Genomic DNA, 126,128 nt, shown 5'->3' on the forward strand with positions numbered 1-126,128 from the left:
TTTAAGATGTATCGCTTGTATCGCGATTTTTTCTCAGACTTGGGTATCTCGTTGCATTTGTTGTCCTTTTTAAGATAAATTTAAAAGTTAAACATTTGTTTTGTGCAAGTTGCTTCGTAATTTATAATATGAACCCGCCCTATAACAGTATCCCATCTGTCACCCACATTATAAAAAGAACTGTGGTTTAAAAAAGGTTACGGGCAAGAATAACAGAATCAGCTCCTCCCACAAAGCCCTCCACTCTTTCCAATTCAGCAGAGAGAAGCTGTAAAGGAGTTAAGTGAAGAAAAAAGTATGATCCTGTTGTCCAATCTCCCTCCACTATGGGTGACTTAGAAGCTTACAATACGACAATTTGAGATGCTCCCTCACGATAAAACAGGGTTCATTTCGGGCAGACGTCTTTTGTCAAGCTTGGCACGCAGTCTTTACCGTTCGGTAACTAGGTGGTTCAACGGGGGTGTCATGTTTTTTTCTTCTTTGAGCGGCATTAGTGATAGATAAAGAGTTAGAGGTAAGGGGAACAGCGTAAAATGGCACAGCAAGGAGCACAAGCATAATTTACTGTTCATATCCGCCTCAAACTCCCCCCCCCCCCCCCCCCCCCCCCTGTTCCCCCGGCCTAGCACCGTTCGGGAACAAATGTATTGGTATCTCTATTCCGTAATAGTTTTTTTGCCGGTTACGCAGAAGTATCTCAGGGATATCCGCTTGCATAAAAGACAAATGTATCTCAGTATCTGTATTTTGAGCCTTAAAACATATGTATCTGACTATTTGTAATCCCGAATACTTTTTGGAGTATGTCTGCCCAGCCCTGCCGCAGTATACGTTCCACACACACACACACGCACACGCACACGCGCACGCGCACGCGCACGCGCACGCGCACGCGCACGCGCGCACGCGCACACGCACACGCACACGCACACGCACACGCACACGCACACACACACACACACACACACACACACACACACACACACACACACGTAATTTTGACTTTGCTGGTATCCTTTGAGTCGCGTAAGAATACTATACTGGTTGAAAGAGTTTGGATTGAATCCAAAAAGCGCGCAATTGAGAGAGAATTCGAGACTTAGAACTAACTGTTGCATCCTTAATAATTTTCCAAAACTTGTCCCCTACAGTCACTGAGAGCTTAAAGTGATGCTGAACCAAACATTTCAATGTCTATAATAAGCGGCGCACTATCTTTCTATGAGTCAGCAGCCGCCGGTGTGCGCGAGCACACGCAACGAAATTGACGTCATCATATCTTCCATTCACGCTTAATGCCGGTGTGCTCGCGCACACCGGCGGCTGCTGACTCATGAAAAGATAGTGCGCCACTTATTATCGACACTGAAATATTTGGTTCAGCATCCCTTTATTAAGAAACAAAGGACCTATTCGGAGCGCAAGTTCGTCTGCTTCTTGCGCAGGAGTTGCGGTGACGTCCGAACGACGCCGAGCTCTGATTGGATTCAAGTGAAGAAAAAGTAGCCAGACCTCAATGCTAGACGCCTTGAAGTCTACCCTAGATATATTTATATTTTCTAAATCAGCCAATATGAGCTTGGCATTCTGACATCCTCGCAACCTCTGTGCGAGATGCAGACGAACTTGCGCTCCGCATAATGTCACGCTTCTTGTTTTCTGATGTGTTCTTTAGCGTTCTTGTCGGCTGATGCCGCGCTCTGATTGGCTACTGAACGGTATGCTCGGGACTCATCACTACGCCCTTGGCTTGTGAAACTATCGGTTACAGTAACTGTCTCCGATGTGCGCAGTGGCAGTACGCCGCGCTTCTATAGCAACGTGCTGTGGCTACTAGCGGTAATGGACCGCGTCCTGTTCAAGCTCCGCTCCGAAGTCCCGGAGTCGAGGGTCAAGACGGAAAAGGCTGTCTTCGAGGAGCTTCAGGCGTGGCAGGATCACCTTCAGCAGTGCAGCTCCGTCGACGACTTCATCGCCACGTCGCAGAGCTTACGCGACGACAACGTTAGCCTTAGTTGTTTCCTATAGTGGTCAGGGTAAATAATCTCGGCAAGGGGAGCTTAGTTTTCATTTTCTTAAAAAAATAAAAAAGTTTATGTATTTATTTAGAAAATTTTAACTTTTTTTTATTGATTTACCACCTGCTTGGTGCGACAGGACCACTCATTTAAACATAAAGTTTGTTGAGAATGTATAAAGAATATTCGGTTGCGATTTAAGAAGTCTCGCCCCTTCATCCTGTTGGTGCGACTACTATTGTATACATCAAAATCGTGGAGCAGGAAGGTTTTCTACCGCGCTTCTCTCATCAAAGTTATATGTCTGCATTTAATATAGGACTTGTTATTATGAAATAAACGTGGGCCACAAAGCGACCACTTGCAACCTTGGACTCAGTACCGCACATGTGACCAACATCGAGCGTTATCACAACCTAGGATTTAGCAAAGTTGCCCTTGAGTTTCTGCTGTTTTTTTTCCTATAAGTAAATATAAAACATTGAAAAAGAAAATTTGAAAGAGTTTAATTCCTCGCGTTTCTCTTCATCACCGATGCCATGTAGGGAAGATATGAGACCACCTTGGTGAACACGGTGGGCATATTTGGAAGCGCGCAGTAGACCGAGTGAGACACCACACCGCCCAGATACCACACCTCTTCGTCAAAGGTGCACTGGAGAGGACCACCGGAGTCGCCCTGGAAAGAAGCAGAAAAACAATTCGGCAAACGTTAATGCACATCTCCCTCATCCCCCTCCTTCGTCTGGATTGCTATAAACGTTTGGAAGTACGGCCTCCCTGCGCTGCCATCTTGCTGCTGGTGCGAGTGGATCGTCTGATAGTGAAGCCTTGGTGAGGCGTACTCATGATTTTCAGACTGTCACCGAAACAACACGTTTTTCATCCACGGTGGCCAGACTAGCTCACGGAGCGCGGCTGCTTGAAAATTCTGTACATGACGTCATCGTTAGTGGGTCCCCTACTACCTACCTCAAGCGGTAAACAGCGCTGCGTGGATCCACTAGTGATTATGTTTTGGGAGGTAAAGGCGGTATGAAGCCAGGAACCATTCTCCGAATGGTGTGTTTAACGCATACCTCGATCTCCGCCCCATGACGTCATCAAAAAGGTGTCTCGTTGTCGCCGGTAGCGATCCTGGCGGTGTCCCCGCAGCATTGCGGTATGTAGCAGACGCCTGTTCGGCTGCAGGTCGTTCTCCAGCGTGGCAGTTCGCGGAGCCTTCGGCAGCCAGAAGCTGGGACGCCGCGACGACAGCGACACTCGCTTTCGGTCGTGCTTTTCGCCTGCATTTCTTGGAGGACAACCAGCCGGGATTGCGACATCCGAGAGCGTGACACTCCAGCTTCGATGACGTCATTTGTTGCCACTTCGGGTCGGGACCATTTCTGATGTATGGGTGGGACGGGACGCTAAACCCACCGGCTGGAGACGCGCCCCGTGGCGCCATAATAAGATGCATTCGCGAGACACCATTTCGTAGGACGTTTTTTGCATCGCGCATGCTTAGAACGTTGCTCGAGGTCCCTTGAGTGCACGGGTACCCATAACTTTGGCATCACTGCCTGCGAGGAATGCCAGAGGATGCATACTTAGGTAGTAATTCAATTACAGCAATCGAATTACCGTAATTTATCTACTTTTTGGTAATTTGTAGTTGTAATTAATTTCTTTCGGCTAAAATGAATTGTAATTGTAATATAATTACTTGCCAGGGTCAGTAAATGCAAAATTTCAGTTACAAATACGATTACTTTTGGAAGACCTCCCGGCTCCGACAGAACCTGTCTGAAAGCCTCAGCGCTTGCACAAGCGGCCTAGCGCTCGGTGACACGCTCGCACACACAGACATGCACGCACACACACGAACAACAAAAGTAGTGTCGCGTTGTTTTTTGTTTTGTTGCTTACGCTGAGGGCTGAGAGACAGTCCTTTTTGGGTTCTACCTCAACGGCGCCGTGTGGAGCCGTCTGCCATACGAGCAGAAAACAATAGCCTAAACACTCCAAATATCGAAAGATAACAAAATTCGAGATTGAGCTTTCAGCTGACGTTCGGAAGTTTTAATATCTATAAAGTTATTTTTCTTCCTTTGCCTGTCTTACGTACCCCTTCCAGTACTGGCTCGTATTTATTTCTTTGTATTATTTTTAAGTTTGTCTTGTGGATATTACTTCGGATATTATTTGCCTAAGTATTTTGGAGACTGACCTCGCACCTGTGAATAGTGACACAGTTGATTCGGGAGCCCCGACTCAGTTCTTTTATGTTTCTGAGCCATTATAATTTAAACTCAATGTAAATAATTGACAATAAAATGAAACATTTGCATGTGAATGTGGTCGTATTAACGCTTGTGGATTGGAGTTTTATATTAATACTATTAAAATAGTGAGATACGACTAATTGTTGCATTTTTGCTTGCTTGGCTTACAGAAGCGTGTCAACCTAATTTTCCTTTAGTGTTTTGACGTCTTCGAGTATATAAATTAATTTACTATTATTTATTGAAAGGTTAAGAACGCAGGACTTCATTACTCCAAACTGTCAGGTTCTATCATTCATTTCACAAAATTCATTAAAAAATACAATACAGCGGTGCTTACGGTATTCCTCCTCAAAGATTGGGGCGAGGAATGCACAGATGCATTGTTTCCTAAGCAACTCGTTTCAAGTTATATGGCCCAAGTTGGGTCGCTCTCATAAATAATAGTAAAGTAATTGCATTACTTTTTAAAAGTAATCTGTCATTGTAATTAACTTAGTTTCACGTAGTAGTAATTGCAATTGTGGTTAAACCACATTTAAAGCAAAGTCAGGCCTCCAGCACGCGTTCGTTGCCTACCATCGTGCTTTGGCTGAGCGCGCAAGCGCGAAGCTTACGAGGCGTTAACGAAAGTGGAAAGCTCGCGCCGGAGGCGGTGCAGCTGAATGAACTCCCTGGCGTTTTTATCTTGACGAAAATAATCCCAGAGAAGGGGAACAAGAGGGACAAAGGACAAACACAAAATCTTGGAACACAGCTAAGTGACTGGTGCTCGACCGAAAAAATCCGCCTGGTTATGGCATTGAACCCGGGGCCTCTTCATTAATGGAGAGGTCCCGAGTTCGATAACCGGACCAGGCGGATTTTTCCGGTCGAGCACCAGTCACCTAGCTGTGTTTGGAGATTTGTGTTTGTCCTTTGTCCCTCTTGTTCCCCTTCTCCAGGGATTATTTTCGTCATTCTTGTCCAGCTCGCTTGCACCTTTGCATTTAATTCCATTATAATTATTTTTACCTTGCCAGCGACTATTAGAGACGTGCGCGATCGAAAGCGTCGCTGTGGTGGGCCGGCCACGACTGACCGAATGCTGACTATGACGTCATCAAAGCATTCCTCATCGACGGAAATAAGAGGAATGCCAGAACTTTAATTTTGACGGTGTTGGCAGCGTTGCTTTGAGAGTGCGATGATTTCGAGCTTCCACCATGCTAATTACAAACGCTATCGAAGTTGCTCTTCGCAGGGTAATGACGTCACGAGAAGGAACAATAGGAGGGAGCCGTCAAAAACAACTCGCCGCTAATGACAGCCCTTAGGTATTAATGGAATACGAAAATATGCCAAAGACAGATTTTGCGTAGAAACACTGAGAAAGAGGAGGAGACGAGAGGGGACGTCAGAACGCCGAGCTATGATTGGAAGGATTAGTGGGTTGACCTAAAGCTAGCTGCCTACGCTTCCACTACACTGGTCGAACGTGTTAGAACGCGGAACGCCGGTGTGCAGCGTTCGCACTTGTCGAACGTATTCGAACGGGTTCGACGAGTGCAGTGGAGTGTTCCCTTCCAATCATTCGAACCAGAGCTCGACGTTCTGACGTTTCAACGCCGATCCCGTATCCTCTTCTCCCCCAATATCTCGGCAGACAGCTTAATTTCTTCTGTGCAGAAACCAGCATGGTGTCTTATTTACAATTTTCGCATAATATGTGCGAGGCCAGCTGTGATCGCTCATTCTATTTGCTTTTGTGTGGTTCCGTATAGACCGATACGCTGATTATCAAAAGACAAAAACCGCATCTCCACGTGGCGAATGATGTTGATTGGGGCGAAGCTTTGGTGGTGCTTGTCTGCGTAGACGCTGAGCCGCTGCATGCCGAGCCTCTCGTTCGTTTTCATCCATGTCACGCTGCGGTCGAATGCTCAAGTGCGTATATAACCGCATTCCATACCACACAATCTCTTTCTGACATGGATGAGAACGAACGAAAGGCTCGGCATGCTGCGGCCACGGTGTAAGATGATGCTCTTTAGGTGAGGACCAGTGTTGCCAACTAAAAAATTTAAAACCCGCAGTCGGAATCCCAAAAACCGCTAAAAAAACCGCTCAATCCAAAACACAGCGCAAAGCGACTTTTTAAACTTTTTTTTTTTTTTTGCTTTAATTCTTGACAAAGGTATAATAACAGTATAGATCATATCAATGCCATCTGAAAGAAAGCTTTCCTTTTGTTTTGACTAGAAATCTGTCACGCCACGCCACAGTTCACCCAGGTGATCCGAAGCCAAAATTGCAGAGTGAGCGCATACGAACATGGCAAGGGACCCTTCAGCAGTGCGTGACTAGTAAGACCCGTTCAAATTGTAGAGTCGTCTGCTACCAGAGGAGAAAGGTGCAGCGGCCGAAACATGCTTCTTCGTTGCAGCGTGCATGACCAAATCCACATTCTTCGCAGATAGTTCCGTTTTGAAGTAGCGGCACCTGGCTCGTCTGCTATTACCTCCAGTAGCCAGTCTTTAAGTTTGGGGTGCTTTCTAAACATTTGAGCGTACTTCACCGCGCCCATTTCACGAAACAGTGACAAAAACGTCAAAGAAAAATTGGAACATTCATGCTGTTCAAACGTGCGCGCACAAAACGGGGAGGCATGTTCTGATATTCGACGTCTTAATGTTTTGATGACGTCACAGCCGTCACTCTCACAAACCAGAACATTACTGAGGGTCAGCGAAGACGACTGTGGCTTATTATCCTTGTCTTTATGGATATGAAAGGTGCATAGTCGACAATAAATCGATATAAAACTTCTATATCTCTAAAAAACCGCCAAGATTACATAAAACCGGCTAAAAATCCCACCGCCCGCAAAACAATAATTTATCCCGCTAAACAAAACAAAAAACCGCTAAATTTAGCGGGAAAACCGCTAAATTGGCAACACTGGTGAGGACAGCGCGCTCCTCGCGCAGTGCAGATAAAGTTTGTTTTTCACTCTCTCTCTTTCTCTCTCTCACCATGGTTTCAAGCGGCGCCGGCGATGACTCGTCGACCCGTGGGCACGGCAAAGACGGCTCGTGCCGCCTCATGCTCCACACGCGCAGAGCTCCAGCGAGGTTGTCGCTCGTGCAGAAAGACCACGGTGCACCGGGGTGTCATGGCAACGAGATAATTTTTTTCGCTCTCACACAGTTTCGCCGTTTGGCCGCCGGCGACACTGTCAGCCGCGGGTACGGTGGCCGCTCAATAATGCAGCCTTTCGGATGCCCGTCGAACGAACGCTATCTGATCCCTCGCGCCGCGCGTTCAGCCCCGCTGTGTCCTTACCTAAACAGTGTATCTTACACCGTGGCTGCGGCTCACCGTCTACGCAGACAAGCACCACCAGAGCTTCGCCCCAAACAACATCATTCACCACGTGGAGATGGTTGTTTTTTTCTTGCCCTACACGAGCACAAGAGCACGTGCTCACGTGCTCGTGAGCACGAGCACCCGACGCCGGACATCGGACGGACACACGGACATGGCTAGCCCCTAAAGGGGTATTCACACGAGGGATAAATCCCGGGGATTTCTCCCCGGCACGCGCATCTTACGACGAAAACGTCAGGCTTTGCGATGTGCAAAAGCCTCGCGTTTTCATCTCGTGATGTGCGCGCGCCGGGGAGAAATCCCCGGGATTTCCCCCTCGTGTGAATACCCCTTAAGGAGCTTCGCCCCTAAAACATGTGGGCTTTTGCTCACACACTGCGAGTATATGGTGCCTGGAACGCGTCTCCGACTAGTGTGTTTACCGCGTCCAAAAAAGTGGTTTCTCGATTTCCGCTTTGTGACGTCACAAAAGTGTCATGCTGTCGCCGGTCGCGATCCTGGCGGTGTTCTAGCAGAGGTGGTGGATGTAGCAGACGTCTGCTCTGCTGCAGGTCGCTCTCTGGTGCGACAGTCCACGGAAGTGTCAGCAGCCAGAAGTTGGGACGCCATGTCGAAAGCGACACTCACGTGCGCTCGTGCTTTTCGCTATCATTCGTATGACCAACCTGCCAGAATCGCCACATCCGACAACATGACACTTCGGTTTCTGTGACGTCATTTGTGGCCACTTCGGGACCACTTTTGATGTGTGGGCAGGATAACACGCGAAACACACCGGCCGGAGACGCGTTCTAGGCACCCTACTGCGCGTGCGCAGAAACACGATTGGCGTGAGGTGAAGCAACTGCACATGCGCCGTGCCGACAACAGCGCCACCGCAGCGTCTTTACGCCAGGACCGCAGTGGGTAAGGCATATGAGTGAGATCTTCTAGGACGAGCCACTCTCTTCCGCTTCATCCGAAGAGGGCAAAGGCTGCGAGCCTGAACATGTAAATTCGAAATGAGCCTACAGATTACGCGTCCTCGTGCGCTTTAACGCCTCCCGTCGGATGTCTCGGGAGTTCTGTGTATACACGATTGCAAGCTGGGCGACTGGCCGCCGCCATGTCTCTGCTCGAGCAGGCACGCCCGTGCGATTACGAGCTTGCCAAAGCTACGTTCACCCGCGCGTTGCACGCGCTTGCACGCATGGGGCACCACTTGTGGCGCCATGCTTGCAATTGCCTATAGTGTTGGGGAATTTTTGTAGAGATACGCTATCGCCAGCAATCCTGCGATAGCGTTCTTTACAACCTGCGCAATAAAACGTAAACCTTGTTTACTTCATAATGTTCTCTTTACACCTTTACCTGCATAAATGTGTGTGGTTAGTGAGAATTTGAAAGTAAACTTTTGGCAGAAATCTGCCTGGTTGGGTAAGAATAATTAGAAGAGGAGGAAGGAACGAAAATAAAAAGGAGCCCAACGTTTCGAAACCTGCTTGGTTTCTTCTTCAGGGGCGACTGTGTGCGCGAGGAGCAAGTGGTCTTCTTTTACGGCGGTGGACGTGATGTTTTCGCGATCGTAATGTGGCTGAGCCCGCTGACGTAAGCCGACGGTAAAGCGCCAAGCGACCGATTGATGTTTTGCGGTGTGGTTTGAATGTGCCATGACTCGACGAAGAGCCTTTGCCGGGAATTGGTCTCAATGCCGAGGATGCGTGTGTCGTCGAAGTCAATGCGGTGGTCATTCGAGTCACTGTAATCCGCAACCGCGCTGCGCTCGTGATCGAATTTTCGCACGTCGGTTTTGTGCTGGCGAAGTCTTTCTTTAAAGTTTTTGGTTTCGCCGATGTATGTGGCAGGGCAATCCGCACAAGGAATCTGGTAAATAACGCCTTGCGCTCTTTCCTTCGGGGGACGATCTTTTGGCCGGGGCATCAGGTGTCCAAGCGTTGACACTGGTTTGTGGGACATCTGGATGCCTTCTTTTGCCAGCACACGCGCGAGCGCTTCGCTGGTTTCCTTTATGTAAGGGACGCAGATGCGCGTGGTTGAGCGGGGATGTGCGATTTCTTGTGTTTCGCCGATTGGTCTTAGGCGTTGATCAGATTTACGTTGACGACGAGCGATTCGCTGAATAAAACTGCGTGTGTAGCCGTTATTTAGCAGGTCGGAGATGCTGGTTTCTTCTTCCTTTTTTCTGTAGTCCTCCGACGAGCAAATAGTCTTCGCTCGGGACAGGAGTGCCTGAACGACCGATGCCTTGTGGCTCGCAGGGTGGTTTGAGTCAAATCGGAGATAGCGCCCAGTGTGTGTCGGTTTTCTGTACACCGTGAATTCCAATTGATCTTTTTGTCTTTTGACCAGCACGTCAAGAAACGGCAGGGCGTCGTTTTTTTCAGTTTCAACGGTGAACTGGATGGCCGGCTCGATGGAGTTGAGGTGTCCCCTGGCAGTCGCCACAACCAGAGCTGCCCTCGAGGGAGACAAGAAGCTGAGCGAACGGACCACTCTTACGGTGGACGAACTGTGCCGCCTGCTGGAGTTCTGCCTGGGGAGCACCTACTTCAGCTTTAAAGGAGAATTCTTCAAGCAGACCAGCGGAACCGCAATGGGCGCATCCATCTCCGTCACCACGGCCAACCTGACAATGGAAGTCATTGAACATCGCGCGCTGGAGTCTCACTGCACGCCCTAAAGTGTTTTTACGGTATGTCGACGATTGCTTCTGCATTATGAAGAAATCAGAAGTGAACAACTTTTTGGCACACCTCAACTCCATCGAGCCGGCCATCCAGTTCACCGTTGAAACTGAAAAGAACGACGCCCTGCCGTTTCTTGACGTGCTGGTCAAAAGACAAAAAGATCAATTGGAATTCAGGGTGTACAGAAAACCGACACACACTGGCCGCTATCTCCGATTTGACTCAAACCACCCTGCGAGCCACAAGGCATCGGTCGTTTAGGCACTCCTGTCCTGAGCGAAGACTATTTGCTCGTCGGAGGACTACAGAAAAAAGGAAGAAGAAACCATCATCTTCGACCTGCTAAATAACGGCTACACACGCAGTTTTATTCAGCGAATCGCTCGTCGTCAACGTAAATCTGATCGACGCCTAAGACCAATCGGCGAAACACAAGAAATCGCACATCCCCGCTCAACCACGCGCATCTGCGTCCCTTACATAAAGGAAACCAGCGAAGCGCTCGCGCGTGTGCTGGCAAAAGAAGGCATCCAGATGTCCCACAAACCAGTGTCAACGCTTGGACACCTGATGCCCCGGCCAAAAAATCGTCCCCCCAAGGAAAGAGCGCAAGGCGTTATTTACCAGATTCCTTGTGCGGATTGCCCTGCCACATACATCGGCGAAACCAAAAACTTTAAAGAAAGACTTCGCCAGCACAAAACCGACGTGCGAAAATTCGATCATGAGCGCAGCGCGGTTGCGGAACACAGTGACTCGAATGACCACCGCATTGACTTCGACGACACACGCATCCTCGACATTGAGACCAATTCCCGGCAAAGGCTCTTCGTCGAGTCATGGCACATTCAAACCACACCGCAAAACATCAATCGGTCGCTTGGCGCTTTACCGTCGGCTTACGTCAGCGGGCTCAGCCATATTACGATCGCGAAAACATCACGTCCACCGCCGTAAAAGAAGACCACTTGCTCCTCGCGCACACAGTCGCCCCTGAAGAAGAAACCAAGCAGGTTTCGAAACGTTGGGCTCCTTTTTATTTTTGGTTGGCGTTCCTTCCTCCTCTTCTAATAGTTAGTGAGAATGGCAATCAAACGTGAAAAAGTTTTTACCGTGGCGGGATAGGTGACCAAAATGTAGTAATGTATACGCCTCGCAAGTGGGCTCATTTTCGTCTTCTGCGCATGAGAAAGGATGTAGCGGTGACGTCAGAACGCCGAGTCCTGATTGGGTGATCGCGACCCCCTATTGAGCGTCGTCTGCTCCTTTGCAACGTCGTCTGCTCGCAACGTCGTCTGTTTCTGTCTTACCTTTCCTGCGACTTTCGGAGCAAACTCGCTGGAGGGCAGACGAAATAACTCGAGCGGTACGTTGTTTTCGTCTAACAACTAGCAGACGCGCATCAAGGAGGGAAGTCAAAGGATTCACTGGCGAGGTGTCCCGGGGCGCCGAGGTTTGTTTGCTTAGTGTCCGCAAGTTCCTTCCCAAATACTTTTTACCTCCATTCGTGTGCGGCGAGACCCCTCACTCGTTAACGGCGCCGGCGGGTTGGCGCAGTTAACGTCGTCTGCTTTACGTCTGCTAGTCAAAGCGATGGCTGCTTCACCTTTCCTGCGCCTGTCGGAGATTCGCCGCTTTTTCACCGGCGAGAGTCACCGTTGCCTCGGGAAACAAGGAGATAACAAGAGGAAGAAATTGACCTCTTAATCTAAAATTGAGGTCAGCGATCAAAGTATAACACGGGAAGGGTTCACAAGGGTCGCGCGGGCATATTCCATTCAGCACGTCAGCCGGTCGTGGGCAGACGGTCGCCGATTCGCGGAGTGCCTGCTAGGCCTAACTGCCCAGCTCGTTTGGTCGCGTTCGGTGGAATCGTCGCCGTTGGAGCTTTTACCCGGTGTCTGTGGATCCAGCGTTCTTGTTCGTCGTGCTCTGTTTCAAGTAATTTTTACTTTTTTTTTTGCTGCTTGAAGTCAGGACGCGTGAGAAGCTGACGTAAAAAAATAAACGTCCGTGGGTCGTCGCGACCGCGACGCTGTCGGCCATGCTGACTTGATCGTAAGAAGTGCGTAAGACAGCTTCGGAGCTGTCGCAGGATTTCGCCGTAACCTGCGCAAAACTTACGAAAATTTCGTTTCGTGAATACGAATTTGTTCTTAAAGGAGCTATGCAACAATTTTTGTACTTTGCGCAAATACCGCTTAAAACGGATCCCTAACGTTAATGACCTATGAAACACGCCTTCGTTCTTCACCCCACGCAATAGTAGTCCCAGAAAAAAATTAAAGAAAAACGAGCAGCGTTCACCCCCTCAACTCGCAGCCAGAACAAGCAACCACGTGATCTGGAGCCGATTATATGCCGCCAGTGTTGATCATAGCCACGCGCTGGGGTTGGCAAAGCGCAGGACACGCGCTGAGTTCCAGACATTGTTATGGCTCGGCTGTTGTCGTCGTTGCAGCGATTGGACACGGGTCGCTACCCGAATGCTTCTCGAGCTAGCAATTATCACGAGCCCAAGTCGAGTGCCCACGCAATGCTCGGGTCCAATCTATGAACCGCATTCAAATATCGTCACTTGGGTGTACTGCGATCCCCGAGTTACGTCATCAAATTTCGCAAAGGAGAGATTGAATGAAACTGATCGCTTTTGTCCTTGAAATTACACCGCAACAAAGGAGTTTCTTGGCCAATGGCGTTGCGTGTGAGTATCCTTGAGTCCCAGGTGTGCCAGTAAGCTCGTGTAGAGTGAAAAACATTCCAATTGAATATCGTTGCACAGCTCCTTTAAGTTTTGTCTTACGCACATTTTTGGCGTAAGATCGTTTCGTGAATCTGGCCTCTGCACTTCCGAAAGTCGCAGGAAACGTAAGACAGACGCAGACGACGTTGCGAGCAGACGACGTTGCAAAGAAGCAGACGACGCTCAGATAGGGGGTCGCGATCAGCCAATCAGGGCTCGGCGTTCTGACGTCACCGCTACCCCCTGCGCAAGGAGCAGACGAACTTGCCCTCCGCATAGGCTCTTTCATAGAAGCAAACTTGGGCGGAACCTTTAATTGTACTACCATAATTGTACTTCCGTACGTTTTAGGGAAACCCAAAACAGATATGCTAATCAACTCGTAATTAAACGTGCGAACTCCGAAGGGAAACAAAACAGGGCATGCTTTTGCACACTCTTAGTAGTATTCACTCTTGGTAGTTTAAATCTTTTTACACTCTTCGTAGTTTTTTTTTGTTTAAAATTAATGCCAGTGGCAGCTTGTAACTGTCTAGGCCATTTCAAACGTCCCATTGCATGGAAGGCTAGATTCTGAATTGGAACCATACGAAAGAGTAACCCGAGACGCACGCTGCACGAAGACTTCTTTCCCGCCTTGTAGCCAGCGCAGAACATTTTGTCCGTGATCTTGTTGTACTTGACGTAGGCCCTGTAGCAGTCCTCGTGATTCCAGACAGGGAGCATCACCTCCATCAGCAGCTCCGAGTGGCGACCCCCTGAGACCACATTTTTTTTTTCAGATTCAGATCTCCGATGGCATCATATGAACACTTCTTTCGTCTAAACAAAGCTGGCTTGACACATTTTGTTTCACGTGTTTTCTGCGAAACATATCTCTGGTCGGTTCCACTAAGCCGCACTCAAGCTGCTCAAACATCGCACAAAAGACGCGGTGTTTTCTCAAAACATGTCTGCAGGCAGTTTTTGTATGTCTAATGTGACAAGAAAGCCACACATAAAAAAAACACAACTCAGACAGGGCCTCCAGATTGTTTTTGTTTGATGTAATGGCAGTGTGACCTCGGTTTTATTGTTCTAGGTTTTCGAATAATTGTTTTTATTTGCTTAATTTCATCTAATAAAAGAAAATATTTTTTTTCTCGCTTAGGTTAAAAGAGATTAAAACGAACACTTATATGCTTTCGCAATGCAAAAACACGATTGTAGCATTAGAACGAAACCTCGCAGTAGGCTCGTATAAATGAAGGACTAAAAGCGGCATCTGTATGTTCGCGCCAGGAGGTTTGTGTGCTCGCCAACGTAATTCTGCGGCATCGGATTATTAGGGTGCATAAAATGCAAAGACGCTTCGTTTTCAAGGACAGCTGAGTCAAGGGGACGTTTTTTTCGATCAATATGCGTGTTATCTGTACGCTGTGCGTACAAATTAAAAATAGCTCGGACAAGCCGCGGGATTCTAGAATCCTCTGGCTCAGTCTCCAACAAGACAAACGAAGACTGAAGAAAATCATTCGTCTAGTTTACCACGACGGCGCTATACTTCAGGAAAGCACTAATTAAATTTAATGGCTCATTTGTTACAAATGGTGTACTTACGACGGTAAGATTGGCAACTAAAACATTTCAATGCTTTAATTTTGTTTTGACTTCGTTAAACATATTTACATGAGTATGTTTCGTGAGTTTATGTATCGCTGTGATTACCTTGTTTGAGGAGGAGGAGGAGGAGGAAAAACTTTATTTGTATGCCAGCAATCGGTGGTACCTTGCCCCGCACAGGGGGTGAGACATTGAGAAGTTTATTATGACAATTGACCCCGGACTAACACCCATGGCCATGAATTCAAACGATTGTTTTTGAACTTGTCTAAAAATATCTCAAATAAAAAAATGAAAGACGTTTACAACTCCCTGTAACGCCGAATTAGAGCGCAGCTCTTGAGGAGGAGGAGAGGGAGGTACGCAGAAGAGGCTATGCTCCTCCTCCTCTCCTGCTCGCCTCCCATTTAGGGAGAAACTTTCCGCTAATTTTATTCGAAAAATTGCCCCACTAAATTTAGCAGGAAAAAAAATCCCCGCTAAATTTAGCGAAAAAATTTACCCGCTAAATTTAGCGGAAAATGTTCCCCGCGGTTACGCCGACGCCGACGGTGGCGGCGACGCCGCTCAAGCTGGAAACGGGCGCCTAAGAGCTGCGCTCTAAAATAGTTTGAATCGGATTGCGGGAGATTTCTCCAACCTGAATGTTTAGCAACCCATACTGCTCGTGCAACGGTCAAACCTCGTGGTGAAAACCGTATTATTATCACACGAGCGAAATATATGAAGCCGTCTCCTAGCTAATTAGAAATAGCGCCAATAAACCTGCAGCGTCACAAGTAAGCAAAAAGAGAAGTAAACAAGCGGGTACGTCTCCGTCCATCTTAAATGATATACCACTACTTTTTGATAACACAAGAAGCGTAGTTCATGGCCGCGATCACCTGCCATCGGTTATTGATGCGTCAAAGAGCGATATTGTTGTTTTGGCTGAAACGTGTCCCACGTTTTGTCCACGAAAATAACATTTTGATAGTGCTATCAGCTATAAATTTTACCACTGTGAAAAAGTAAATAAGCCGGATGGTGGTATCTTAATCGGCAGCAAACGAAACCATGGATCGTTATCACGTGAATATTGCAACTCCGCTGGAACTTGTTTGCGTACGTCTGCAATCTGCCGATGGGCACCCTACGTCCGCTAGGAGCCGCTACCGATCGACAAGTGCTGATTGTTGGGCAAGTTGGTATGGTACGCTCTGTGGTGTCTGTCCTTCCTATGTCCCCGTCTTCAAAGCGCAATCATGTTTTCTAACGCTACCGATCGCCTAAAGCCTTTCGATGTGTTTCCGGTAGCGTCAAATGCGCCAGTGCACGAGGTCTGTGTCTCGAGCGGCCCTTAGAAGAAAATGGCGGCGTAGCACTGAAATGAGCGGCCCTTGGAACCGAATGGTGGCGGAGCACTCGCTCGTGGCACGTGTCTTACGCGTTTCCACGACAATGGATGGCGGTACTTGTAAAAAACGCCTTAATCGGGGGGCTTTACGACCGCCCAGTGAACAGCGCCGCGCGCGGCCACTTTTGAATTAGCGTAGGGAGAGCGGTAGAGTTCAGCCGCCGCTCCCGCTGCTTCCGCGCTTTCGCCAATGTGGTAGCCCAAGCAGGCAGTCGACCTCGCAACATCCACAGGTGTACCACCGCAGACGAGCTGCGACTGCCGAGGTCGCTTCCCGATGAGTACGCGCGACGCCGCCACGAGAGGCGCGCGTATTGGCACTGAGTAAGATCTGCAGCGTGCCCATAGGCAACCTGTAATGTTATTTGGTTTGGCGTTATCTAGCAACTGAAGTAAAAACAAACACTGGCTATGCCTGGAAGTGGCGGCTTCATTGTTTAAATGCGATCTATTACTTAAGGGCATCGCTTAGCCTAGTGTCTGATGCAAGAAATGCTAAGTAGGCCAGGAAGCCGTGGGCGTATTACTTGCCAGTACGGCGGAAGGTGCGGCCCCTGAGGGCCAATCAGAACAACGGAATGAGGCACGCGACTAGCATCGCCGGAGTACGCTTTTGCTGCGAAGAAATTTCAGGCTTTTTTCTGCGTCATGTTCTAACGCAATGTAGGGCATAACGTTCACCTTTTGCCAAGTTACAGCGGGACAGGTATAACCGGCCCTCACCTTGCTGGCGCCGCCTGGCTGTGGCCGGCTGGCTGTAAAAATGTTATTCTATGCGCTTCCTACCGTCTCCCCAATGCCTCCGATAATTTTTTCTCAGATGTACATGATTCTTTAAACACCATTTCTTGAACAAAAAGTAAGGGCGCAAACGAGCTGGTGTACATTGCACATGGTTGAAAAAACCCCGAGACTGCGGGTAAACGACACAACACTAAAAAGTCTCTATTTAGACTAGACTTTTTAGTGTTGTGTCGTTTACCCGCAGTCTCGGGGTTTTTTCAACCATGTACCATTTCTTCGGGTTTCTGCTTTCTCCTATGATTTGGCTAAGTGATTTTACCTCTTATTTATTGGTCTAGGGCATACCCGACTACCTCTCGTAGTTTGTCTGATTATGCTTATTTAATCGGTCTGTTACCAATTTTTCTTTTCACCCACGTGCCACAAGCCCTACTGGAGTAGTAGTAGTAGTAAGCGTTTTATTGGAAAGGAAAACCTGAACAGTTGGCCACTCCTAAAAATGGGGGCGAGTCAGTTCAGGGTTGAGGAATGGGTTAGAGGAGAGACAGATTAAAAGAAAAGAGAGAGAGAGAGAGATAAAAAACAAAGGGAAGGGGTGGATGACTGTCACTTGTTGGCACTCTGCACTTAAGGTCGGATACTTGTGGTTTATAGGCGATCGAATAATTCAGTGTCTTCTAAAAATGTGAGGAGACGTGCGAATGTTTTAGAAGCGGTCCCGGCCGGACCCGGAGGAAAAAGAATTTCCTCTGTAGTGGCATGTGCGACGCCGGCGCACTGCAGGCCGTCGATGAGGGATCTTCTCTCTTTCGTTAACGCCGCGCAGTCCCAGAGGAGGTGGTCGAAGTCCTCAGGAACATTGCAGGTTGGGCAGAGGGGTCGACGGTAGAGTTTATGCGGTGGAGGGCTTTCGCCGTGAAAACACATCCGGTGCGTAGCCTATGCAGCAAGGAGGCGCTGGATCGTTGTAGCTTCGGTGGGACACGTACAGGAGGTTTTCCGCAAGAAACCCGTGGGTCCGGGTGATGAACGATTATATCTTGATGTATAAGTAGTTTAGCTTCGTGTATTTTAGGTATTGTTACCACTGGGACATCAAGGTGATGAGCCGCTGCAGCGAGTTGGTCAGCGGCCTCATTGCCCGAAATGCCAGTGTGCGAAGGCAACCACTGAAAGGTTAATTGCCAGCCCTTTGCTTGTAAGCTTCTCGCTACGTGCGCGACAAATCGAGCGTATTGCGGTGCGTCTTCAAGACGATCTAGCTGTTGCAGCGCCATCTTAGAGTCTGTGAGGATTAACGCTTTGCCACATTGAGGGAGGTTGTTAAGTGAGTCAAGGGCAAGCCAAAGTGCCACAAGTTCGGCAGTTGTCGACGTAGTATAAAAACTTAGCTTCCTGGACTCGGTCATGTTGAGCGCTGAAATACACATGGCAGCAGTAGACGACTTACGGCTATGAAGCACAGAGCCATCGGTGTATACCCGCAGCCAACCAGCGAAGGACGTTTCCATGTGGTCTTCAACAAGGCTCCGGACTACAGGTTGGGCTGTGTTCCGTTTACTTTTGAGAGCGGGAACAGACTCATTGATGTTTAGTGGTGGAACGTATGGTGGTGGAGTCATGTAGATTATGTCTGGGTCACCAACGAGTGCTCTGAATTGCGCTGCCAGTTGTCCGAGGTGCGAGAGTGGACGCTGATGAAAACGCTTTAGGAGTGGACCTGTTGATTGACAAGATGACTGTCTTGCTATGTGCCGAAGTGTCAGCTCCCTGCCGTGATTTTCAACGAGATTGACCCTGGCTTTTACTAACGTTGGGTTTATTTGGGGAGTATCTTGGTAGGCCCAAGCATAAACGAATTGCGACTCGTTGAAGTGTCTCTATAGCCGAGGATTGGGTGCTGCTGGTGCGGACCAGCGGCAAGGCGTATTGTAGACGTGAGAGGATGAGCCCTCTATAGAGCTGCATCATCATGGCCTGGGGTGTTCCCCACCGACTGCCCATAATCATTCTGATGGCGTTGAGATGCCGGGGACACCTTATGATGGTTGTCTTCACCGCGGGGCGCCAGGAGACGCGGTCGTCTAACAGGAACCCCAGATAGGTGTATGTTCGGACTCGTGCCACATCAGACCCGTTGATGGTATAGACCCTGTTGATAGATGATCTGGCCGTCGGATGATATTGAAGAACTGCGGTTTTGGAGGCGGAAAGCGTAAGCCCTAGTCTTGATATTTCGTTTGCTGCTGCTGTTAAGCCTTGCTGGAGCGTTCTCTGCATAATGCTGTATGTGTTAGTAGGAGCTGTAGCCCAAAGGGCTACATCGTCAGCGTAAATTGCCATGTTGATAATCTGCGAATGGCTGTTTATGCGTCGTAAGACGTCTGGGAGAGCTGCCATGACTATATTGAACAGAAATGGGCTTATGACGCTGCCCTGGGGAACGCCTTGAGCAACGTTACGTAGAGAACTGAGCGTTCCGTTTAGGCGAACGCGCATTGTGCGCCCACTTAGGAATGCTCGTATGAATGCCAGCGCCCGGCCAGATACTCCAAACTTAAGAAGTTGAGCAATGATGGTTGTATGAGGAACGGCGTCGAACGCTTTCTTGATGTCAAGAAAGATGGCCGAGGTGGCTTGGCGCATCGCCTTAGCTTGCTCCATATCTGACACGAGGTCGCCAATCGCATCTGTTGTAGATCGATGTCTTCGGAAACCACAGAGCTGGTGAGGTATAGGGCACCAGAGGTCTCAAGTTGCCAGTCAAGGCGTCTCAGAATCATTCGCTCCAGAATCTTTCCGAGGCAGCAAGTGAGGGAGATTGGTCTGTATGAGCTCGTTTCACATGTGGGTTTTCCTGACTTGTGTATTGGAACGACCACAGATGTCAGCCAGGCGGGAGGGAGTACCGACGTTCTCCAGATGTTGTTTAGGTACGCAAGGAGTCCTGGGAGGGCCATAGAGTCAAGGTTCCGCAGTGCTTGAAAAGTAATTCCATCGGGGCCTGGTGCGCTTCGTTTGCGAGAGGTGCAGCGAAGAGCATTTTTAAGCTCCCGCAGCGTGAAATCCGAGTCGCTGGAGGACGAAGGTGGTGAGCGGAGCTGGGGGGAGGTCGTGCTGCCTGTGACAAATCCAGGAGGAGTTATAGGAGCAGAAGTGAATTCATCGGCGAGCAGCTCTGCCGCTTGAGCCACGGTGATGTTCTTGACGATGACAATGCCGAGGGCAGGTGAGCGGGGAATGGCATGCCCAGCTAGGACACGAGCCATGCGCCACGCTCGTCGTCCACCACCAGGAGTATGAAGCGTCTCACACCGCTGTCGCCACTGTCTTCGTTGCAAGCGATTGGTGTGTCTACGGAATACAGCGTCGACCCGCCGGTAGTGTTGAATGTCCTCCTGTCGCGATGTTTTGAGTGCGCGTCGCTGTAGCTGTCGGCGCAAAGCACGGAGCTTGATGTATGTCAGGTCTGGGTTTGGTCGATATATTGGAATGGTTACAGTTCGGGTTGATTTGGAGAAGGCCTGAGCTATTGCTGTCATGTAATCGGCATTGTCAAGAGACATTAGTTGCTCAAAGTACATCCGGTAGTTGTCCCAATTCGTCACCGTGCAAGCCTTGTGTGTGACGGGTGCGCTCGATAGGGAAGTGATCTTTATAGGAATATGATCACTGCCCCAGCTATCGGGTTCCGCTGACCATATTGCGCGTATCGAGTTGGTAGCAAAACTCAGGTCAAGTACACTACGCTCTACTCCTGGGCGTACAAACGTAGCGGTTCCGTCGTTCAAGCAGCGGAGACCAATGGCTGTGGTATATTCTTCCAGTAATCTGCCGCGTGCTGACGTTTGTTTGTCTCCCCAGGTCTCGTTATGGGCGTTAAAATCCCCCAGCAGCAGCGTGGCTGGTGCACACCTAGAGAGTATTGTACCTAATATCGTAGGGTCCCAGGAAACGTTAGGCCGTACGTAGGCTGTGACGATGGTTAGGTTTGAGTTACCTTTGTTGATTGTCACAGCCACGTATTCAGCTCTGTGGTCGCAGAGATCAGAAAGATCCACTTGTACTTGAGGTAAGTTCCGGTGAATGTACAAGGACGCCTTGGGTGCATCTGCTGATGTTAAAGTTGTTCGGGGCGTGCTGTTGTATATGACGTATGGTGATAGTCGGATCTCTCCCAGCTTGATGTTAGTTTCTTGTAGCGCTAACACTTCGACCTGGTGTCTTTGTAAGTGCTGCCTTAAGTCGTTTATTCGTCTCCGGAGACCGTTAACATTCCACTGGATAATTGATGGGATGAGGTTCGTTTTGGAGGGGCACGGAAGTCTATTTCTTGTTACATGTAGTTTTCCGTTGTTTTGGGCTGATTTCTCACCGATGCAGTCTAATGACACCAGGAGGTGATGAGTGGTACAACAATGTCAATTATTGTGATTAAGGATTGTGCAAATTGAGAATGTAGGGAAGCCAGGAAGGTGCGCAGCATTGTGGTAAGTGTGCAAAGCGCATTCCCGAGGGTTTGTGGCTTAGGTGCTGCGTCAGATCTTGAATTCTTGTAGGTAGGTTGTACGCTGGACTTCCTAGTTGGGTTTTGCTTATCTTTCAGAGGACCGGTCATAGTAGCTTCCTCAGCGCTTGAAGATGCTGAAGGCTCTACAGTAGTAACTGGTGTCTTTGGCGTCGTTGTGGCTGGCTGTTTCTTCAAAGATGGGAATTCATTCTCACTGTTTAATGGAATTGTGATCCCTTTGTCTTCATTTGTGCGTTGAGGACGCCTCCGAGGTGTCCAGTACCTTCCTGCGCCGCGGGTTTCTTGGTTGCTGATGATGGCTGACTTTGCTGAAGTGTAGTCCATATTGTTTGAGCTTTTGTAATTTGCAATTTGTTTTTCCACCTTGTAGATTGCACACCTTGGTGACGTGGCGTCATGGCGCTTGCTGCAGTTCGTGCACTTAGGTTGTTCTGCTCCGCACGTGCTGATGTCGTGTTCGCCTCCGCATCGGCTACAGCGCTGCGCTTTAGAGCAGGTACTTGCAATATGCCCGAAGCGGTTACACTTCGGACATTGTCGTGGCTTTTCCAAGTATGGGAAGACTTCATATCGAGTGTGGCCTATATAGACGTGCTCGCATGTCACTCCCGAGGAGAAGGTGAGCTTTACTGCCTCCGAAGTTCCAAGTCTTCTTACTTGAATTACAGGCGCTTTTTCTCGTAAAGATGCGCAAAGTTCAGCGTCTGTGATTTCAGTGGATACGCCGCGAATGACTCCAACGTAAGCAGATGGTGGAGGCGGTTCATACGTCATAACTTGAACCGCACCTAGGCTCTTGAGTCGGAGTAGGGCTTTCGTGGATTCCACATTACGTGTGTCGAGGGCCAGCAGATTGAGACGATAGTTCGGTCTGATCTGTATGATGCCGTCAGGAGCGACGTCCTCCAGTTTCTTTTTCAGAACCAAGGGGTTGAGGTTGGTTACGAGTTTCGTTGGGTCAGTAGGCTTGACAATGACGGTGAGATTTGAAAGTGGTTGACTTATGATGGTTGATTGACTCGAATTAGAGCCATGGCGTCTCTTCTTTGTCATTTGAGTCGTCCATTTGTCTCCATCGTCAGGCTCATCCGTCATAGAAGCATCGTCGTCAGTAATGGCGGGCTCACCAGATTCAACGTCGGCGGACGCTGGCTTCGGTGCTTCATGGATGCTCATATCCGTTGAACCCCGAAGGGTGGAGACGGATCTTTGGAGTGCCGAAGGAAGATGCTCCGAGGAGTTCCGGCCGGTACGTTGGCTGTTGATTATCTAAAATACTACGATCTCTCGGGAGCGATGAGAACGATCGTCCTTCCGCAAGCGTCGTCGTCGTCCGTTAAGCCCTACTGGAATTACTGATACTACAGCGAATGTACCTAGTACTCCACTGACTTCCATCTCGCATCTTCTAAAACTTATCTAGCGGGTATTAGCGATCATGCCACCCTGTACTTCATCCTACATGCTTCAGCGTGTTCTTCAAATACAACTATAGAAAATTGTGTTTTAATGCAATCTTGAAAAAAAAGAAAAAGAAATTGAAAACTTTTATTGCAATACATAGTGAGTTTGCTGGCTTCCTTTATGGTTTTCTGCTCTTCAGAACATTCAATTGAACCTAACTGGAGTATGTTTAAAAATAAACCCTCGAATCGCCTCGTTTGCTCCGTGTAAGAATATTATTTGTAACCATTTGTCTTCCTGGTTTAATGTTGTACTCAACGCCTTTCTTACAAGAAAAACGTCTTTTCTGTACCGCGAGGTCGTCTGGCTTTGGGGCACATTGGGAAGCTTATAAAACAACTGCAGATGCTAATAAATTAGCTATCAAGGCGGCTCAGCTATCAAATATAGCTATAATAAATATAGTTATAATAACTGTCAAATATAGATATAATAGCTATCAAATGTAGCTGTAATAGCTAGAATAATAGCTATGAAAGCTATTAGCTATGCACTTTTTTAATGCAACCCGACATTCTATGTTATCAAAAAGTAAAGTAATTTCGGCAAAAAAAACAATGTTCCACCTCTCACAGGGATAGAGGGGTTAACGTTCCAAAAGAGCAGTGCGCATCTGATTTAAACAATGTTTTGGCTGAGCCGTTTATTAGTGATACTAACTCTGATAATTAATTATATCCAGAGTGTGACCATTTTCACATAGATGCACTTGTTTTTGATTATGACAGAATTTCGTTAAACTGACTAATAATTAGAAAACAAACATCTTCGTTGGGCGTCGATGAAATTACGTCAAAATTTATAAAGTATACAAAACATTTTGTCTCAATTTTTGGATGTCTTGCCAGAATTGGAAAATAAAACAGATGGATCCATTTCACAAATTAGGTGACGAACATAAAGTCTTAGAACATATAATTTACTCTCATCTTGTTAAATGTTAGACTCTTAATTCTTCTTTTTTTCACCTTCACAACATGGTTTTCGGAAATATATGTCCTGCGAAACCCAACTTCTCACTTTCCCCATTCAACTGCTTTCCATTCTTGATCTGGGGTCCCAGGTTGATTGCGTCTTCCTTGATTTTTGTGAAGCATTAAAAAAAGTTGCTTATAAACTTTTTGTTTAATGCGCTAGCGTTAGTGCCTACATGACGACGAAAAGCTGACGGCGTTCATCTGTGGACAGAACAGTGGAAAGAGGAGCGCGCCGCTTGAGAGAGGAGGAGAGCAGTGAAGGACAAAGGCGAGAGGGAGGCGACGTCACGGGGCGGAAGCCAATACGCGCGCGGGAAACCAATGAACAACGAATGCAGCGACAGGCAGCGGAGGCCGCCGCTAAGCGTGCGAGGCGGGCGTACGAGACAGAGGAGCGGAAACAGCGCCTAGCTCGGCTGGCCAAAATTAAAGTCACCGGATCCTGGAAAAGTAGCGCCAAGCTCCCCGTATGGTCGCCATCTCTGTCCGTTAAATGAGCGATTTCTCCTTGACCCTTCGGTTCTTGGTGAGCTAATCTAAACTCGCTGGTGACGGGTAGCTTTATGGAGATGTTTCTTGTATACCGAGATTTCGCTATCCACCTACCGGCGAAACAAGCGTACATATTCCTATCACCACCACATGCCGCGTCGCGGTGCTTGGAGGCACGGAAAAATCATTTGACTTTTTTTTTAAATACTCAAGAAGAACAATTCAACTGTAAGAGATCCGTGGAGATGGGCACGATTGACAAGTTGATTGCATAAACAGTGACAAAGACGCTTATATTGGCGAGGTACGCTTCCAGTACGATGATGCTCCGTTGTGATCTTGGCGCGAATGGTTTAGAACGGCCCACTGGAAGCTTCGAAGATTTGAATGGACAGAGATGGCGATTTCCATGGCAACGTAGACAGATTAGCCAATCGCCTTGCGAAGGTTTGGTTATCTGTATGTTAGTATTTGTTTGTGTCCGGCTAGCAGTTAGGGAAGGCAATAGCTCTACTTTCCAGGCATCCAATGACTTTAGCCAAAATGTGACGCAAGAAGCGGCAAGCCGACGCGGGGCTGCGTGCGACAGAACCTGGGCCGAAGCGGGCTCGGCAAGCCCGCTTCGCCGGAAAAATGTTAAAGGAAGATCTATTGGTGGATCTTTAGGGAATGCGTTAGCATGACCCTTGGGAAAAGCTAACACTAACCCCGAAACGTTTCGTGCAAGTTCGTTTGCTTCTGGCGAATTTTAGGCGTTTGTTTACTCGTTTAACGCGTCGCACGTGCTCTTGTTTCCCCCTGACCCATCGTGCCCGGACCTCAACAAATGGCGGCACGAGCTGAGCTGCCTCGGTTTTATAGCCTCGCCATCGCGCTTTCCCTGTGCGTTCTTATGTTACGTCTTTGGCGTTTCTACGCGCCAAAGACGAACACTCGCTGGTCATAGGAGGCATTCACACGTCGTCAGCTAAAGAAAGCTATCGTGCGCAATGAACAACAGTTTTGACGATGGAAAAGAAATCAGGGGAACGCTCGCTGTCATCACGCGCTTATTCGCAAAACACGCAGGAAGGGGTTTCTTTCTTTCTTTTTCCAAAACTCGTAATTGTTTGTTTTGCACGACAAACTCAGCCTTATCCACTTTCTCGATATTTCGCCAAATCCACTTCCGTCTGCTATATTGCGACTTGCAAGACCGAGAAGGAACGCTTCACCGTACTTTGAAAATATTTGAGGTTACTCTTATTCCGTGTGTAAAAGATAAGGGGGCAACGTGTTTATGCCGGGTCAGTTTCGCCCTATCTCACTCCCGAACATTCTAGGTCGAATATTTGAGGTACCAAATGTAGTAGCATAGCCTCCTCTATACTAACAAAGCCTGGCAGATCGCCACGAAACGCGGCCGCCGAAATTGAAAATGTAGAGCGGCAGACAACGGATGAGAGGAGAGCCACGTAACGGGCACCCCGCTGCGGCGAGGCGCCGAAACACTCTTTTCCCGAGTGATGGAACGTTCGCTCGTGCTCCTCGCGCTACTTCTTCTTTTCTCGTGGGGTTTGAAAACCACGTTTCGGGTCGTCACCGCTGCAAAAGCTGTGCGCTGACGACCGGGTTCCCCTAGAGTTCCTGTAGAGCTACCTACGGTAGGGAGCCTATACAGGAACTCTAAGTTCCCCGAGAAATGCACTCTGCAACCAGATCCTCGCGCTCCAAATCTGTGACCGGGCACTATGGCTCCGTCGTCGAACTGCCAGGTTTGTAAGTATAGAGGAAGCTATGGTAGTAAATAAGAAGTCGAGCGTGACCTTGCGGCTCATTCTCTCTCACAGTCTCGCTTAAGTCGCCTGCCATGTGGACGCTGCGACGCCCGCTTCTGCTTTTCCGACGCTCATTCTCTTTTTTGTTTCTGGCACAAGTTCGCTGATTATACCTTTATTGTCAGTTTTACGCTCGTCAATCCGTTTCTATCCGCGAAAATATTTCTAAAACATAATGATTCAAGGCATCATAAATCCACGGCTTATGCCCGTGTCCCACTAGAGCGACAGACAGAGACAAAAGACAGCGAAAAGCCTCCAACCCATGCAGCATGCTCGTGATGGTACCTTTGACAGGTGTTTAGTCGTTCGGTGCTCGCGAGTAAGCACGAGCGATTGGAAGCCTGCCAAAGATACCCTCGCGTGCATGATGCTCGTGTTTGAGCATAGCCTCCGTACTCTACAAAGCGTCTCAAATCGCGAAAGACTCTGGTTTGAGGCTTGTCTTTGTCTTTTGTTTCTGTATGTCGCTCTAGTGGGACATGGGTATTATAAGTATACGGCTTTTGTTTTGTAACGTTACAAAAAAAAAAAAAAAAGAACGTGAAAGCTATTTCATTACGGTCTGTGCAGGTGAGTTATGCGGCCAGGGAGACGCAGTATATGGGGCTAACTGTTACGATAAGGAAGATAAATAACTAAAGTTTTATTCAATATTGTTCTCAATATCTTTCTCAGATATTTTCAATATCTGAGAAAGATTAGGAGCACTCAAGAAGCGCTGGCGTGCGCTAAAGTTACCATTCGCGCAAGGGGCCTAAGACTGCGGGTGCGAAAGCACGCCAGCGAGGTTTTTTCGTTTCTCATCACCCGTGTTATCACAGAGCCGGCTTTGTCCCCAAAACCTTTCATGTTTGACTTAATTAGTGGTTTTCGATGACGCTCTGCATGTTTGTAATTGTAGACATGTGTTTATCTTTACTAATTCAGACGTTAATCACCAAATTTTAGTTAAATAGCTGAATTATTTTGACTATTGGCCCACGATAATATATTGCCCTTGCCGAATCACCAACCTGCAGGGACTGCATTGGAGTAGCTTTCACGGTTTTATTGAAACACATCAGTAAAACAACAACAAAAACAACAACAAGCACCCCTTATAATCTTTCAGTTTGACTGCAGCTGACATTAGGATCTGATAGAGCCAATCAAACAGCGCCAAAAGTCCATCGTCATGGCGCTCATGTCTTTTGCGCATTTGTTCACCATCTAAACTAATCACGCATAGTAAATGTAACGTGACCCTGCGTGTTTTTTTTTGTGCGTGATTTGTTTAGTCGTTCATGGAAAACGCAGAAAGGCGACGAGAGCCATGTACTGGCCCCTGTTTCTAACCCTGTCCAAAAAGATAAATAAATTAAAAAGTGAACGATATATAAAACAGTGAAACTGAGTATGCTGCTGCCCCACTCACGGAACGACGTTTCTCCCCAGCCCGTCGCCATGCACCTGGCCCGCCTGAAGTCCATCCTGGGATCCGGAAGGCAGATGGTCTGGAGGTTCGAGTTCGCACCTTCCAGGTCCAGCGGCGTCGCCAGCCGAACCAAGGCGATGTCGTTGCGGAACGTACGCACGTCGAAGTCCGGGTGCATGATCAGCTGGGCACACAACGCGGATAACACGATCGGTCCTGAAGTGAGGCCACCCCGTCCTTTCTTTCCTGACCCCGGATGCCTGACCAAAGGGACTTCAGACTATAACACCTAGGACACCAAAAGACAAGGCTCGCGGCATGTGTCCCCCAAACGTCATCACTAGTGAATCCACGCAGCGTCACCTAGCGTGCTTCAGCGTCGCCGTGAGCGCGTCTCACAGCGTCTCAAAACGAGCGCGACGCTGGCAGGCAGCGTCGGCGAGACGGACGCGTCTGCCGCTGTGCGGCGTCTGCTGTCGAGCTTCGGTGTGGTTGCCTCCAACGTTATTAGATTAGCTCAGTTACAGAATTGCTCATAGAGGCTGCATGCACGAACAGTACGCCCCCCTCCCCCCCTCCCCCCCCTCACTCACCACGACTCGCCTGGCGTCGCTCGAAACGTACCAACATTACTAGAACCACTTAGTAGGGAAACTCGCATAGGGACTGCTCTGAAATAGTGGCACCGATCCGTAATCGAGAACCGAGCTAATGGCGATCCCAACGCCGCCATCTCTCCCGCAGCGGCCACTCAAGGAACTGCACGTGACATCGAATTAGGGTTTAGTCGGCCATTTCGGAGCCGAAACGCGCCGCCGGACGGCTGCTTTGGTAACTGCAGTGTATTCTATGGGAATCGGGGTACGTACGTTACAAGGTTACTAGAACCCTCATTTGGTAAACTCACCGTTGAAACCTGGGCCGCTGGCGTCCATCGAGACCGGGCTAAATACGACAGCAGCGCCACTCTTTAACAGTTGTCTTTACTTTGGTCACCTTGCGCTTTTAAAAAGCATGTTTTTGAGTAAAAACCAACGGAAAAAACTCTTTTTGTAGTAACTTTTATTGGAGTTTCGTACAAAATAAGGGGCGCGTGATGTTTTCTAAAATATTTAGTTTGCAAAGTTTTCCAGCACAATTAATATTGTTTTTATACAACCATGCCTCAGCGTTGATTTCATGTAGCGCGTCCCGACCTAGGCGCATTTTAACTTCCGTAGTATTTCGCGGCGCATCCGCTTGGGAAACGAAGGTGGCACCCCTAAAACCCCTTCCACCGCATCTGTTTCGGCTCCGAAATGGCCGACTAAACCCTAATTCGATGTCACGTGCAGTTCCTTGAGTGGCCGCTGCGGGAGAGATGGCGGCGTTGGGATCGCCATTAGCTCGGTTCTCGATTACGGATCGGTGCCACTATTTCAGAGCAGTCCCTATGCGAGTTTCCCTACTAAGTGGTTCTAGTAATGTTGGTACGTTTCGAAGCACGGCGTCTAGATGGCGTTTCAGCTCTGCTCTATGGAACGCACACTTATGAAACGAAAATCGAAATGGCGCTTCGGACGACGCAGGCGGACTGAAGTGAGTGAGGGGCGTACCCCCTTCCGCGGGAGTTCCACAACTGAGGTAATCTAGTAACGTTGATTGCCGCTTGGGGCGGGTCGGCGATCGCTTAACGATGACGTCATGCGCAGGCCTTGTCTTCGAGGTGGTATCGCTCGAGGCCGGTTCACACGGTACCGTTTCCTTACGTTTCGTTAAGTAACGGGAGCTTAAGTCTGCTTGCTTCGAGAATCACGAGGATATTCGTGCTTCGTATACGGAGCGTGGCAACCAACTCAAAGAGCAGCTTTGCAAGCGAAAGTCGACGCACGGGTGTACAAGTGACTCATAACGCACCGCAAAAAGAGTAATTAAACGCAGATGCGGGAACGAACCTTTATTGCTTGCGTTCGCTCAATACAACGAATCGACTTGCTCCACAATCGACTTGCCCCTCCCCCCCTTTTAAAAAAAAAATTAAATTACGATTTGCTGAAAGCTCATTTTCTACTTTAATGTAGCGCCCGCACTCTGAACTGAATGCCGAAGTTTCAGAACTAACCGTTACTTTATTCAAAAGTCTGGGGCCTGTTTTCGGTAACTAACGCCATTCAGCTCCATGTGTTCCACTTGATCAGTGAAAACTTCAGAAAGTCGCGTGTAACTTTTGAATGAGGTAATGGTTAGTTCTGAAACCTCGCCATCTGATCAGACCGGTAGTGAAACAGTTGCGCGTAGAATAAACGTTCGGCAAAGCTTATTCATGCAGAACAAAAAAAGTATTATTTTTTAAGGGTGGGAGGGGGGCATTAAAGGGGCCCTCCGAAGCTTCGTGAGATCGTCTGTTTATGTTGTTATATTGCGTGGTAGGTGCAAGTTCATTTGTATACAAATTTTTAGATTACAAAACCGTTTATTAAGCAGATCGCAGTAGAAATATATCGGGACTATTTTCGCTTGGAAGATAATCCCCCATTCCCTGCCCATCGCTAAAACTTGACCAATGGAAATGCTGCATCTCGCGGTGAATGCGAATGTTATTATTGCAACACTTTTTAAGCGTATTGTAAATTAGAGTTTTAGAAAAACGTAAACTGATTGTGGTGCGGGAAACATAGTCAGCAATTATCGCTCCAAAACCAGCGAACTATGTTTTCTCCCCGCAAGCTTGTTGCTATGGGATGATGCGTCGGCGCGTCGGCTCGTCTGCTTCCCGGGGCGTGTGCAGGAGTGCGTTTGCGAGACACGTGTTCCTTCTTCCCGTGGATTCCGACTCCGAAGCCAGCTTTGCGATCCTTCCACGTCAACGAGTCAAACGTTTCCTTGTCATCTGTGGAATGCGACTGCGTATTGCAGTAGCAGCGCGACGGTGCGGTGCGACGAACGACGACTGCCGAGCACAAAGTCACGGTCCGCGCGTGTTCGAGAGATTCCTCCGCGGGTCGGCGGTCGGCCGCGTTGGTGACGCACAGTGACGCCGGAATTCTTCGCTTGCTATTGGCTGACGCGTAAAGAGATGCCCCTCCCGCTTTCCGGGGTCATCTCAGGAAGGGGGGCGTGCCGGGAACTTTAATAGCAATTTTAATAGGGAAATCCGCCGCGCATTACCGTAATTTTATGATTTTTAGGATCCTTAGGGCCTGTAGATTGAGTTACCGTCATAAATAGACCATCGCAGAACGCTCCGGAGGGCCCCTTTAAGCATTTTTCGCTCGCGAAGGAGCTCTGTTCACCCTCAAGCAGGTAGTGCCGTGGAAACTACGTCCTCCTTGTACCAGTCATACGTCATTATTTGGCTACGTGATCACGTACAGAGAGCGCGGCCAGGTGATGAGAGGGACGCGTTTGAAAGGTTGCGAGTAGCTCCCACAGCTCTGGCAATTCTAGAGTTGAAACAAAGAGTAACATAAGCATGTCCACCGTGGAAGTCACTTTTCAAATTATCGCGGCGTGCTAGATGAGTTTTGACGGGAGCTTCTTGACACGGACCCGTAGGAGTACCGGAACCTGCGTTGCGGCAGCCGGACAAAGTTTCTGCAGTTTATTTCACGCGTGGAACCAAGGATCGCGCGACAAAATGAACTAGAAAACGCACAAAACACAAGAATGCGCCATTTTTGTTTTAATCGCCCAGAAACAAAATAAAACAACAGCAAGAAAACCTTGTACTGTTGCCAGACTAAACGCTTTTCAAGTCAATCTCCCGCCGAAAATCCGCGAGTAAAAAAAGGCGCTCGATTTTATCAGTCCGCGCATCCGCGGACGAGGAGCGGATCGCAGGAATCGATGACGTGCCGGTCACGGTGGTACACAGTCCGCGGACGAAAATCGCGATTCGGTCTGTCGTGTGAATCGGCTATAAGCACCGGGCAGTGTGGACAACACGCTCGATAAAGCGCGCCCTATAGTTCGATCTCCTGCCCAATAATACGCTTATTACAGCGAACATTAATCTACTTCAGGAAGCTTTAAAACGTGTATGGTGCTATGCTCGGGTAAATATTGCTCACAATTATACTGTATATTTATGAGATCTTATGCGGAATTTGTGTATTCTGCATTCTGAGCAATTGACGATACAGCAAAACTTGAATTTCGTTTCACGCCTCGTTGCGAAAAATTGGAAACGAAGCAGAAATAAACTTCGCTAAACGACGAATTTTCAATGAAACACGAAAAAAACGCCCTCTTAATTTTTACTAAACTGACTGCACCGCACCCCCTGGGCTGTGGGATTTCTCGTTTAAAAATAATAAAGATTAAAAATATAAGAGGTTGAAGTAATAGCTTAATAACTACGCTCTCGGCTCATCTTACAAAACGTGCATAGACTTGTGATCCTTCTAGAACTTACCTTGTCGCCTTTGACGTCCACCTCGCCTTCGTCAACAGCACTCTTGTTAAAGTCCCCGAACCGGAAAATATACCTCGAGAGGTTGAGTCGACTGCAAGGAATGTAGTTACTCTTGCTTTAAACGGGTATTCCACAGGATTTTTTTTAGCTACCTCAACTAACAATATTTTCTGACTTTTCGGCCTTTACCCTTTCCGGTATGCTATTTAGTATCGCGAAATTTATAATAGTTATTGTGAAATCGGCAACTGAAAATGATGCAAAAACCAACATTAAAATATAGCCGCACTTTTCAGTGCGTTGACGTCAGTGGCAGTCAGGCTTGTCAGTCGAGCAAGTAGGCTAAAAAATAAAATATACCAATCAGTTTTTCCGTGCTGGAGTGCGGGTACTGGAACGAGCTTCCAAAGCATTCATTTGACACCATGAAACTGCTTGTAATCAGTTGGGAACAAAATCTACAGCCCAAAGAGTGAGCCCCTGCCTTCCCCTGACGTCACTTTTTCATTGTTGCCAGTAGAGGCTTTCAGTCTGAAAAACACGGGGAGGACCAAAACTTTAAATTCAATACCTCCGCGGAAAAGGCAATATTTTGACCTAATATACGGGATACTATTTTAGCGATGTTTGTTGGTGAGTTTAGCAAAATTTGGAGCAAATCGGAGACAATAAAAATCCCGTGGAGTACCGCTTTAAGGCCCACCAAAGCCGCAAGCGTCAGTTGTTTTCATATACAACAAACAAGGCCTCTGGCCGCCGCAATGTTCCTGCTGGTGTGAGGAAGCACGTGAAATCGCAAGCTTGGCAAAGACATTTTCGCATGCATCCTGCACGTGCTTTAACGCGTGGGGCACCAGTCTGGACGCTATGTTTGCAAACGTGTATATCGAAAACAAGTTTAATATTATAGTAACTAAAAATAACAATTCGGCGTCGTGAGACCGTTAGCACACAAAAATTAAACGGGTAAATTATTCCTCAAAATGGAATGCTCATAAGCTACGTAGTCTAAAAAAGGGTTGTGTGTATGCTTATACAGCCTAATACTTGGTCTAGTATAAACACGAAGTTTTGCGATTTTTAGAGCTCCAGTAATTGCAATAATTAAGCTACGAATTTTGATCATTGTCGTCTGGCGACCAGGCAACACTGATCGAGTTAGTCACACCACGAAAAGGGGAAACCCCTGAGGATACAAGACATTGTAATGGACCATGCACGAAAATAGAAATATATGGGAGTTTGGCTCAATGAAGGAAGGAGATATCTAAAAGAACACGAGGAGAATATAATTAGAAAAGGGAAAATAAGTTAATCAATTATGAAGCTCACGAAACTATAGAACTAAAATACAGGGTGTTTGTTTTTAAAGCTTCTCATATTTGTTTAATAAAGCCGTGAAAGTAACACTTAAGCGGTTTGTGGAGGTGAGTTATACGGCCAGAAGGACATTATGTAGGTGGCTAATCTTTGCGATAAGTCTGCTCAATAATTAAAATTCGTTAATTAACTTTTCAATTAGTGAAAATAGACATATGGTTCCAATCAGAAACTTACTGAGCGTCATCGAAAACCACTATATCAACTCTTTTTAGAACGACTTGCAGCTCGAGGGAAACTCAGGGGCGCACCAAAGTTACCACTTCTGAAGGAGGCGCAAAGCTGATAGTGGCAAAACGCAGGTGATTAGATTATCATCGCGTTCCGCCACAGCCAGCTTTGCACCTGCTTCACGAGTGGTAACTTTGCTGCGCCCCCGAGTTTCCCACAAGCTTCAAGTCGTTCTGAAAAGAGTTGATTTAGTGGTTTTCGACGAGGCTCTCTAAGTTTCTATTGGAACCATTCCCCTATTTTCACAAATTAAAAAGCTATTTAACAAATTTTAATTATTAGCCGACTTATCGCAAACATTATCCACCCACATAATGTCCCCCTTGCCGTATAACTCACCTGCAGAAACCACATAAGTGTAACTTTCACGACATTTTAAAATCAAATCTGTAAAGCTTAAAAAAAATCACCCTGTAAATATGAAGTGGTCAGAGGTATATGAAAAGGAGTGATGGTACCAGGGCTGTCCTTTGGAAATAAAATTTTAGGCATGAAATCAGAAGTTCTATCAGGAGTTTAAATTCGACAAAGAAGCGTAGGCAGATTGGCACCGGAAGCACATGGAAAGACACCCAATGAGGGAGTACAGGGAACATGGGCTGGTCGTCTTTTGAGAGCAGGGAGGCAATTAGAAATTTGAAATTTCTACGAAGGTAGACCGAAATGGATTATACGCGATGGGCACGGAAGGTATTCGAGCATTTATTCATAAAACGTTTGCACACAAAATGGACAAACCGTACCCAAAAGCTTACATTTAAATACCTACACACTAGTGATGGGGCTCAGCAGAGTATATCAGTGAAAGAGAGTGAAAGAGCCAGAACGGAAAATGAGAGAGGTAAGAATGCAGGAAAAATCACCTCTAACAATATACAGTACACAAAAACAGGACAGTAGAAAATAAAATGTGCTTGACAATTCACAGGGAAGTTGCCTACTGTTTGAGGTGAGAGCGGGAGTTTTCAGGACAAGGACGTATAGGGCTAAATTTTAGAATTTTAGGAGACAGACACATTATGTGCTACCTGCCACAATGAGAGGGAGACACTAGAGCACTTGGTTTTGAAGTGCACGGGGCTTCGCTGTGCCATTTCTGAAGGGCTAACAGATTTGGCCAGGGCCCTGGGGTTTGCTGGCGATGATGGAAGGACGAAACAGAAAAGGATTGGTGACAAAGAGGCTATTAAAAGATTGGTGGAAATTATCTAGGGAAAGTTGAATGATGCATAACTAACTAGCACAACTGGGGACAGGCGGGACAGAGGAAAATTTGGACTTTCTCTCGCGTGGCTCCGGCCTAAGGTCTCAACCCTTTCCCCCAGTGGGTCTGGTAGTGGGGTAACGACGACAAGGTTTGACCAGGGGAAAAGTGCGACTCCCTCGCCGAAGGAAAGAGACGGGTGGTGATTTTTTTTGTTTGCATTTTTGCCCGATTCCTAAAGATCGTTCTGGTGATATACCATACTGCCTGGTGATGGTTAGGGGGAGAAATTGGCTTAGGAAGGACGGAAGGAATCATATGTTTGTCTTTTTAGACTTATGCTAGGCGGCGCTAGCTACCGCCCGTTTATTTTATTTATTTATTTATTTATTTGAAATACTATCGGTCCTACACAGGACCAAGATAGGAGTAGATTTTTTACAACACAAAAAAAAAATACACACGCTCAAAATGCACAGATTAATAACACGAATTTAACACAATGATGAAATGACAACTCTAGGTACTGCTGTCAGAAATCTCTGAAATAAGGGAACTAAACTCTTCTCGAGTTTCAGCGGTAACAACATGTGCGGGTAGCTTGTTCCAGTCTCGCGCTGTTTGTAAGAAGAACGAATACCTAAAACAGTCCTTAGAAAACTTCCGCTCTTCCACATATCGAGCATGCTTGCTGCGGGTTATACGCGACATGCTCTCCTTAATATACTGTTGCTTATTTACTAGAACCAAGTTATTCATTATGTTATAAAAAAGGTTAAGCCACTTCTGCTTCCTCCGCACCTGAAGGAGGGGTAGATTTGCCCTTTTATAAAGAGGTGACACAGAGTCCAGCCGTCTATAGCTAGAAAAAACAAAACGTAACGCACGCCGTTGAACTTGCTCCAGATTTGATATAAGATATTTAACATGCGGGTCCCAGACTTCACATGCGTATTCTAATAAAGGCCTTATTAGCATCTTGTATGCTGTGAGTTTTGTTTCTGGGGAAGCGAGTTTAAGAGTGCGCCTGATGTACCCTAATCTTTTGTTAGCTTTTCCGATTATATTGCTAACGTGCGGAGTCCAACTTAGGTTTGAGGCCATTGTAAGACCAAGGTATCTAAACTCTGACACTCGGCTTAAGGCCTTTCCTTGCAGCATATATATATATACTCTAACGGCTGTCGTTTATGAGTGATCGTCATACATACTGTCTTGTCTAAGTTTATCGACATTTGCCACTTAACACACCATTCATTGATCTGAGACAAATATTCGTTTAGCATAATTTGATCATTAACGGACGTCACTTCAGTATAAATAATACAATCGTCGGCAAATAATCTGGCTTTTACAGGTGAATCTTGGATAAGGTCATTAACAAAAACCAAAAACAGCAGGGGACCCAGGACAGAACCCTGTGGAACACCCGAGTTCACATCACATTCGTCCGAGCTAACCCCATCAATACTTACAAACTGTCGACGATCATTTAGAAAGGCCTCAATCCACCGAACAATCTTATTATCTCCCAAGATGGAAATCAATTTAATTAAGAGCTTTCTATGATTAACTTTGTCGAACGCCTTCTTAAAGTCTAAAAATATGATGTCTGTTTGTCCCTTACGATCCGATACCTCACAAAAATAATGCATGGTCTCTACTAGTTGCGTGACCGTTGACAGCCCCTTGCGGAAACCGTGCTGGTACTGGCTGAGAACGTTATTCGATAAAAGAAATTGCCGGATGTGTTTAGAAACAATATGCTCAAGAACTTTGCACGATGTAGACGTTAGCGCGATAGGTCTATAATTGCATACTGACATAGCATCTCCACTTTTCAGTATTGGAATTATCTTACTGAGTTTCCAGTCATAGGGTACAGTGCTAGTCATAATCGACTTATTAAAAATTAAGTGCAGATACATTGCCGTCCACTCTGCATATCGCTTTAGAAAAGAATTTGGAATTTCGTCCGGCCCCGTGGATTTGGAAGTTTTTAAGTCAAGCAACAGAGCCAAAATACCCTCAACTGACAGTTGCAGGTCATCATCAGCCCGTGGAATTTGAGCTGGTGATCTAAAATCTACAGACTGCTTATCGTCTTTTGTGAAGACGCTTGCAAAGAACTCGTTGAATTGAACTGCAATCTCTCGCTTGTCATTTATAATTCCTTGCTCCGTTTTGATCTCGGTAACTGACTTCCTAGCTGGTGCCAAATGCCTCCAAAACTTTTGCGGTGACTCACGGATAAACTTTTGCATTGTCACGTTATAAAACTTGCATTTAGATTCTTTTAGCACAGATTTCAGCGCCATGCTTAAAGCCGAGATATCATCCGATAACGCCGAACTAGGTGTACGACGACACCGCAATCTGCGCCGCCCTATTTTTCTTTTTAAGTGAATGGCTTCTCTCGTCACCCAAGGATTATGCATTCGTTTACGTTTTCTTTTCAATGGTATGTACATGTCTATACATTTATGAACGAGTGTTTTAAATTTCAACCAGAGGTCATTAACACTTACTGACTCCTCACGACTAAGTTCCTCAAACGGTCCATAGTGGTAATCTAGTTCGTCTAAAATAGCCGTGTCATCAGCCATGCCGAAGTCTCTGTAGGACGAAACGGGTCTGAGCGTTTTTCTAAACGGCGTCAAGGTCATGATCACGCTAACTATCAGGTGATCTGAAAAACCCGGGAAAAGTTCAACTTCGTACGGTCGAGATGCAACCCCTTCGCTTAAAAATACGAGATCGAGAACTGACTTACTATTGCCCTGAATGCGTGTATACTCTCGAACAACCTGTTTTAGCCCATGGGAAAAACATAAATCTAGGATCCCAGTGGCGGTTTCACGTTCCCGCGTTCCAGGCAACATTTCATCCCACAGTACACCCGCTATATTGAAATCTCCCGCAATTACAACATTTTTGTGCTGTACGCGCAAGTGGAGCAGGAAGTCATCTAATTTATTAACAGCATCCACACCTACTCCTGGAGAACGGTAAACAGCACCAATAACCAATTCTTGGGATCCTAGATACACCTTACACCACGCTGTTTCTATGTCAGGTGGACTCTGTAGCACCGAGTACTTTATTCTTTTATCAATGAAGATGGCCACGCCTCCCCCTCGACTGGTGCGGTCATTTCTTATCACGTTATATCCAGGCGGACAAATTTCGGAGTCGAGGATAGCGGGATGCAGCCACGTTTCGGTCATCACCACGACATCGGGTTGATGCTCAATCAGAATGTGTTCGAAATCACTACTCTTGTTGACAATACTGCGGGCATTAACATTTAATAACCGAAACTTATCAATGCGCTCCTGTCATTCCTGTACAGCAGCATGAGCCTCTGTCACACGGCCAGACGCCCTATCATTCACTCTGAAACGCTGACCCGTAACTTCGTCCCAGGCATAGATAACACTGTCTACCTTCAACTTATCAAAAACCAATGCGACTTTTTTTCCGTTCTTCCTGTCTTCAGAGGCGCTGTGCCAAAGTTTCTGCCTTTTCAGTCTGACAGTGCTGGAATAGTCTTCGTTAAAGCTGGAATAGTCTTCGTTACAAAAGGTATAGCCATTAACATCCATCCATCCATCCATCCATCCAAGCATGTTGCCTATAGATTACCTGATCATGCACGCTCTCTCACTCTAGGCGCACCCATGATCGCCTAAGCTCGGCTCCCCACGTTACGATCAAAGCCGCTCACGCAGCTCGGCTACTCCAACGCTATTGTTGCTCTCGCCCCCGGCTCTTGGACCTTCCATCCTGCATGCACCTGCGAGATTGTCACGGACGACGGCGGCCACGGCGAGTTTGTCCGTGATTCGTCGTCGCTGGAGCTGGACGCCTGCAGGTCGGAGTCAAGATGATCAGCTTCCAGGATTTCGTGATAACAACTCCTCTCATCGCTGCTGCAATCAGTACCGAAGACTTCGACAAAGCGATGGGTGCCGTGAACGTAATCGTCACGAACCGCATGCTCGAAACATGGAAGGCGAACGAGGAAGCTGAAGGACCCGATACACCAAGAGAGCCAAGTGAGTGTTTGAGTGCGTGCAAGGGGACGCCTCGCGTTGGGCAGGTGACGTCACCAACCCAACAACCACGGCGGCCATTTCCATTTGACGCTGTGGTTTTAATAATCCAGTTTTGAAATATAGGTTCTAATAATCCCGTGAGTTGGGTTTATTTCCGTTTCGAATTATATGCCAAGAACGAGGCATTCCAACGTGGCATATATGCACACTCGATTTACCAGAGTCTCAAAATATTCACAATAAATGGGTTGCCATCTGCCTGCGCTGTTAGTTGCAACAAGCAGGCTCTCTTGGGGTGACAAGCAAAAAATCCAGCGCCCTGGATTCTCCTTGAACGAGCACTCGCAAGAGTCGAAAAACCTGTCAAGTGCTCAATTCTGGGACAAGCCGCTTGCTTTCGGTGGCTTCATATATACCCGCTAACGCAAACATATCGAGGGGCTTTAATACCCGCTTGCTCAATGCGCCATCCAGTGTAGATCAGTGATTCAGGCGGTAGTCATTCCCATGGGTTTATAGTCCTCAACTTAGGCACTAGGGGCGCGATGGTAGGATATCCTCCCGAGTAGTTTGGCACAATGGACGCCGTTCCTCTGCGGCGGGTTACGGGGCCACTCACTGTTCGAAGCAGTGCGCCGCAGTGACGATCCACTCGCTGTTGAGCAAGGCGCCCCCGCAGAGATGGGTGAGCACGAAGCCGCTCTTGTACTTGATGGACACCTGCCACGGGTAGTCACCCGGCTTGGCGGCCACACCGCCCACAATCCGCGCCAGGGGTCGCAGTGGCCGTACGCCGCACCCTGGGACATAGCGAGGGACGAAACTTTACACAAGGTCTAAGCGGGGCCCGCAAGAAATTCTGGAAATAAGACTTTACGTGTTGATATGACGGCATAATTTATTCACGGCATCGGGTGGAAGTAAAAGGGCTTAAATGAAGATGAACGAAGGTCTCGCATAATATGCGTGTAATAAAAAAAGAAAAGGTCCCACATTGAGAGTTATATTAAAGAGGCATGCTTATAAATACGCGAAAAATGTTTATGGCCACTTACAGCATAAAAACGCAAGGGCATTTCTTTCCGACGACTGGCCTGCAGCATGTGTGCTCGTTGCCTTCGCAAATGGTATATGGTGACTTCGATCGCGAGTGCGGACTCGAGACTCAGGATCCGCCGACGCGTTATCGAAGGTAGGAAGTTCACGCAAAAAGCCGAAAAAACTGAATGACCTCCCTGCCCTTCTAACTATGTCAGTGACTAGCATATCACTTTACCACAGCTGCTGGTTACTCGAATAATAAACCACCTTGGTGAATAGACTGAAGTTTTAAAACATCTAGTGTGTAGGGTTGTCAGCGAAGCAAAAATGTGTACTACCGATGATTTCGATCTTTCCCGAAAAAGATAGAGAGAAAAAAAAAACTGTATTGATTGAGGAAATTGGTTATGGGCAATAGAGGACCTGATGGTGGTGGTGGTCGAGGGGGCGAAGGCCCGTTTTCTCCTGGACGTCTTCTCCTTGATTTAGTTTGGTGGTTCCGTGGTGGCTGCCGGCCGAGGCCTTCCGGCATCCCCTTTTGTCCTTTTGACCAGGCGGGCCTGTAGGCCGGGGTTGGGGCTGGGAAGCAAGGCCTTCCACCTTTCCTCAGAAGGGATGTCGGGGAATGAATCTTGGGGGCATGCCTAGATGATGTTGGTCAAATTGGCATGGGCGCTACATAAGGGGCACGCCGTGGTCGGATGAATCCTGGGGTGGAGATTGGTCATTGTCACATAAAACGGCAGGGATAGTATACGGAGGTCGGAGAGGGAGTGTCTGTCGACGTGAGCGGCCGCCTGGTCTGCCGGAGTCTTCCCCCATTTCCGAATTCTCCGACGCGTGCGGGAAGTGTTTTTCGGCACCTCGGCTCGGTGGTTCCTTTCCCCTCACCTCGCCCGCCCGGGCCCAGTGGGCTAACGCGTGTAGCCCGCGGTTCTTGACTGTCCTACCGGAGGCTCGGGTTGCTCCCGAGGCCAGGAGCCGCAGACGGCCGCGTCTGTGGTGGCCACAGGCATAAATATTACGAGGCATGCTGTCTCGTAACGCTGCCCGAAGACAAACCAAACACAACAATATAACATGAGGTCTTTGAACCTAGTGGAGTTGTGTTACATTAAACGGCACGGAATGTTTTGGTTTAGAAGGCAGACTGCTTTCAGGGCCAAAAAGCAGATCCGCAGTGCAATGACCGTCTGGGGGAGGGGAGTTTCCACACTTGGTGTGCGAACCTGGGTTCGGGTGCGAGGAACAAAGGGCAGTGCGGGAAGAGACTCGGAGGCGAACGGACGCATCGTGTCGACCAGCGGGGCGACGAGACCAGTGTCGACGGCCTTTCGCCAAGTACAGGACGGAGTTCCGCTGTGTGTGAGTGTGTCAGCTGAAGAAGTGGGTGTGAGGCCAGGAAGCCCCGCCCATAGTGAGCCAGCCGACCGACGGAACTTCGTCCACCTTGGACGGACCGCGCAGGGAGACGTCGATCATCGACTCGTCAAATAAGAATTTCCGCACTCGCTGTTAGCCCTTTAATTAGAATCTTTTGATTGGGTTAATCGTACCATCTTCATTAGTAACTGTATAAGCCTTCGTAAACCTAGATTTGCAAACCCTGTTTTCATAAGCGTTCTACCGTATATTACAGAAGCTATTTGTGCAGAGTGTGTGTATCATAATTTACTTTCCGCTATCTGCACTAAATTAAAGTTTCTTTGTGTTCTCGAGTTACGGCTCTGTCTCTCTTCATTGGTCAGACTCTGTACCAGAGCTTGGACCTATCGCTCGGTCAGTGGTCCACCCTTTAACAACGTCACACCCGAAGGACTCTCTCTCAAATTTTTTTTTGAGTTGTGACAAAAACTGGCGTCCGCGACAGGACGCACTGACCACGGTGGAGAGGCTACCATGGAGGAAGAGGAGAGAGAGCGATGAGAGCAAGAATGTTTAGCTAGAAGAACGAGATTTTGGATTGTGGGAAAACTCCTCAAAAGTAACTTGCTGTGGCCTACACATGGAGGTGGCAGACTTAATCTCGTCTGGAAAGCTGCTAGGGGTGGACAGGTTGTCCTTTATAGAATGGCTTAAAGAGAAACTCGCGTACACCAGGATCGATTACCAAAACGCGAAGGAGAGCGAGCGAGAAGACCGTGAATGGGAATGGGAAGCCCCAGAATGGGAGAGGAGAGCGCTCAAATGGGGCTTACTGTTAAAGCACGGTTATCGATAAGGCCGGAAGAAAGAGCAGAACGGGTGGCAGCAACGGCACGTTGCGAGGCTGAGTGCCATAGTCTAGAGGCATGAATAGGCCTTTTGGAAACTAGAAACGTGGAGAACCCACCCAGGGGCGAGGTAATCGGACCGCCTCCGGATGCGGTGGAGCTCAGGGCCTACCTAGCAGAAAAGCGCAAAGAGCGTAGCTCAAAGTGAACCCGCGAGAGACGCGGGGGACCCATCCACGGGTGAGATAGTTGGACCACCTCAGGACGCGGTGGAGCACACGGCCCGCCTAGCAGAAAGGCGCAAAGAGAGCGTAGCTCAAAGTGAACCCGCGAGAGACGCGGGGGACCCATCCACGGGTGAGGTAGTTGGACCGCCTCAGGACGCGGTGGAGCACACGGCCCGCCTAGCAGAAAGGCGCAAAGAGAGCGTAGCTCAAAGTGAACCCGCGAGAGACGCGGGGGACCCACCACGGGTGAGGTAGTTGGACCACCTCAGGACGCGGTGGAGCACACGGCCCGCCTAGCAGAAAGGCGCAAAGAGAGCGTAGCTCAAAGTGAACCCGCGAGAGACGCGGGGGACCCATCCACGGGTGAGATAGTTGGACCACCTCAGGACGCGGTGGAGCACACGGCCCGCCTAGCAGAAAGGCGCAAAGAGAGCGTAGCTCAAAGTGAACCCGCGAGAGACGCGGGGGACCCACCACGGGTGAGGTAGTTGGACCGCCTCAGGTCGCGGTGGAGCACGCCGCCCGCCTAGCAGAAAGGCGCAAGATGCATCGGAGGGCCTGTGATGAAGAGGTCTCGCCCCCTGAAGCCCAGGACGAGTCCCTAGAGAGGGAAGAGAGCTTAGAGCAAAAAGATCCCGCGAGAGACACGGAGGACCCACCCACGGATGAGGTAGTTGGACCAACTCAGGACGCGGTGGAGCACAGGGCCCACCGCGCAGAAAGGCGCAAAGAGAGCGTAGCTCAAAGTGAACCCGCGAGAGACGCGGGGGACCCATCCACGGGTGAGGTAGCTGGACCGCCTCAGGACGCGGTGGAGCACACGGCCCGCCTAGCAGAAAGGCGCAAAGAGAGCGTAGCTCAAAGTGAACCCGCGAGAGACGCGGGGGACCCACCACGGGTGAGGTAGTTGGACCGCCTCAGGTCGCGGTGGAGCACACGGCCCACCTAGCAGAAAGGCGCAAAGAGAGCGTAGCTCAAAGTGAACCCGCGAGAGACGCGGGGGACCCACCACGGGTGAGGTAGTTGGACCGCCTCAGGTCGCGGTGGAGCACACGGCCCGCCTAGCAGAAAGGCGCAAAGAGAGCGTAGCTCAAAGTGAACCCGCGAGAGACGCGGGGGACCCACCACGGGTGAGGTAGTTGGACCGCCTCAGGTCGCGGTGGAGCACACGGCCCGCCTAGCAGAAAGGCGCAAAGAGAGCGTAGCTCAAAGTGAACCCGCGAGAGACGCGGGGGACCCACCACGGGTGAGGTAGTTGGACCGCCTCAGGTCGCGGTGGAGCACACGGCCCGCCTAGCAGAAAGGCGCAAAGAGAGCGTAGCTCAAAGTGAACCCGCGAGAGACGCGGGGGACCCACCACGGGTGAGGTAGTTGGACCGCCTCAGGACGCGGTGGAGCACACGGCCCGCCTAGCAGAAAGGCGCAAAGAGAGCGTAGCTCAAAGTGAACCCGCGAGAGACGCGGGGGACCCACCACGGGTGAGGTAGTTGGACCGCCTCAGGTCGCGGTGGAGCACACGGCCCGCCTAGCAGAAAGGCGCAAAGAGAGCGTAGCTCAAAGTGAACCCGCGAGAGACGCGGGGGACCCATCCACGGGTGAGGTAGTTGGACCGCCTCAGGACGCGGTGGAGCACACGGCCCGCCTAGCAGAAAGGCGCAAAGAGAGCGTAGCTCAAAGTGAACCCGCGAGAGACGCGGGGGACCCACCACGGGTGAGGTAGTTGGACCGCCTCAGGTCGCGGTGGAGCACACGGCCCGCCTAGCAGAAAGGCGCAAAGAGAGCGTAGCTCAAAGTGAACCCGCGAGAGACGCGGGGGACCCATCCACGGGTGAGGTAGTTGGACCGCCTCAGGACGCGGTGGAGCACACGGCCCGCATAGCAGAAAGGCGCAAAGAGAGCGTAGCTCAAAGTGAACCCGCGAGAGACGCGGGGGACCCACCACGGGTGAGGTAGTTGGACCGCCTCAGGTCGCGGTGGAGCACGCGGCCCGCCTAGCAGAAAGGCGCAAAGAGAGCGTAGCTCAAAGTGAACCCGCGAGAGACGCGGGGGACCCATCCACGGGTGAGGTAGTTGGACCGCCTCAGGACGCGGTGGAGCACACGGCCCGCCTAGCAGAAAGGCGCAAAGAGAGCGTAGCTCAAAGTGAACCCGCGAGAGACGCGGGGGACCCACCACGGGTGAGGTAGTTGGACCGCCTCAGGTCGCGGTGGAGCACGCGGCCCGCCTAGCAGAAAGGCGCAAAGAGAGCGTAGCTCAAAGTGAACCCGCGAGAGACGCGGGGGACCCACCACGGGTGAGGTAGTTGGACCGCCTCAGGACGCGGTGGAGCACACGGCCCGCCTAGCAGAAAGGCGCAAAGAGAGCGTAGCTCAAAGTGAACCCGCGAGAGACGCGGGGGACCCATCCACGGGTGAGGTAGTTGGACCGCCTCAGGACGCGGTGGAGCACACGGCCCGCCTAGCAGAAAGGCGCAAAGAGAGCGTAGCTCAAAGTGAACCCGCGAGAGACGCGGGGGACCCACCACGGGTGAGGTAGTTGGACCGCCTCAGGTCGCGGTGGAGCACACGGCCCACCTAGCAGAAAGGCGCAAAGAGAGCGTAGCTCAAAGTGAACCCGCGAGAGACGCGGGGGACCCACCACGGGTGAGGTAGTTGGACCGCCTCAGGTCGCGGTGGAGCACACGGCCCGCCTAGCAGAAAGGCGCAAAGAGAGCGTAGCTCAAAGTGAACCCGCGAGAGACGCGGGGGACCCACCACGGGTGAGGTAGTTGGACCGCCTCAGGTCGCGGTGGAGCACACGGCCCGCCTAGCAGAAAGGCGCAAAGAGAGCGTAGCTCAAAGTGAACCCGCGAGAGACGCGGGGGACCCACCACGGGTGAGGTAGTTGGACCGCCTCAGGTCGCGGTGGAGCACACGGCCCGCCTAGCAGAAAGGCGCAAAGAGAGCGTAGCTCAAAGTGAACCCGCGAGAGACGCGGGGGACCCACCACGGGTGAGGTAGTTGGACCGCCTCAGGACGCGGTGGAGCACACGGCCCGCCTAGCAGAAAGGCGCAAAGAGAGCGTAGCTCAAAGTGAACCCGCGAGAGACGCGGGGGACCCACCACGGGTGAGGTAGTTGGACCGCCTCAGGTCGCGGTGGAGCACACGGCCCGCCTAGCAGAAAGGCGCAAAGAGAGCGTAGCTCAAAGTGAACCCGCGAGAGACGCGGGGGACCCATCCACGGGTGAGGTAGTTGGACCGCCTCAGGACGCGGTGGAGCACACGGCCCGCCTAGCAGAAAGGCGCAAAGAGAGCGTAGCTCAAAGTGAACCCGCGAGAGACGCGGGGGACCCACCACGGGTGAGGTAGTTGGACCGCCTCAGGTCGCGGTGGAGCACACGGCCCGCCTAGCAGAAAGGCGCAAAGAGAGCGTAGCTCAAAGTGAACCCGCGAGAGACGCGGGGGACCCATCCACGGGTGAGGTAGTTGGACCGCCTCAGGACGCGGTGGAGCACACGGCCCGCATAGCAGAAAGGCGCAAAGAGAGCGTAGCTCAAAGTGAACCCGCGAGAGACGCGGGGGACCCACCACGGGTGAGGTAGTTGGACCGCCTCAGGTCGCGGTGGAGCACGCGGCCCGCCTAGCAGAAAGGCGCAAAGAGAGCGTAGCTCAAAGTGAACCCGCGAGAGACGCGGGGGACCCATCCACGGGTGAGGTAGTTGGACCGCCTCAGGACGCGGTGGAGCACACGGCCCGCCTAGCAGAAAGGCGCAAAGAGAGCGTAGCTCAAAGTGAACCCGCGAGAGACGCGGGGGACCCACCACGGGTGAGGTAGTTGGACCGCCTCAGGACGCGGTGGAGCACACGGCCCGCCTAGCAGAAAGGCGCAAAGAGAGCGTAGCTCAAAGTGAACCCGCGAGAGACGCGGGGGACCCACCACGGGTGAGGTAGTTGGACCGCCTCAGGTCGCGGTGGAGCACACGGCCCGCCTAGCAGAAAGGCGCAAAGAGAGCGTAGCTCAAAGTGAACCCGCGAGAGACGCGGGGGACCCATCCACGGGTGAGGTAGTTGGACCGCCTCAGGACGCGGTGGAGCACACGGCCCGCCTAGCAGAAAGGCGCAAAGAGAGCGTAGCTCAAAGTGAACCCGCGAGAGACGCGGGGGACCCACCACGGGTGAGGTAGTTGGACCGCCTCAGGTCGCGGTGGAGCACACGGCCCGCCTAGCAGAAAGGCGCAAAGAGAGCGTAGCTCAAAGTGAACCCGCGAGAGACGCGGGGGACCCATCCACGGGTGAGGTAGTTGGACCGCCTCAGGACGCGGTGGAGCACACGGCCCGCCTAGCAGAAAGGCGCAAAGAGAGCGTAGCTCAAAGTGAACCCGCGAGAGACGCGGGGGACCCACCACGGGTGAGGTAGTTGGACCGCCTCAGGTCGCAGTGGAGCACGCGGCCCGCCTAGCAGAAAGGCGCAAAGAGAGCGTAGCTCAAAGTGAACCCGCGAGAGACGCGGGGGACCCATCCACGGGTGAGGTAGTTGGACCGCCTCAGGACGCGGTGGAGCACACGGCCCGCCTAGCAGAAAGGCGCAAAGAGAGCGTAGCTCAAAGTGAACCCGCGAGAGACGCGGGGGACCCATCCACGGGTGAGGTAGTTGGACCGCCTCAGGACGCGGTGGAGCACACGGCCCGCCTAGCAGAAAGGCGCAAAGAGAGCGTAGCTCAAAGTGAACCCGCGAGAGACGCGGGGGACCCACCACGGGTGAGGTAGTTGGACCGCCTCAGGTCGCGGTGGAGCACACGGCCCGCCTAGCAGAAAGGCGCAAAGAGAGCGTAGCTCAAAGTGAACCCGCGAGAGACGCGGGGGACCCACCACGGGTGAGGTAGTTGGACCGCCTCAGGACGCGGTGGAGCACACGGCCCGCCTAGCAGAAAGGCGCAAAGAGAGCGTAGCTCAAAGTGAACCCGCGAGAGACGCGGGGGACCCATCCACGGGTGAGATAGTTGGACCACCTCAGGACGCGGTGGAGCACACGGCCCGCCTAGCAGAAAGGCGCAAAGAGAGCGTAGCTCAAAGTGAACCCGCGAGAGACGCGGGGGACCCATCCACGGGTGAGATAGTTGGACCACCTCAGGACGCGGTGGAGCACACGGCCCGCCTAGCAGAAAGGCGCAAAGAGAGCGTAGCTCAAAGTGAACCCGCGAGAGACGCGGGGGACCCACCACGGGTGAGGTAGTTGGACCGCCTCAGGTCGCGGTGGAGCACGCCGCCCGCCTAGCAGAAAGGCGCAAGATGCATCGGAGGGCCTGTGATGAAGAGGTCTCGCCCCTTGAAGCCCAGGACGAGTCCCTAGAGAGGGAAGAGAGCTTAGAGCAAAAAGATCCCGCGAGAGACACGGAGGACCCACCCACGGATGAGGTAGTTGGACCAACTCAGGACGCGGTGGAGCACAGGGCCCACCGCGCAGAAAGGCGCAAAGAGAGCGTAGCTCAAAGTGAACCCGCGAGAGACGCGGGGGACCCACCACGGGTGAGGTAGTTGGACCGCCTCAGGTCGCGGTGGAGCACACGGCCCGCCTAGCAGAAAGGCGCAAAGAGAGCGTAGCTCAAAGTGAACCCGCGAGAGACGCGGGGGACCCATCCACGGGTGAGGTAGTTGGACCGCCTCAGGACGCGGTGGAGCACACGGCCCGCATAGCAGAAAGGCGCAAAGAGAGCGTAGCTCAAAGTGAACCCGCGAGAGACGCGGGGGACCCACCACGGGTGAGGTAGTTGGACCGCCTCAGGTCGTGGTGGAGCACGCGGCCCGCCTAGCAGAAAGGCGCAAAGAGAGCGTAGCTCAAAGTGAACCCGCGAGAGACGCGGGGGACCCACCACGGGTGAGGTAGTTGGACCGCCTCAGGACGCGGTGGAGCACGCGGCCCGCCTAGCAGAAAGGCGCAAAGAGAGCGTAGCTCAAAGTGAACCCGCGAGAGACGCGGGGGACCCATCCACGGGGGAGGTAGTTGGACCGCCTCAGGACGCGGTGGAGCACACGGCCCGCCTAGCAGAAAGGCGCAAAGAGAGCGTAGCTCAAAGTGAACCCGCGAGAGACGCGGGGGACCCACCACGGGTGAGGTAGTTGGACCGCCTCAGGACGCGGTGGAGCACACGGCCCGCCTAGCAGAAAGGCGCAAAGAGAGCGTAGCTCAAAGTGAACCCGCGAGAGACGCGGGGGACCCACCACGGGTGAGGTAGTTGGGCCGCCTCAGGTCGCGGTGGAGCACACGGCCCGCCTAGCAGAAAGGCGCAAAGAGAGCGTAGCTCAAAGTGAACCCGCGAGAGACGCGGGGGACCCATCCACGGGTGAGGTAGTTGGACCGCCTCAGGACGCGGTGGAGCACACGGCCCGCCTAGCAGAAAGGCGCAAAGAGAGCGTAGCTCAAAGTGAACCCGCGAGAGACGCGGGGGACCCACCACGGGTGAGGTAGTTGGACCGCCTCAGGTCGCGGTGGAGCACGCGGCCCGCCTAGCAGAAAGGCGCAAAGAGAGCGTAGCTCAAAGTGAACCCGCGAGAGACGCGGGGGACCCATCCACGGGTGAGGTAGTTGGACCGCCTCAGGACGCGGTGGAGCACACGGCCCGCCTAGCAGAAAGGCGCAAAGAGAGCGTAGCTCAAAGTGAACCCGCGAGAGACGCGGGGGACCCACCACGGGTGAGGTAGTTGGACCGCCTCAGGACGCGGTGGAGCACACGGCCCGCCTAGCAGAAAGGCGCAAAGAGAGCGTAGCTCAAAGTGAACCCGCGAGAGACGCGGGGGACCCACCACGGGTGAGGTAGTTGGACCGCCTCAGGTCGCGGTGGAGCACACGGCCCGCCTAGCAGAAAGGCGCAAAGAGAGCGTAGCTCAAAGTGAACCCGCGAGAGACGCGGGGGACCCATCCACGGGTGAGGTAGTTGGACCGCCTCAGGACGCGGTGGAGCACACGGCCCGCCTAGCAGAAAGGCGCAAAGAGAGCGTAGCTCAAAGTGAACCCGCGAGAGACGCGGGGGACCCACCACGGGTGAGGTAGTTGGACCGCCTCAGGTCGCGGTGGAGCACACGGCCCGCCTAGCAGAAAGGCGCAAAGAGAGCGTAGCTCAAAGTGAACCCGCGAGAGACGCGGGGGACCCATCCACGGGTGAGGTAGTTGGACCGCCTCAGGACGCGGTGGAGCACACGGCCCGCCTAGCAGAAAGGCGCAAAGAGAGCGTAGCTCAAAGTGAACCCGCGAGAGACGCGGGGGACCCACCACGGGTGAGGTAGTTGGACCGCCTCAGGTCGCAGTGGAGCACGCGGCCCGCCTAGCAGAAAGGCGCAAAGAGAGCGTAGCTCAAAGTGAACCCGCGAGAGACGCGGGGGACCCATCCACGGGTGAGGTAGTTGGACCGCCTCAGGACGCGGTGGAGCACACGGCCCGCCTAGCAGAAAGGCGCAAAGAGAGCGTAGCTCAAAGTGAACCCGCGAGAGACGCGGGGGACCCATCCACGGGTGAGGTAGTTGGACCGCCTCAGGACGCGGTGGAGCACACGGCCCGCCTAGCAGAAAGGCGCAAAGAGAGCGTAGCTCAAAGTGAACCCGCGAGAGACGCGGGGGACCCACCACGGGTGAGGTAGTTGGACCGCCTCAGGTCGCGGTGGAGCACACGGCCCGCCTAGCAGAAAGGCGCAAAGAGAGCGTAGCTCAAAGTGAACCCGCGAGAGACGCGGGGGACCCACCACGGGTGAGGTAGTTGGACCGCCTCAGGACGCGGTGGAGCACACGGCCCGCCTAGCAGAAAGGCGCAAAGAGAGCGTAGCTCAAAGTGAACCCGCGAGAGACGCGGGGGACCCATCCACGGGTGAGATAGTTGGACCACCTCAGGACGCGGTGGAGCACACGGCCCGCCTAGCAGAAAGGCGCAAAGAGAGCGTAGCTCAAAGTGAACCCGCGAGAGACGCGGGGGACCCATCCACGGGTGAGATAGTTGGACCACCTCAGGACGCGGTGGAGCACACGGCCCGCCTAGCAGAAAGGCGCAAAGAGAGCGTAGCTCAAAGTGAACCCGCGAGAGACGCGGGGGACCCACCACGGGTGAGGTAGTTGGACCGCCTCAGGTCGCGGTGGAGCACGCCGCCCGCCTAGCAGAAAGGCGCAAGATGCATCGGAGGGCCTGTGATGAAGAGGTCTCGCCCCCTGAAGCCCAGGACGAGTCCCTAGAGAGGGAAGAGAGCTTAGAGCAAAAAGATCCCGCGAGAGACACGGAGGACCCACCCACGGATGAGGTAGTTGGACCAACTCAGGACGCGGTGGAGCACAGGGCCCACCGCGCAGAAAGGCGCAAAGAGAGCGTAGCTCAAAGTGAACCCGCGAGAGACGCGGGGGACCCATCCACGGGTGAGGTAGTTGGACCGCCTCAGGACGCGGTGGAGCACGCGGCCCGCCTAGCAGAAAGGCGCAAAGAGAGCGTAGCTCAAAGTGAACCCGCGAGAGACGCGGGGGACCCACCACGGGTGAGGTAGTTGGACCGCCTCAGGTCGCGGTGGAGCACACGGCCCGCCTAGCAGAAAGGCGCAAAGAGAGCGTAGCTCAAAGTGAACCCGCGAGAGACGCGGGGGACCCATTCACGGGTGAGGTAGTTGGACCGCCTCAGGACGCGGTGGAGCACACGGCCCGCCTAGCAGAAAGGCGCAAAGAGAGCGTAGCTCAAAGTGAACCCGCGAGAGACGCGGGGGACCCATCCACGGGTGAGGTAGTTGGACCGCCTCAGGACGCGGTGGAGCACACGGCCCGCATAGCAGAAAGGCGCAAAGAGAGCGTAGCTCAAAGTGAACCCGCGAGAGACGCGGGGGCCCATCCACGGGTGAGGTAGTTGGACCGCCTCAGGACGCGGTGGAGCACACGGCCCGCCTAGCAGAGAGGCGCAAAGAGAGCGTAGCTCAAAGTGAACCCGCGAGAGACGCGGGGGACCCACCACGGGTGAGGTAGTTGGACCGCCTCAGGTCGCGGTGGAGCACGCGGCCCGCCTAGCAGAAAGGCGCAAAGAGAGCGTAGCTCAAAGTGAACCCGCGAGAGACGCGGGGGACCCACCACGGGTGAGGTAGTTGGACCGCCTCAGGACGCGGTGGAGCACGCGGCCCGCCTAGCAGAAAGGCGCAAAGAGAGCGTAGCTCAAAGTGAACCCGCGAGAGACGCGGGGGACCCACCACGGGTGAGGTAGTTGGACCGCCTCAGGACGCGGTGGAGCACACGGCCCGCCTAGCAGAAAGGCGCAAAGAGAGCGTAGCTCAAAGTGAACCCGCGAGAGACGCGGGGGACCCACCACGGGTGAGGTAGTTGGACCGCCTCAGGTCGCGGTGGAGCGCACGGCCCGCCTAGCAGAAAGGCGCAAAGAGAGCGTAGCTCAAAGTGAACCCGCGAGAGACGCGGGGGACCCACCACGGGTGAGGTAGTTGGACCACCTCAGGACGCGGTGGAGCACACGGCCCGCCTAGCAGAAAGGCGCAAAGAGAGCGTAGCTCAAAGTGAACCCGCGAGAGACGCGGGGGACCCACCACGGTTGAGGTAGTTGGACCGCCTCAGGTCGTGGTGGAGCACGCGGCCCGCCTAGCAGAAAGGCGCAAAGAGAGCGTAGCTCAAAGTGAACCCGCGAGAGACGCGGGGGACCCACCACGGGTGAGGTAGTTGGACCGCCTCAGGACGCGGTGGAGCACGCGGCCCGCCTAGCAGAAAGGCGCAAAGAGAGCGTAGCTCAAAGTGAACCCGCGAGAGACGCGGGGGACCCATCCACGGGTGAGGTAGTTGGACCGCCTCAGGACGCGGTGGAGCACACGGCCCGCCTAGCAGAAAGGCGCAAAGAGAGCGTAGCTCAAAGTGAACCCGCGAGAGACGCGGGGGACCCACCACGGGTGAGGTAGTTGGACCGCCTCAGGACGCGGTGGAGCACACGGCCCGCCTAGCAGAAAGGCGCAAAGAGAGCGTAGCTCAAAGTGAACCCGCGAGAGACGCGGGGGACCCACCACGGGTGAGGTAGTTGGACCGCCTCAGGACGCGGTGGAGCACACGGCCCGCCTAGCAGAAAGGCGCAAAGAGAGCGTAGCTCAAAGTGAACCCGCGAGAGACGCGGGGGACCCACCACGGGTGAGGTAGTTGGACCGCCTCAGGTCGCGGTGGAGCACACGGCCCGCCTAGCAGAAAGGCGCAAAGAGAGCGTAGCTCAAAGTGAACCCGCGAGAGACGCGGGGGACCCATCCACGGGTGAGGTAGTTGGACCGCCTCAGGACGCGGTGGAGCACACGGCCCGCCTAGCAGAAAGGCGCAAAGAGAGCGTAGCTCAAAGTGAACCCGCGAGAGACGCGGGGGACCCACCACGGGTGAGGTAGTTGGACCGCCTCAGGTCGCGGTGGAGCACGCGGCCCGCCTAGCAGAAAGGCGCAAAGAGAGCGTAGCTCAAAGTGAACCCGCGAGAGACGCGGGGGACCTATCCACGGGTGAGGTAGTTGGACCGCCTCAGGACGCGGTGGAGCACACGGCCCGCCTAGCAGAAAGGCGCAAAGAGAGCGTAGCTCAAAGTGAACCCGCGAGAGACGCGGGGGACCCACCACGGGTGAGGTAGTTGGACCGCCTCAGGACGCGGTGGAGCACACGGCCCGCCTAGCAGAAAGGCGCAAAGAGAGCGTAGCTCAAAGTGAACCCGCGAGAGACGCGGGGGACCCACCACGGGTGAGGTAGTTGGACCGCCTCAGGTCGCGGTGGAGCACACGGCCCGCCTAGCAGAAAGGCGCAAAGAGAGCGTAGCTCAAAGTGAACCCGCGAGAGACGCGGGGGACCCATCCACGGGTGAGGTAGTTGGACCGCCTCAGGACGCGGTGGAGCACACGGCCCGCCTAGCAGAAAGGCGCAAAGAGAGCGTAGCTCAAAGTGAACCCGCGAGAGACGCGGGGGACCCACCACGGTTGAGGTAGTTGGACCGCCTCAGGTCGCGGTGGAGCACACGGCCCGCCTAGCAGAAAGGCGCAAAGAGAGCGTAGCTCAAAGTGAACCCGCGAGAGACGCGGGGGACCCATCCACGGGTGAGGTAGTTGGACCGCCTCAGGACGCGGTGGAGCACACGGCCCGCCTAGCAGAAAGGCGCAAAGAGAGCGTAGCTCAAAGTGAACCCGCCAGAGACGCGGGGGACCCACCACGGGTGAGGTAGTTGGACCGCCTCAGGTCGCGGTGGAGCACGCGGCCCGCCTAGCAGAAAGGCGCAAAGAGAGCGTAGCTCAAAGTGAACCCGCGAGAGACGCGGGGGACCCATCCACGGGTGAGGTAGTTGGACCGCCTCAGGACGCGGTGGAGCACACGGCCCGCCTAGCAGAAAGGCGCAAAGAGAGCGTAGCTCAAAGTGAACCCGCGAGAGACGCGGGGGACCCACCACGGGTGAGGTAGTTGGACCGCCTCAGGTCGCGGTGGAGCACACGGCCCGCCTAGCAGAAAGGCGCAAAGAGAGCGTAGCTCAAAGTGAACCCGCGAGAGACGCGGGGGACCCATCCACGGGTGAGGTAGTTGGACCGCCTCAGGACGCGGTGGAGCACACGGCCCGTCTAGCAGAAAGGCGCAAAGAGAGCGTAGCTCAAAGTGAACCCGCGAGAGACGCGGGGGACCCACCACGGGTGAGGTAGTTGGACCGCCTCAGGTCGCGGTGGAGCACGCGGCCCGCCTAGCAGAAAGGCGCAAAGAGAGCGTAGCTCAAAGTGAACCCGCGAGAGACGCGGGGGACCCATCCACGGGTGAGGTAGTTGGACCGCCTCCGGACGCGGTGGAGCACACGGCCCGCCTAGCAGAAAGGCGCAAAGAGAGCGTAGCTCAAAGTGAACCCGCGAGAGACGCGGGGGACCCACCACGGGTGAGGTAGTTGGACCGCCTCAGGTCACGGTGGAGCACGCGGCCCGCCTAGCAGAAAGGCGCAAAGAGAGCGTAGCTCAAAGTGAACCCGCGAGAGACGCGGGGGACCCACCACGGGTGAGGTAGTTGGACCGCCTCAGGACGCGGTGGAGCACGCGGCCCGCCTAGCAGAAAGGCGCAAAGAGAGCGTAGCTCAAAGTGAACCCGCGAGAGACGCGGGGGACCCACCACGGGTGAGGTAGTTGGACCGCCTCAGGTCGCGGTGGAGCACACGGCCCGCCTAGCAGAAAGGCGCAAAGAGAGCGTAGCTCAAAGTGAACCCGCGAGAGACGCGGGGTACCCATCCACGGGTGAGGTAGTTGGACCGCCTCAGGACGCGGTGGAGCACACGGCCCGCCTAGCAGAAAGGCGCAAAGAGAGCGTAGCTCAAAGTGAACCCGCGAGAGACGCGGGGGACCCACCACGGGTGAGGTAGTTGGACCGCCTCAGGTCGCGGTGGAGCACGCCGCCCGCCTAGCAGAAAGGCGCAAGATGCATCGGAGGGCCTGTGATGAAGAGGTCTCGCCCCCTGAAGCCCAGGACGAGTCCCTAGAGAGGGAAGAGAGCTTAGAGCAAAAAGATCCCGCGAGAGACACGGAGGACCCACCCACGGATGAGGTAGTTGGACCAACTCAGGACGCGGTGGAGCACAGGGCCCACCGCGCAGAAAGGCGCAGGATGCCTCATAGTGCCTGTAATGAAGAGGTCTCGCCCCCTGAAGCCGAGGACGAGTCCTCAGAGAAGGAAGAGAGCTTAGAGTAAAACGATCCCGCGAGAGACGCGGAAGACCCACTCGCGGGTGAGGTAGTTGGACCGCCTCAGTACTCGGGTGTAGCACAAGGCCCACCTCCTGGAAAAAGCGTAGAATGCACCTCGTAGTGCGAATGGCGAGGTGCGCAAATCCGCTGCACAAAGTGCGAGCTCATTAATCGGTGAAGCGTCAGAAGTAGAGAAGGAGGACCTCTCAAAAACTGCGCAAGAGGTCGAGGTGATGAACCCCAAGTTTCTGGACTTGCAGACGTGTATAGAGAGGGCGCGGGAGAGGTCACCGAAACGCGACAGGAGAAGCGCGCAGCGGCAAGAGCTGATCTCACTACGGGTGAGGGAGAGACCCCGTTAGCTGTACCACGTACGAAGTGGAGGCCTTGCGCGCGCGGAGGCTCAGAAAAGGCCGTAGAGTCGGGAGGACTCGAGGAGGCCTTCCCGGTCACCAGTCTAAAACCCGCGGGAAAAAGCGGAACACGTGCCGTCGAGAAGCTCTGGACAGGGCTGTCTACGGGCAGTTAGATGCAAACGCAATGACACGAAGTAATCCCAGATTCGGCTTGAACACAGGCCGAGAAAGATTGAGAGGATAGGTTGCTGTAACGATGTATCCGAGATTTTCTAGATGAGCCGTTTTTAAGACGATTGGCGTGTTGCCCGACAGACTGTTGCATTTTCTACGTAGTCATATCCAGTCAGATTCTTATTTGCTGCCTTGTAATGGAACACTGCATAAGCGCTGAGTGCGAGTTCTGTGTAGGTACATTGTAGTAATTATTTGTCAGGAGCGTCATGGGACGTTTTTGTCAATAGACAGTTTTAGTAGACTGTACGCTATAGCTTTGCGTACGCAAGGAAAGTGCGGGTCGTGAGTGCGCATGCGCAGAACGCAATAAAAGGGCTAGCGTATTCCGTACGCACGCAACGCTGGGGATTTTGCGTTGCTGGCTAGCGGGCCTTGCGGGACGCTCAGGACGCTCTCGAGAGATCTCGGACCCAACGAGAGCGCCAGTTTCAAGATGGCGGTTTCCTCGACTGGCGCAGCAAGGGCGACGTGGTGTTTTCAAAGTTCTGTGTTACGTGAAATTGCGTGGTGTTCAGCTCGACGATTCTTTCTGGGACCTACCGCGGTCGAATCAGATCGCCGTGCAGCTGAAGGAGTGCACAGTGAAAATGCTCGCCGCTCGGAATGTGCGTCGACGCTGCGATATGCTCAACGCTAAGCCCATTCCCACAGTTCATCGCCGACGGACGAACGACTTTAAATGAAATCGCCGAAGTTCTCGCTATGCACTGGGCATCAGGGTCATGAATTTCATTCAGCGATACCATTGATAAAAGGTGCCGTTTCCACGGGACGAGTGACGGAGGCTCCGTGATCGAATTTGGCTACGCACTCGTACTCGTAGCCTCTGTACCCCGCAGAAAAGCGCGCTTGACGAGGCAGCTGTCGCTTTGTTTAATTTGAAATAAAATGATTGGACACGTTTTCATTTTCAATATTTCTTTCCAGGAGCATGGTTGCGGTATAAGCACGCTGAATTCTACGGCTCTAGCAAATCTACGGCTCTAGCAAATTTAAACAAGATCATGCGCGGTGTTCGCTCGAAAACGTAACGCACAACTAAATTCGGTCCGAGCAGGTCATTTTTAGCGAACGCTATACTATTGCGTATTGCGTACGTAAGGTCCAGCAACGCTATACTAAAACTGTCTAGTAACTCACTGCCCTAGCTCGTCGTCACCAAAACATTCGTGTCTCGAATGTCGCGTGCGAGGATATCTCCTTGAATTGGTAGCCACGCTTAATACGAAGCAAAGACTTCCCGGTGTCTTTTCGTAACGTAACGTAAGAAAACGGGTCTGTGTGAACGAACCTTTAGCGGTTGAATCCATGTGCTCTGGATTTAGGGGTGCTGTAGATGTTTAGGATATAGACGCTTTGCAGCAGCTGTGCATGGGCGCCGCCATAACCGACCTTCAGTTTTTGTTTCTTCTTATTACATTTACTCCTCTTCATCATAACCACAGCAGGGCAGGTTATTGCTGTTTTAGGATGTACTGCGTTCTTCTCCACAGCATTGGCCTCTGTGGAGGCTTGTCGATGCTCGCTTCAGTGGCTCGACATATGTGAAAGCCAAGAGAAGGTCAGCAATGGCGGCTGTAATTTTGCGCGTGTGTAAAGCGTCTATAGAGTCTCTTAGCTCCCATTTTGCGTGAGTGGACAGTAATTAGACAGTTTTAGTATACTGTTGCTGGCTCTTACGTACGCAATACGCAATAGTATAGCGTACGCTAAAAATGACCTGCTCGGACAGAATTTAGTTGTGCGTTACGTTTTCGAGTGAACACTGCGCATGCTCTTGGTTAAATTTGCTACAGTTGCAGAATTCTGCGTGCTTATTGCGCAACCATGCTCCTGGAAAGAAATATTGAAAATGAAAACGTGTCCAATGATTTTATTTAAAATTAAACCAAGCCGCAGCTGCCTCGTCAAGCGCGCTTTTCTGCGGGGTACAGAGGCTACGAGTAAAGGCCGGTTCAGACACTTGCGTTTGAGTGCGCTTGACTGCGTTGCGTCGAGAACCGAAAGCGAGTCACCGGCACATCTGTGCTTCGTGTGAAGCGTGCAATCCAATTCAAAGAATCATCTTAGCACGCGATATAAGTAGCAGGGATGTCCTGGTTTCTCGCTGCCGCAACGCAGTCAAACGCAGTAACTGTCTGAACCAGGCTTACGAGTGCGTAGCCAAATTCGATCACGGAGCCTCCGTCAATCTTCCCTTTGAAACGGTACCTTTTATCAATGCTATAGGCCCGTTGCTGTCGGGCAGGGGGCGCGAGCGCGTCCGCAAGACGCGACCATGGTATGCTGGCAGCACCATCCAGGCGGCGCTGCAACGTTCTATTTTGCACGTGCCACGTTCGAATGCAAGCATCTGTCAGCATCTGTTACCGCGCGGAAACAAAACGTATAAAAAAAAATTATGCAGTTCGTGGCCTCGGTGTCCCATTAAACATTCCTTTCAGCTTTATTTTCTAACTGCTTTCTTTAATAGCTTCCGTGAGCCTGTATGTTTCACCTTACTTGATAGCGAAGCCGAAGCTACTTGCTAAAGCCTGTTCCCCTGAACGATGCTCGCACTGCACTAGCGCGCGTGCTTGGCAGGGACACTGCAAGCTCGGAGCTCGCTCTTGTAGCCTCTGCTACGCTGGCACTTATAATGGAACGGAGTATAAAAAAACTGTAGTGGGGAAGCGCATTGACGCCTGTTCAGTACGCGAGCCAAATATTCTATTTTGCTCGCCTGGAGCGCTGCTCAAAACTTGAGAGCTACGGGCGTATCGCGGAATGAAATTCATGACCTAATGATGTCCAGTACATAGCGAGAACTTCGGCGATTTCATTTAGAGTCGCTCGTCCGTCGGCGATGAACTGTGCGAATAGGCTTAGCGTTGAGCAGATCGCAGCGTTGACGCACATTCCAAGCGGCGAACATTTTCACTGTGCACTCCTTCAGCTGCACGGCGATCTGATTCGACCGCCGTAGGTCCCGGAAAGAATTGCCGAGCTGAACGCCACGCAATTTCACGTAACACAGAACTTCGAAAACACCACGTCGCCTTTGCTGCGCCAGTCGAGGTAACCGCCATCTTGAAACTGGCGCTCTCGTTGGGTCTGAGATCTCTCGAGAACGTCCCGCAGAGCCCGCTAGCCCGCCACCTAAAATGCCCAGCGTTGCGTGCGTACGCAATACGCTAGCTCTTCTATTGCGTTCTGCGCACGCGCACTCCCGACCCGAAATTTTATTGCGTACGCAAGGCTTTAGCGTACGATCTACTAAAACTGTCTATCAGGTCGTGGGGAATGTTAACGCTGTCGAATCAGGTCCTATTGGCGACATGAGCGATCGAAAGCGTCGCTGTGGTCGGCCCACCACAATTGGCCGAATGCTGACTATGACGTCAGCAAAGGATGTCTCATCGACGGAAATAAGAGGAATGGAAAAACTTCAATTTTGACGGTATTGGCAGTGTTACTTTGAGAGCGCTATGATTTCAAACTTCCACCATACCCATTACCAACACCATCGAACTTGTTTTTCACAAGGTAATTACGTCACGAAAGGTAACCGAACGAGGGCGCCACCGAAACATCTCGCCGCTAATAGGTCGGTATATTTCTAAGTACGAGGACCGCCGTCTTGCTGTCTGTGCAGACTTTGAAAGGCCTTAGCAGTGAAATTTGACAACCCTTTGTCTCCTGGGTCGCTAAACTCGTCAACAAAAATATTCTTTGTGTTATGACATAGGGGGGGGGGGGGAGGAGCCGAAAGATTGCTGCGAAGTTTTCTTTTCTCACAAACCCGCAGATCCGTCTGTCTTCGTGACGTTTTTCGTTGAGGGGACGAAAAATCCCTACGCCTCCCTACCGAACAAGAGCAGCACTAGAGAGCGCGCGGAGACGACCGTGGCTCATACATGTGACGTCACAACAAGCATTATCAGCTGCGACAGTCAGGTTTCATGGTCTCTAAAAAGCACGATGGATGCCTGGAATTGCATTTTAAAATCAACACCGTCGAAGTTGATAGTCTGGTATCGTTCTTATTTCCGCCGATAAAGCAGAATTTACTAAAAAGCGTCCCTGCCGTTCTTTTGATTTAGGAGTGTAGCCCGACCTGGCTAGGTCAGAACCAGCCGACTACCGTTGTCGACTTTCGGGCGAATTTCGCCTCTGGGCAGTTGTCCCTTCATCGGCGGGATAAAATCATTTTATGGTAGACATTCTAAGATCAGTCAGTTTGGGATTAAGTATGTTTATCAACGGAAATAAGGAAATAAATGTAATGTCAGGTTGCCATTATTGGCGGTGATGCTTCAAGAACGAAAGGACACTAAACTTGACATCGTCGATTTGAACACGCACCATCAAATTTGTCGTTCACAACTGATAATCCTGACTCCATCGTCAAAGGTATCAACTATAAAATGACGTCACTGAACGCACCCGCACACTATATAGACCTTTCCAGAAAAGGGCTGCTGGCCGGTTTCATATTCAGTGTTCGTGCGTAACGCGCATGATTTGCTCGCTTTCCGAAGCGACGCACACGCGCGTGCTGAGCTGTGGAGATCGCACGCTGAGCTGTGGATTTGTAAACATTGGAAAGGTCTATACGTGCCCTGGCACGAGTCTTTCGCTTGAAAGTCTGTCATGGCCACTCTTGAGTTCATGGAACGCGAGCCGTTCCAGAATCTCTTGAACCGTTATTTCGAAAATTGCAGGCTGTGCTGTTCCTCGTCATTGCTCATTGGAACACTTTTAAGCAGGGTCGTTGAACCAGGAGGATGGGGAGGGGGGGATTTAGCCCCCCCCTCCCCCGGTTGCGTCGAAAGAGGGTGCAAGGGGCATAAGGGTGGAAGGGGGGAGGTATCGCCCCAGCCCCGAACCACCATAGCATTTCAGAGAGTTATAATAAAATATTAGGGGAAAGAATATCCCCCTTCTTCACCTCCATCACCTCCTCTCTCTCTCTCTCTCTCCCGAACAATTTCTACGGCTCTTCTTGAGACTCCTATTTGTTTGTGTGTGTGTGTGTGTGTGTTGGTCGTACCTTAGTTCTTTCTTTAGAGCGCAACTCTTCGGCGCCCGTTTCCAGGTTTCGCGGTGTGGGCGTCGCCGTTGGCGTAACCAGCCCGCTAAATTTAGTGCGAAATTGACGTCACATGACCTGAACACCAATTTAATTTCCAGCTACGTGACTTCATCGCCAATTCACTTCTCCGCTAGATTGTCATTGATGTCCTTTTCCCTCCTATATATAGCGGACAAACTGAATGGGAGGAGGAGGGGAGGAGAGGAAGAGGGGAGGAGGAGGGGCATACCCTCCTCTCAGTACCCTCCCTTATTCCTCCTCAAGAGTCGAGCTCTAATCTCGCATTACAAAGATTTGTAAAGTCTTTAATTTTTTTTTATTTCCCTTTCTTCGGCTTTTCCTTTTTTTTTTTGTTATTCCCGTTTCCCCTCATCTCTCAGGCATTACCAACGTCTCTACACAAACCGCCTTTGGGTGACCCCGGTGGCGTTGTTGATATACTTCGGCTCACCTTATCTGCGTGCGAAGGCAAAGCTAAAAGCGCGAGAGCAGCGCTTTTAGCTCGCGCGCTCGAGCAAAGCCTGAACGCGCGGAGCTTTCGTGCTCGCGCTTCCAGCTTTGCCTTCGCTCGCACTAGAGTCACTAAATGAGCTGCGCTTAGAGTATCGGCACTCCGTTCCCCGGCATTGTTGTGGGCGCAGCCATTTTGGCTCGTATGCAGAGCAGACGCAACTGGCGATCGTCATGATTCAAAAGTGCGACTTCCTCAGATTTAGATTCGTTGTTAAGAAGGTCACGCAATATTGCTTTGCTCTGTTACGAACTGTTTAAACATTTGGGGAGGGAGGAAAGGCGTTTCCTGTGATTTCAGATAAAGCTTCAGATAACTGGCAACAATGATTTTAAGACACAATATGGCCAAGGGTCGTTACTCTGAAGCGTAGCTTATTTAGTGGCACTAGCTCGCACATAAGGTGAAACGAAGTATAGTGGCGGAAGATGAGCTCTATGAAGCCGCCCGCGTACACTGCGCACGGCTCCACAACATCACAAAGTTCAATCTTCGCCTCGATTCCGAAGCGAAGATTTTGGCCTCAAATAACTCCTTCCCAAAGTTGTGAAACGTCACTTTGTCGTCACCAATAACTTCCACAAACGACGATCTTGCGACGAGAAAGTTCAGAGTATTTACCGGCCGCCTAGGTACAATCTACGCAAGCTACCCTAACGGGGCGTAGGGATGTAGGGACACTGGGGCGAGACGTCATCAGTGCAGTTGTTCAATCGGCTGGCACCACGGTGTTGTTCGCACGCGCTTCGATGGAGCTCGCAACGACTTTGTGTTTTACATTCTCGCTGGAATTTGAGCACCGACAGAGCTTGGATGATTGACACCTCGCTCGGCTTGACGTCAGCGTCGCGAGAGTCCAATTAGCGCGTTCCGCAACTTTCGGACACAAAGTTGTGCTCGACGAGTTTAGCTACCCTGTAGTGCTATAATTTTTGGAAAAAAAGGGGGGGGGGGATCTAGGCTATGGACATGCATCTGTCAAATTGGATGTTTTAGCGTTTATACAGCGTAAGGTCGGTCTGCCAGGATGGGGCGACACTGGTTTACAATGTAGATGAGCAATTTTGCCAGTGCAGTATGACGGCTAACCTGGGGTCTTTAACGTGCTTACGCAGCATTGATACACGACCGCACGCCGGTACGATGCTCATCCTGATCGAAACGGGCGGGGGTCGGGCTCGAGCCCAGGATCCCTGGGTTTTGCAGCGCGAGCTTTTCGCTCCACGCGCCTCGAGCTGTGTGTGCGCTTTAGCCCACTCGGCCACCGATCCCCCTTGCTGCATCGATGCTCCATCACTGCGGAGTCGAGGCTAGGCCTGGCGGCTAAGCCTAGCATTAGCGTGGTCGGTGGGACATTAGCGATAAAATCCGGAAATCGTGTAGGACCCCCGAAAATATGGTGTCGGTCGGTTACTATCAACGTTCGGCGTACCTGGTGCATAAAAGGTTGGTAATCCGACGCTAGAATGTCTCGGGAATGGCAAAAAGCAACACCAGGGAAACTCCGTTTCGCGTCGTACAACGCCTCTTCTTTTTTCGATCTTTCCCGAAGCCCAGGTAACGTTTACTTTTATCTAACTTTCGAATGGCGATTCCCGCCTGTCCATGCGAACGCAACATTTCGGTAGGAAAGTATTTTTGATTGGCTCTGATGAACGTTACTAGATTACCTCAGTTGTGGAACTCAAGCGGAAGGGGGTACCCCCCTCACTCACTTCAATCCGCCAAGTGTAAAGCCCCTTGATGTGTTGGCACTTGTCGTGCAAGTAGCGCCAAATGCGCGAGTGCACGAGGCCCATGTCTCGAGCGGCCCTTGGAAGCAAATGGCGGCGCAGTACTGAAATGAGCCGGCCTTGGAAGCGAATGGCGGCGGAGCACCCGCTCATGGCACGTGTCTTGCGCGCTTCCACAACAATGGTTGGCGGTACTTGTAAAAACGCTTTTAACAAGGGGCTTTAGCCAAGTGCAGAGGCCAAGTGTCGTTCGAAGCGCCATCTAGATTTTCGTTTCATAACTGTGCGTTCCAAAGAGCAGAGATAAAGCGCCTTCTATACTCTGTTTCATACTTAGCGTGCAACGCTGCCAAATCTACTGGCGCGAGCGCGTGGCTTCATCTTTGGTTTTGTTTGCGCGAGAACGCGTGCAAACGATCAACGAGATCAAGCCCCATGCTCGCGCCAGTAGCTTTGACAACGTTGCACACTAAGTATGAAACAGAGTATAGACGCCGTGGTTCGAAACGTATGTAGCGATCCCGACCCGATTTCACCGTGCCCGATTTCCATAGAATACGCTGCAGTTACCAAAGCAGCCGTCCGACGCCGCGTCGAGCGACGCTTTGCGAGTCGTGGTGAGTGAGGGGCGGTACTGTTCGTGCATGCAGCGTCTATGAGCAGTTCCGTAACTAAGCTAATCTAATAACGTTGGCTCTGATGGAGCCAACTGAGTAGAGCAAAAAGTGCATTGTCGCCTTTGCAGGTTTTCTATTGCCGGCTAAACCAATCACGCACGGAGAAAAACACAGGATCTTGGAGCCTTCATTGTGCGCGATCGGTTCAGCCGGCGATAACAAACGCAGCGGAAGGCCGAGCGGCGTGACGATGTGCATCGTATTGCGCTATACAAGATAGCCACGCGGTGAAGCGAAGAAGTGCTCGCGCTACCAACGCGAGCGCCCGAGACATCGTTTGGAGCTTTTGGACTGAAGGGACACACGCTGGACACAGTGGGACATAACACCGAACTGATAATGATGTCGTAAGAATAAACATCGATACACGATGCACCTTTGGCGCTGCTAGGCTGGCTTCACTGGATTGGATAGCGTCGTCTGCACTTGGCCTTAATAACAGACTACTGACCGATTTTGGTGTCGTAGCCCTACGAACCTTCTACTATAGTGACTGCCGTCTTAAAAAGACAAACAAAAAACGTTTGGCTTATTATGTTCACGCTGCCTGTTGCGTGATTCGTTCTTTGACTCTCCCATCCCCACCATAAGTCACAACCTCGTTGACTTCGAAGAGACAATGACATGCTCAGGACTTGGCGCGCTTTGCGTTTCTTAAAGGGGCTTTGCAACGACATTAAGTTGGAATGCGAATGCTTTTCACTTTAGACGAGTTTACTATATAAAGGAATCCACATACACTCATACGTAACAGCATTGACCAAGAAACCTCTCTGTTGTGGTGAATTTCAAGAATAAAAGCGATCGTTTTCTTTTTATCTCTATCCTTCGCAAAACTTGGTGACGTAGTTTGGAGGCCGCAGTGTCCTCCAGTGACGATATCTAATCCCCCAGTGACGATATTTTAATGCTGCTCATAGGCCGGACGCGGAAATTGCGTGAGCACTTCATTTGGGCTCGCGATAGGGGTCTTGCGCTTGACGTCACTTCCGGTTAGCCTCGAAAGCGAAACCAACATTGTCGTCTGCTATTAGTGCCTCGGCGCCGTTTTAGATGATATCGGCGCTTTATTGCGGCAGCAGTAGTGCCGTGGAGTCAACGAGCCGTTTTTGTATAACCACATTTAAGAACATTTGCTAATATTTTCTACTTGTTCGCTTTATTTTTATGCATATTAATGATGCTTAGCTGAAGTGCAAATGCCACAAGTCCGGCCGGTCGAGTTCGTACGCGCTTCGTAGAAAATGTGGCGATGTGTGGAGCCGTCGATCTACTTTTGCTCGACGAGGGAGGCGCTATTGACGACGTGATCTTCTATTTAACATGGAAATTTACGACACGAAGTGCAGTCCAGAAACCCTTAGTTGGTACTAAGATTTTCTGTCGAGATTGTGCCGGCGAATCCGTCGGTGCCGTTCATGATGCCGACGAACCGACTGCTCAAACGTCACCTTGTCCTGGTTCCTAACAAATGCCCAAAATTAAAAAAAAACCTGCTGAACGTAGTTTTTTTTGTCGCGTTTAATAGTTAGAACAATTAATTACGACGCAAATTACAAGGTTAAACGCCGAGTGAGCGGACAAACTACAGCGCGAACACGGCTCCAAACCACACGAAACAGCATAAGAGCAACGGAAGCCTCCAACATGGAATCTAGCGGGTTCCGGCGAAATTTCCGAACCGGAAGTAACGTTGAATCATGGTCTCGTGCAGGAACCCTGTAATCAAAAGCTTGACAAGCGTTCGGGTAGTGGCTCGTGCCCAATCGCTGCGAATATTTCATTTCACTTCATTTCATTTATTATCCCTTAAAGGCCCCGCCAGGGGCATTACATAGGGGGGTGGGCAATACAAAGAAGCACACAAGTAGAACTTTTATTTATTTATTATTTTTTTTATTTAAGAATACTGTCAGCCTTCACTTGAAGGCTATTACAGGAGAGGTAACAACAATATATATACAGTCATATCAAAAATTTGAACTCTATTCATATGTACGTAATAGAAGAAGACTGTTATACAATTTTTAATTGAAGACAACGTGAACCATATCGCCACACTTTGTAAAAAGAAGTGAAATAGAAAAAAAAGGAAAAACGCCCTTTTTATTTATTGCTGGGTAAATATCTTTTCTAAAGAAGACTCGAATTGGGACATATTTGCAGAATTAATGACATAATCTGGAAGTTGGTTCCAGTCTTCAATTGTTTACACAAAGAATGAATATTTAAAAACGTTTATCCTACTATTATACGGTTGGATTGTTTTATTGTGATTTAATCTGCGAGATCGTTTATGTGTTTCATTTAAATATAGTTCAGGTTCAATGTTTAAGTGATTGTTATACAACGCAAATAAGAACTTTAGCCGCGCCTTTCTCCGTCTAGTTTCTAATGATTGAAGTCCACACTGGCTAAGCATTTCAGTCACAGAGTCTGTTCGTTTGTATTTATTAAGAATGAAACGTGCAGCCTGCCTTTGAATTTTTTCTAGTCTATTGATGTCTACTTTTTTGTTTGGACTCCATACAATGCTGGCGTACTCTAAAATAGGACGGATCATTGTCTTATAAGCTGTGATTTTGGCATTACTAGTTGCATGTTTTAACTTTTGTTTAAGAAAGCACTAACTTCGATAAGCAGAGGAGTAGACATTATCTATATGGGTGCGCCATTGCAAATCGTGTGAGATCACCACACCAAGGTACTTAAAACTGTTTACAACACTCAAATTAACATTGCCTATATTATAACAAAATTTCAAAACGCTTTTTTTGTTCGTTATATGGATATATGTCGACTTACGAAAATTTATTTGCATTTGCCAGTCCTCACACCATTGCCTTAGATTTTCCAGGTTCCTATTCAGAGCTAATTGATCATTACTATTGTTTATGACAGAGTAAAGAAGGCAATCATCTGCAAAAAGTTTTAGTTTTACTGGTTCTGTAATATACGTAGCTATATCATTTATATATATCAAAAACAATAATGGTCCTAAGACTGAGCCCTGCGGGACTCCTGAGGTTACAGATAGAGGTGGAGATATGTTTCCATTTATCTCAACCTTTTTACTCCGATTTGACAGGTATGCTTCTATCCAGTTAACGATTTTATCACACAACCCTATCTTTTTTAATTTGAATAATAATTTTTTGTGAGGTATGCGGTCGAATGCTTTTGAAAAGTCTATACAAATTACATCGATCTGTTCCTTATTATTTACAGATAAAGAAAAATCATGAAACGTTTCAACAAGCTGCGTTACGGTTGAAAAACCATTTCGAAAGCCATGCTGATGAGAGTATAACGTCTTTCGCTCCTCTAAAGAAGTAAATATATATTTTGAAATGACGTGCTCCATCACTTTACAGCAAACGCTGGTCAATGAAATAGGCCGGTAGTTTTCTATCGCAAAGCGGCTTCCTCCTTTAAACGCAGGGACGACACGTGCGGATAACCAATCTTGCGGGAGTGACTCCGTTTGTAATGATTTGTCGAAGATAATTTTTAAATAAAACGATAGCCACTCTGCATATCGCTTTAAGAATTCATTCGGTATTTTATCCGGGCCTGTTGATTTTTTTGTATCCACTGACAATATTAGCAAATATTCCGGACTGGCTTATCTCTATTTCTGGCGTACTCGTTTCAATATCAGAATGAAAGGCCTCATCGAGATTTTGTACCTCGTGGGCTGAAAAGACTGATTGGAAAAACACGTTAAACCGATCTGCCATTTCTGCACTGTCAGTAATTACCACATCGTTTTCAACAATCTGCTCGATCATTTCCCTCTTTCCTCTTAAGAAACGCCAAAATTTTTGAGGGGCAGTTTTTATAAAGTTGTGAAGAGTCACTGAAAAGAATCTCTCTTTGGCTTGTTTGAGTGATGTTTTTAATTTAATTTTTAGAGCATTTATATGTTCTTTATAACCTTTTCTGTGCCTTTTGATTTGACGTTTTAGGTGGATAACTTGACGCGTTATCCAGGGATTTGTGCGATATGTCTTTTTAGTTTTATTGGGAACAAAGGAATTAATGCAAAAGGAAGTAGTAGTTTTAAAAAAATTCCACAGATCATCCACTGTACTTGTAATGGTTAGTTGGTCTAATGTTTCTAAGGATGTCTCTAAGTAATCTATAATACTTGTATCGTCTGCGCGAGTAAAGTCTTTAACAATTAGGGGCCTAGCAACTCTGCAATGACCCTGTCGTGGTAGTGGAATCGTAAACAAAATCATTTTGTGGTCTGAAATTCCTTCTACAATTGAAATCTCGTAATCCGATATGTTTTCTGTAATAAAGACAAGGTCTAATGTTGACTGAGACTGGTCGGTGATTCTAGTGTATTCCTTGACTATTTGGGTAAGGTTGTGATTAAACGTTATGTCAATTATTTTTTCTCCGTTAAGGATATCAATGCCACCAGCTGTCAAAAGAGCCCAATTTACATGGGGCAAATTAAAATCTCCAGTCATGATTACCTTGGTTGTATCATTTACATATTTGCACAAAAACTCATTCAAGCCCTCCAAAAATTCTACTTCTACAAAAATTCAATAAAAACAAAAAAACAAAACATAGAAACAAGATGTGGCTGAGCACTGGACATAGGTAGGAGCATCGCACTGATTACGTATTAAATATAGACGATACAGCATGTCTGAAGAGGTCGGGGTCACTGATGAGCACTACATGGTCCGGTAGATTGTTCCACACTATTATGGCAAGGGGAAGAAATGAGCTGTTAAAGGTGACAGTGGAACCATGGATGCGACGTATACTAAGGGAGTTAAAAAGTCGTCGGGATGAGCGATGCGGTTCTAACAGTAGAGACTGTCTGAGTAGAGGGTGGTAATAAAAAATCTTCTGGAAAAGACAGATGCGTGATATTCTTCGGCGAGAAATGAAAGTGGGGAGGCATAAGGAAGGCCTTCATGGCCGACACACTGGCAGTGCGTTCATAATTAGAAAGAATGAATCGGGCAGCATGATTCATAATAAATTCTAAGGTAAATCTGGTGTGGGGACCAAATAGCAGCAGCATACTCAATCTTCGGACGCACAAAAATTTCGTAGGCCAGCTGGCGCAAAGCTGGAGGGGCTAAGTGCAGACAACGTCGAATGTAACCAAGCGTTCTGGAAGCTTCGGCATGTATGGAGTCAATGTGGAGGATTCAAGACATACGGGAAAAATGAACGCCAAGGTATCTGTACGTACGATTGAACACACTCGATTGTTGATGAGCCTAGAGAATATTTGAAAAGAGATGGGCAATGTTTTCGAGAAAAACAGACAAACTTACATTTAGAGTGGTTTAGTAACATTAGCCATTGATCACACCATTTGGTTATATTATCGAGGTCTTTCTGAAGAAGGAGTGATCGGAGGAGCAATTTATTTGGCGATAAATGACACAATCATCAGCAAATAAACGTATGTTAGAGGTGATAGAATTTGGAAGGTCGTTAATAAAGATCAAGAAAGGAGCGGACCTAGGACACTGCCTTGTGGGACCCCAGGCAAAACATCGGTACGGTTTGATTCTAAAGTGTTGACGACTGTATATTGGACTATGGATGAGAGAAAGCTGCGAATCCAAAATACGATTAAGGGATCAATATTGAGTCACGATAGTTTCGCGAGTAGGCGTAGGTAAGGAACCCGATCTAAAGCTTTGGAAAAGTCTATGAAGATGGCATCCGTTTGAGAGAGCGAGTCAAGGTTAGTGTGCAGGTCGTGAGAAAATTTAAAAAGTTGGGTGTCGCAGGAATAACCTTGGCGAAAACCATGCTGGTTTTGGAAAAAAAAAGTTATTACAGGTTAGGTGATTCATAACGTTAGAGAGGATGATATGCTCTAAAAGCTTCGATGCAATGCAAGTGAGCGATATGGGACGATAGTTAACAGGAAGGAATCGATCACCGCTTTTGAAGACAGGAATGACCCGGTCAATCTTCAAGTCCGTTGGAACGCAGCCGTCTGACAATGACTGGTTAAAAATTAGCTGAAGAAATAAACAGGAGATGTCTCTCGTGTTCTTCAGTATTTTTGAGCAAATTGTATCAGGTCCCGGGGCAGAAGATACCTTCAGTTTATCTATAAGATTAGAAATTCCAGATGCAGTGACAGTGATCGGGGGCATTTGGGAAAATGGAAGTAGAGGGAGGGGAGGGAATATTTTCTGGTGGCTCCGTTGTGAAGATGGAAGAAAAGTAATCATTCGTTACTGACAGGGCAAGTTCGCCGGGCACAACGACGCCGCCCTTGTCAACTAGCTCAATAGACTGCATACTAGGATTGGGTGTAATCGTTTTCCAAAATTTAGTAGGGTTGGTTCGAAGAATGTTGGGCAAGTCCTGATGAAAATACTTCTTCTTGAAAGTTTCAATTAACGCAGTGTACTCTTTTAGGCACTGAAAACACTTATTCCACACAGAAGGAGAACCACTAGCCTTCGCTCTTCGAAAAAGGCGCTTCTTTTTGTTATCAATTGATTTCAGCTTTTTTTTTTTTTACCATGGTTGCCCAACGTCTCCACGAATCCGCAGCAAGGGAACATGTAAGTTGATCAGGTCAGTAACCTTTTGCTTAATTAAATAACAACCAATTGTCCTCTACGGACCGCGACGGAAAACAAGATAGAAAGACGTAAAAAAAATGGTGAGCTTAGCATTAATACCAGCGTAAACAGCTTTATTAAAATCGCGTATGACTTTAGACATGGGCGATTTAACTAGAACAGGCAGTGTGATCAATATATTCATTATTCTATGGTCGTTAAGACCAGGCATGTAAATAGTAGATTGCACAAGATCGGGCGATGATACAAGGACTAAATCAAGGATATTATCATCACGGGTAGGCTTGTCGATCATTTGACTAAGATTGAACAACATGCAAACGTCAAGAAAGTGCTTTGAATCACGTGACGTAGCTGTGAGTAACTGCAAGTTGATTTCAGGAAAGTTGAAATCACCGAACAGTAAAAGATTCGCTTTGGGAAATCGTATCGTGATTACGTTTAGGGCAGTATGTGCTTTATTAACAAAAGAACAGTCAAAACCTGGGGGCCTATAGCACACTGCAAGACAAGAAGCGTTTTGCTAAACTGCGATGAAAGACAAACACAACATAGCTCGAGATCGCAGGATAGGTGAACGTAAAATGAAGGCATTTCTTTTTTTTATAGGAATAATCGAACCCTGAAATTGAGGAGGTTTCTGGAGATCGCTTAAATATGGCGAAAACTCACTCTGCTGGCTCTAAGTAGGGATGCCGTGAACTTCTTTCGAATCGAAGTTTCGATGATCGAATCGAAGTTTCGATGATCGAATCAAGCGGTTCAAAATGTTCGAAAGATTTCGAATTTTCGACTTTTCCATATCGAGAAGTTTGACGGAAGTCAAATTTTCGAACTTATTAAACTAAGAAGTTCGACGCTTTTCTCGAACTTATTACGCTGCAAAACTCGATGCTTCGAACTTCCTACGCTAAGAAATTCGATAATTTTTGACCTTTCGAACTTATTAATCTAAAGAATTCGAAAATTGTTGAACTCTCGATTCCTGAAAAGTCAAAAGTTCGACGAACTTCGACCTTTTAGGGTTTCATTTGGATTCAAGCAGTGAGGTACATTCGTAATTTTTTTTTCGCAATTTTACATGGGGTGCCGCATTCCTTGCGAAAGACAATGCCGTTTATTTCAATAATCTGGCATGCTTGGTTTTAGATAAATAGATTCCCGAAGGAGCGAGGAAGGACGACGGGTTTTTGAAAATTGTCGTTTGTGCCATATATTTGAAGCGCGCTATAGCCGAAGCTATATATGGTAGAGATGTTAGACTTTTGAAGAATTATATATATAGAGCCTAGGTGAGTGTCGTCTTAAGATTATTGTTGTTCAAGACGAGTTTCGAACAAATATCCAAACATGTACCTACGAACAATTATGCCCTAAACTTGGTAATTTTTTTTCGCCTACATTGTTTGGGTATCGCATTTAAATTAACACCAGAGACAGTACATATCATTACCATCTGCAGAATACAAAATAATGTATTTATTGTTTTCTTTTCACGTTGAGGAATAAATTAACTCATGGAGGAAGATTTCTAAACTTGATCAAGTTCACCGTGTCATAAAAATGATATATTTTTTTTCTCATTTTACGTTTTTGGGACGTGTTTCTTCTCCTGGCCTGTACACATTTTGGTAGGAGAAACTTGTTTCATAGTTCTGGGCCTCTGAATATGCAAGAATACAACACTTCCGGCGGGTTCTTGATAGTTTTTTTTTTCTCCGGCTTTTTATTTGTTGCATCTATTGTTATGTTTATTTATTGATTATTTTTACTAGTGGCACAGTTATTTAGGTCGAAAAGACATAGCTTTGAACTTTCGAGCCACCGATCATGTGACGAGTACAGCCTCCTGACAACGAGTTTCTAAAGGCCTGTTGACATATGCAGCGGAGCGCTACAAGCATAGCGCTGACCTCGTGCTAAGCACGTGCCGACGGGAGCGTTCACCAGCTTTGTATCGCACCGTCAAAACTGTTGCTCATGGCATACGATAAGTACCTCACGGCACGTGAGCAGCGTTAGATCAGCACTTCGCTGCATGTGAGAACCGGCCTTAAAGGGGCGATGCAACAATTTTTGTACTTCGCGCAAATACCGATTAGAACGGATCCCTGACATTAATAGCCTATGAAACACGCGTTCGTTTTTCACCACACGCAATATAATTCCCAGAAAAAAATTAAAGAAAAACGAGCAGCGTTCAACCCCTCCAGAACAAGCGGCCACGTGATCTGGAGCCGATTATATGCCGCCAATGTAGATCATAGCCACGCGCTGGGGTTGGCAAAGCACAGGACACGCGCTGAGTTCCAGATATTGTTGTGGCTCGGCTATTGTCGTCGTTGCAGCGATCGGACACGGGCCACTACCCGAATGCTTCTCGAGCTAGTAATTATCACGAGCCCAAATCGAGTGCCCACGCAGGGCTCAGGTCCAATCTATGAACCGCATTCAAATATCGTCACTTGGGTGTACTGTGATCCCGACGTTACGTCATCAAATTTTGCAAAAAAGAGAGTAAACGAAAATAATTGTTTTTGTCCTTGAAATTTCACCGCAACAAAGGAGTTTCTTGGCCAGTGGCGTTGCGTGCGAGTATCCTTGAGTCCCACTAGTGCCAGTAAGCTCGTGTATAGTGAAAAACATTCCAACTGAATATCGTTGCACAGCTCCTTTAACAATGACCATCTACGCGATCTTTTATGCAGTGAAGAGCGACAGTAGCTATACATATGCATAAATAATTTCAGATTAAAATAAGCTCGACCATGCCCTCTTTCCCCGTATTGTTTTTTTAACAGTCCTAAATAGCTGGGGGGAGGGGGGGGGGGGAGAGACTGGAGCTCCCTCCCCCCCCCCCGTTTTTCCCCTCCTGACGCCACTGGTATGGAAGAGCGCTCCTCGACCTCAAGTTGCGTGAGCTTCTGTGCTTTTTGCTCGGCGTTTCTTCCGCCCCGGAAAATAAACCTCCAAAGCGAGTACAAACAAAAAAATTGTCAAGGTGCAGGCGAGCTGGTGTATGTTGATCATGATGCAAAATCCTGAGACTGGGAATGAAATTCGCAAAAAATAGTGTAAGAAGAAAGAAAAAAAAAAGGGGGGCAGGACAACGTCTCAAACTCAGCTGAGTTGAGTTTGAGACGTTGTCCTGAGCTGAGCTTTTAGCTGACTTGAGTTTGAGACGTTGCCCTGTCCCCTTTTTTCTGTCTTCTTACACTTTTTCTTTCAAATTTCATTCCCCGTCTCAGGATTTTGCATCATGTACAAACTAAACTTACTATATGCCAGCGTCACTCGGGCGGCGTTCGATCGGATTGCTAGCAGCGTGCAAGGGGGTAGGGGGGCAGTTTGCCAGATCCCTTCAAGGTTTTTCTGAACCTCAACCACCTGCCTGCCCCTGGCCGTTTCGAACTGAATGAGTATCGTTAAACAGTGCGTTCGTAGGATCACTACTTCGTAATACACGTTAATGACCACCCCGGGCTGGCGGTCACAATTACTGCTCTATTGTTACACGTCACTGCACTGACAAATATTCCAGCACATCCGGGGCACTCGTCGTCTCATTTAATTGCCTGACCCAACTTCGCGCAGTCTAAATATCACACCCGAACTTTTCTAAACCTGATCTTGTGAAAACCAATGAGGCATGAAAACGTTATTTGAAACTGAAACTGGTGGCGGAACATGACAACCAGACTTCGAGCTTTGCGCACTTGGACTTCAAAAAAATCGGAAACCGTCGAAGTTTTTTTTTTTTTTTTTTTTTTCGAATTTAGCATTAAAAGAGAATCGAACCTTCGAACTTTTCGAACTTTATGTTGAAAGAAATTTGAAATCTTCGAATTTATCGAACTGTATGTCTTCAAAAGTTCGAAACGTTCGATTTTTTAAATTTTAGATCTAAAAAAATTTGAAACATTCAAATCTCTCAAATTTCAAATTAGGGAAGTTCGAAATCTTCTAATTTATCGAACCTCAAGTAAACAAATATTCGAAATAATCGAACCCGAACTTTTAGAAACCGTGAAAGCTTCGAACTTTTTGAATTCGAAACCCCACAATTTTGGAAAGTTGCGAATTTTTCAAATGCGAACTTCACTGCGGTCGAAAATATCGAAACTTTTTGAAATCGAAGATCAGTTCGGTTCAAAAATATCGAAACCTTTCGAATTCAAACCTAGGGTGGTTCGCGGCATCCCTAGCTCTAAGCATCCTATAAATCCCTAAATCACGATGATACGCGGAAGATTTCCATATTTAAAAAAAAACTATCAAAAATAAAAACGCACCGAGGTTCTCTCCGGCGATGGGAGTAGCATGTTTTGATACCAGGACAGCTGTCAGCTAATAGTAAGCGAAGTATCCTCGCGCCCCCGACCGGGAACCGCGGAGTGATGTCTCGAATGCGCGCGGCTCGTTGCCCATACACTCCGAAAAAAGCCCATGCGTCTACTTTCCCGCACCACACTCGGAGAGCCAATCCCCTCAATTTACGGAGACAACTCAGCGAATGAAGATGCCGAAACATATGTTTAGACGAAGGTGGGCAGTCTGAGTTGTGTCATTAAGCAACGCAAAACGTCACACTTGCATTGCTCAATGTCACAACTCAGATTGCGTGTTTTGGTCTAAATAGATGTTTCGGCATCGTCATTCGCTGAGCTGTCTCCTTAAGTTGCGGTGTTTGGCTCTCCGAGTGTTGTGCGTGAAAGTAGACGCACGGGCTTTTTTTTAGAGTGTACAGCCGGGACTACGATTCAACCCAGCGAGCGTGCGCACGACAGTCGACGACCGAACACATCACTCCCGCGAAAAAAACAAAAACAAAAAACAACAACAAAAGACAAATAAAAAAAACAAACATAGTGCGTTGCTTTTTGAGACGATTATTGCAGCATTATGTTTCCTCTCCGCGAAAAATGAACATTTTTTTTACTTTTATTATCTAAAGAAAACATGCACATTTTGCATAACAGCGTTTGCCGTCTCAACGTAATGTCGCGTTTTCGTTGGTCACATGTCGTCCTGGTTGCCGTAAGAATGCTTCTCCCATCGCCAGAGATGACCTCGGTGTGTTGCGATCTTTGATTGTTTTTTTAATGGGGAAATCGACCGCGCATACTTATGATTTATAGATTTCTAAGATGCTTAGAGCCCGCAGAGTGAGTTATTGGACTATTTAGGCGATCTCAGAAACATCCTCAGAGCACCTTGTACAATGCGTAGAACTCAACGCATGTCTTGTGCTTTGCCAACACCAGCGCGTGGGTATTATAAACATTGGCAGCATATAATCGGCTCAAGATCACGTGGCCGCTTGCTATGGCAACAATGGCTACACTAGCTGCTAGATAAACTAAAATGCTGGCAGTTTTCGTTTTTTCTTTATTTAAATGTGCGATTTACATGGCATAATGAGAAAAAGTAAGGCGTGTTTTATACGTTCTAAACTTCGGACACTTATTCCAGGTACTGTTTACACAAAAAAAAAAAAAAAAATATGGTGGCACCACCCCTATACGTTGTGAGAGATCATAATGGACGCTTTTTGTTGCCCGAATTGGTGTACACACACTCCTCTACTTTCACGTGTGCTTCGGAATTGTGACTCCGGGCGATCGCTCGCTGCAACGATCAAGAAATGTTTCGAAAAATGGTAGAAGGTTCTTCGGGGTTCGTCGATCAGATAGTCTGGTGGAACAGCAGGAAGACTACGGCAGGCCACGCGCTGTAATGGTGGATTTGAGCAAAAAACGGCTGTGCCTATCGCCTTCGATCTTGATACCCAAAAGTAAATAAAGACTTTCACGTAAATACTGTTCCAAGTTGGCTAAAAAATTTAAAGCCAAAAGCAAAAATCTGCAATTTGTTTATTTGAGTGAATAAAATATTTGCGTTATACTATAATGTACGTGCCAGCGTGGTAAACGATGTTTAAAATACATTTCAAGAAAGTTCGCTTTAATAGAGAGTTTTCGTAGACCGCGTTTCCCCCCTCCGCAAGGCCTCCGCAAAGAAGAAGCCGCTATTGCGCCTGCGCGCCCATCGCCTTGACTGTAGAGTTCCGGGTACCGTAGCGGGTTGCGCAGAGCTCAGCGGAGGGGGAAACGCGGTCGACAAAAACTCCCTATTATCGCTTTGATACGTAACGCCATGTTGTATCCGCAAATAAATGAAATGCCTATAGTAAATTTGGCAGTTTGTTTCCTGACGAAATTTCGGTATTCGCAAGGATGGCATGCACAGTGCACCCCAGACTTAACACCGCCACGGGGTTCGCAAATATTGAGCTCGTGTCGGCTACTTACAGTTAAATTTGCCACGAAAACGTTCGGGATGCCTTCTCAGGATCGGATAGAAATTGGAAAACCGAACATTCTTCAGATAGTTCCATCGGCCGACGCAGTGACTGTCAGAAACGACAAATGCCGTGGCGGCGTTAAGTTTGAGGCGCATTGTACACTGTTCAATGATTACTCACTCGTAAATGAGAGGAGCGTAATATATGATCGTAAACATAGCGTCAATCAAACGTCGCTGCCGATTACGGAAGTTGCACCAAAGAGGTGGGCCGAAGATCGTGCCAACTTTCACGAGATGCCCATAAATGTATTGATTTATGGGACTTCCTGCACTCTGATCACACCAGAGAGGATGTTTCGCGTATATTAGACGTGTGCGTAGTCACACGATTCATTACGGTTTTTTATTACTTGTGCCCACTCAATTTAATACATGCTATTGTAAAAAAGAAAAAAAAATGCAACACTGGAACTCAAAAACGACGTTTCGATAAGAGATTCCTGTCGCTGGGTCATATCACTGGCTGCTATGGGTATTCGTGCATGCCACTGACCCGTTAATTATGAGCTCTAGAATTACAAGTATTTTGAGCAATCCTGGAGCGTTTTGGCATCTCCTTAAACATGTATTTGATAGGTTTTCTTGCCAAAGTCTACACCTTTTGTCTTCTTACGCAAGGTTTTTAACGGTCGAATTATAGTACGCATGGGCATTAACCTTCTTTTCGGGTATTTCAACGAAAACCGTTCATATGGTGTTGAAAAGTAAACAAAAATCGCCGTGTTTTAGTATTTGTTACATGCAGTATACTTACACAAACTCACAACTATTACTGTACCCAAGTCAACTTTCCCGCAAATATCAGATAAAGACAATAACTGAAAAGGGGCTGTCAGCGTTTCAAAGCGGGATCTACCTTAGAATTCGGAGCATATGCTTGGGATCTCAATGTCCCAATTCAATTTCGCCTTTACACGTAAACTATTAGGGGTGCCCAGTCTACTGAAGACCTCATTTCGTAAATAGCAGTGGTTTGTCTTCGGGTGCTTTGCAGGGGAGTAGAATCCCCTCAATTATGTCCAACCAAAAAGGGTCATGCCGGATTCTTGTAAAGGCGGTATTATGAACCGTCAATAGGCTTAAGTGGAGCGTCTATAATTTGCCTCCATTTTGAGGTGACATTTTTTTTCCAGTTATAAAATCGGGAGATATAACAACAACGATTCATCCCTAAGATCTTGTATTCCTAATATCACGTTTCCCTTACCGAAATAATTATAATAAAATGTTGGGACTCCACTTCACGCTGTGAAGGTGGTGGGGCAGCGGAGCTGCGTTATCATCTGCAATGACTGTCCACTGCACCCCTAACCCTTCCCCTAGAAAATGCCACCAGGACGTCTAAACTTTGTATCTGTGTAGTTTTGGACGTCTGGAACGTCCAAAACTACACAGATACACATCACAGCCCACGCACTGCTACTACGGGAATCCAGAGCGATGAAAAACCTGGGATAGCAAGGCGGCAACTGAGCTCGCCGGCATTTCACCGCGCCGCGGCGCAACACCTCCTAGATAACAAAACCGTAGTGCTGAATGAGGTGGCGTCATCAGAGAAGGCCGACGCTGGGCACAGATTGGACACAACGATTGCGTCGACGTTCGTCTCAAACCTGACTCGAAGCCGAGCGCCAGCAGCGCTCGTTTCCCAATCTTTGTCCAGCTTTGACCTTCTCTGATTAAGCCATCTAATTCAGCACTACACATTCGTTATTTAGAAATGTTGCGCGGTGCCTTCCTCTCTCAGGCTCCGCGCCAGCTGTGCGCGTGTCGATAACGAAAGGGCTTGTTTTGACAAAAACGCGGTGGTGTCTGTCAGTTTGTCAGGGCCAGAGAGAAAGGGAGAGGTTGACGCTTGCTCACGCAACACCGCCTAGAAGACGAGGCCGTAGTTCTGACATTTTTTTTCGTCATCAGTGAAGGCCAACGCTGTATACATATCGGAAACGAGAGCTGCGTCAGCGCCCGGCTTCGAGCCAAGTTTGAGCCGAACGTTGACGCAATCATCGTGTACAATTTGTGACCAGCGTCGGCTTTCGCTGATGGCGACATCTCTATCAGTACTACGGCATTGTTATCTAGGAGGTGTTGGCTCACGTCAGCGGTTCAAACCAATGGGAGCGTCGCACGCGACAGCTGACAAACGAAAGACACCGCCGGGTTTTCGTCAAAACAAGCGTTCTAATGTTAGCGCATTAAAAACGATTAACGTGTGAATATGACTATCCCTAAGCCATATTTACGTACAACATAACCCATAAAGTTGGTAGGCAAGAAAGTTAAATTAGCCAAGTCTAAATGAATGGGACAGCTACGCTAGAATTGGAAAGTCTGCCGGGATTAATAAGTTTATAGCAAAAGAAACTACACAGAACAAGAAAAAGCCTTGAGAGTAGAGGTGAAGATTTGGACAACACAACACCGATCGTTCTCCACCTAGCCTGCGCAGTAACCCCTTATTTTATTGATAATTTGCCAGTGTGTACGATATTCCTGCAACAGTCAGCCTGTTTTCAAAGCCTAGTCGAGGACAGCTGTAGGAAAGCCGGGCGTAGTGGGCCCCCAGCACCTTATCAACGCTCCGCAGTCAAGGAGATTACTACATAAGCCGATAAGAACGCCGAATGACGAGTCACGAAGCGAGAACCGGGAACGTAATAAAACACGCTTTGTCGAAGCGTGCAGGACTTTAAAAGGAATCTTCTGTTCGCCTCAACATGGCAACCAATGTTTCGCTCTGCGCGTTTTGCTCAATTAAAAGACCCCGAAAAAAAGTTTTCTTTTAAACAGTGTATGTTGTAAAGTGTATTTTTCAACCGCGTGTCCCAACGCGGGTGAAAAAATACATTTTACGCGAATTGTTTTTTATAGCAATATTGACGGCGATAGATTTATATAAAATACTGCGCGCAAATTCGGAATGGTCATTCGCTCAACGAGATGGTCATTCGCCCTTTCCACCTCAACGTGAATGCTAAAAACAAAATCACTAATTCCATCGAAACAAACACTTGAGTGCAATATCTAAACCCGTTGAATGTAATGGGCAATTTGTTATGTCATGAAAAAGATAGGTTATGGAATATATGTAAGGGAAACCCAGACAATACTCAAATAAGAGCAGAATTTCGAAAGTTACGTAATAAGGTAACCGCGAAAATAAGACTAGCAAAAAAGTTTTATTACACTAATAGATTTCAGAAGTGCCAGGGAAACCTAAAGAAGACGTGGGACTTGATCAACCTCATCACCGGCTCAAAAAGGAAGCGAACAATTGATGAAACAATTGAAAAGGCTTTTGGGGGTAACGACATGGTCTCATTGTGTAATTTATTTAACGAATCTTTTGCTCAAAGGGTAACTGATCTTAGAAAAAGGATAAAATATCAAAGGGGAGGACGAGAGGATTACGACGGTAGTTTGCACTCTGCATACTTACCACAGATGACAGAAATAGACCTTGAAGATGTAATAAAAAATATGTCACTGACAAAACCTGCGGGGATTGATAAAATACGCTTAAGGGATATTCAACATAATTTTTGTAAGCTAAAAGTAGTTTTATTAAAAATAATAAACGACAGTTTTTTAACGGGGCATGTCCCGGTAGTGTTAAAAACCGCTATAGTTAGACCGTTATACAAAAATGGCGACAGAAAGGACGTTTTAAATTACAGACCTATTTCTATATTACCGGTTATTGCACAGATTATGGAAAAATGGATATTCAATGTAATGACTGCATATTGTGAAAAGTATGATTTAATACGCTCATCCCAGTACGGATTTCGTAAGAATAAGAGCACTGAACTTTTGCTGCAAGATTTTACAGATTATGTCAGTTTCAGTCTAGACAAGAATCATTTTGCGTTAGCCCTTTTTCTCGATTTGACAAAAGCTTTTGAAACAATCGATCGTGAAAAACTTTTATTAAAGCTAAAAAATATGGGTTTTAGGGGGCCTTTTTATACATTTTTTGCAGGATTACATTACAGAAAGATATCAACTGGTTAAAATAAGAGACTGTAGAAGTAATGTAATACGAATTAAATCGGGAGTACCACAGGGATCAACAATAGGACCTTTACTGTTTAATATTTACGTAAATCAAATTGGAGCACTATTTCTTGCATCTCAAGTGTATCAATATGCAGATAATACAGCCCCGGAACTAGAACATAGCGATGAAACAAGCGCACTTTCAACTTTTCAGAAAGATATCGAATTATTAATGACATGGTTTTCTAACAATCATATTTTTGTTAATTCTAGTAAAACTAAGTTGATGTGCTTTCACAGTCCGTACAAACATGTTAACTTGTCGACTCCACTGTTTCTTCATTCAGATAGTTGCAAAACTTGTAGCTGCGTACCTTTAGATTATGTTCTAACAACCAAATATTTAGGGATTCATCTGGATGTAAATCTTTTATGGAATGATCATGTAGAATATATCATCAAAAAAATAAGAACCGTATCAGCCTATTTGTACAGGTTACGTAGTGTTTCGAACGTTTCTCTGAGAAAGAGGGTATATAACGCACTGGGTGAGTCAATCCTACGTTATGGAATCTCGCTATACGGAATGTGTTCCAACTATAAAAAATCAAAAATCGATAATATCCTCTATAAAAATGCTTGTAATATCACATATGGGACAATGTACGAAGAAGTAGAAAAAAATAAGAAATTGAATGCAGCGGGAGTGTTAACTACTGAGAGATTGCACTGTTATGTAATTTTAGTGAAACATTACTTCAGGAGTGATTTTAAAATTCCTTTAACAAAGGAACGAATTTTGAGGCGAACAGAAAAGTTCATTCTTCCTAGAATTTATACTAAATATGGAAAGAATGCAAGGTCATACTATGTTCCTTTTTATTTTAATAAGTTACCAAAAGAGCTTCATAACCTGGATTCTCTAAAAAGACTAAAACAAGACCTGAGAGAATGGTGCTGCCAGACGATAGGTGACTGAAATGGACCACGTTTTTCCCTTGTTTTCTTGTCGGGTATAGTTCTCTTTGTTTTGGGTTTGTTTAGTTACATGCAAAAAATGCATGCTTTGTTATGACTATGTAAGCAACCTGTTGGATGCCAGGTCCCGCCGACAAGCATACCCATGCTTTTGCGGGCCGGTCCATGTACTGTGTTGAAAACGGGACAATAAAATATTTATGGGCAATTTGTTTTAAATGTTCTTAGCCATTAAAGTTAGTCTGCCCGAAGAGGAGTTTGATACGTGAACGGTGTAGATCAGAAATTATGTGCAGAATGACTGACAGGATGGGATACCTAAAGACGGGTCACACTGCGCATACATCCTACAAAACGCAGTCTGCATACAGATTCGTATGTGAGTCGCCGCGAGATCCGTGTTTCGGATGCCTCATGGCAATGAGTTCGAGGAGAAACTTGGCACGCGGCATTCGAATAACGTATACGAGTGTATTGTGGTGACTCGTGTTTGCATGACTGTCTTCTGTTGGATGTGTGAGGAGTGTGACCCCGACTTAACGCGTAACACAGAGCAATGATACTCGAACGCACACTAGTACGATGCTGAATGAAGAAGACCTTTATGGCCGTGTTCCAAAAGTTACTCGATCCTACTCAAGGGTAAGGGTTTTGTACCTTGGCGTACTAAAACCTACCTGCGTCCAGCTTTTTCAATTCTGTGTTGTCACGTGACACGACCCGCCGAAGTAACTTGGATTCATTTGGGTAAGATTTGGAAGACAGCCTAGAGGTGTCACTTTTTTATCTCGACACTTGATCTGGCTGCGTTGTGATAGGAGCACGTGGAACGAAAGCTCGCGCGGCAGAACCCAGGGATCCTGGGTTCAATCCGCACAACTGCCTCTTTCGATCTCGATGAGCATGATACCAGTGGGCGGTTGTGTATCCCTACTGCTTGACGCACCCCCCCCCCCCCCCCCCCCCCAGACAATATGAGCTAAAACATCCCATACAAACTTTTTCTACGTCTACGGTCCCCACAAGCTGTATAATATGAACTTTGAGCAAACCGTTACCGTCTTCCGCGCAGCGCACTACCGGAGCCTTTGAAGCATGCTTTTATACAGACTTGTATACGTCACTAAAAAAAGTAATGAATTACATTTACAATTGCACAAACCTAGATTGTAACTAAATACAGTTACAATTACCCTTCCCTAGAAGTAAGTGACCGTTACCACAAAATGTAACCCGTTACTTTCCCGGCGTTGCATTCTACCTTGCTGTCCTAGGGCAAGACGTAAAACACAAGTGTTATTGAAGCGTTTATTATTGCCGCCTGTCACATTTCTGCGACCTTGAGCAACAGCAGGCTCTCGAAAGTCTCGTCGGACATCTTGCCTCGTTTCTAAGCGAAGATGTCGTCCGACGCGCTGAATACCCTTTCAATTCAGGCACTCACGAGTGCCTGACGCACTCCATTGCGTGCTTCTTGAAAAAGGGAACAGCTATCTGCCCTGGTGAAAAGCGCAAAGCATCGTCGTTACAGCCTGTGTTGGACGCTGTTAGAATCGCAAAGCTATAGGAATTGCAAGGAAGGTAATGAAACCTCGAATAAAATAAATGTACCTGAATATATTATATAAACATATTTTGTCAAGTATATGTCGCCAAACTGTAGTACAGGAAGGTAACAAGAAACAGTAATTACACATACCAATTAAGTTATAGATGTTTTATTTCTATGTTTCATTATCTCTGAACAGAAGTCGTGCCTTAGTTGAGACTAGTAGTGAAAGCGCACAATAAAGACGAATACGAAGACGGAGAAGCAAACAGGACGAGCGCTGACTATCAACTAAATTTTTATTGAAAAAAAAAAAAAATAGAAACAGCAAAATAAAACCAGCAAAAGCCACACATACTACAAATGTGACTAGTCATTAATGACTCGGCCACCCACACGTGTCAATAAAATCCACTTCCTTCTTGTGAAGCAAAAGTGAGGGTTGACTGATACACTTATCAGGACATTCCTTCTTTATCATATAAGCCTCCAGTACCTCCCTCGCCCCCTTTTCTTTACCTCTCCCAACGATTGTAGTGCCTTGGAAGTTGGGAATGCAGCGGCAATCTCTGCAATGTATGTGTATATGGGCTCCTGTTGTGGAAGTGGATTTATTGACACGTGTGGTGGCCGAGTCATTGATGACTAGTCACATCTTTAGTATTTGTGGCTTTTCCTGGTTTTATTTTGCGGTTTCTATTTTTTCCAATAAAAAATTCAGTTGATAGTCAGCGCTCGTCCTGTTTGCCTCTCCGTCTTCGTATTCGTCTTTATTGTGCGCTTTCACTACTTTCAACATGCATAACCAACTCGCCTGCATCGCCACATTAGCTTAGTTGAAACGTCGGTGAATAATACGATGGAGCTTTTTGGGTACATATCCAGCAAAAACATCAAGGGATCCTCAGAACACAAAAATATGATGCGGATTAAAACGAAAAGGTAGACGCACGCCCACCGTTTTTTGATGCCGTCCAAAACGCATGTAGCACGGGTCGGCCGTACCACAGTTCAGTGTTCTTCTGCTAAATTTCATGTGAAGCAACGGTAGCGTACCCCCATAGCGACAGCAGTAATTCTAATTTTGTGAAATACGAGCTATATGGGACTCTTACCACAAACTTCCACGTCTGGAACGTGTAAGAAAGCACCTTCATTAAAAGCCGACCATCTAGAAGCTGGGGACCGCGATTTTCAGTCCACGGTACCATCATTGCTGAAAGTTGGCATATATTACCGACCACGTATCCTTATGTTGTAAAAAGAACACATGACGCATGAAAAGGGTGACAGGAATGTAGGCAACCTGAAGCTTCTTGAACGGTTAGGTGAAAAGCAGCACAAAATTGAATAAACCTTCGTATCTACCAAAGATGATAAGCGTTCGAATATATTTTGAGTAGCATGCCGTTTAATGTCACATTCTTTTCAGTTGATTGCTGCATTGAACTTTCTTCAGTGGAAAACAGAGCGTCCCCTTTTTTTGTGACACTATGCCTATCGTAGTCACTATAACCGATGAGGGCATTGTTTTTGGCTCGAGGTTTTGGAAGGCGCGCAGTCGACGATCGTGTTGTGTAATCTCGTCTCCGAAAGCTAACGAGAAATAAGGGAAGAAAAGAAAAGGCGAGCACATGTCCGCTACACCAACTCGCGTGCACTTCGACAGTTTTTTTTTTTTCGTTGGAAGGAAACATTTTGATCTCGGGAGTTTGCCTAATATTCTTTGCACCCAGAGTCAGGTTTATTATATTAGTGTGTTTGCTCCATCGCCATGGGCGGGCAAGCTCACGATTTACTATTTTCAATCAACCAAGCTACGAAAAAAAAAAAAGATTCGAATCGAAGAATTAGATGACGTGAAGAAAGGTTTTCAGCATCTGAAGAACGCCAGGCCTTGCGATTTGTAAGGGAAGGTGACAATGTGATTCTGGTAATGATTACCCTTACCAAAAAAAGAAAAAAAAAAAAGAAACAACAACAACAACAACAGAAAACAACAACAACAGCAAAAAGAAAACGTTCTTTTTTCTATTGTAAATTTTGTTGTTGATGGTGTTTTATATCCCCCCCCCCCTTTCCCCTGAATGAACGCGAAAAGGAACGGATTACAATAAATCCCTTACGTAAATAAGTAAATTCTTTACAGTTACTTTGTAAATAATGTCATTGTTACCTTACTATATTAGTGTTGGTGATAAAGGTAAGGGATTCCAAATAATTCCGTTGCTTGTAACGATTACGTAGAAGTCTGCTTTTAAGCGCGTACCACGCGGTCACGGTATTACACGGGCGCGCGCTTAACAGCATGCTACAAAACACGGTAACGGTTTGCTTAAAGTCCCTATCGTCTCTCAGTCTGCCGAATCGTCCAAAGCAGGAGACCTCAACTTCGGATGCCGTTTCTAGTTCAAACCACAGCTCTTTAAGAAGCTGGCCGGTACGCGAAATCAGCATAATAAACTATTTCACTTCAGATTATCCGTGGTAGTATACGTTAAAAATCGGAGGCAAGTAGTGGCACCGCAATGACTAGATTTCAAATCTACAGAAGATGCCAGAGGCCTATCTGTACTGACTAATTTCCTTCTGTTTAAACAGCCACACAAGACGATTACAATTAATTTTGCAATGCTAAAAAAAAACAAAAAAACACTACGTCACTTGTAAGTAAATGGTTCTATTTTTAATAAATCCTGGTTTAGATTTTTTAAAATATTAATTGATTACCAAAAAATATTTGTTACTTGAAATGATATTTCGGGATGAAACAACATGGCTGCCACTCGTGTTTATTTATTATAATATACTTAAATATATATTAAAAATTACGCCCAAGTTTAGATAGGTCAATCTTCCAGCAGGTATAGGATAACGCTCACCGGAGCCGCCGCCGGCATCAGCAGCTGTCCACAGCGCGCAGAAGACAGTCCATAGGAACGCCAGTGACAGAGAAGGCGCCACGGACAGGACGTCAGACCTGAGGCCCATGTCGCTCGCCGAGTCGCTTTGCGGTGGCGACGGCTGGCAGTCCGAGAGCGGGTTTCCGGCCAACGGGCCGCCGCGGCGAACGAGCTGCCAATTCCCGGGTTGCACCTTTTCCGCCCGCGGAAATAAATCAACGGCTTGCCGTGAGACGCATCCAGCTGCGCGCCATCGAGGAGTTCGAAAGCCAGCCGGGCTTTCCCGAAGGGCCCGGCGTGGGCCACAAGAGGTGCGACAAAGAAGCGACAGGAAAGAAACAAGCAAATAAACATCATGTACAAGGTCTCTATTCGCGACTCCAGCGAAACGGACGGCACCAAGCGGGAAAACCGGGAACCAGCCGGAGCAGGTCGCTTTGCGCCTCTCCGCGTCTTTGGCGGCTTTCGCGGACACGTGTTGTCGGCGCGGTGGCGAACAATGTGATTTGACGAAGGTCCGAATATTTTTTAAGTTTGCCTTAGTGTTCCTTGTGTGGTGGAGCCTCAGTAGATTGTTTCCTTCCATCACGTGTTTGAAAGCCCGTTTACTCCAAAACACACGGTCGCGTGCTTTCGATTTCTTGGATGGGGAGAAATCACGGAAAAACGTTTTGATTTCTCGTCTGTCTCGAATGACATTCAAAGTGACAACTACTAGGTAAAGTTGTTTCTTTATAAGGATGTAGAAAAGTGGACTGAGGACGACAGACGAGGTGTTTCACTGGAGAAAACACCAATGTTGCAGTCAAGTATATGGGAAGGTTCGATAGCTGCTTTCCTTGAGTTTGGCTGTGTTCGATTAGCTTCAAATTTGAGCCACCCACGCCAGTCGGTGCGTTGGCTATTCATCTTGGCTGCTTTCCGTCGAAAAAGCCTCTGGACCACACCGAAGGAGTTGGGCTGATTTCGCAATTACATGATTCCGGAAAACCTGCTCGCTTCATACAATTAATGAGGGAAATTGTCTGCATTCGAAAGGTGGGGGACGTGCCTCGCAAAGTTAGAAGCTGTCACAGCATTATGATCTATCGCGCCTCCAATATTTATATTATACCCCCGTCGAAGCCAGCAGCAATATACGTCTACATTGCTCAGGTTGACCGGAAAATACTCGTTTTCTCCGTTCAGGAGTCGAAGTAAAGTTCAATACAGAGAGGTTCTGCGTGAATCTCCGATGAAGACTCTCTTCAATTTGCCTGCATTCGTCACCGTGCTACCGGCTAGAAGCATTTGATTGAGTTTAAGTAGTATCCCTTTGTCTGTCAAATATGCTTTTATTCAGCAGTTCTCTTAATAGCTAGTCAACTAAGCTCATATTTCAACCCGAAGAATATACTAATATCGCATAAGTGGGACATAGTATGTAATATAATACATAACCCGCATATTCGTCAAAATGACTTCTCGATTGCCACTAAAACCTGAATTGAAATACAAGTATTAGCTGCAAGCTTAGTGGGGCGCCAGCGGTTTAACATGCTCCTTAGCTCAAGAAGCGCTTGCTTAATTTTCGTAATTTTCCTGCAGCCTGTGTTATTGACCGAGCAGACGACTGGAGCTGTTTCTTAAACGCGGATACGCACGAAAGCCCGATTTTGCGGACAGATAAGTCGCATGGTCGAGGCATGCGAGTTAGCTGAAAATTACTCTTGATGAAACAATTTTGTAGTCATCGCCGCTTTCCTTAGCTGAACAAAACTGATTAGAGTTTATTACCGTCTCTCCAGAGCCCATAGTTTCGGTTTTGAATGAAATATCCGAATGAAAAGTTTGAAATGAAAAGAACAGAAACACCGGGAAAACAAAACTTTGCTTTGCAAGTTTATGTGCACCGTCTACACTTAACCGTGGCAGTTCAAATACCTATTAAATAGTGCATTAAACAAAAGAAAATCTGTTAAATTGAATTCGCCCCCCGTTCAGGTGGCCCGGCCGAGCCGACGCGACCTGTTCTCAGCCGCCATGTTTGTTCGGTGGTGGCGCCCCTATGGGTCGCTGGAGTCGCGAATGCGACTCCAGCGACCCATAGGGGGCGCCACCACCAAACAACCGATATGCAAGAGGAAAGCCAAATATTTAGATAAAAAAAAAAAAGAATACCATGTATACGAACAAAGTGAATTTGATGCCGAGAGAGGGAGAGATAGAGAGGTAGAGCACTTTACTTTAATAAACAACACAAATTAAGTGTTCAAAACGTTCATGGATTGGTAGACCAAGGCCGGTTGATCTTCTAGTCGCTCTGGCGCTTGCCAGGCACTCGAGGCTGTTGGAGGGTGGTTTGGAGGAATGGGTTACATACAGCAACCGGGCTTTGTAGAAGGCCATGTTGTAGATGGGCGTGTATTTAGGGACAGCTGGGGCAGGAGGGACAGTAACGGCGTCGAAAGTGGTAGAGCCTAGGGGGAGTTAGAAGGGTATTTGTTTGGATCTTTCTAAGGGTGTGGGTTTGCGTGACATCGAGGTTAGGGTGGGTCTGAGGTTGGTGATGCTGATAGTTAAGGAGCTGTTGGGGTGGTGAGAATTGATTGAACATTTGTAGATTAAAGCCTCATCACTCGTCGGGGGGCTGGGCCAAGGTGTCACAGGTGCCCGGATATGCATTTCGCGGGCGAGTTGGTGAACCAGCTCATTACCTGCAATCCATGAATAATCTAGGACCCACCGAAGGCTGACCGAGGATGGGTGAAGTGTGTGTAGAGCCGCCTCAAGATTTGCTCGGAGACCTCGGGGGATTTTGCGCTGCTGCAAGGCGCAGGTACAGGGGCAAAGCACGTGGTTTGAGGGTAGGGGTGGATTAGGTTTCTTTAATGGGAGGTCAATGGGAGAAAGTCCTGCCTGGTCCAGGATCCATCTACACTGCGGTGTTCCCGAGAGGCGGGCTATTTGTCGATCTTGATGTAGGTGCAGAAGAGAGTTGAGCGGGAGAAACAGTTTCGTGTCGTAGAGTTTCTGGTTGGAGGTGGATATAGAAAGGTTTAGGTACAAGCATTGAACTCCCTTTCAGTGCTGATGAGAGTTTGGTGTGTTGTTGTTTGAGTGTAAAATATGGTATAGAATAGAAAATCTTATTGAGAGCTATTGCATGAACTAGTTGCCTTGCTTGTTTTTTTCATAAAGACCTGCAGGAATCTTGACCACTCTGCGTACCATTTACGTAACCAAGTGGCATGTGTTTACGGCCGAATTGTCATTGGCATGGTGTGTCCTCCACTGTAAATGTATGCCTAGAATTTTACATAAGAAGGCTCTCCGGATGGGATTTTGGCCGATGTGTATGTGATGATCAACAGAGTGCTGATGTTGGGTATCTGCAAAAAGAGGTTGTTCTAATTTGTTTGGGACAGGTCGAAGGCCTGCTCGTGCGAGGTATTCGCTTATGATGTCCAGTCCCTGCATCAGAGTTGACTCCACTTCCCCAGGTGACCCGTATGTGAACTAGACATTGAGATCATCCGCGTAGATGTGTGACAGATGAGGGATTTGTTGGAGGCGACGAGCCAGGTGGGCCATGCCGAGATTAAATAGAGTGGGGGAAAGCACCCCCCCCCCCCCCCCTTTTTTGGGGTGTCAGGTGTAAGCGTGACCGATGGCGACGTCTTATCAGGTACACGAAAGCTGGCTGTGCGATGTTTGAGAAAGTTGAGAATATATGGGTATAGTTTTTGTCCGCAGCTTGTTTCTCGGACTGAGGAGAGTAAGTGGTCGTGGCCGATGTAGTCGGATGCTTTACGAACATCAATAGTGAGAAGGGCGTGCACTCGAGCAGAAGATGGCAATAGACAGGTGTACCGAAGGAGAAGAAAAAGGTCATGGGTGGATACTTGGGGGCGGAATTCGATTAGCGTATGTCTAAAAACGAGATGGCTTCCAGATGGTCCAGGCAGCGCTCCAGGACCATCCGCTGCATCGTCTTTCTCACGCAAGAAGTAAGGGAATTTGGGCGAAAGTTGCTGAGTAATGGGGGTTTGCTTGATTTAAGTATCATAGTGACAGGTAGATAGATAAATATATAGATAGATATATAGTTTATTTCAGTGATTTTCAACTGCCGAGAGGCCTACAGTAAACTTCAACGAATAAAACACAGCGACTGCCGTTGCCAAGCTAGGCAGAGTAAAAAGAAAAGTGAAATAAACGTCATCAAAAGCGAACAAATCAATTAAGATAAGGCGGAAGTGTCTGTCAGACATATAATACTTTAGCGATACAATATATAGAAGGAACACTGATATCAAAAGTGCAGTAAAAACAAAACGAAATCAAATAAAAATGTCGTGTTTCAAAAATTTTAAATTGTACGTCTTTTCGACAATCAACGTGCATATCTCTATAAAATGTGTACAGACATTTATGTGTTTTTCCAGATGGGACTGCGACGACATTAGCTCATCACAATCAAGTGTACCGCTTACAACATTGCGCATAAATATCATGTGACGTGCAAGCCTCCTGTCATAAAGAGTTTGATGGACAAGGTCTTAAAAAATTGAGCTGTAGTAATAAAAGCGGCGAATTTCCACCCTTGTGTAAGGTGCTTTCCGACCAGTGTGTACTGACGTTTGCTAGTTTTTCTTTGTCCTCCTCGGGGAGGTTGCGAAGTAGCGTATGCGTAAGACCATTCACCACGGGAGCTGACTTTTGTTTTGTTTTGTGTCAAGGCCCAATTTAGTTCTGCTAAGCTAAAAGTACGATCTCAGTCAGAATTTTCAGGGCCTGCGTAGGGTGGGCAGTTCGATGCAAGTGGTGTCGGGATGTACAACTTCTGTAGTGTCTGAGTCAGCTGCGTGGAGCCCTGAAGAGTGAGATATTTAGCTATTGCCGGTATGAGAGTTGAATGGGGACCTAGCAGGAATCGTAATAGGATCCGTATGGATTTTAATGGAGGGTTCCACTGATTTTGTCACACACGTTATTTCAGTTAGATATACCTAAGACGTTACAGTGCTTACATGATGCCCGCGTTGAGGTTGTATCATCGTTCTCGTAGTTGACAAGAAGGCTGATGCGTCTCAGGGTATATTTTCGTCGTTTCCAGAAGCACTTCAGTAATGATCAGGTTGTGTTGACGGGGTTGTTCTGTTTTCTGTTTTAGTGGCCGGTCCTTGAGCTTGCTTTATTGAGCGTTTCTAGGGCTCGTATGAGTCTAACTGGTTCTCAGAGGAGGCCAATATGGTACGAAAGATGTTAAAGTTGGTGTGCTTAATGGAGAATTTTCGGAGACGTGTGGAGGTGGTAAGTGTTACCGGAAGAACAAAATGACCACTGAAGAGTGTTTCCTGGGTGTTGTTCCAGGTGCCTTCAATTCGACCCCGGAACATTGTGAGGTCCGGAGAAGTGGATTGTTGCGGACCAGTGCCCTGTCTTGTCGTGATGTCGGGGTTGTTAAAAATTGCAAAGTGGTGCTGTGAAATGTAAGAATGTAAAATTTTCTCTGGGCGCAGAAAGGATCGATAACCCCAGATAACATTCAGTGCATTCAAATGTCCGCCCAGGAGGACCTTGCATGTGGATGCCAACTCCACATCAAAGTCAAAGAGGGGCTTGAATAAACGATGTTCTTGAGGGGGGTTGTAAAAGCTGAAAAACAGATGGGTTTCTTTGTGGGGGAGGGATAATGAACACGTACCACTAGATTATGTGAAAGTGCCGAGGGGATGTCCTGTGGTTCGTACTGGAAATCTCGTCGGATATATGTGGAGACTAGACGGGCCTTGTTAGGGTAAGCGTGCACAGCTCAGTTACCTGGGACATTTACCGCATGACGTGTTTCCTGGAGAAGCAGAATCTCGGGTTTGCAATGGAGGGTAAGTTGTTAAAGGGGAGTACGAGTGGGTTTGATGCTCCGGTATTTCCATTTTATGACAAGGAGTGCAGTATCTTTTACCATTACGGAGTTGTGATTAGGTCGGGTGTGTGTGTGTGTGTGGGGGGGGGGTGGGTGCGTAAGTGGAAGTTGTGTTCTCTCGGGGTCTTTTAAGGGATTGAGACTGGGCATCCAAGGGCGTCAGTGTTCATGCGAGCACGATTAAGGTATTCTCTAATGAAATTACCACTTTCGTGAGCTCATCAATACGGGAAACAAGGGGCCGACCGTGCTTAAGCTGTTGGACAGATGTTTTCCAGGTTCATCATACGTTGGGTGAGTTGGGGGTGGGGGCAGTATGATGGGTGGTGGAACGGGGGGGGGGGGGGTGAGGAGGGGGAGAGCAGGGGGTAGAGAAGGAGTGCCTGGTGGCGTCGGCGATGAAACTGTTCTTGGGGGGGGGGGGGTCTGTTGGTTGTAGCGCAGGTGCCAGTGTCGATGCTGAAGCCTCTGTTCTGAGATCTTTGGCTGGACACGGAAGGGCGGCCGGTTGGAGAGGTGGCCATTGAGTAATAAACCGGCTTTGTTGGTGTGCCGGTGGTTTAGGTGGTGGAGATCGGCGTCCCTATTCTGCCGTATGAGGGAGGTTTGGTGTTGGTTCGGGCGTCAATGTTTGACTTTAGATGGTTTTCTGTGGTTGCCCGGACTGTTTTTCCAGGAGGGGACGCCTCTTGGTGTGTTTGTGCCATTGTGAGCTGTGCTGTGTGCGTTGGTTCTGCCCGATGTCTCTGAGAGTCTTGCATGGGGGACGATGACGACCGCGGTATGACTCTCGGCAGGGTATTCGGAGATGGAGTCGCTGGTCGTGGGCTGCTTTGATGCTGTTTTTGTCCATCTTTTGTTGAAATTGGCATGCTGGTTCAAATGAGGGGCGCTCACCGCCGCAATGGTAGCACCAAGGGATGCATGGATGGGGGTCTTGCTGTTGTTGCAAAGGAGTGGTGCACGCGGGGCATCGCCAGAAAGTTGGCGTCTCGAGGCGATTGATGGCGCGGTGCCCGTAGGCCCTGCACCGTTCGCATTTTATGGCTATTGGTTGATGAGGGCGGCATCATTATGGTGCTCGTCGAAAGAAGACGGTATCGGAAACTGTGGTGCCTTCGAAGGTTATGATGACCAACTCGGTGGCCCCCATCGTTCTTGCCCTGATCGTGGTGACTAGATAGCTTTCCAGGGAGGCCATTATTTCATTGGAGGGGGGGCTGGCTTCGATACCATGTATAACGTCCTTGCTTGTGCTAAGCGGTGCGGTAAGATATAATGTGATCGGATGGCGCTGATTATTAATTCTGGTGTCGTCAACTTGGGAGAGTCGTCTGCTGTTTTTTCATCGGCGGTTTTGAATAGGATGACTCTTTGTACCAAGCCAGTATCTATTAAGAGATCTGGCATGCTCGGGTTGGAAGTGCCGCAGCTGAAATGAAGGCGGATAGGAGTGCATACTGTTTTATGTGTTCCAAACGGAGGATGTGGGGGACTCGTACCACGATAGTATGGAGTTTATCCCGCGTTCAAGCTACGAGGCGCGGGTTTTTGTTTTTGCCCAGCGTTGTCCATTCGTGATCCGCATCCGAATGAAAATTTCCAGTAGGGGAAGCCAAGTCCGAGTCAACGTCGATGTTTGCGGCGTCTGAGTAGTGTTCGGAGAGTGATGCGGCTTGTGGTGGCTGCGTTGACACCGTCTACGCGGCGCCCGTCATAGCGAAGCGCCACGCTGGGCAAGAGGCTTAACGAGGCTTAACGGCACCGCCGCCGCCGCTGAGATGAAGATGGTCGTTGATATAAAAATATGGACTTACCGACGATTACGTTGGTGCCAAAATAAGACTGGAATGATTTGGGGCACGATGAAGTCTATATTTCCGGTGGATGGGTCATCAATCAGAGGATTCTGATGGATTGCTCGGAGCACAGTAGTAAAAACGTCAAATCTCGTGGCGTTCAAAATTTTTGATGCCGAGTGCGTTGAGTCATCGCAACTCGGAGCACGTGGAACCAAAGCTCGCCCTGCATTCAATCCTTATTCCTACTAACACCACAGTGACGCTTTACACACGCGCCAGATCACAGCCGCCATCGCTGATCTTCTCTTGTCTTACGTAGTGCCATTAAAAAGGCTACGCTTCAGAGTAACGACACTTGCGCATATTGTGTTTTAAAATCATGGTTGCCAGTTATCTGAAGGTTTATATGAAATAACAGGAAACGCTTTTCCACCCTCCACAAATGTTTAAACAGTTTGTGACAGAGCAAAGTAATATTACATTAGCTTTCTAACCCCGAATCTAATGCTGAGGAAGTCGCACTCTTAAATCATGACGGCGGAAGTTGCGTCTGTTCTGCACAAGCACCAAAATGGCGGCGCCCACAACAATGTCGGGGAACAAAGTGCCGATACTCTAAGCGCAGCCAATTTAGTGGCTCTAGTCTTACCCAGATGCCGAGTCAGGGAAGCGAGCTTTGACGAGATCCCGCAAAGGCCAATGCTGGGGAGAAGGACACAGTAGAATCTAAAAATGGCAATAACCTGCCCTGCTGTGGTCATGATGAAGTGATGCAACCGTAATAGGAGGAAAGCAAAATTGAAGGTCGGCTATGGCGGTGGCCACGCATAGCTGCTGCAAGGCGTCTATACACTCGTAGCCACCTCAAGAACCATAGTAAAAGAACAGTTCTTTGCGGAACGTTAATAAATTCCTCTTTCATGCGTTGAATTAAGATATATGTAGGTGGCATCTCGCGTTGAAGGGACACGAGGTCCAGCAGAACGCTGAGGCAGCACTAGTGTTCAATTAATGTCTTAGCTTGATCTCACGTTGATGACCTCAAAATTAAAGTGCGCAGGCTTTGATCATTCAAGGTGGCGTACCCCCTGCATATTTTGATCTTGATGGTATAACGGAGCGCGGTCGTGTAACACCCTAGTTTCACTAGCGCTCTTAACTGTCATTAAAGGGGTCATGAAACGCTTTTCCAGCTTTTTCCTGTTTTGCTTTCCTCCTCAACTCATAAATCGCGCATTCCACCAAACAGTTAAAGAAGGCGAAAAAAGGGAGTCCCCTCTTGCTGGCACTCTCGTTTGCGTAATCCGGATACATCCATTCTCCCCCTAGAAGATTAGCCCGTCGCTCAAAATTCAGACAAAAGTTGCTTTTTCCACCCCGTTCATTCCGAAGCTGACAGTGCTGTTGAAGCTACGTGCTCGTTGGGCCAGCCACACTTGCCACGTGAGCGTGGCAAATGTGGCTGCAGAGAATGGGGTCAGGTGATGAAAGGGAGGCGGCTGATTGGTCCGGCAACCGCGTAGCTCCCACCACAATGTCAGCTTAGGGGTGAAGGGAGTAAGTGAGGTCCGGCTGCGTGTGACGTCAGTTTGGACCCGATGACGCGCTTTTGGGACCGCGGATGTATCATAGTGAAAAGGCAGAGAGGTTGCGAAGGGGAGGAGGTACGAAATAGTCCGCTCTGTTTTCAAATTTTCGCACTGAAAGTGCGAAAATTTGAAAACAGAGCGGACTCTGTTTTCAAATTTGAAATTTGAAAACAGAGCATCGTTCAAAAACGGAGTACATCCGCGATTGCGGATGTACTCCGTTTTTTGAACGATGCACGGTCATCAGTAAACAAAAAGATAAACTGACACGTGAGATTATAGAAGCCCGCGCCATTGGACAATGGGGCTCTGAGTGTGTTAGTGCCCCGTCACTTGCCTTGACGGAAAAGGAGTGTATTTTTCTACTCAGATCGGAGAGCAACGGCGCCTGCAGATGACTCTAGGAACACGTGTAGTCCTCCTCTTGTGTTTTTTTTCTTGGCTTTTGGGCCGGGCAAATTGTGTATTTATACAGGTTGTCAGTGCCAATAAAGCTCAGTTGTAAGTCAGCGCTGTGTGTGTCTACCGCCTTCTACTCTGTCCTTGTCCTTGCGCTGTTTGTTTTCCGCTAATATGAATGACCAACTAGCCCAATCGTCAACACTACTGAAAGTCAGGCTTTTGACTTTCTACCTTTTTTCTTTTGGTCCACTGAACGATGTGCTATTAGTAAAATCCCAATTTAAAATGATTTATCCCAACCCAAAAGTCGTTTCATGGGCCCTTTAAGCGAACGACAGTTGACTTAATTGCGATCGGTCGGACTTACACGGCGGCGCCAACTGTCATTAAGCTGATAGCGATAATTGAGTTTAACTAAGCTGGCCTACCTCAGTTATACTCTTTTTTACCTTATGATGTACCGCTGAAAAGGATACAAGCGCGAGCTTCTCACTGTGGGGCAGATCTCAGCGGCACAAGCTCTCGTTCATTAAAGGCAGCTACCAGCGCTGCGGCCCGCGCTTCTGGCCTTCTGTGCGGTAAAACATAAGGTGAAAGGGAGTTTAACTGATGGGGGTTCGCCCTAAAAGATTTAAATATACAAAAATGTTCCAGAAACCGGAACTAATCGTTATTAAACAAACTACACCGACTTGACATAGCAGAAACGACAATTTAATCAGACGTTTCGTCTCCCACACGGGAGAAGTAATCAGTGAAGCCAAGAGGCAGCAAGGATGCATCATGATTCCAAGTACCTTCGTGAACCCCACTTTTGTTCGCGCACCAAGGTCGACGCGTTCTCGAAGTAAAAACTATCACCCGTTCTTCAACAATGGTCAACCAGCTCCGACTTTTTCCTAGCAACATGCGTGGCTTTCGCCACGTCACGTTTGTGTTCTCTCATACGAGTGCAACGTTTGCGGCCGGTATCCCTAATATACGATGCGTCACAATCTAGACAGTTCAAATTATACACAATACCCCATTGGGACTCTGGTGGTGGTTTCGTCTTTTGGTTTGGAAACGAGGTCAAGTAGTTTAAGATGGGGTTTGGAAGCTGTTCGGATGTTTAAAGAAGCGAGGACCCTGCGAATAGACTCAGAAACACCTTTCTTATACGTAAATGTTACTTGCCTTGCTCTATTACGATTTTTATCCTGACGTCTCCCTTGTCCCATCTGTTTCTGCCTCCCTTGTCCCATCTGTTTGCGCGTATTTTCAATAAAACGTCTAGGATTATCCGGCTTCACCAGCTAGTCGACAATAACTTTAGATGCTCGCAGTTCTGATCAGAAGAATTGTGTTCGGACCATTGTAGCAGAGTTTTTACGACTGCTCCTTTGTGCTCAACCGAATGATGCGAGTTAAAATTTAAGAAGTTACCTGTGTCACAAGCTTTGCGGCACACAGTTTGTTTTGTGACCGGAGCTGTTTCGGTATACATTAACATCTAGGAAAGGCAGTGTGCTGTTTTGTTCTACTTCACGTGTGAGTTGGATTGACGGTTCAACGCTGTTCGAAGTTAAAGAAAAGTCATTCTCATGGTCTTTGTTTAGAATTAGGAAAGTGCCGGCTACATAACGCCGCAAAAACCTTACTGAGTGCACAATGCGTTGTCGAGCGGTTTCAACTTCCCTCCAAGACCAGATTGACGACCATGGCCAGATTCGCAATAGTCAGAGAAACCGGACTGCCCATTGGGCAGTCCGGTTTCCCCCCTTCAATCTGTTGATATACCTTCAATCTGTTGATATACGTGTCCACGAAATGGGAAGTTAGACTGGTTAAGACGAAACCGTAGCAGTATAACGATGTCTTTAAATGCTAACGATGTGCATGAGGGTAGCGTGTCATCATTACGTAGGTGCGTTTCAGCTACGTTCACAGCTAGAAGGGTGGGGCATTTGTAAACAATGACACAACATAAAAAAATACTGCCTCATCCTCGTTAAGTAAGTTCCCTCGAACGTGGCGCACAGACTCCTGAGAATTACGTACTGTCAACACTGGCGACAGCGGTGTACAATCTGTCGTCGATACACCTTTCGGAAGGTCATGCAAGTCTTCTTCTGAAAGTACTTGATTTCGCTCTGGCCCCACGCATTGTTCCTCAAAGAAAGTTTAAAATTAAAATTGAGGAGGCACTTCGTCACCCACAGGATACGATTGGTATCAATCTAGCACGCAGCTGCATAATGACTACGCTAATTGACCAGGCTATACCTCGTTTCACCTTACGTTGGACTGCGTCGGATGCTACGAGCCACCCAACATATGCGGTCTGCTCAACGCTGTGACCATATCCAATCGCTACGCGACACTCGCGTCGCTGCGCCTTTTCCAGACGTCACGTGGCACTCAAAACGGCATCGGATTGGCTTTTTGGCTCGCAGCGTACTGTTCGGTTCATCGTGAGATAGAACAAAGGATAGCTGTGGTATACAGTACAAGCCAAATTTTTCATCTATAGCCGAGACAACCGACATCCGTTGGGGTGACTAACGTTCCACTGTAAAGCCACAGAAGCACTTATTATTGATAGTTTGCAGGCAAATTTAGAATGCGCTGGGCTGGCTGTTCTTTGAAACGGACTGAATTCGACACGCTATATAGGCAGTCGATTTATCGGCATACACAGAGTCGACACGCCGATTTGCTCTTATTCGCTGGTGTTGCATTTACGTAGGCAAGTCGAATACAAGTACCCGGCTAGAACCATATGAAGAGTCGCTACCACTTGCTGCCAAAGCTCGTTCACTGGCTTTGCTGTTGTTTCTATTGAAACTATGTTTATTATTATTAATATTAAGATCTGTGCTCATGTAGCGTTGAACAAGCTGGCTTAGAAAATATGTTCACTGAAAGGGCGGGAATAAAAAAGAAGAAAATAAAAAAGAAGGATGTTTACAATTTTTTGTAACGCGAAATTAGAGCGTAGCTCCTGAGGAGAAGGGGAAGGGTACGGAGGGGAGGGCATACTTTTTCTTTTATGCTTCGCTCCCATTTAGCGGAAATGTTCGCTAAATTTAGCACTAAATTTAGCGAAAATTTCCCCTCTAATTTTAGCGGGAAATTAAACGAAAATTTCCCCTCTAAATTTAGCAGGGAAATTTTTTTATAATGCAACGCGCGGTTACGCCCGGTTGCATTATTCCCATAATACAACGCGCGCGGTAACTCCGACGAGAACGGCGACGGCGACGGCGACAAGACGCCGACGCCGCTCAACCCGGAAACTGGCGTCTGAGAGCTGAGCTCTAAAAATATATATACGACGATAGCACTATCGCTCGTGCTTCATCAGAGAACATTGTTCGTTATTGACGCGCTGAATGGCTCTGACATAAGCGAGACCGTGAATAGTTTGAGTGAGTCACATATGTCGACCGGAGTCAATTTGAAAGCAACGTTAAGCGCAGTAAACAACAAAACCAGGTGCGAGACGACGTCAGGTCTCGATGAAGAACAACCTTGTCCGTCTTTAGACATATATTTTGGACTCGACTGACAGCTGGGCGGAGCTACGCAGACCGGGGGTTGAAATCATAACACAATCCGTTTGTAAGTCCTTCCAGCGCAATAATTACACGCTCATCAAAAGACTCTAACGAAAGCCCATTGCTTCTTTTGTCTGGGGCGGGTTATGTTGACAATTTAATTAATCAAAAAAAGAAAAAGAAATATCCTTACCACTGAAAAAAAAACACACTTGTCATTGCATTTAGATTTCATGAATTGATTTTAAATAAAGTTGTGCCGGAGTGATCGTCTGATAGCATAAAAATAAAGAAGACTAAATACATAAATGTTTTGAAGAAATTAGCACCACGGAGGGTTGAAGAAAATGAAACCGCGATAGGACGACGAACAACCAGAAACGAGGAAAGTCTCCTTCAATTCCTCCTTTTCGCTCGAGAAAGAGGGAGGCTCCTTCATTTGGGGAAAATCGCGCAGAGATGGCAGAGACCCGCTCCTATGGGGAGAGGACGAGAGAAGAGTGCGAGAGGAAATGGAGGAAATGAAAATGGGAACAGCTTTTCTGCCCGAGAGAAAACGATTGTGTAGGTCAGTCTTTATGCTGCTGTTTATAAAAATAAAATAAAAAACAAACCTTGCGAGTTTAGTTACAAGTCAAGATTTATGCGGCAGTTCCCTGCAAAGTGCAGTGCAGTTCCCTGCAAATCCCTGAAGACAGGAATTTGAATGGCGTTCTTGATGCAACGTTTAATTTGTGCGTTGACTTATTGTAAGTAACGTGAGGACTTATCACTGTGCCATTTTTCTCCACTTACTTTCTCACAGTTGAAAGTACACGTGCACACATAAACGTTGAGTGGGACGCAGCTGTAAGCAAGCGCTTATTTCAATAACATTACGATCTCAAAAAAAAAAAAAAATCCTTGGCCAATCTTACTAGAAGTCATTAGCATAATCGCGGGAAGTGAAGCCCTTGTTTATTTTAGTTCACGGAGAAAGCTTGCCTTGATTTTAAAGCTAGAGTTTATCATGCAATCGCGTTACATTGCAAGATGCTCTTCGGGCACTGTCGTGTGAGTGAGTGTACGTAACGCATTTAGGTTAAAATACACCTTGGGCGCGGGATGAGGACACCTGTTGCTGAACTTATGGTGAAAAACAGCGCGACTGGGACGAGGACAAAAAATTACACCATCTTCCGAGGGGAACCATGGGGTGATGCGGAGCATCGCGGATCGTTATTAACGGTGTTTTTAACGGTGTTAGTAACGTTGTTAACTTGCGTGTTATTACGTTAGTTTGTGGGGTGGTGCTGACGCTTGCTTGCGCCAACCCACTAGCTGACGGGACTGTTGCTTCCATCACACTTCATCGAAGGAACGAGTGGAGTCAACAGGCGGGTGAACTGAACGCGCGCAGTCAGTCAGTCAGAGTCTTGAGAGCAAGGAAATACAAGGAGGAACGCGCGCAGCGCGCTACCGCTGCTTATATTCACACTTGAAGGAGAGGAGACTAGAGGAGGAGAGTTGCGCATGCGCGCGCGGTGTGAGTAGAAGCGAACGCGCGCGAAGTGCACGCAGCTAGTAGGCAGAGAGAGAGCGGAGAGAGTAACGCGCAGCTGTTAAAGAAAGGGAAGGAGGAAGGTTGCGCATGCGTAGTGTGAGTGCGGACAACGACGCCGCGGGAGATAGACCCGAGCAAGAGATGCTCCGCATCTAAAACACGAAGAGAACACAAGATCGCGCCTGTCTTTCGTTCTCTTCGTCTTTCTGTCCTCGTCCCAGTCGCGCTGTTTTTCAACATGCGGCACTTTTTCCTTCCACATCACAAATGAACCACCGGCGTCAACTCCGTATCTTTCTTAACCCCGGTAGAAGGTCGAACCAAAATAAATGGCTGTTATGAAGATAAAATATGAGCCCTGCCAAAATATTAGACAAACGGGAAACAGCGATATACTCTAAAACCGATATTCAAAATGTTACTACCAGCTTCTCAGCGGGCTTCCAGCAGGTTGGCTGTTTATCAAGAAACCTTGTGCCCTGATGTCACCTTCGCACTCAAGGAGGTTACTTGTTCGTACTGCCACTTATTTCACCGAGTTTTTCGGCTGTGGTTTCAGTCGCACCAGCGGACGATTTCTGCTTGCTCTGGACACGCGGAGGCTCCTTGGGAGATCAAGAACAGACGATGCAAGAGGGTATAGATGAGGTCGCTCGATATCTCTCTGAAGTTGGGATGGAGCCATCACCGGATAAAACACAGTACATGGTTGTGGCCAGACCAAGGGACCATAGGAAAGGAATAGCCGACCTGATACGACTAGAGATCAATGGACAGGAAATAAGTAGACGCCCACACATCAAGATACTGGGAGTCACCTTCGAGGAGACGGCGCGCACGACGAGGTGGATACCCGAGCTACAGAAGTGGTGGGCGCAAGGTCTCAAGCTCATCCGAAAGATCACGAGTAAGTCCTGGGGCGCTGACGAGAAGACCCTCAGGATCTTAACGGAGGCAGTACTCACACCCAAAGCATTGTACAGCTGCAACTGACTCAATCTAACCAGACAACACTGGAAGCAACTTGAAAGGTTGAATTACCAATTGATGAGGGCAGTCACAGGCCTTCCAAAATACACAGCTATAGAAGACCTGAGGAAAGAAGCCCAGGTGAACACTATCGAAGAGCGTGCCGAGGTTCAGAACATTGCCCAATTTCAACGGCTCGAGACAACAGAGCACGGACGCAAGCTCCTAGCAATTCTAGGATACGACATGCGAGACAGGCCCCCGCTAGAGGAACCGCAGCCTCCATGGCAAGATAACACCATCACCGACCACAAACCCATGCCGAAGACTCTCAATCAAGGGAAGCGGGCTCGAGCGGCCAAACTACACGCAAGCTGGTGCGAAACGCACGCGACAGAAGATGAGTTACGGTACACGGACGCCGCCAAGACAGAGGACGCCACGACTACTTCGTGGTACGATCCACGAAGAAATGAAGAGAGCACCGAAATACTTTCCGAAGGGACTTCTATCAGAGAGGCAGAACTGAGGGCTATCTTGGCGGCGGTGAAAGACGTGCTCAAGAAACAGACCCAGCCAGGCAAGGCACGAATTTTTACGGACTCACAAGAATCAATACGTGCGTGCCGATGCAGCAGAACAAAGAGTCGCACGGTAAAGCAAATAAAGAGAGTGGCAGTGGAGCTCCGCACGAGGGGCACCATACTTACAATCGAGTGGCTACCCGGACACAGTGGCATACCCGGGAACGAGAGGGCACACCGAGCCGCAGCGGAGACAGCCTGTAGCACTCGCTCCGCACCAGGCTCAACCTCTCGGGAGAAGATGAAGGCGGGAGCAATAGACCCGGAGGAACGGGCCGAACTCGCCAAACTAGAGAAAAAGGCCTACCTTCGCAGCCAGCTTCCGCCGACAGACAGCAACATACTGGTAGGATACAGTCGGTGGGAAACCGTCAGGATTCGAAGAATAAGAACGAATACTGCACTTACACCATCCAAACAAGTATTTTTTGGACTGAAAGAAGATATGAACCCAACCTGCACGAGCTGCTCGGAAGGAGCCGAGGCAACATTGCAGCATCTGCTCTGGGCCTGTAAGGGCCTCGAGCATCATAGAAATGATGCTCTGAACAAGATCCAGGGCGTAGACAAGCCTACGACGCTCGAGGAGTGGACCAATCCAACGGGCACTCCTCAGCACAGGAAAGCCATCCTCGACTCCTTGATACAGTATATCAGGGAGTCGGGTGTACATAGCCTCATCTAAGACGTCACTACCATCATCATGAAACCTCCCTCACCCCCTCACCCTTCACAACCCTTCCCCTCCCGTCTCAGGAGCCCAACTCCATAGCGGGTGAACCCCTCATCAAATAAAAACATGTCTCTCTCTCTCTCTCTCTGCTTGTTATGTTAGTTTTCAGCGGCCGTAATTTGTAAGTGCTTCTCGGCGATTGCGCACGAAGATTATTGACACTCTGCTCGCTCGAGCGCGTCGTAGTTCCGAAGTGGCATTCACTGGCGGCCGTACTTCAGTCCGCTCCTGCACAGCACGAGCTTAGGATTAGCTTTCACAACACTTCTGCAGCATTCATTACACGCTACCATGATTGTAGTTCTCCTCAGAACATAATGAGGGCGGGGGCCCGTTGTGAGTCTGCGCTGAGCTCCGTTCAGTGTGGCGAACTTGAGTTTCGGCCGGCAACTTTATACATGTGTAATAATGTTCGATAGATACGAAGCATAGCAGTGAAAATCTTGCCTGAATGATCGGAACTGCTCTTGCGACTAGGCCAGCCGTACGTTTTGCGGTACCGTGGTACGAACTTTTCGTCACACGATAGACATGCAGCTAATCACAGGTGTCGCCTTTATGCTTGAGCCGGTAGTTACGGTTTAGCCGTAGACCCAGAAGCAAAACATTAAAATACAATATCAAAGAAAAAAAATTACACGAGACATAAAATAAGACAGAACAATCTGACACCTCGTAGTCTTGGGAATTTTTTCTTCACTAAAAAGGGCCATAATCATAGAAACAAAATAAAAGAAAAAATACCGGTGTTAAGTTTTAATGTTTGCAGTTAGATCGTTGGGGCTTTGTTTCCACTGAAACAAAGGCACAACGCTCAACACAGCTTTTGTTAGTGCTGAACATTTGCACCCACTTTCGCAGGAAGTCCGCAAAAGAGCTCGTAAAAACGTTTGCTGCTTATAGTCACATGTTGGCGCCGAAATGTTTCGGAGGCGCCCTCTTACGGTTTTCGTTCGTCACGTCACAACTAGGATTTGCCTCGCTGTGATTGGCAGGATTTGCCTCGCCGTAAACCGGTGATTGGTCAGGCGTTATCAGCATACAGGAAATTATGGTTTGGCCAATTGCGAATGCCAACCGCAGCGACGCTTTTGGTCGCGCACGTCTCTAATACAGCTTAAGAAAGACAGGGCATGGCGCGAGTTCCGGGCACCTTGTTATCGCTTCGCAATCGATAAGATTGCGGCATAAGCACATAAGAACGCGAAGGAACGAGTCAAAGAAGCTTAACAAGCATGATTATAATGGCCATGCTCAGCGTCAGTGACTCTACTCTTCCTACAGTCTAAGAAATCTGCACGGCGTCACGTTTTCCCGCAAAGCACTTGATTGGGAAGGACAATCACTGCAATTGATGGAAGGAGCTTGGCGAATCACGAGTCTCATAATATAATTACACCTAAAAAATCTATCTGCTTTATATCTAGACCTATTATCAGGCTCGTTATACGTCGAGCTTAAATTTCAGTGATTGGCTCTTCCAAGTGCTCTACGGGACAGTAGACCTTTCAGTTTTCTTGGGGTGTAGCGTGAACTGGTTTTATCGATGAAAGAAGCATTGAATTAGCGCGATAATGATAAGCGTCCTTAATGTTACCATGCCTTTTGTTTTGAATGGTGATCATAAGAAAATAAGGGAAAATGGCTGTCATTCACGCTAGCCGGTCAGAATAACATCCACGTCGTTAACACATGTCTACAACGTTCCTTCTTTAGAGCAGCCTGGTCGTTTGTGACACGAGTCGGCTGCGTTGGACAGCTAAAACGCGAGCAAGACAAGTCAGGCGCCGGAGGTCTTGGTTGCTTCCAAAAAGCGGAGAAAAAAATATTCCGACTAAAAGGAAAAAATGGAATGGCTTATGTCACGATCTTTCTCGAACGTGGACGAAGGGGGCCGAAGCACCCGCCGAGGAGAGACGACACGCAGCCTGGTTGTGAGGGTGGATGATGACTGACCGGAGCGGCGTACGCTCAACGGCGTTTATTTACGCGGTGAACAATGTTGCCCGCCGAGCCAGGCGGCCGCAGACGGGCGGACTGGAGGGGGGCGCTACATACTTGTTATATCCCTCCCCCCCAGTTTGTTTTTTCTAAAACAAAATAAATGAAATAACACACACAACTGACACCACATGGCGTCTGGTCGTGCCAAGTCCTGGCCGGTCGATGTTGAAGGTCACCCCGGCGAGTAGCGGTCAGGTGGCCTTCGCTGCCGCGTACTCCGCCTGGGCACTGGTGTCGACGGGCCAGGTGTGGCAACGCCTGGCGCTGCCTGTCCCGGTCGCGCTCCACCCGGTGGAGCTGCAGGGACCGGATTTGGGAGTGGCACTGGTGCCACAGGAGTGGAGACGCTTGTCGCCTCTGGGGTGGGTGCCGCTCCACTGGCCGCGACTGGTGCTGTCGTTGGTCCCCAAGCGGGCTGGTCCTCCGAAGCGACGGCCAAGGGTGGAAGCCAGGTCCCGAGGCGAGGCCTGACATGGTCGGCGTGCCGGTGCCAGGTGGTGCCGTCGGGCATGCGGACGAGCAGCGATGAGGCGCTCGCTGGTGAAACCACATGTCCGGCAGACCAGGGTGGGCCAGGACGGAAGTTCCTGGCGTACACCGACGCTCCCGGCTCCGGCAAAGGCCCGGGACGGCACCCTCGGTCAGCAGCCAGCTTCTGCTTCAGCTGCTTCAGAAGCGCCGTGGACCGGAGGTCTGGATGCAAGACGTCCAGGGGGGTCTTGACCATCCGGCCCAGCAGACGCTCGCAGGGGGCACGGCCAGTGACCTCATGGGGTGTGGTCCGGTACTGAAACAGTACCCGGGCCACCTGCGTTCGGAAATCCCCGGGCTGGCTCTTCTTCAGCTTGTTCTTGAGGGTCTGTACCACCCGCTCTGCTGCACCATTGGAAGCGGGGTGGTACGGCGGAACCAGCATCCGGCGGATTCCATTCCTCTGCAGCCAGTCCAGGTACTCGGCGCTGGCGAAAGCGGGACCATTGTCAGACACGATAATGTCCGGCAATCCCTGCGCCGCGAAGACTTGCCGCAGCGCCGCAATGGTCGCGCTTGCCGAGGGACTGGTGACTGGCAGTGCCTCCACCTACTTGGAGAAGGCGTCCACTACCACCAGGAAGTAGTGGCCCTTGAAGGGTCCCGCATAGTCCACGTGCAAGCGGGACCACGGCCTCTGTGGGAACGGCCAGGGGGTGATCTCCACGTGGCGCGAAGCTCGCTGGCTCTCCTGGCAGACCTGGCAGCCTTGCACCTGGTGCACGATGTCCTGGTCCAAGCCAGGCCACCAAACGTGCGACCGTACCACCATCTTGGTCTTTTCCACGCCATGATGCCCCGCATGCAGCAACTGCAGCACCTTGGCCCGCAGACTTTGTGGAATCACCACCCTGGAACCCCACAGCAGGCAGCCTTGCTCCAAGCTCAGCTCGGCGGTCTTGTGGCTGTAGGCCTGGTGACGCAGCTCCTCCCCTCGGGCAACCGCCTTGACCACCTGAGACAGGACCGGGTCCCGGCTGGTCGCCTGCGCCACCGCAGTCCTGGTGAGCACCCCCGGGTAGGCCCGCTCCAGCAGGAACACGTCGGCTGGCCCTGGAACGGCAGCAGGCACCTCCGGCAGGGGCAGGCGGCTCAGGGCGTCAGCAGGTCCGAGGTCCTTCCCAGGGCGGTAGACCAGCTTGTACCTGTAGGCTGCCAGCGTCAAGGCCCAGAGTACCACACGAGGCGATGCTTGCACTGGGACTGCCTTGACAGGTCCCAGCAGCCCCAGCAGCGGCTTGTGGTCCGTGACTGCCTCGAACTGCCGGCCCCACAGGTACTGATGGAAGCGCTGGACCCCGAAGATGAGGGCCAAGCCTTCCTTGTCGAGCTGGCTGTAGCGTTGCTCTGCCGCATGTATTCGACGAGAAGTAAACGCCACAGGGCACCCTGACCATCCTGACCCCGGTGCGACAGGACGGCTCCTACCCCGTACGGCGACGCATCCACGGTGAGGACCACAGGCTTGGCCGGATGAAGTGCACCAGCACCGGAGCCTCGACGACTAACTCCTTGCTGTGCTGGAAGGCCAAGTCCTGCTCCTTCTTCCAGGCCCGCTGCTGCCCATTACGAAGCAGGCGATGCAGCGGCTCTAGATGCGTCGAAAGGTTGGGCAGGAACCTCCTGTAGAAGTTGATGAGGCCGAAGTAGCTCTGAAGCTCCTTGTTGCTCTTGGGCTTCTGCGCCTTTGCACGGCCTCAATCTTGCGGGGAGCCGGGGCCAGGCTAGCCTGGGAGATGACGTGTCCCAGGTACTCCACGCTGGGGGTAAGGAACAAGCACTTGTCCAGCCTCAGCTTGAGACCGGCGTCCTGTAATCGTGTCAGGACTTTGCGCAGGTTCTGCAGGTGGTCGCCGTCGTCGGTACCGGTAACCAGGATGTCGTCCAAGTACACCGCCACGTGCCTCATGCCCCTGAAGAGGTTGTCCATCTCTCTCTGGAAGATGGCTGGGGCTGAGGCCACGCCGAACGGTAGGCGCGTGTACTGGAAGAGTCCCATGGTTGTTGAAATGGTGACATACTTCCGGGCGACATCCTGGAGCACCAGCTGCTGGTAGGCATCTCGAAGGTCGAGCTTGGTGAACTTCTGTCCCCCGGACAGAGCCGACCAGAGATCTTCTACCCTAGGCAGCGGGTACTTCTCGACGGTAGCGACGGGGTTGATGGTGACCTTGAAGTCCCCGCAGATCCTGACGCGGCCGTCTTGCTTGAGGACTGGAACGATCGGTGCAGCCCACTCGAAAGACTTCACGGGCACCAGGATTCCCTCTCGCTGCAGCCGTTGCAGCTCCTGGGTGACCCCGTCCTTCAGGGCGAACGGCAGCGGACGCGGCTTGAAGAACCGAGGCCGGGCCCCCTCAGGAACGTGGATGCCAACCGTCGTGCCGGCGAAGGTGCCCACTCCCGGCTGGAACAGGGACTGGAAGTCGGTCAGGAGGCTCGGGACGTCTTGCACCACGTGCAGCGCAGTTTTTTGGTACTCCGGCAGCCGAACACCCAGCGAGTGAAGCCAGTTCCGGCCCAGCAGCGTCGGCGACGACCCCTTGGTTAAGTAAAGGGGAAGGATTGCCTCCCTGTCGCCAAGGCGAACGCTGACTTGGGCCCGACCCTGGACCTGGGAACGCTGCCCGGAGTAGCTGCGCAGCATGACGTCAGACGCCTCGATGGACACGCCGGGGAAGGTCCGCTTGAACAGCTTCCCGGGCATGACCGACACGCTGGCCCCTGTGTCCAGCTCCATGGTGATGGGGTGGCTGCAGATTTCGACAGACACCATGTATGGTGGCACAGACGATGAAATTCTCCTGGTGTGCCACACGTCGAAAATCTGCGTGTCCTCGGCCACGACGTGGACCCTGGCTGAGGAGGTACCCGGACCTGGTTCCGCTCGTCCCCGCCGAGTTCTCTTGCGACGACCACCCTGGCCGCGGGCTTAGCTGGAACCAGGGCTTGAACCCGGCTGCTGCTGCTGCTGCTGGCCGCCGCTCGTCCTCCCCCCTCGGCAGACACGTGCGAGGTGCCCTGTTCTCCCGCACGTGAAGCATTGTGCTTGGACGAACTGGCACTGTGAGGGGGAGTGGGCAGCACCGCAGCGGCTGCAGGCACCGCTCCTTGCCGCCATCTTGTTCACCGCCGCTTCCGTCGACGGTGAGCCGGCCGCAAGCGCAATCTCGCTGGCGTCGTTTGCTACGGCTTCCATCGCCTGCGCTGCCTTCACCGCGTCGTCCAGCGAGGGGTCGGGGAGCTCCAGGAGTCGCGTCTGCATGGCAGGGTTGTTGATGCCGCAGACGAACCGGTCCCGGAGTAGCGAATCCAACTGGTCGCCGAAGGCGCAGGTGCTCGCTAACCCTCGTAGCGCAGCGACGAACTGCCCGAGGGTCTCCCCGTCCTGGCGGCTCCGGTCGTTGAAGCGGAACCGCCCCATAAGCGTGGACGGCGCCGGGCTGAAGTGCGAGCGCAGCGTGGCGAGCAGCTCACCCAGCGTTTTGACGTGTGGCGTGGCCGGCTTGAGGAGGTCGAGCAGGAGGCTGAAGACACGGGTCCCGCAGCTGGCCAAGAAGATGTCCCGTTGTTTTGCCTCGGGCGTGTCGTTCGCCCGGAAGAACACGTGGACTTGTTCTTCGTAGACTGGCCAGGCGGACCCATCTCCGTCGAACGGCTCGAGCCTCCCGTACAGCGGCATGGCGACAGGAGCGGGGGGGCGGTGTTGCGAATCTCTCGGCGGCGTGGGCCGAACCGTGCAAGTTGGTGGCCTCCAGTGCCACGGTTCCTCGTCGCCAGTGTCACGATCTTTCTCGAAGGTGGACGAAGGGGGCCGAAGCACCCGCCGAGGAGAGACGACACGCAGCTTGGTTGTGAGGGTGGACGATGACTGACCGGAGCGGCGTACGCTCAACGGCGTTTATTCACGCGGTGAACAATGTTGCCCGCCGAGCCAGGCGGCCGCAGTCGGGCGGACTGGAGGGGGGCGCTACATACGTGTTACAGCTTAGAACGCACTCCTAAGCTTTTCTTTAAACAAAGTTTTGGCGTCGACGGCCAGCCCATTCTTTCCGTCCATACCGGGTGTCTCTTTGAATACTTTAAAAAAAATCGCTACAAATAGGCTTGTTGTAAAGAATTTCCAAAACGTTGAAAAACTAAACGCGCAAATTAGCAAAATAATAAATAATATTTAATGATTTTCTTTTGAATTAGTGATAATAAACATATGGTTTCAATTAGAAACTTGCTGAGCGTCATCGAAAACACCCCAAAATAAAACTTTAGCAAGACTCGAAGCACCTGCGAAGCGTGAGGGTTCGGTAAAGTTAATTGTCGTGCGGATGGAGAGGCTGGCGACGCAAAGACGCATATTATTTTCTTATCCATGTTTTCGAATCACGAGCCCCCGCAAGTGTTAATTTTAGCCAAGCTTCACACTTATGTGCTTCTTCCTAAAATTGATTGGTTAAGTGGTTTTCGCTCACGCTCAACAAGTCTCTAATGTTTAATTTCACTGATTAAAAGTTAATTACTAAATTGTATGTAAGAAGGACGCTAAGTAGAGTGTCTCTTGGAATCCACGTCGTCCGCCGTCGCTGGCATTCTGTTCTCCAAAAGAGTCCTCTTTTTTTTTTTCACAACCACCCTATCTGTAGAGATATTTTAAGCACGGCTTTGTATGTTCGCGCTTTCTGCTTTGGGATTGGTTCTTTGGCATTCTCTTTGGTTAATACCGCAATCTGATTGGCCGAGGAACGATAATGAGATGCTTGGCACTTGCCACGCTTTGCATTATGCTTAAGCTCTTGGAGGCTATGGCGGACCTTATCTTATGAGGCGCTGGTCAGCTGCAGGATAAACGAAAAAAAACGACGAAGATCACAGGCGCGAAGACTGCTCGGCACTTCGACCAAAGTTTTGCACCTCCTAAGAACAGAACAAAATTTAAAGAAGATTCATTGGTGGCATTTCTGGGGAATGCGTTAAAATGGCTCTTGGGAAACGCCGCACACGCGCCCCCCTTCGGGAGACGCTGACGCTGATACCTTCACTTTTCGGGTCTGGCGTTCTCTCTTGGTTCCTTTAATCTTTTCATCTTTATGGCATTTTTACGGGGTCAGTTTTAGCGTTTTACAGAAAGGGGGGAGGGGGGGGGGGGCGGGTGTGGCATTTCCCAAGGGTCATGTTAACGAATTCCTTGAGGATTCATCAATGAATCTTCATTAAATTTTTTTTGCCGCCTATTTGCACCAGCGTTAGTACTTGGTTCACACCTTGTTTTGTAGCATAGACGAAGCCATACGCGCTCCGCACACCTGCAAGTGAAGACTCGCCCAGCATCCGCGCGCACATTGGCTTCCGCCTCGTGACGTCGCACGCCTCCCTCTCGCCTTTGCCCCTTCACTACGCCCTTTTCTCTACGCGGCGCGCTTTCTTTTCCACTGTTTTGTCCACAGACGGACGCCGTCAGCTTTTTCCTGTCATATGGGTACTGATGCTAAAACGTTAATACATGCGATCTAAACATGAAAACATAAAGGACAACACCCCCCCCCCCCCCCCATCCCCCCCACCATTCCGTCGTCGAGGTGCAGGAGCAAACAATATCTTCAAAAACACATTTCAGGTTGCGGAAAAAAAAAGTGTGTAAGGACACCGAGTGGAGACGAGTACTGTACGATCAAAAGCCATTCCCGCTTTGTAGAATTACCGCTTGTTGTAATCGAAGTCTTCTTTTCATTATACCAGTAACCAGTAAACCTTGATTAATTCAAAACCAATTCAGCACTTTTAGTGCCAACCAAGAGATCTTAGCATCAGTCTTACTTCACTGGAATCACGTTACATCCGTCGCTGCAGAGCTTATCGTAAAGTGCAGGACATTTTTCCGTAAATTTTGAAGCCCGATTCTTGAGTTGCCATGTCATCTGAAGAAAGCGAAACAGGAAACAAATGATTGTTAGTTCAGTAAGGGGAAAACGCGGACTGCTACGTACTGTGAAATGCTGACATAAAAAAAACAACAACAGACAAATGAGTTCACACTTTCTTGCGGGCAGTACGCGAAAACAGTCATGGGATACTTATTGTACTTGAAATAATAGGCCTTGTTGCTAGGGGCCGTTGTGGCGAACTGACCGCAAACATTTTACCTCGAAGCGGTCAAAAGATCTTCAAACATAAAATGTTTGCAATCAACGTTCATTATACCATTACGCGATTCGAAAAAATTTTGTAGGATATAAAAATGTTTATTGTGAAGCTTATCAAAACGCGTCAGGTAATAAGATAGCTGCAATAGTTGCAATATAAGAAAATCTAAAACATGCAGATTACATTGTGTAAGCGGAGCAGTGAGTTTTAAGGAGGTGCTCCTTCCACACATGCGATTGGTAGTTGGGGGAAATACACATACAACGCACAACAGAATCACTTCGATTCTTTGCCTTTCAGGTTCCCGAAGTTCTCAGTTGTTCAGGTACAGGTTAAGTTCTCTAAAAGTTAATACAGAAGATTTAAGAATGTTATGTTGCTGCACATTGAGGCAAAACAATTCCCTCAAACTATAAGCTGTCGTGGGAAGCGCGAAATGAACGCAATGCACACATAAGCGTAATATTTTCACTGTGTTAAATGTAACCCGCTAGGTCCTAATAAATAAGATGCTGTGCGTTGTAAGTCTAAAGTTCAGATGCAATATTTGTTCCCACATAATTAATATCGTTTGCTCATAAAACAACAACAATTGTGCATATTCAATAGGAAGTTAATATTGTAAAAGATTGAGCCCTAATTGGGAATTTAAACAATTTATAAATAACCTGTTTTTATTCTGGTACTTGAATGCCGGAAACAAGGGAAATATCTATTGACGGAGCCCCTTGCTGCCTCGTAGTTTTATGTTTCACATATAACATCACATTATACACAGCAACAGCACAGAAGAAGCGAGTAAAAATAATAACCCACGTTCCCGCTTTATAATCTTAATTTATTCTTTTTACGATTAATTTTCTCTTCAATGCTCGCCATATTGCGTAGAAAGAAGCCGAAGAAAGTGTTAGTGCTGAAAGTTGTATTTTCCCCTTTCCTCTCGGCTTAAGTTGTGTTAGGGGAAAGCGAAGAGTTAAACAATATGCTCCCTTTAACCACGTTTGTGATGTGGGAGAGGATAATTAACCATTATGTGACTGGATTTATCGGAGGTTGAAGATTCAGGAACTGCTTTGTGCGTACAAGTGAGCCTATTCGATTCTTTTAGGGACGGGTCATTACCAACTAGTTAACAGTAATATTTGAACCGTTAGCTTCTCCTCTAATGTCATCGAACTGATAGGACGTCGGGGAAAGACGTGTGTGGCAGCTGCTATGCCACGATAACGTGGGCGCGATTCATCGTTTGCTCGGGAACGTGCGGACGCAACTTCCATTGTAAATGCGTACTCGTACGTGATTCTGACATTCACCTGCTCGTGAAAAATTGTGTGAGCACGTTCAAGTATCCCTTGTGCACAAAGCGACGAAGCCCGGAATCGCGGTCTGTGAGTATAGGGACGACTATGTCCCCCCTCAACATCGACGGTCTCCAGGGCGAAGTACCGCAAGAAGAGAGCGGTCTTCGAGAACTACTGACACAGTTCAGGTCTCAAACTCGATGGACTCTCTGAGGACGTGCGGTTTCTGTGACGTTACAACGAATAACTGTGACTGCAACTTGCACGAAACAGCTAACTCTTTCGGAAATGCCTTTGTGCCGATGCCCCTGGCCCTCCAAGCTTGAGCGCCATAGTACCTACGTACCCTAAGGCGCCGCAGCCCGACGCCTCCGTCCTACCGATGACCAAGGGACACGCCAACCATCTCCGAGTTATCAGCGCTCGACTCGAACACGACGTATCGGCAGTCTGCCTCAGCTGCATGACCTGAAGGAGTTCCTACTTTCGACGAGCGATGCCAAGGACAGCCAACTGGACGACGTAATTCGCCTTTGTGGACAAGGCCAGGCCAGCGAACCCCAGGTCGCGCCCAGTGCCGGCTACCGTACGACACGTACGCATCTTTCCATGTTTCCGTTCAGGGTTCAGAGATTGAAAAGTTACTTGTGGCCAAAAATTGGCCCAAAGGAAGTCTCTTCAAATCGTATCTTGGTCCTCTTAGGATGGGCAACGCTGTTGGCGCTTAGTCTACGCCCGACCCGCAGCGACGTGCAGGCCTCTAGATCTGTCTGCTTAAGCGCGCGAAGTGTCATAAATAAAACGGCAGAAATTAGATGTGTACTGTTCGATTTAAACTCTGACGTTTTTATAATCACAGAGACATGATTAAACAGTGAGATAACTAACTCTGAAGTGTTCCCTCTCTGATACTCTACTGGCGGGGGTTGCACTGATAGTGAAGAGCTCACTCTGTGGTTCTCTTTGTGGTATTCTTGTTCTATTATAAGCGCTTCAGATCGGTCTGTGCTTTGTTCCTCTCCCGGAGAGTGACACAACACAACGAGAAGACACCGAATGGGTTTACTGTACTTCCCGGTTGCCCGTCCTCGGAAGCCGGCAGTACGGGCCCGCCGACCCTGGTTGTCGCCCGTCGTTGAGGCTCGCAGTCAGAGTCCGTGCCCAGGCCTGCGGATCGTCCTTCCCACGCCAGCGCTGCGTAAACTAGTTGTCGAGGGTCAGTTCCCGAGGTTCCCTAGTCTCGCTGCGAAACCACTCCGGGATCGTCATGGCCCAGGTCGGTATGGCCAGGGCTCGCCGTTCTCTCCGGTCCTGGTCAGGACCTCGCTGGTGGACCGCTCCGAGGATCGCCATGGACCACACCAGCCAGACCGGCTCCGCCGTTCCTGCCCTGCCCCAGCCTTGCGCAGCACGCAACGTCTGGCGCCAGCTCGTGTCTTTTCGGTCGACCACCTGTCATGTGCCCTCCGCCCCGTCTCCTTCCACCCTCGTCTCTCACAACTGTCTTGCGTGACTATTCACGAATCGCCGGATCACGAGCCAGTATGGGCCAAACTACATTGTGGGTGCCACATTTTTTTTATTGGGAGAGTGTACAGATGTCCAAACGTTCATACCGATATCTTCGAGGGCATACAGGACTTACTTCGTGAGCAGTCACACCGATCTGTTTTTACCGTGTTGGCAGGCGACTTCAACCTGCCTCACATCGATTGGAACAGCATGTTGTCTTTAACAAACTGTGCTCACTCTGACGCCCTTATTGGTATAGCTTGGGGGGTTCTTTATGGAGGTCGCTCTACTAATAATTGCCGCCCGATTGGTATGCGTTTCGCTCGTCACCCAGGGAGTGACATAAAAACGAGAAGACAGCGAGTTGGTTTACTGAACCTCCCGGTTCCCCTTCGTTCAGAGCCGGCAGTCCAGGCACACCGACCCTTGTTGTCACCCGTCGTTCAGAGCTCGCAGTCAGAGTACGTGTCCAGGCCTGCGGATCGTCCTTCCCACGCCAGCGCTGAGTACGCTAGCCGTCCAGGGCTATCACAGCTCGAGTCTCGCTGTGGAACCACCCCGGCACCGTCATAGCTCAGGTCGGTACGGGCAGGGCTCACCATTTCCACCGATCCGTCTCCAAACCTCGCTGCTCCCGGGTTCGCCATGGGCCAGGCCAGGCGGCCCGGCTCCGACGTTCCTGCCCAGCTCCAGCCTCGCTCAGCACGCACTGTGTGCTGTGCTGTGCCTCATCTTTTACCATCGGCTCTCACACTCTCCTCCCACCCCCATTAAGGCCCGGACTTCGGGGAGGAGTTCTTCCACTTCGAAGCACGGGGGCACAGGTGGACACTCTGGTCGGCGCTGTACGAGGTGTTGAAGAGGCGGCCGCTGCTGTTGTTGCCGCGGAGTGGCCACGTTGTAGCGTTCGAACGCGGCGTAGGTGGTGGTGGGACCCTCGGCGTCGGTCTTTCTTGGCGCCGGCTACAGCTGGCTCTTCTAGCGAAGTTGGAAGACAATGCCGACCTGTCCGTCGCTGTCCCACTCAGCGCGATGTACCTGGGGGCCTGCTCTAAGCTGGTCCCCCCGACGCGGACGGACCTGCCGCGTTCCGCTTAGAGGTCGCAGCGGGCTTAGAACTTCCCGCCTGAACCCTTCGTCAGGCCTAAGAAGTTCCAGCCACCGTGAACACTTGGGAAAACCTCCCGGTGGCTTCCTGGGTTACGCCGTCTATGGCCGTCTTTCCAAGAAGCTATTCTGCGCAGAACAAAGTGTTAAAAAACACAGAACGAACAAATTCTCTGCCGAAGATTGTGGCAGTGGCCATAGCCTTCACCGCCAAATTGCTTGCCGACGGGTTCGTGTACATGCGGCTAACTCGGCGAGTCCGCATTCCAGAGATCGCTCCTGGGTCGCCAGGAACAGGGGATTTATTGTGTCTTACCGCAAACTCAAGCTAATCGTATTCCCCATTGCGACGACGGTAGTATCCTTTCAAGTCAGCGATGTGAACCGAGCAAGACTCCCCGTTTGTATCTCACCGAGTAAGCCTAGAAGTAAGACACGACTCTCGCGTCTTTATACCTCGGGTGCCCTTCTCACCTCGGAGCAAGCGGTGCGGCAAAACCACTAGCTGCGTTGCTCAAAGCGTGAGTTTTCTTCAGAAAAGGTAACGATGGTGTAAATCTAGTCCATCTTTTGCGCAAGCGAAGGGATCCAAAGCCTGTGGCGGGATGGCCATACACCATACCCGCGCTCCGCAACGAATACGTATACCATGTGCTACTCGATGTAAGCGTCAGCGTCCCGCTCCGTACACGTGCAAACGAGCTCTGGGGACTGATCGGTCCTCGTAGGGGGCGGCAGCTTAGCGAGCAAGCCCGCTTGAACCGTTCACGCCTCAAGGCAAGCTGGACAGCTACAAGCCACCTAAATGTCTACCGCCTCATCCCCGGCCTGGTCGTGACGCGACATAACTTATTAGAAGTATTGCTGCCACTGAAACGACCAACCAGAGTGAAATCGCAAAAGCGTCCTTTAAGTCGGCTCTGTAGTTTTCTATAGGGACGACCCCCTGAACGGAGAGCCGTTCCTCTGCCCTTCGTCGATTGTTGGAATGACGCGAACCAACTATAGCCGCCTTGGCCCAGCAGTTACAAATAATAGTGCTCATTAACTCGCCTGCCAGCGTTCCAGGGGTCATCTGCTGTCCCCGCAATTTTCCCGACACCTGCTGACAATCTCGTCCGCCAGTTTTCTCGGTGTCAACTGCCATTCCCCCAATATTTCCGACACCCACTGAAAAAAACCCATCTGCACCTCGGGCCTCGAAAAGCGCTTACTTGCCTACCGCATCACCCCAAACCTAAATCCTAAATCTGCAATGAGTCCCGGCTGTTTTCCCTCCTGTCAGTCGTCATCCTGCCTTCTAGCGAACATGCCGTGCCTCTCTACTCCCTTACAAAAAACTGTGATGCTTTTCTGTTGAAAGACTGTTGAAAAAAGTCATCAGAGGATATAAAATGTCACTAGCTTTTCATCTGACTTTCTCTAGCTTTTCTGTTGAATTTCTTTTGAATATTGGCCCACTTTGTAATAAGAAAGTCAACAGACTTTCTGTAGCCCCCAAGATGCTTTTTCTGTAGCTTTTCCATTGAAATGCTACAGCTTTTCAACTGAAAAGCTACAGAAGATTAAAAAGAAAAAAAATGCTTTACAGCTTAGCTATTCATTCAACAAAGTTTTGGAAGCTTACTGTGGCTTTCCACTCTCCTCCAAATTGGCTGCCGCAAAAAGACGTAATAAAAAAAAAAACGCGATCATTTCTTTATAATTTGTTAGTATGTTACTAAATCAGTAAATGTTAGTAAATTGCGTGATATTTGAAGGTCCCACTATTATATCCCACAACTACATATTAGAAACGAACACAAACGCAAACACCATGAAGCACTGAACACCTGAATCACACTCCCATTGACTGCTGCAGAGCCCTATATAGCCTGCGTATTGAAGGTAATCATTTTGCCGGTGACCACCTTAGCACTTATTAAGGTTCCAAGTCTTTGATCTTCTCCTCGTGAGTCTGTCAAAGAGAAAATAGTGTTTCGAAGTTCGTGGACGATATCTCTTACTAAAACGTATTGGTACAACTAATAATAATTCGGCGCAGTCGCTAAAACAACATCCACAAAAACGACTTCTAGAAGAAATATTATCGCTTCTTTGCATAGCACAACTCAGGACGAAGCGAGTCAGGGCAGTTTCTCCACTTTCAAATAGTTATCTTAAATTTTTTTACTAGTTGACTATTAATGTGATCATTGAAGTCACTATAGTCACAACGTCAGAACAGCAGGGCATGCCTTTCGAACACCTGGCCTCCAGGACGCGCCCCATGCCTTCCGTCGTGCTTTGACTGCACGCGCGCGCTCGAGGTGCACGAACGCCGAAACTTTGTCAAGGGTAGTAGGCTCGCGCTGGAGGCGGGACAACTGAAGCTGCTTCCCGTTCTCACTTCGTCAGAAGCTACTGAGAAACTTGGTGACTTTTGGCATCTAGTCGGGGTGCACTATGTTCAATAAAAAGTCAACAGAAAGTCTGTAGCTTTTCTATTGAGATTGGCTACCGAGAGTCAACTGAAAATTTTCAACACAAAGTAAACAGAACGTCTGCAGTCATTCTGATGACACTGTCAACAGAAAGTCAGCAGAAAAAAATCAACATAAACTTAATAGAAAGTCAACAGCTTTTCTTTTCCCTCAGGCTGAAGAAAATCATCAGAAAAGTTTAAACAAGAATTCAACAAACTTACTGTTGACCATGTCAACAGAAAGTCAGCAGAAAAAAGTCAACATAAAGTTAATAGAAAGTGAACAGCTTTTTTTTGACTAGGCTGAAGAAGATCATCAGGAAAGTTTCAACACAAAGTCAACAAACTTTCTGTTGACCACGTCAACAGAAAGTCAAAGTCGAAAGAAAGTAATCAGAGTCAACAAGAGGTCAACACGTTTTCAATAAAAAGTCAAAAATCATTTTTATAGGGGCTGCCTCCGAAGATGACTTTCTTACATCTTAACTATCATCGTACAGCCAGTGTAACTTCCATGAAATCGTCCCACTCCTTGCCTGATCTCTCTTTCCAAAGAAAAATATATCGTCTATGTTTATTTCACGAGATTTAATACTCTAAACCCTCTCTCTGTCAAGCATTGTTTTTAGAACCATCGTACATATCATCACGTGTACACCATGACCTAAACGTAGGGGTTCCCCATTGCAACACCTCCACTTTTAATGCCTCTTTTCTACCCCAGGCCTCCATTAAATACAATCACCTTTTCGCACATATAGTCTCAATAACTAACACTGTTGATTTTAAAAATGCTATTACCAACTTTTTAACAGATGTTGCGTAGCACGTGTTTTTTTGTGCTTTTTAGAGCGCAGCTCTTAGGGGCCCGTTCCCGGCTTGAGCGGCGTCGCCGTCGGCGTCGGCGTAACCAAGGTCATCCCAAGGTCACGTGACCCCCAAGGTCACGTGACCCCTCCCAAGGTCATCTCAAGGTCACGTGACCCCACGTGACCCCCTGAAGGTCACGTGACCCCTCGAGGTCACGCGACCCCTTCCAAGGTCATCTCAAGGTCACGTGACCCCAAGATGACCCCACGTGACCCTTTGAAGGTCACGTGACCCCCAAGTCACGTGACCCCTCTGAGGTCACGTGACCCCCGAGGTCACGTGGTCGCCTCCCCAGGGTCAAGTGACCCCCGAGGTCACGTGACCCCTTCCAAGGTCAACTCAAGGTCACGTGACCCCACGTGACCCCCAGGTCACGTGACCCCTCTGAGGTCACGTGACCCCCCGAGGTCACGTGACCCTTCCAGGTCACGTGACCCCAAGGTCACGTGGGGGTCACCTTTGGGGTCACGTGGCCTTGAGGTCACCCCCAGGTCACGCCTCCCCGAGGTCACGTGACCCCCTCCCCGAAGTCACGTGACACCCCCCCCCCGGAGCATATTAAAGAATGAGGGGAGGAGGAGGAGAAGGGGGAGGGGTCTACCCTCCCCTCAGTACCCTTCACTCCTCCTCCTCAAGAGCTGCGCTCCAATTCGGCGTTACAGGGATTTGTAAACGGCTTTCACTTTTTGTTGTTCTTCTTTGCCTCACTCAAATATGTTACTTTTATCTGGAAACCGCTCACTCCCCTCTGTAATGCCTTCGAGCCCTGAGGGAGTAATAAATGAAATGAAATACTGCGCGTATAGCTTTGCTCATGTGTGTGCAAAGATCGACCTATGTTTATTTCCGTGTTTACTTTTGTCGTATAGCTTTTATACAATGTTTCGTTTTGCTTTTAGTAATCTTTTTATTGTTTTGCCTTGGCCTCTTCATAGGCCGGCAATTTCCACCAATAAATACATAAATAAATAAATAAATGAATAAATAAATAAAAAAAATCTTTGGTCTCGATATTGATCTTGACGTCGAGAAATTGAGACTTGAGCCTACCTTCACCGGAGTGGACGAAAAAGTCGTTCTCGTCAAAATATTTAGCACTCACGGACATGCTCTAAAGAAACTTTGATGATATCGGCTTTACTATTCGTGTTTAAGTTTGCATTTTTGTTTCCGTGCTTAAAGCCAGAAAATCTAAATCGCAGTACAAGCAGAACCAGACAACGCCGACCGAATCTTGAATCAGCGATTTAGTAAGCTCATATGCCATCTTTGGCATCGCCGAAGCTTATGACTAGGGTTCCTTTCTTTAATAATTCATAAAAATAGATAAAAAGGAGACACTTGCTGCTGCAATTGCAGCGCCGGCTACCCCTTTTAGCTTGAGTGATTAGTATCCATTTCCTTGAGATTCCACAGTTGTCACATAATCTGAATACTGCACAGAACACCCTACAATGCACTCCAGGTTATCAAAGCACACTATTTACATCAGGGTGCAGTGACTTGCCATGCTATTTACCTATAATTCCAACACGCTACGTACGTGTTGTACTGTAGAATATGCACATTAGATTGCCCAAATACTTTTACACTAAAAGCTCACTTTAGCGCGATAATATACGTCCAAGGTATATGAGTATAGTCTACCGAATTTCACAGTTGAAGAATAAATGTATTGAAAATTTATGATATAATGATGTTTCTAGTTTGGTGTCGCGTCTGCGTTGTTCTGAGTGAAGATATATTACTCTAAATAACTGTCCGCTTTTCTGGCTTCAAAAATGGAATCGCGTAGGGCAAAGAAACCCTTCTTTTGTAGAACTGGGATCTTAGCACCTTCACTAGCGACAAATGGCGTTCGTCAAGTAGTATGAGCCGTAAATTACACACTTTTCGCATCTCGAGCATTCTAGTGGATGAGTTTCATCTTCGACCGACTTTCCGCATGCACATTCTGGAGGATCTGCACGGTGGATATGGTGCAAAAAGCTAGCGAAAAAAGCGACATTGAGACGAAGTCTGTGTAGTAGTGTTTTTAGGCTGCGTGTGAGAGAAATGGACATGCAGAATTTTATCTGAAGGTCGATTTCGTAAAGAAGGGAGCGTTTAGAGTTTTCGTCAAACCACGTAAACCTGCCCTTTTTTCGTACTACTGTCCTTAATATCTCCCGAGTTCCTCTATGGGAAAGGGGGACTCGTTGATATTGCCCTTCCCAGCGTGCCTTTTTGGCGAGGCAGTCTGCCGCTTCATTGTACCTTAGGCCACAGTGTCCTGGGGCCCACTAAGCGCACTGTCGTGGCCTGCCTTCATTTCCGCCAGGATTTCAATCAGAACTTTCTAAACGTATCCGCCGTTGTTACTTCTATAGTTCATTGATTGTATGAATATGAGACTCACTTGGAGAGCCACTGCATATTTATTTGTTATGCTTGCCTACCGAATAAATTGTAATGCTGACAGTATAGCAAGTAACTCAGCTGTTGTAGAGGATGATTTATGTAATAACCGGAATGACTGATTTGTGTCTAAAGATGGTATAACAAATGCAGAAGCTGATCTTTGATCATCGGTAGATCCGCCTGTGTACACTTGAGTGAAACTGGGGTACTGATTGTATACATGGAAAAGAGCCAGTTGTGCCGCCACCATACCGCTCACTGAGCTTTTCATTTCCATTCCATTTATTGTGGTCTGAACTCTTGGCATCGTCAACGTCCAGGGCCAGGTGAGGCTAGTGTTTCCCATTGAGGGACACCTTGTAGGTGGCGTTGATGTTGTAGTAGAACGTTTTGTACTCGTGCGCCTGTTCTGCTTATTTAGGTTATAAAAAAGAGAGTGATCGGTATGCTGTGTCTTTAATCGAAAACATTCCAGCAGGTTTCCTTTTTTCGAAGGAGCGAAATTGAATGCTCCTGTGTCTCTACAAAAGCTAGAACACCGGAGGTTGCGCGAGGCAAACCCAGGCAAACTCTTAGGCTACGAGCCAACAAGTAATGTAGACGAGTCTCGGAGGTGCGTGAGAGGCCATGAAGCACTGGTATAGAATAGGCTAGCGTTTGACGAACCAGTGTTACGCGCAAGTGAATTAGAGATGATGTTGAGCCTTCCCACTTGGTTCCAGCAATGCAGCGTAAGGCGTTAAGTAACCTATTATCTTTTTCTTCGATCTTAGTCACTTGCGTATTCTACGTAAGGGTTGGGTCTATAACTATATAAAAAAAAATCGGTGGGTCTTGGCACTTTCTAGTGGTTCTCCGTTCACAGAGAGCCTGAATTCTGTTTGGTCGTTTTAGGGTGAAAGGGAGAACGACCCATTTGGTCGCAGACAGGTCCATTCTATGCTTTCTTAAAAGCGACACAAGAATGTCTTGTGCGTTCTGCAATGATGTTTTAACAGTATTGATAAAGAGGCTGACGCCCAGATGCATATGTCGTCTGCGTAGATAGAATTAATCTAGTCTTGATGGAAGAATACGCGATAGTTGAATCACGACCGCGTTGAATGAGCGGGGCTGAGTACGCTGCCCTGAGGAACCCAATTGCGAAGAGTATATATTGGCTTTAGTCTTCGTTTGTGTCTACAAACATTTTGCGTTACTTGAGAAAGTCTGCTATCCAATGCAGGTTGCGACCACAAACACGAGTTCAAAAAGTCCATGTAAAACGTGACTATGATTAATGCTGTCGAAAGCTCGTTTGGTGTCGAGAAATACGGCTACGGTAACGCTTCTTTCGTGTTCTACATGAGTTACTAGTATACAATTCAGTATACACTCCACTATGCATCGTCGTCTTCTAATACCAGCTCGGCGCGGTGAAAGCGCATTGTTTTTAACCCACCATTGCAATAATTGTCTATTATTTCTACAAAACTTTGCTAATACACCTTGTTAGACTCACGGGGGCGGAATGACTCCACTGTCATGGACGATTTTCTTGGTTTCAAAAGAGGGACAACTTTCGCTAGTTTCAAGTCCAGTGGAAGACGTTCTTGTTGCCGTACGTTACTAAAAAGTTGAAGAAAAATAGTTGCCTTAGGTCTAATATTTGTAAGGTATATGTACCATCTGGTCCTAGGACCTTTTAGAACGCAGCTCTCAGGCGCCCGTTTCCGGCTGGAGCGGCGTCGGCGTAATCGTGAGGTCACGTGACCCCCGTGACGTCATGTGGGTCACGTGATTTCATGGGGGCCACGTGACCTCAGGGGGGTCACATGACCTCAGGGGGGTCACATGACCTCAGGGGGTCACGTGACCTCAGGGGGGTCACGTGACCTCAGGGGGTCACGTGACCTCAGGGGGGTCACGTGACCTCAGGGGGGTCACGTGACCTCAGGGGGGTCCCGGGGGTTTAAGGAGGAGGAGGGGAGGAGGAAGGGGGGAGGAATAGTAGGCAGGATGATAAGGTGAGGAGGAGGGAGGAGGGGTATACCCTCCACTCAGTACCCTTCCATCCGCCTCCTCAAGAGCTGTGCTCTAGTTCGGCGTTACAGGGAGTTTTAAACGGCTTTCATTTTTTTTTACCGGGAATTGTTTGTAACGCAGTCTGCTGTTCGGGAATTGTAAGTGGGAAATCCAACTTTTAATGTGTTGACCAAGTTCGTGTATCTATCATATGTTGTACTTCGTTGCATGATATTGTGAATTATATAGTACATGTCGCAACGACCCGACCGCGTCAGCAGGTGGTGGTGGTGGTGGTGGTGAAAACTTTATTACAAATAAAGGAGCCTTAAAAATTACAATCTAAGTGTGGGTTGGCTCGTGGTCGCGGGAAATGGCCGGCAACTGGTGTCGCGCGGCGACTTCTAGGGCCCAGTCCACCAGCTGTTTTTGGACAGCTGGGTCGGAGCTGGTTACCGCAACCTCCCATCGCTCGAGGTCAGTGAGTAGCCACTCAGATGGTGGCTGTAGCTCGGAGCATTTGTAGAGTATATGATGGAAATCCGCTTTCGGGGCGTCGCAGAGGGTGCATTCAGGCGAGAACAGACCCGGATGGATAATGGCGAGGTGGGCAGGGGAGAGGAAAGTTCGTGACTGTAACTGGCGCCACGTTACCTGTTCAAGTTTGGTAAGAGATTTATCGGGGGGTGGGTAGTAGAGGCGCTGTTGGCGATAGTGGAGCGAGATCTCGTGGTAAGAAACCATTCTGTCCCGGGCGCATCCTGGCTCTAGTGTCCGCACTGCTCGGTCGACGTAAGCTCGAGCGATGGAATGGGCGGCTTCGTTGCCTGGGTGTCCGGCGTGTGCGGGGACCCAAATTATTTGGATGGGCCTTGGTGGGGGAAGATTAGCAGAGAGAAGTCTGAACGAGGGTGTATGAATTTGACCTTTGGCGAAGTTGCGGATGGCAGTTTTCGAGTCGCTAAAGATGAGTGTGGCAGTGGTTGAGGAGATCGCGAGCGCGATAGCCGCCTCTTCCGCTTCTTGGGAGGTGTCTGTCAGTAGTGAACCGGAAGCTATTGGGAGGAGACTTCTGTTAACTACGCTGAGGGCGTAGGCCGACTTGGAGGGGTATTCGGCTGCGTCGACGCGGACTGCCTCTTGGTGATGTCCATAGTGTTTATATAAAGCTTTGGCTCGTGCATTCCGTCTAGCTTGGTGGTGGATCGGGTGCATATTCTTGGGGAGTGAGAGGACTGAGAGCGTGCGTTGGATGGCTCCGGGGATGGAGTGTGTAGGTCTAAGGGAGTTGGTTGGGTTCAGGCGGAGCTTTTGGAGGATGCTGCGTCCTGTAGGTGTGGTTGAAAGGCGTTCTAGCTGTGCTGTTTTGTGTGCCTCTTTCAGCTCATCTAGTGTGTTGTGTATGCCCATCAAGAGCAGTCTCTTGTTGGATGTGTGCCTTGGGAGGGTGAGCGCAGTCTTGTAGGCTTGTCGTATTAAAGCGTTGACTTTCTCTTCTTCTGCTCGGGAGAGGTAGAGATAGGGTAACGAGTAAACTATGCGGCTGATTACGAATTCTTGTATGAGACGGTGGAGATCATGCTCGCGCATGCCTCTGTGCCGATTCGCAATCCTTCGGATGAGTCGCATAGTTTGATGCACCGTGGTGGTGAGTTTGTAAAGCGTGGCAGTATTCTTGCCATTACTTTGTATTAGGATTCCGAGAATCTGAACCTTCTCCGCTTCCGGTATAGGTGTGCCCTCCAGGGTGACTTGAATGTTGGGTGGGGGACCGAGGTCCGTGCGGCATCGGGGCGGTCTGAGGATGAGGAGCTCAGACTTTGTGGGTGAGCAGGCGAGCCCAACTTTAGCGGCGTAGTGCGCCACTGCGTTGGCCCCAGCCTGTAATGTTTCTTCTATGGTTCCGGCATTACCTGTGGTTGTCCACAGTGTAATGTCGTCTGCATAGAGGGAGTGCGAGAGGTTTGGAATGTTGGATAAAGCGCGTGCCATTGGTATAAGTGTGATATTGAAAAGAAGTGGGGAGAGAACTGACCCCTGTGGGGTGCCTCGACTGCCAAGTGTGAAGGCGGGGGTAGAAAGGGAGCCGAAGCTCAGTTCCGCAGTACGATGTTTGAGGAAAGCTGAGACGTAATTAAAAGTGCGTGAACCTACATCTAAAGCCGATAATGCATCTAGGATGGCGGAGTACTCTACATTATCAAAGGCTTTGGTGAGGTCTAGGGCTAGTATAGCCCTGGTGCGCTTCCCATGTCGTGGATGCAAAGCATAATCCGAAATCTTAAGCATTACATCTTGTGTGGACAAATGATTGCGAAAGCCAATCATCGTGTTAGGGAAAAGGTCGTGCTCGTCCATGTGGTTCTGGAGGCGTCTCAGGACCACATGTTCGAATAGCTTTCCAAGGCAGGATGTTAGAGAGATTGGTCTCAGATTCTTTATGTCGAGTGGTTTCCCTGGCTTTGGAATGAATGTGATGCGGGCGTGCGTTCATTGTTCTGGGAGCGCGCCCGCTTGCCAACACTCGTTGAAGAGATTTGTGACCGCGAGGATTGAATGTTCGTCAAGGTTTCTGAGCATTTTATTGGTAATTCTGTCTGCCCCCGGGGCCGAGATGGTGCGGAGTTTGTGCATAGCGGCTCGGACCTCCCATGGGGAGATGTCTTCATCCAGGAGGGGATTCGGATTGCCGGTGTATGGAGGGAGAGGGGTGGGTGGAGTGGTGGTTAGGTATTGTGTCTTGAGAGCGTCTAGCAGCTCGTTGTCTTGTAGAGGGAGTTGGTGTAGAATACGGTTTACGTTTTTGCGCTGCTGAGCTTTTGTATGTT

General features: G+C 49.2%; 1 protein-coding gene across 1 annotated transcript; it reads right to left on the reverse strand.

Moving 5' to 3' along the window:
- Positions 1–2,437: 2,437 nt before the first annotated feature.
- On the reverse strand, positions 2,438–120,004 carry LOC115328205 (anionic trypsin-2-like). Its single transcript, XM_042292411.1, has 7 exons — positions 119,947–120,004; positions 39,413–39,593; positions 31,921–32,011; positions 27,528–27,711; positions 13,700–13,845; positions 2,584–2,700; positions 2,438–2,482 (listed from the first exon to the last, which is right to left on the reverse strand). The coding sequence occupies exons 1-7, from the start codon at positions 120,002–120,004 to the stop codon at positions 2,438–2,440; spliced, it is 822 nt and encodes a 273-aa protein (XP_042148345.1).
- Between the last annotated feature and the right edge of the window lie 6,124 nt (positions 120,005–126,128).

The sequence above is a fragment of the Ixodes scapularis genome, unplaced genomic scaffold (assembly GCF_016920785.2).
Source record: "Ixodes scapularis isolate PalLabHiFi unplaced genomic scaffold, ASM1692078v2 PGA_scaffold0__279_contigs__length_252992795, whole genome shotgun sequence".
NCBI classification, from domain to species: Eukaryota; Metazoa; Arthropoda; class Arachnida; order Ixodida; family Ixodidae; genus Ixodes; species Ixodes scapularis.

Excerpts from the sequence above, each read along its gene's own strand:
- LOC115328205 (XM_042292411.1), bottom strand. The coding sequence starts at position 120,004 with ATGTCCGTGAGTGCTAAATATTTTGACGAGAACGACTTTTTCGTCCAC. Across the intron at positions 32,012-39,412 it reads GCGGCGCACTGCTTCGAACA|TCGACTCAACCTCTCGAGGT; the intron begins GTGAGTGGCCCC and ends CATTCCTTGCAG. Across the intron at positions 13,846-27,527 it reads CTGGGGAGAAACGTCGTTCC|GGGGTCGCCACTCGGAGCTG; the intron begins GTGAGTGGGGCA and ends ATGTGGTCTCAG.